This window comes from Aptenodytes patagonicus, chromosome 1, assembly GCF_965638725.1.
Source record: "Aptenodytes patagonicus chromosome 1, bAptPat1.pri.cur, whole genome shotgun sequence".
Lineage (NCBI taxonomy): Eukaryota > Metazoa > Chordata > Aves > Sphenisciformes > Spheniscidae > Aptenodytes > Aptenodytes patagonicus.
The window spans coordinates 153,605,770-153,725,609 of NC_134949.1; the positions used below are offsets into that span (position 1 = coordinate 153,605,770).

Genomic DNA, 119,840 nt, shown 5'->3' on the forward strand with positions numbered 1-119,840 from the left:
AGTGCACTTTCCAGTGCATTTAGAGTTTGTGCATTAAAAAGATCAACTCAAAGCAAGTCTACTTTATGCTTCTAGTAGATTAACGGGCAGCTGTGTACACTTAAGCTGATTACCTTCTCAAAGTCATGTCAATGTTAGACAGAACTGTATGTAGTTTGCTAGAAACCTAGAAAACGCACATGCAACTTTGATGGACTTTAAAAGAAAAAAATAACCCACAGCACCTAGACCAGCTTATTTGAAAGGATGCAAAAGTCAACATTAGAATTAAAATAATTTTATTTCAATGTACATGAACAGAAATAAAATATAATTTTTTAAACTTACTTACAGAGATATATTGCTGGGCTGGCCCAATCACAAGTGTTCTCCACTACAAGGCAGCAAGACTGACTAGACCCACTTCACAGCTTTGTGGACCAACTGGATTCAAAGTACCACCTCAAAAGGGTCCTTCAGCACACAGCAAACTACTTTTTTTTGAAAACGAAAACTCATCAACTCTTCACCTAGCCAGAAATTTTATATTGTGTTCCAAGGAAGATCTCCCTTGAAAGTTCTGTCCATTACCGAAGAACAGTACACAGTATGCGGCGCTATATCTAGACTTAACGGATCAAAGTTTCTCCCAAATACTTTTCTCTATTCTACTCTCTTGTACAAAGCATCTGCTATAAAATCCACACATTCAAAACCACAGAATTATACAAACCTGTGAACAAGGCTGTTTTCAATATGCTTGTTGCTATGTGCTATTACCTGCTGTATCAGCTTTAACATGCAGCGTACATAGATGGTAAAAGGCATTTCTCTTGACCATCCATTTCAGAATTCACAGAAGTTACGACTGTTTTTACAACTTATAGTGCAATGTAGTTAAGTTATTCAGTGTCATGATATGGCACCATAAGATAAGCAATCATCTGTTAAAACGCACAATTCCTTTACTAATAATTTTGTGGTGCTTTACTGATAATGCAAGTCATAATAAGTTTAGAAAGACAACTGGAAGAGGAACTGATGATAGGGAAAAATCTTTTTAAAAAGTGTCTATCATCTCCTTTAATAAAGAAAATTAGAGAAAAAGCCCCTGGAACTGTCAGATTCAAGGAAAACAATAGGAAGTAGTTCTTTACACAACACAGTTAAACTGTGGACTTCTTGCCATATGATGTGGATACTATGATACTATGATGATTTAAAGAGATTTTTCTTCCACGATTTTAACCAGCAAATGCTCTCAGATACAGAGTTCCGCAAGCCACAGGTTGCTTAAAGCATATCCTGGGGAAGCATTGCTACCTGCTCACCCTGTTTTTACTCTTCCTTGTGCATCTGCTTTTGGCCACTGAGACTGGATGCTGGACCAGAGGGACCTTTGGTCTGACTTGGTACAGTTGTTTCTAACAGTTACTTCAAAACACTTGATAAACTGATACTTAAGACAAAGTTCATAATTTGTCACGTTATTTAGTTGGAAGGACTCAGATTTTTGAATTACAAATGACTTCCAAAAGAGGGAAAAAAAATATTTAAGATTTTTTCTGCTATGACTCAGTTGTATAAAACTGTATAGAAAAATGAGCATTATGTGCAGATGTAACGAAAAGCAGTAAGCTTTATAAAAAACATCCTTAGAAATGTACCAAGCATAAACAAAAGATGATTTACAAATACATTTAGCTGTTGTTCTAGTCATCATCAGAATCTGAATCATATTTCTTTTCTCTGATGGTCTTCTTATCCAACTTCGTAAAGCTTGTTCCAAATTTCTTTTGACTTTGAAAAGGTGGGTCCATCAAGTTTCCACTAGAGGAAAAGAGTAAGACATGTTGATTAAAGCCGTATTCATGCAGACAGTAAGTAGCATCTCTAATTACCTGCTTCTCCAGGAAAACACCGTAAGAGAACACAACTCCTACTCCCTAAAGCCACCCTAAGTAGCATTGCTGTGTCGCTGGCATAGCACATCCCGGACAAAATGGCCTGGGTAACTGTAGTTAAGACAGGAGTGTCAGTGTAAACAGCACCTGTGAGTGGAGCTCTAGAGAAAAACTGCCTGAAAGGGCTTTCGCTGCGAACTGATCATGCTAAAGACAACGATCTGTCAGATTAAACAGTAACCAGGGAACTACAGAGAGACTTTTCAAAACAAATGAGGAGCCAGAAGTACAAAAGCAGCTAAAATTTTGTAACAGGGGCTTTGGAGTAGAAACAGATGAGTCAAAACTGGGTTTTGTACTGCCAGAAGTCACCTTGTACTATCTCTGCCTAGGCCAGACAGAGCAGCTTCCCCATCGGACACTGTGCTCTAGTTAGGGGAGCACGGAGGAACGCACGCCTCAGTGTGCATGTACGACCCTGCGGGGGCCTTCTCACCAGCGTGTGGGTCCATGGGTTGTTGGGAACAGCAGGTGCTCGCGTAAAGCTGGAGCATCCACATCTCCTACAGCAAGGAGGGAAATCCCCTCCCCTTGCTCAGAAAATGGTGTGCGTGCTTTCACTCACATGATCTGTGAGGGGTTTGCACCTAAATGTCAGTGAGTGAGTGAGCAATTAGAACCTTCTGGAATTAGCTGTAGAATAGTGTTTAGAAATTTGTAGGTATTAACATTTTGTAAATAACATTTTGCTGATATTGATCCTAAATGTACAGTTCACTGATTGCTAGTTAATTACATGTCAATAGTAAGTCAATACACCACCTGAATCCTGATTTTAGTCAAACAATGTGACCCGAACAGTTTTTCCCCTAAATACAGTATATCATTTCACCATCTGCTATCCCACAGGTTGAAGAAAAAGAACTGTTTCTAGGCTCTGAGGAGGACTATCTCCTTTTCAGGAACTCCAGAGAGCGGGACATTACATACAGAGCAGTGTGCAAATGCAACACTTGCACATAAATGGATGTCTCCCGGAACAGATATCCTGGGCCGTGCAGATATTGTGGCTCACTTTGCAAAGCCAGGGAACCAAACTCAGGATCTGGCAAAACGAACAAAGAACCAAACAACTCCCCCACTCCACAAGGAGCTATGAGCAGTATACACAGTACTAGTAGAGTCAAGTGGGAAGTAAAATTATGCCGTAAGCCAATGTACTAACATTTAGCAAATTCAACGCAGCTTGGTACAACTCCCCTGAAAGACTTCTCCCATAAAAGGCTGTTGCTGTCTAGAATATATATCCAAGCTGTCTTTGACTCCTCTGCATATTTGCTTGTTACTGAACTGGGTTGTTACTGAACTGGGAAGTGGGTATTACCACTTGTTCTGAACTATACATTTTCATTTCAGTCATTTCATCTGCAGTTCAACAGCTACTAAGCTAAATTGAACAGCGGTTTCTTTGCATTTAAGAAACAACACCACTTCTTGCCAAAATTTCAAAATTAGACATTGAAATAAATTCAGATAATGAAATTTAAAATAAAAAAAAAAGCCAAAGACATTCAAAACAAAAGAGCAAAATTAACCTAAAAAGATAAAGATGACGTTTTGGCCACACTGGAAAGCAAAGCAGAAAGTTCTGGTAAATTATTCTCCTGTAAAGTTAGGCTATTGTGGCGACAGTTATCTTCTACTGCCTTCCATCCTGTAGTCTTAAATGTGGGATTTATGATTATATTGTACTGCTACACAAATAATTGATTTGCATTTCTGCAACTTATTTTCACTTTCTGTACTGTTCATTGGAAAATAAACATATTCATGTAGGTAATATGGACTAAGATGCAGTTTAAGGATGACTTGTGAGTTTTCTCTGAAGTGGATTAGAAATGCTTAAACTTTACTGCATTACAGCTGTGACATCTGGGCATCTATAGCTGATTTTGAAAGGATTAAATTAGATGCATGACTCTGAGAGGCCATATCAAAGCAGTGTAGCTACTCTATACACCTGACGGCAAGAACTCCATTTATTTTTATTACTGTACAAAAAGGACAACGTAACCCTCATTATAATGTCTCAATACTTTGACAAAGAGTTACTCTCTTCTTTCCCTTGCCAAAGTACACAGATTAAATAACTGGATTAAACTCTCATGTGTCTTAAGCATACAACTTATCAGTCAAAGTTACAAACTTTTACAGATTCTCCTGTCTGCAAGCATGTTCTCCTTGCGCTGTATCTGAAAACAGAACAACCGCAAAACAATTATTTACCTGTAATTAATTACGTCTGCACAGCCTAATCTCCATTCTAAGGTCTCTGTAGTGAAGTCATCAGTGTTACCGAGATCAGTAAAGCCCACAATGTAGTCTTGTGTTTTTCCATCTTTTACTAGTGCTAGAGTGGGAATTACTTTGATGCGCAGTCTCTCGCACAAGAAAGGAGATTTTTCAGCATTCAATTTCAAGAATTTTGTCTCAATGTGCTTTTTTGCCAATACAGTCAAATGTTTGTCCATTATTTGGCACCTGTGAAAAAAACCCAAAATATATAAAGTGTTAGAATCAATAAGCTGAAGAATATGTATTTCAGAGAAAGTTTAAAAGGAACAGTAACGAGCTAGTTCTATCACGTTGATTCCTCATATAAGACCTTTGTAATTAAGAATTTAGTTTCAAGAGAAACTGTGTTTCAAAGGTAGCTGGATTTAATGACTAATAGACTAACAGCCTGGAGCACCTTTATTGCACAATTACAGGATCCATTTCTCTAATTTCTTCCTAATTTCTCCCACATACACCTGAAAGCCTCTCTCATTTCTCGAGGCCTGCATTTATTGATGAAATTTCCCTCTGACTTCTATTCTTCCCGCTCTAGCTTCACTGCCTGTCAGCTGGAAAAAATTCTCTGTAACGAACTTCACATCTTCAGAAAAGTACTCTCAACATGTTACAGCATTTTGTTTTTTTTCAGTCACTGCCTCCACAACTGAGATGCAGTAGCTCACTGTACAGGGGAAAAAAAGAAAAAAAAAAAGGGGGGGATTTGCACAGACTGCTTCAGTAGTGCTATAGGCAAAAGTATTTCACTTTTCTGTTGCAATGGAATAGGAGTGAGCATACAATTATTGTTTCTCAGCTAAGGAACAGTAACATGAGCTACTCAAAATACTTGTCGGCAGAGATTTGTGGCCTTGTCACCTGCAATCTCAACTTTCTGGACTGTCTTCTTTAAGTGGTTTGGCTTAGCTGCATGAGCTCTGTGATCTGACTGTCCTTTAACTCAAGAGAAGAGCCGAGCAGATCAAAAAGCTGGAGTGGGCAAGGATGAAAGCAACTTGATATTGTGGTTGGTAAACCTGACACACTAGTTTCAAGCTAGTTGTCAGCACAACACATTTAACAAAGAACTTTAGAGAAAGTTCTTTCTCATGTCTGAGTCTACAGACTTTGTTGGTTCAAGAAACAAGAACCAAACAACCCAAACCTGTTCTAAGCTACTTTATTTGCAGAGACAGTCTTTCAACTTCTTTGACCAAAAGCTAGCCAAATACAACCGCTTCCAATATTTCTGAAACATTTAACTTAAGAAAATGTAGGATGCAGATACCTCACTGCATAATCCAGCTTTGACCTCTTTCATTTTCTCACACTGAGGCCGTTTCAGATTATATTCTATAAGCTAGAGAGAACATAACACCTTGGGGGGAGGACACCAACCAACAACAGGACAACTGGCTCCTCCTTCAACAAACTACTCTACTCTGCAACTGCATTTTAACAGAAGACATCAAGACAGACCCACTGAGGAACAGCCTACAACCCAGAACTTCTGAAATTCTTCCAAGGAAGTGGGAGATCTTATTTTAGGTTCCTATTCCGAGTCACGACATATTCTCAGATCTAGGTCTCTCACACCCTAAAAAAGTGACATAATCACAAAGGCACAAGCACAAAGGGAAAGCAGCTGCAATTGGTATCCACAGATCCTTTCAAAGTAAAAGGTTAAATTCTGAAGATGCTTAGGCAAGTTTTTGTTTGTATTTTTATTTTCATTTGCCAGAACTGTCCAGAATATCTCTGCCTGGAATAAGCAAAGCGATCTTTTTGAAATGCTGCTCCTGTATGGTCACTACATTTACAGACCTGGCTCCCTCAAATTAAATCAACAATGAAACACAGCACTCTCTCAAATATTGTCAAAGAAGTTAGACATTTATATCCTAATCAACTATGTAATAGAGTATTAATTGTTGTCAAATCATGTTCAGATTAACTGGAATGGAAAAAAAAAAACTAAAAAACCCAAATGTCTTGAGAAGGGAGCAAGATTTGGAAAATGAAGGAATTTGAATACTTCTAAAAATGCCTATTTATTTGTGGGATTTGAAAGAACAAAAGAACATGTCTGTTTTTGTAGACATCTATAAACAAAAGGTTTCTTGAGCATAGCTTATTTACTATACCTGAACGTTGTATCTCTATAGAAATGGCAAACCACGTTTTTACTTTCTTTGACTTCTTGGAAAAAGTCCCTCTCACTTGGGATTTCTCTGTATTCTCCATGTCCTTTTGAAAGCCACTCCTTTTGGAAAACATAAAAGGAAATAATTAGTATGTAGTTTGTTAGTCCTGCACCTGCCATGCAAGCTCAACAGCTTCTAAGAAAAATAAAAGAGGCGGCCCACACTGGAAACCCATTTCATACAGTAACAGAAGGAGAAACAAATTACTTCCCCCCCTTTAGTTCTGTTTTGAAAATACGCAAATGCCAGTAGGCTAGACAATACTTTTGGGTTGCCTTTCTCAACAACAGATAGGTGGTTGAGCAGTAAGGCCATCTTACTTACTTGGAAATACAAATCTTGTACAGAGCTGCATAAATTTCTGCAGTACAGCTTCTCAGTAAGACTAGACTAGTTCAAAGAGAACACCAATGTCAGAAAATTCTCGGTATTTGAAAACTGCTAATTGACAGCTTGGGCTACTCTCTCCAAAATGTTTTTGTACACTCAAAGAAGTTTTGTCTAAAACTGATTGAAGTCATTACATGTACTAAAATAGATTTCTTCTAATTTTTCCCTCTATGAAAAAAATCAGGGAGAAAAAGCCTACTAACTCACCTGCAACAGATAATGTTTATCTATCAAATATACACTGAAGGTATCTTAATGTGAGCCAGACTTCCAGAAAACCATTCAGAAAACACATGCATACCATTAGTTATAAAACATATGGAGAAATAGAATTTCACAAGCTAAAATTTACAGGCAACTTCAAAAACTGTTTGATTAAGTGTGCAAATACGGTTTAGAAAAAGCTAATCTTCTAGATTTTCAACAAATGCACTTCAGAAAAAAACCAGCTTCTACAATACTGAAAGTTAATTGTAGTGTATTAAAACAAGTACAGACCTAAGCTAAACGATTAGAAGTAGTGCAGTATGACAGAACTTGACAAAAACTAGTTTCCAGTGGGGGGGAAGATTTAGATAAATCACTGTTCTTGATCTCGCAGTTTTGTCTAAGCAGGGGGGGTGGGGGGGAAGGTTTCCAAGCTGTCCTGGTTTTGGCAGGGATAGAGTTAATTTCCTTCCTAGTAGCTGGTACAGTGCTGTGTTTTGGGTTTAGGATGAGAACAAAGTTGATAATGCACCAATGTTTTAGTTGTTGCTAGGTAATGCTTACACTAGCCAAGGACTTTTCAGCTTCCCATGCTCTACCGACTGAGAAGGCTGGAGGTGCACAAGAAGCTGGGAGGGGGCACAGCCAAACTGGCCAAAGGGACATTCCATACCATGTGACGTCATGCTCAGTACATAAACTGGGGGAAGCTGGCCGGGGGGGCCGCTGCTCGGGGACTGGCTGGGCATTGGTTGGCAGGTGGTGAGCAACTGTACTGTGCATCACTTGCTTTGTGTATTATTATTATTATCATATTATTATCATATTACTATTATTATTATCATTTTATTTCAATTATTAAACTGTTTTTATCTCAACCCACGAGTTTTTCCCACTTGTGCTCTTCCAATTCTCTCCCCCATCCCAACAGGTGGGGGGAGTGACCGAGCGGCTGTGTGGTGCTCAGTTGCTGACTGAGGTTAAACCACGACACAAGCAAACCAAAAATATCCTGTAAGCTAAATTAGGATAGAACAAAGAATTTCCTGAACATTGTACACATTAAAAATGCACAGAAGTATGAGCACATGAAGAAGTCATAATGATGCAAATCCAGAACTGACTTATCCCTCAACAGTGGGTACGCATTAATTCCCCTCTGCACAATCCTATTCCAGAATAGTGTGGCAGCATACTCCTTTTACTGAGTAGTATCCTACTTCAAATTTGCATTTGAAAATGCGCGAGAATAGTGACTTAAGATCAACTGACATGAACCAAGTTTTCGCATGAGAACTACCATATGTTCACATCCAAGTGTTACGACTTCTGAAAAAGGAATACACTGGAATCAAATACAAACTGAACTTTTGAAGACAAGCAAATAGTGTGCCACTTTCTCCACTTCCGTTTAGAGAATCAAAGCCGCTAACACTGCCTGTCCTCCAGCATCCCAACCATGCCATGACATTTTACTGCATTCCCGTTTCAAAGCACGACACTAGCATTTATGGGTTCCACCACAGCCAGGGCATCTCCTTTCAACCCAGTCACCTCCCCCCCAGCCCAGTCTATTTCTTCGTTTAGGTTTGCTTAGATGGAGTAAGCTAAGAAACCTACAGCTTCCCTACTTACAATTCAGGTCTCACACCATATGTTACCAAAACTTTGGTAAGAACTATGTTCAAAGAGACTTTTTGCAGAGCATAAAGACCACAATTTAGCATGAGGTATCAGGGACCAAAGCAGAATTTCTTTCCTGCGAGAAGAAATGAGCAGACAAACGATTCCACCCTAGGAACAAGGAAAGACCCTGTATCATTCTTCTAGAAAATACCTTAAGAGAAGAGCATGCATCACTTACATGCCATAAGTAACAATCTCCAGAATTCAGAACCTTAAGGAGCCTAAAGGCTTATAATTAGGTTGCCTACAGGGCTCATGGTTCCAGATAGCAATGTTCAGTGAATACAGACATGCTCAAATCTTTGTATAAGACTCTTTACCCTGTCCTTATTGTAAACAATCACAGAGGTTCTTCTCTCCTCCTGTTAAAAAACACAGAGCATGCACACATGGACAGACACTTGCTTTCCTCGATAATGTAAAATTAATAAGTACAGAAAGGTGAGGAAGAAGAAAAAACAACCAACCCCAAACCACTTAGTTCACATATACAATTTCCCTAGGATTTCCAAAGAGTCTGTTACACTGTACACATCAAGAGTCTATATAACTGCAGGAATTACTTGTTTCTGCTGCTGGGCCTTTTTTAGTGCCTCAAGCCTCCTTTGTTTAAGGCATTCCAATTCATCTTCATCCATTTGGTCCAGCTTCTGTATTTCAGCATCCAGATGTTCTTCCACAACCTTGGTAGTCTGAAGTATTTCATTCTCCAGAACTTTTTGAAGTATTTCAACAGAGGTATCAGCAGCCATCTTTAACTAGAAAGCGATCTCTTCAGCGCTGTGGAAATAGCGATACGTGGAATTAACATTTATACAAACACTTAATTAAAAGCCTGACGTCTCTTACTTGCAGTTCACACTGTAGAGAAACAAAATACTATGCTATTTGAAGATAACAGTAGATAGTTCTTTCCTACATTGCAAGCCCCTTTGGAGAATACTTTCACAATGAACACAGATGGCAACAAAGATACCAGTCAAGTCCTATTCTCTCAATCCCAAAGGCAGCTGTTGAAAGTGCACAGGAACCTGAAACTATTTGTCAATATGAAGAAGTAAAATTCACCAGTTCCAAAGGAACACTTATGCTGAGCCAGATCCATGTACCTTTAATAAATATTCTGAAACTAGAAGATGCAATCAGAAAGCTCCAAGCTGCTGGGAGGAGGTGTAAGATGTCTCAGAATAAGTCTAAGCAATGCTAAGTATATGCTTCTGCCAGTAGTTTAAATGCAATTACTTTAAGTACCTGATGCATATTAACATATTTAAATCTGAATTAACACTCCTCTCCTCAGCTAAAAGAAAGACAAGGCACTCAACAGCAAACGCTTTAGGCCAATACACTGCTTCAATTAGTACAAGAAAACTGCTATTGCAAACACCACTCTATGGCAGCCAGTGAAAGGATTTAAAAAACCCCAACAACCACTACCTAATTGCTGTGTGAAGAAACACAGCTAAAATCATTTTCTGTAAAGGTCTCCCTGCCCAAACACTACAGAATACTAAGACTGGGGTGCATGAAGAGCTGGGGCAACAAGAAAGCCTTTTAAGCAGCAATGGGCGAAGTACCAACATCACGGCAGCACTCCAAGCGTAATGCAACATCAGCGATGCTAAGCCTGCTGCCACGCTCCACGCGTGTCACACTTGCCCTGACCTGCAGCACCTTGTCTTGAGTCCCTCTCCCCGAAGCTGCTAACTACAAAGTCTCTCCGTTAGTGTCTTCTCTCCCCGTTTCTTGTATTTCCGGAGGAAACAAGAACCTTGCCAGCGCACATCAGGGGCCACTAGGTCTTCAGGAGAGGGAGGGAACCCTGCTCAGCTGGGGCAAAGGGAGGCTTGTCCTCCAAGCAAACAGGAAGGAAAACGGAAAACGAACCCCAGCCAGTCTCCACTACAACCTGAGGTTCCCAGAGGGCTCCCGGCTCCCCCAGCCGCGGAAGCCTGGGAGCCTGCCAACAAGCGTTTCCTACGCAGCGGGGGGCCTGCGCCCGACGGGGGACTCGGCACCGCTGACGGGGCCGCGGCCCCGCCCGCTCCGCCAGGGAGGGGCGCCGGGGGCCCGGCCGACGCCGCCTGTCGGAGACCGCCCGCCGCGCAGCCGAGGGGCGCCGCCGGCTGCGGGGCGAGGGGGGCCGGCACACGGCGGGACACCGCGCAGGCGCCGCGCGCCTCCGCGGGGCCGTTACAGACAACAGTCGCCCGCCCGCCCGCCCGCGCACGCACACACCCACCCACCCACCCAGCTCCGGACGAGCTCCCCAGGGAAAGCCTCACCCCCCCGCCCCGGCCATGGTGCCGACCGCGCCGCCCCCCACCACAGGCAGCCGAAGCCCCGCCACACAACCACCGCTCACCCCTCACGCCGTTCCGTTCCGTTCCGTTCCGTTCCGCTCCACGCCTCTCCTCTCCTCTCCCCGCCCCGCCCGCCGGCCGCGCCCCGCCAGCGTCTCGCGAGAGCCGGGGCGGGGCCGCTGCCGCGTGCGCGCGCACGCAGAGCTCCCCGACGCGTTCATTGGCCGGGGCGGCGGGCGCGTCCCTGAGGAGGCCGGCGCCCAGCGCGCATGCGCCGCGCCGGTGTGGGTATTGCCCCTGCGGGCAGCAGCCGGGCGGGCGGGCGTGTGTCTGCCCCGCGGGAGGGGCGGGGCTCACCCGGGGCTCCCCTTCCGCGCCGCAGCTCCGCCCCGCGGGGACTACCTCCGCCGGGACGCGCTCCCCACCCGCGTCCCGTCCCCCCGGCGACCGCGCTCCTCCCGGCATGCGCAGCGGCTTTGTCCACCTTTCCTTCCCGCGACCCGCCGAACGGACGCGCCTGGGGTGCAGGGCGGCTCCCCCGGCGCGCGGAAGCGGGGCCGCTCTAGGCTGCTGGCCTCCCGCCGCCGCGCTGCTCTGGGCGGGGCTTGGCCGCGAGGGGGCGTGTCTTGCCCTGCCCCTTCCCTCACCTCAGCGTGCGACCGCTGCGGGGCGGGTGCGCGGCGGCGGCGAGCGGTTGTAACGCTTGTCGAGTGAGGCTGCCGGCGGGAGCTGGGAGGGGCCGCCGCCGCCGCCGCCGCCTTTCTGGGGGACTCCTCGGGGTTGGGCGTGTGAGGCCGAGCCCCCGCAGGGAGTCGGGGCGCGGCGGGGGCGTACCGGCCGGGAGCCGCGGGGCTGGGCTGGGCCGGGCCCCTCGAGCGACGCCGTGAGGTAAGGGCGGCCCGCGCGGCGCCTCGGCGAGGGCTGGCGGGGGGCGGGCGCTGGGCTGCGGCGTGGCTCGGCCGGACCGCTCCGGCAGTCTCGCTGAGAAGACGGCTGTGTTGGAGCAGCCGGGGCTCGTCGTCTCTTTGCTCTTCTTGCAAGTGCGCTAGGAGATCCACAGATTTAAATAACGGGATATTAAAGTGCGTTTTCAAAAAAAACAAGTGTTCTGCTTTCTTGTTTCCTGGAAATCGGACTCCCCGGTACTGAAGTACGCCGATGAGGAAGGTGGGGCGGAAGATAAGCCCTTGGCCTTATCTGCAGTCCGCTGGGAGCCTGGGTGGGAGGGGCTGATAAGGAGTTGTAGCTGTATGAAGGCAGGGAGAAGTAGGAAGTGAGGGTGTTAGGGAGTGAAGCAAGGTGGCGGCGGTGATCCCGAGGCTGAGAGATGAAGAGAGCAGCGAGGCTTGCGCTGCCCGCGAAAGGAATTACTGTAACGGGGTGATGACAACAACAGAAAACGCGCAGCTCCCAAAGCGTATTAAATAGCGTGGTGTCCGTAACCACTGTTTTTCCTGCTCCATCTTGCTTTGCTCTTGAGAAACGTGCCCAGGAGGAGGTGGGGTTGCACCTGAGAGCCCCTCTGCCATAATACACAGTTTGCTGTCTAACTTCCGTGCCATGTTTCTGTGAACGTAGGCCGTCCTCTCCTGCCCCACAGCAGCAGTATCCAGGCTCCTCCTGTGGGAGAGCGCAGCACCGTTTCAGCTCTCGTGCTGCAAGGCTGCTTGGAGGGGAGAGGGAGGGAAAGCCTTGTACGCTGAGGAGATCTGGCGGGGAGGGAAGGAGGTGCCATACTTTTACTGTTGCTGCCTGGCAGCCGAACTCCCTGCAGAGGAACGTCTGTCCCCGGAGCTGAGTCTGACTGTTGCCTCTGCGCTGAGCTGTAAGCCCAACCCTGCTGCCTCTGCCCCCCCGGTTTTGGCTGGAGGCCGGTCACCGGCAGCCTCAGGTGGCAGACTTTTGTCGTTTATGCTTCAGCTCCGGCACGGGGCGGTGCTGGGGATAAAGGACCAGCAGAGCCCCGCGAAGGGCTGGGGGACTGCGGCTTGCGTGCGCGGAGGAAGAACAGCGAGGTGTACCGGGCAGCACTCGCCAACGTGCCCCGCACCTGAATTACTGCCCGGTCGCTGTGCTGCCGCCGTGCACCCCGAATGCTTTCCCCTTAGCCTCCCCATTCCCCCACTTTGCCCTAGCTGTCTCGTTTGCCTCCAGATGAAAGCTTTCCAAACGTGTTTATTTTAGCTATTTGGTCGGGTTTTGGGGCCAAACGGGCTACGATCCTGCCAGGAGTTCCGGGCCTCTGTGCAGCCCTCTGGGGCAGCAGGAGGACTGGAGGGAAACTACAGATTTGGGGCATCGCTTAGTCATTTTGCAGGGCTGCCTGAGGACCGAACTGACGGAAACGAAGCCGATTTCAAGAAGCCGGTCGCTGCAACCCCCGAGGAGCAGCCGTGACCCCGGCGAGGGGGCCGCCGGCGCTGGCCCTCCCCTCCCCTCCTTGGCCTGGGCCTGGGCCTGAGCCTGGGCCAAGCAGCGCCGCCTGCTCCCCCTCCGGCCGGCAGGGGGCGCCAGCGCACGGAGGCGCTGCCCGGCCGGTGCCGCGGCCGCCGCTCGTCGCGTGCCGGCGCGGGGCAGGCCGGGACGGCGGGGGCGGGGCGGGCGCGTGCGCGGCGCGCGGCGGGGCGGGCGGCTTACCATATGCACGGGGCTGCGCGCGGGCGGCCGGGCAGCGCCGAGGCGGGGGACGAGCGCCGGGGCCGCCGCCATGGGCAAGAAGCAGAAGAACAAGAGCGAGGACAGGTAGGGCGGCGGCGCCCCCCTCCCCTCGTCCCCCTACCCGGGCCGCTGACGGCAGCGGCGAGCGCCGGTGCCGCGGCGCTGAGTCAGGCCCTGCCGGGGCTCGCTAGGCCCGGCCCGGCCCGGCCCGGCCCCGCGGCCGTTGGCCGGGCGGCGTCAGGGCGGAAGGCCCGGTCGTACCCCTCGCCCGGGAGAGCGTCACCGGCTGTGCGTGCGGGCCCGGCCGGCGCCGGAGGCCCGAGGAGGCGGCGGCCGCGGGGGGCGGCTGGGTGTCCCGCGGGCGGCGGTGTGGAGGGGGAGGCTGGCGGCCGTTGAGGCTGGTGTCGGCAGGAGCGACCTGGCCGGTGGCGCTGGAGCGGCCGCGTTGCTGCCGCTGTCTTTGCGTTCCCTCTGAAAGGCGCTTCCCTCAGCCTCGCCCGGGTTCTCGGGGAGTTTGTCCGGGAGCAGGCGGTGGCAGAGTGCCGCCGGTTGTGAGCGCAGATCTCCATCGTCAGCTAAAAATAACTTTTTGGTTCAATTGTAGCGCCTGAAGTGGTTTTTTTGGTGTGGGTGTTTTTTTTTTAGTGGGTGACAGTACTATAGATCATGCTATGACTTAGTGATTTGTGCACGTTTAATAAATGCAAATGTTAAATATTTTAGTGATTGCAGGATCCCTTCTACAATTATGTGCGTGTCATCTTGGAGCCTGTCCTGTCAGTGAACTTTTTTTTTTTTTTTTTAAGAGACTCTTAGAATGGCAGTTATATTAACCGTATGGAACACTGACTGATTAATGTTGTCTGTACGTATACTAGCAGGAGAGAACACGTTACTTGTCACTATAAAATAATAAATACAAAGATACAATCAATTTGGAAAGTGTTTTTAGTTGTTAATACTGGTGAGAAGTGAAATGAAAACTGATGTCTTAAAATGTGTATGAAGTAGAAATGGTACTTTTTTTCCTTACCTAGACTGCCCATTTTGTATATCCTTTTTGAGTCGTTAAGTGTTTCTTTTATGAGAGTACTCCCTATGAAGGCTATTTCACAGAATACTGTTGCCTCTCTAAGCATTTTTTGCTACCTAGATGTGTATTGCATTACGATGTTGATGTTAGTGACCTAAGGTTGTTACCCTTTACCAGGTCAGGGTGTAAACTGTTTTAGTTTCTCCGGTCCTTTCTGGGTAAATGACTATTTTGCTTGTCTGACTATGTTTTCTCACGCCTTTTGCCATACCATGTATGCTGCTTTGTAGTGTCTGTTGTTATCAGCTTGTTTCATGGGCTGTATTTCACACGTGTATCTTGGAGCAGCTCTGGTGAGGAGATGAGTCAAGTGTAATTTGAGAAAGAAGAGGGAAGGCTTGGATTTTTGTGCTCTAAAGGAAAGACGGCCTAGTGCTTGTCTCTGTACCTGGTGTGGTAGATGCCAGGATTGTGCAGAAGCCTCTGGGTACTGAAGCATCACTCTTTGGGGCCCTTCCAGTGATAGCGGCTGGTGTGCAGGGGAAACTTTGAAAGTCTTGGTGCCTACTGGATACCTTGTTCTCTTGTATTTCTGTGTGTCTGTAAATTACTGAGCATAGGTCTCTGGGCGCTATGTGCAAAATCTCATTGATGTCTAAAAAAATGGAAGCATACCTTAAAAGAGAGGCCAAGAATTTATTGTTAGAATAATTGAAATCTTAAGAGCCTAATGTTTATTAGTCCAGATCTAATTGTTACAGAAAAAGAAAGAGCAATAATGCAGCTAAAATAGTTACGCTTACCATCTCAGTGCTGCTCTGAGTCCTAAAGTCAGTGGTTTCATCCTGCTGGTGGTGAGCTGTTATGGTGAGTTGTCAGCATCAGGTGTCCTTCACAAGGAGCAATATGATCATTTGCGTTGATGGTTTCATCTTCCTCACTCTAGGATCCACCTGAGATCACTATCATGTGCTTGCTAATGTGCTTATATGCCTTTACTCTTCATTGGTTTGCAGCTCCGTGTTACATCCTAGTATGTAAAAGGCACTGTGTGTTAGATACTATTTCTTTCTTGTTTGTTACCCCTAAAAACAGTTTTGTCCAGGTCTGCATTTCTCTTAGCTGACTGCTGGTGAGTTGTGGGGTGTCCAGTGCAGTCCTGTACAAGCCATCTCTGTTTATTCCATGCCTGCACTCCTCTCTGCTGCATCCTTCTGTCTCCACTTCTCAAGGCCTCTGCTACCATACCAGGCCTGTATTTCTCTACAGTCCATCATTATAGAGTTGTGAATTCCTCATTCTATACAGAGTAACTGCTTGCTACTGCTATCTCTGTGAAACTATGGTTGTAGTGTGCCCGGGTAAACAAAAGTAGAACCAATTAGGCATAGGCACCTGGTCAATTAAGAGAAATTGCTGTCACAGCTAAATCAAGTAAAAGTTACAGGCAGGTCAAGAGAAGTTCAGCCAAAGTAAGCCTGACAGGCTTTAGTCCTAAGGCCTTGCAAATGCAGTACAGAGCTTATGGACTGCTACTAGCAGTGGCAATGCCGTGTTATAGGGCTACGTGGTTGTATGGCAATGGGAGGGATGATGTGGAAGAAGAATTCAAACGGATATGTTTGAGAAGTAGGACAGGACAGTTAGACTGGGTATATTTTATAGCAGGGAGTTTGAGGAGATGGGAGTGAGGAGGGACCTGGAAGGCCAGTGATGTTTTGGAATAGGCTCTGTCTGCAGAGGTACCCCCATCATCTGGTGGTGTTGGTTCTAGCTGACACCCCTGTGAATGTCAGGTTCCCTCAAGGGAGAGGCTGCATCACAAATTTGTATCTGTAGCTTGAAGCTGGACTTCAACATTCCCCCCTTCTGTTCCCAGCAGAGTGAGAGAAGAATGGCACCATGGAATCAAAGGCTTCCAGTCAGTTTTGTCTCCCACATCTTCAGTTCTGTGCTATGCAGTGTTATTCGTTTCCTCCTTCTTTTCCTCCCTTTCCTTCCCCAAAGCTGTGTTACAGGTACTATCCCTGACATCCCTTTTGGCTGCCTCTCCCAAAGCATGCAGGAGCTCTCAAGGGCATAACTTGCAGTGCAGAGGAAGCACGTAGGAAGATGTGGGTCTGTGTTGTGAAAATTGGTTTGAGAATTGATGCAACAGGAAAGAGATTTTTCTGCTTGTCTTCTGACATACTGAGGCAAGTTACAGAAGGTACAAGTCATCTTTACTCTGCTTTTCTCCCCTCACCCCCATAGCTTTGACTTCAGTTGGGTAGTTTCCCCCTCCCTTGTTTCTGCTGAGTACAGTAGAGGTCATACTCATGCGTATTGATATATGGCCGGGAAGTGTGCTGGTAAATGAGGGTGAGGATGAACTTTGTCATGGGAAGAGGGTATAAGTACCCAGGGACAAGACCACGAGTGAGATGATAGCTATGGTGAGCAGGGAAAGAATGGGAATGCAGGACCATAGCCTGTTACGAATACAGATTGCTACCTGAACAAATTTACCTGTAAATCTGTTTCTACTGTACCAGCATCTCTGTTATATTCCTCTGGAACTCTCTTATTGACTCCTGATGCTTGATCGCTGTGCACCTGTCCATAGAGAACATATTTATCTAGAATGGACAGATATATGGTCGCTGTAGGAAAAACTCAGTGTGGTGTGTTAGAGAGGTGCTTTGTAAAGGTGGAGAGTGGCTTGGGTCATAAATAGCTCCTAAGCCATGTGGCAGTTGCTTTAATTTTTTCCTCTTTGGAATTTTTATGGTTGTGTTGATCGCTCACTTTCAAATGAAACTTCATAGCAAACCTTTCAATAAAAATGAGGTATCTGAATTTCCAGGCTTTCCTAATGGAAGAGTGGGTGTTCTGATGTGTAGTCTAGCTCTTCCTGGGAGTGATGTATTATGCTTTGGTTCTTGGATAGAGCTGTAATGGCAGAAGGTATGTCAAGGTTCTCCCCTGCTGCCTTTGTGAATTTAGTATAGGACTTCTTTTTTTATAATGTGTGGGAAGAAAGGCTGTTGTAAACTACAGAACTGTGCTTTGAATTCAAGCCTCAAACTGCTGCTGTAGATTTCCAAGTAAGTGTGCTATATGTTACAAATTACTTTCTGCCTGGAATATGGGTCTTCCCCTGATGGTGTTAGCTTTTCATGTGTTTTTCATCTTCTCCCAACTTTAAGTCATCATCTTCTTCTCTTAGTAGTTTTCCTTAGCTTCCAGTAGGTAGTCTTCAGGTGTGTTTATTCTTGTGCCCTTTAATATTTGTGAACTGTTGCCTAGGCATACCACTCTGATCATTCATGCTTATTGCTTTAGAAGTTTCAGGTGCCAGCTGTGATTCTGCAGTCGAGAGTGAACACTGCTGCTAAAATAAGACTTAGAGTGCTGTTGCTGATGCTATATATTGCTTTCTCTTCTGCAAATTAAATTGCTGGCATTGTCTACTAGTCATTCTATTTGGCTCTTTTTTTATTAGCATGTTAAGTAAAATCATCTTAATGTTGTGTAGGAAAGTTCTGTGAAGGCTAAAAGCCTACAAACACCTGTAGTTCAGAAACATTCTGTACACCAGAAAATTTACAATAACTGTCTCTATCTGCTTCTCAAAAATATTTCCACAAGCAAAGCTTTCTGCAGCTCCATCAAGGAGAACAGCTGATAAACCCTTGAAATCCTTGTTTTGCAAATCTTATCTGGAAGATACCAGGTTTTTGTACTAAAAGATGGAGTAAAATAATGCAAAATAATTTCTCCATTACAGAAATTTATTGGCCTGTCTATGCAAATGTATATTTCTGTTCCCCAAAACCTATATTTTTTAACACAGGCATTTAATATTTATAAGAAAACTATTTTTATACATTTTGTTGGATTTTTTTTTTTAAGCAAAGCATCACTTTAAAAAGACTGTAAAGATCTTCAGATATTTGCGGTAATGGCAACATAAACCAAAAAGCACTACAGTATACTAAATAGATTGTTAGAAGCAGCTTTTCTTGTCAAAATCTTGATTCTCTTCATCTGTTACCTTCATGAAGGCATCTAAACCTTATGTGTAACTACTGTTAATGAAAAGTATGAAAATAGTACATTGCAAGCCAGCAGGAATTGCAGAAACTGTTCTTTCAGTTCTCTGAAGATCTCTGGAAAGCCTTGCTCAGAATACAAAGGCTTATGGTAAGTTAAACGTTGCTGTTGTTGTTGACACACATAATATCAAGCCAGACAAGCTGGCAGCTCTACATACCTTTGCCGGTTTTAATTGCATTAGTACTGTCATGTTCTTCTGACTCTGGGCTCGTGTGCATCGCTGTACGTTTGTTCTGTGCTGTTCATCACTTAAAAGCTGCCTAGGAGTTAGTTACATACAGTTCTGGACAAAACCTCCTGTTTAGTAACTTTTAATGCTTGCATAGTATTCCTTTTCCTCCTCCCTCTGACTCCCTCCACAAAAATAGTCTCCTAGACTGGTAGAGGAAGTATTTTTTTTTTTCTGCACACAAATTATGTGTGCTCATAATTAATTCAGTCATTAAGTTTGGCTTGCTAATGAAGTACGGTGCAGTCTGGTGGGTGTTCTGGTCTGAAAGCAGTTGGTATCTTACAGAAGATGTGTGTTTTGATGATCCTGGTGTTTGCAGCGCTGATGACTTACTCTTCCCAGGTGTCTTTTTTCTTTTACAATAGTCTAGTGGAGATTTTAAACATGAATCTGCTATCTTAACTCTGAAATATATTTCTTTAGATACACACTGTTAGATGAAGTATGGGTTTTAATTATAGTTAATGTAGATGGGCATCCTTTGCTTTTCAGGATTATAGACAATCTAAAGTGTATTTCACGAAGTGTTCTAAATGGTATTTTTGTGATGTATTTTGATTTTTATACAATGAGAGATACATAGGATATGGAAGTTGTGAAACACTGGACTTGGAGGTAATTTTTGTCATCTTTGCACTTTTTCTAAACAAACAAAACCCAAAAGAACTGGTTCAGGGAAGACAGAATGCTTGTTCTTTACTTAGTGTTTCATATTCCATGCTTTTAGTCGTCTTGTTTTCTTGGGACATAAACACTTAAACTGAACCTTGAAGAACTGCTTTCTTCCAGAGCTCTGTGTTGCCAACTACTAGCCACAACAGAAGCTTTTTATCATGAAGTTCTGCTGTATCTTTGTTTAAATGGGAATTTCAGATTGTGGTGAGCTTTTTTCATTTTTTTTCTTTTATTTTTAAATCTGGGTTGTATAAAGGAGGCTTTCTGTTTTTCTAGAATCTGTTGGGGTTAAAAGTTTTATGTTTTCTATGTCTCTTTCAGAAGGTTTTGCTTAGCTGATAGTTATTCTACTCTTCTTTTTCCCCAGCCAAACCTGAAAGAGAAGGCATGACTCTTTAATATTAAAAATGGAATCATTGTCTTGGGAGCCTGAATAAAAAGCAATTACCCTTTTAGTCAAATTTTACTTCCTTGCTGTCTCATGTAATTAGGTAGCTTCACCAGCTTCCTTCCTTCATCTTACTAGGGAAAAATAGCTAAGGTGTAGTTTCACGTCACACTTAATTCAGTTGAGCTGTCAGGCGTTTCATACCTTGTGGTCTTACTCTTGCTGTCCCCAGCTGCATGCTGTAACTGCTTCCATTGCATTGGATCCAATGCTTATGTGCCCACAGTACAACTCAGGTGTGTGATTTGATCTGCCAGCCAAAAAAGTGTTTTCTGCAAGGACTTGTGGTCGCTGGATTGCCTGAGCTGCTGAGAGGGGAAAGCATGGCTGGGAATGGAGAAGGAAGTAACTTCTCCCCTCCCTGCCCCATAGCTTTGAGGAAAAGGCAAGGCGAGGGTGGCCTTTTTCTGGGGCTGTGATTTTTTTTTTTTTTTTTTAGTGCTGTCAGCTGCAGTGTCGGGTTGCATAGCTGGTGCTCATGTGGACACTCCTTCACTTCTTGGGCTGAGGGAGGAGTGCAGTTCATGCTTTCCTGAATTTCAAACTGTCTCAGACATATGTAATTTAAATGTTTTCAGCAGGAAAAACAAGGTGACTTCTACTTCTAAAAGAGAAGTCTGTGGTGTCCGCATCCTTTGATAGGTAAGAATGAGAAAAAGGCCACGGCTTTGTTTTCATGTTTTGAATAGCCTTGCTGAGCCAGCAGATGCTTGCATTTTCAATTTCATAACCCACTTAAAGTTGGTGGTGTGTGGTTTTGAGCAATTAAACAATTACTTCCAAAGTGGTTTATGTTCTGTAGCATTTTAAACCAGTTGCTCTAGAAGAACTTTTTTTGGAAGAGAGAATGCCAATTTATCTTAAAACCTACAAGTAAAAACAACTACAAATATGCCACTCAGCATTGCTAACTTGCTAATTTTGGATAAGCTTGTATTTAGAAATGCACCCTTATTACCAGGCTTACGACCCACATATACAGAGGATGGGTAAGGTGCTCTAGGGGAGTAATGGTAAAGACCTGTCTAAAAGTATTAGTTTTACTTTGTCTAAAACTATTGCCAAACCAAACAGATGGTTCAGCTTCTTTTCAGTGTTTTTGAAGTTCAAGGGCTGGGTTTTTTTTTTTTAGCAAAAGAAAATGACTTAACGACAGTGATGTTCCTTTGAAGGTGATTAGAAGAGCTGGTGTCATGTAAATGATGAAATATATCCAAAGTTGCCTCAGCAAAAACAAGTCCTGATTATGCAGGAATGTGGGCAGTGAGTTCACAGTAGTGATGCAACTTTCTTGCTGTGTTGACTTACTGACTCTTCTGCCCTGTGCATGTGAATGTTTTTTTTAGTCTGTTTTTAATTGTACAGTGTTTTCTGACATTTGAACTTCATCTTTACAGAGACAGCTTAAAACCAATCCTAACTAAAATATTTTTAGCCTAATTTGACTTAGCTTGTTATTTCAGTTAGCTGTTAGATGAAGGCAAGCTTTAGTAATTATATTTGTGTCGGTCAGCGCAGTGGATCAAAAAGTACTTGTAATCTTTGAGTCTGCATGTACCTTTTAGTTTTAGTTTCAGCAGGAGAGTGTTATCCTGTTGACTTTGCAAAGCTGGATGTTGGATTTCCAGTAGTTAAGGGCCTGTTCTCATTTTAAGCTGAATTCTTCTGTTTTATTTCTGCAGTTTCATTTAACTAATTTCAGTAGAGTCAAATTGATCTAAATGAGGGTAGCTCAGCTCCTTTGTATACTGCTAATTAATCCTGTTGCTCCACTCTTTCAGTTCATGTATGGATTAATAGATTCCTTTGCTCTTTATCTTACTGCTGTCTAGTCAGGATGCCATCTCTGTCACACGTAGATGCACGGTGCCTATTTATAATGAAGTTTTGCCCTGTGTTTGGGGATATGTATTGTAGGTACTATAATAAGTGTACTCAAAGTCATAATTGTGTATGATCATGCATGATGTGCATGAGGAAAACATGTACGTTTGCTGGTGGTCTTGCTAATATAATATGCCTGTCTGTTATCAGAGAGTATCTGTGAAATGCTGTTGGTGTCAGTTGGCTTGCAAGGCTGTCCTTCACTACAACCTGCATGGAAAGCTGGAGGAGCTTGTTTGGCAAGGAAGGGCAGTTACGCATTTCAGCTGCAGAAGTTCACTGAGCAAAGAAAAATGCTAAAAGTCTATTGACTCTTACTTCGATAGCTGTAGTCCTGTCTTCCCCACATTTGGCCTTGTTTTCCAGGGCAATGCCCAGGAAGTCTTTCAAGTTTCTATGCCTCGATTTGTCTGTTACAGAAATTACATTGCATTGCAGTGTCTGTCCTTAGTATGGAAGCTTCACACTACGAAAATCCCCAGTCATGAGTATATTAACTATGCCAGTACTTGGAATAATTTTTTTAACCTTCCATGAAAGAGAGAAGTGATAGATAATTAAAATGTACTTGTAACTGTTCTGAAATACTTTGTTAGGAAGCTCTGATGGTTTTCATCTTATTTGAGTTGTAAGTTTAAATCTTGATTCGGAGCATGACAACTTCTCTTCTGGTGAGGTGTGCACTAATTAACCCCCTGTAATATCCTAGACTGCAAAAGAAAAGGTAAAACTTCAAAAATACGTCTCTCTAATTGTGCACAAGTGTTAGAAACTATGAAACTTTACAATTTAAGTGTTTGTAAGCAAAATGGCAAAGCATGCCCTTAAAAGACTAAAGCAAACCCTAGTATATTGGAACTAGGATTAACATAAACTTGAACATCTGTAAATCAAAGCTTGTGTTAGGGTGAACTCTGGCCTCGTGATGGCTTCCACAGGGAATTTCTAGGTTCTGGCTGTTACAGGCCATTGCATCAGAAAAAGAACTTGCTCCAAAACTGTGCTTGTTTCTCATGTTTTAATGCCCCCTCCCCCCCCCCGCAAGAGAAACACTGCGATGTTTTTTCTACAGACCGTGCATCTATCAGTCACGAGGTTTTTCCACTTTTCTGACTCAATAGCTTGCAACTGTGTGGGATCTTATAAGTAGGAGAGCTACTGGCCGTCTTTTTACATCTGACTGAGCAGCGGTAGGTGACAGCTCTTAATTTATTTCCTAACTGCTTTAATCTTCACACTGAAAACGTTTCATTCTTTCTCTTATAGGCAGGATTTGGGATTGTAGCTTTATTTGTTACTGGTTTTGCTTAACATGTAACACAAGTAGCTTAGTTTGGATTTTTGGAGTGTCACTTTCTGTTACTGGCCTGATTTGATGTTTTGATTGCATGAGAAATGTTGTTGAATTTCCTTTGTTGCCCATGCCTGTCTTAAAAATCTCCAAACACTTACTTGGGATGATCTGAGTATATTTGATCCTGGCTTGGTACAGAATGGTGTGCTAGCACAGCATTTAACTAGTGACCCAGCGAATATTCAGGAATCTGTTCATAAGTGGCTTTCCCTGTGTAATGCATGTTTTCAGTAGTCTGTGCAGACAACTTGTACTGGAACCCTTTTGGGCAACAGATGACTTCTTTATGTCATTTCTAGGGCAGTAAGGTTAATACTTTTCAGTATAAAGTATGTGAATGTTTCTGTATGCTACTTTTAAAGTGCTTTGGAATATTTTGAAGTCTTCTATTGCTCTAATCCTGCTTAAATGGCAAAAGGCAGTGAAATTGCATAGGGGAAATGTAGAGCACTTCTTTTTTTGATCAGTCATGTGATTCTAAAGAAAAATAGTTTTGCTTGGTATCTGAAATGTGTTGATCTCTGCATACTTGTTATGGATTACTGCCATCTCCTTTAATTAGCCTGACTGCTGTGTCTTCTCCCACTGCACAGTTTTGCCCTGTATTAGGCACAGACCTCCATGGAGGAATGTCTGCAGCCATTTAATGTTTTGAAAATTGCTTGTTTAGGTTTGACTGAAGTACACACACTTAACTCTTGCTGTAGTTTACAGTGTTGAAATGCTGATTTAGCAATATCAGAATTCTTTTCATATCTGGCAGCAAAAATAGAGGCTGGAATCAAAAGTATAGTGAATGAGAAAGGTGGCTCAGGCTTCACTTCTGAAACAGAGACGAAAGAAAATCAGGGAAATAACACCTTCTCAGCAGTGCAGTAGCACTTTGCTTTCAGTTTCACGCTTTCCAGACCTCCTTGAGCCTGTTGTGCTGGGGAAACATGGGGTTATCTTGGTGTGTGAACTGGATCAACAGCAAGCCGCCTTTGAGCCCAAAGCATTATGAGCTTGAATGGCCTAAGGTAGTAAGGCTGTGAAGTCTATATATAAAATCTTCATGTGAAAGCTGTTCGAGGTCAGAACTGAAAACTGTTTGAGCATACTGGTGCTTTCAGGTTCCTGTATCAGGCATTCTTAGGGCTGGGGTTAGGACCCTTGCAAAGGCTGAGGTGGAGGGGCAAGAGGGGATGGGTGGAGACCTTTTGGAGGACTTGGAGGAAGAGGTTCCTGGCGAGAGTGTTTAGGTTTCTGAAACATGTTTGTGGACTGCTTGAAAAAGTTTCCTACGTGTATCTTCCAATGCCAAGGCCAGGTTGGATGGGGCTTTGAGCAACCTGGTCTAGTGGAAAGTGTCCCTGTCCATGGCAGGGGGGTTGGAACTAGATGGTGTTTAAGGTCCCTTCCAACCCAAACCATTCTGTGATTCTATGAAAGAAGCTCTCCTGTTATGTATCTAAATGCAGTGGGTTCCTTATGACATAAGAATCTCCCAGGAAGAAAGGGGGGGGCACCTTCTCAATCTTCTTTTCAACTTACCTTCATTATGAAATCCTAGTGGCATATCATTAGAGTTTTAAAAGGTAAGGAAATTCAAGGTCAGTATGGGAATAAACTCTTAGTAATGGAAGCCAATATTTGAATTCCTTGGCTTTCCAATAATATTCTTGCTTTACAGTTCTTAAGAAGAATTATAACTGTATGTATAAATGCATGCAGCCTTAATTTTACTTTTTACTTCATCCAGGCGCAAATGTTTGAAGCCTGCTGTGTCACTTCTTAGTAAGTGGAAATGTAGGGGAAGGTATAGATTTCTTGGAAACCATTGACTGTTGAGCAGTGGAAGCCAAGGTTGGAAAGGCTCTCGTACTATATTTATGACACTCTTGTGACAGCTGAACAGTCTTCATTACTATTCCTAAAGTGTTCTTGCTGGTGGGTGTTAAAGCTTAATGTCTGCGAATTAGCTTTTTCAGTGTTTGATTTGAGATTTTTTTTTTTCCCCAGAGAAGTTTTCTTCAAGGTTCAGTTGAAGTGAGTTGATTTAAAAACAAATAAACTCCCACCCCCTTAAAGCCTGTATCCTGGAAAACATAAGGTACCATAATCATCCTCTTTGCTAGTAGCATAAAAACCATGTTTTTTATGTTAGGACATAACTTTCTGCAAAGTTGCAATGTGAAAAGTCAGCCTTGAATATCCATGTAAAATACAAGCTGTTTAAAGGCTTGGCTCTTTAATATCTGTACAACCACATGGTTAAGATCCTGTAATAGTGGGAGCGGTACAGCCATGGAAGAAGAAGTAGTGAGCTTGTATTTTGGTCTCTTCAAACTATTTCAAGCTTGGATTTGACGCAATCTCCTCCATTAACTCCTAGAGTAGGAGGTAAGCAAGTGTGCTTAATAAACTGTTGTGCTGCACTTAATGCAAAAAGAAACGTGAGGGCCTATGTGTAGGCCTAGGTGTAATATAGTTACCCTGATATTAGGGCTTTAACTCTAGGTGTAGAGATGATTGTTGACACTTCTGTTTCAGCTGTCTATGCTACCCCTGGTGCACAGCCAGTTAAACTGCTTATAAAAACAACTCTTAAATTGCTGAAAGATCAAGTCGGCTATTATTAAGGTGGAAATGGCCAAAAAGTTTATTATTTCCTCTTGAGGGAGGTGGGAATTGGTTTAGAAATCTTGTGTTAACATTTCCTTGAGAAGTGTAACTCTCAAATAGTATAACTTACCATGTTAGCACGTAAGTACTACTAGGTATATTCAAGGCGTGTTTTTTCTTGTCTTGACTAAAAGTAAGTATCTCTGGTAATAAAGATGCTGTACAGCGAAGTGCTTCATTGTGCTGCTTTTTATTTGGTTTGTTCAGTCTATATAGAAGAAAATTTAAGATCTTGAAAATACAAATAATCAATCTTGGCCTTTGAAAAAAAAGGAAATGCATTGTTGCTTACTTGTGCTATTGTCACATACAGACAGTGTTTGGTGACTTGCTTATGCCTAATTTTTGGGATAAAATGGGTTTGTGAATGTCAGCATTCACTTAAACTTGTAAAATGATTCTCTCATCCCTCTCCTTTTGCAAAGGGATATACAACTTAGACTTTATTCCTCTAAAGATTCTGAAATTCAGTAAGTACTTGATTTGCTTTATTAATATTCAAATTCTGGGTTTGTAAATGGGCAAGGCTGAAGCTCTGGTAGTTTAGAGTTTGCTGATATCTTGGAGGTCCTGAATTTGGAATAAATTTATTTCCCTTATTTTCTGGATATAGATTCAGGTATTTGGTGGGTCAGCCTTTGTCTGACTGATTTGTCCTAAGTGGGTGGTAATAATTGAGACAGTGAAATTGTGAAACAAAGAACAGTGTTCTGCCCACGTATCTAAGAGGGAGTTAGATGAGATAATAATAGCATATTGATTAAATGGTTTTTGAAACTGCATGCTATGATAAAAGTAGCATCCTAATATTTGCTACTTTAGTAGACCAGTTTTGGTCTGAGTACCGAAGTTCTACGTGTTAAGCAGGGAATAGGTAAGTCTCCTTTCTTACAATTGTATTGTGAGTGTGATTAGGTGGAAAAACCTCTGGACACTAGACTTAGCCTTTGCTCAATTTTCATGGTACGAGTCAAGGAAAAAGTGCATCTGAACTACAGCTGTTGATAAAGGACAGGAAAAAAGCCACTTCTGCTTAGCTGCAGATGAGAGGTTATTTATAGGAAGAAAAGAAAATGCTTTTGAAAGAGAAACTTGATATAATGAGATCTAATGAGGAAGGATGCATATTTCAGATGCTTAATGAAACTTCTTTTGGCTTTCTTTAGGCCTGGGTGAGGTAATACTAAGGCAAGTGGTGGAAATGATTGCTTGCCAACTGCATAGGTATTTTTTATGACCTGCTTTAGAGTCTGCCTTGGGGCTGAACTGTCTTCTTCCATGTGACTTCTTTTCCTGAAAGAGAAGAATAAAACTTTTCAGTCTGATGGCAAAGCATAGGCAGCTGTTACCGTAAGTTGGAAGCTGTGAAGAACTCCCACTTATTTGCTAAATAAAAATACAGTACCTTTTTTGTTTGCTAAAGGGTGTTTAAAGGAGCAGATAAGTGCTTCTTAATAGAATTTCCTGGTTACTAAGTTGCAAGATTTCTTCTACTTGTGCTTCATATTTGGACTTTCACTGCGGGGGCTGCTTTTCTATCAATGACACTTACTGTGATTTGAAGAGCTAAACAATTTATCTTTCGGAGGAGCAAAGTGAAACAGTCTAGTTATGTTCTTCCAAGAAGTTTTATCAAATCTTACATCTAAACTTTTAAAGTCAGCGTTGCAAGAACTGAACATGTTTTACTGTTCCACCTCCCTTCAAGCAGATGACGTGTGAAGGTTTTTCCTTTTCAATCCTACCGGGTGGAATAAGGTAATAGTGCGTAATGGTTTGTTAAATGTGTTTTTTGCCCCTGCGTTGCTTATATTTTGTGATTGATTTTACATTTTGAAGCTTTTGTTTGTTTTATGCAGATGGCTTTTACTTAAAAACTTAACGTTTGAACTCTTGATAACCCTGCTTTCCTTTTGCATGTTAGTGCAAAAGATGATATTGATATTGATGCCCTTGCTGCTGAGATAGAAGGTGCAGGAGCTGCAAAGGAGCAAGAGCCTCAGAAATCCAAGGGCAAAAAGAAAAAAGAGAAGAAGAAACAGGATTTTGAGTAAGTTTGTGTTTTTCTATCTGTCCTATTTTATTCCATTATACAAAAACTCAGTTACTTAAGTACTGTAACTTCTTTCTTATTTTAGTGAAGATGATATCTTGAAGGAGCTGGAAGAACTGTCAATAGAGGCGCAAGGAGGGAAAGTTGACAGGGAACCTTCTACAGGAAAGGTGAACATTGAGAGGGAGGTGGGCTATTTAATAAGAAATAGTTGGAATATGAGACACCTCTGTCCCAGAAAGTTCTAGTGTTGTGGTGTAGTTGGAGCTCCTGCGTGAAACTTGGCGGCTAGCATGTATTTTTAATTATACTTGATCATATTTTCATAGTAAAGTCAATTGTGAAAGATTTTATCAGAAGCCATGTCTTCATGCTGATAATTACTCAAAGCCGATCAGAATAAATTTTAATTGTGGGCTGAGGTGTAGTACACTCATCAGGAAGAGTTAATGCTTCCAAACTTTGTCTTCAGTAAGAGAAGTTTTTCTTGACATCTCTCAATGCTACTTCTTAGCTCACAACAGCAAGTAATTTTTCATGGCTGATTATTTAATTTTTTAATTACCAGGTTGAAAATGACAACGAAGAAAGCTTATCAAAAGATAAAAAAAGGAAAGGAAAGAGTAAAAAAGCCACTCTGGAAAATGACTACGACAGTGAGGAAGTGGAAGATAAAGATAAAAAATCTAAAAAAACTCAGAAGGGAAAACAAGACATACTTTCTGGCAGTGATGATGATGATCATGAGATGCAACTTAAGAAAAGCAAAGGGAAAACTCAGAAGTCAAATAAAAAGCATGATCTGTCAGAAGAAGATGAAACTAACATTAAGAAAAGCAAAGAGCGTGCGGGGGCAGTGTCTACAGGTGAGAGTGGTGATGAATCAGACGAGGTCTCCCAGTCTAGAAAAGGACAAAAGAAAAACCAAAAACCAAAGTCCACTCCTGCTGCTGAAAGTGGGGATGATGAAGAAGAACCTTCATTCAAAGTAAAAACAGTGGCTCAGAAGAAGGCAGAAAAAAAAGAACGTGAAAGGAAAAAACGTGAGGAAGAAAAAGCCAAACTGAGGAAGCAGAAAGAGAAGGAAGAATTAGAAGGTGGTAAAGAACCAGCAAAGCTGAAGGAAGCTCCAAAAAAAGCTGAAGAGAAGGCTTCTCCTGAAGCCCCTGGCCCTGGGGAAAAAGGGGAGACTCCTGCAGGAACAGAGGGTTTGTAACGTGGTTTCTAAAACTGTAACTTAAACGCTATAGCTTTTGTAAGAAGGCCAAAGAGTTGGCAGGCAGTGAGGATGATTTGTTGCTTTATTCTGAATCGGGAATACTAGACATTTGGTAGCCTTGTCTGCCTCTTTGTGTTGGCTCACATGTGGCTGTTTTTTCTGGCCTGTAGTTTGTTCAGGTACATGGGAAAACAAAAGCCAGGTGGCGAATTCTCATTACAATATATGCTTACAGTTCTGTTTTGCAAACATACTTTTCCACTTCACAGTTATTCTGTTACTTTAAGAGTTTAGGCCCTGACTTAAGAGACAGTTTTATTTTTTTCATTATGAAGTGCTTATGTAGTAGCCAGTCAAAATGTTCCTCATTTGGTGTTATTTATCATATTTGAAACATTAATTGTATTTAGAGTACCTTTAAAATTTCTGGGATCTTTGAATGTAGGCCTCTTCTTTCTGTAGCTGATGACAATGAGGGGGACAAAAAGAAAAAAGACAAGAAAAAAAAGAAAGGTGAGAAAGAAGAAAAAGAGAAAGAGAAGAAAAAGGGTCCCAGTAAAGCTACAGTTAAAGCTATGCAAGAAGCCTTGGCTAAAATGAAAGAGGAGGAGGAAAGGGCAAAAAGAGAGGAGGAAGAACGCATAAGACGACTGGAGGAACTAGAAGCGAAGCGCAAAGAGGAGGTACCGTGTGTCTTACTGTGAGGATAGAATAAGGGAGAGGGTAGTCTTAACCTGTACCCTTGCTGGTGCAGTTGGTGGATTAGTCCTTAATATGTTTATCATCAATAGAATAATACACTTGGCCAGCTTTTGTGTAAAGCGTGCTTTAAAATTTCTGCATGTTTTTTTTTAACGTTTTTCTAGGAACGATTAGAGCAAGAGAGGAAAGAAAGAAAGAAACAGAAGGAAAAAGAGAGAAAGGAGCGTTTGAAGAAGGAGGGAAAACTTTTAACAAAAGCTCAACGAGAAGCCAGAGCCAGAGCGGAGGCTACTCTTAAACTACTCCAAGCTCAGGGTAAGCGGTAAAGTTTAAAATAATAATAATAAAAAATAATAATAATAAAAAAATTCATATCCCTTACTGCTCTGTGTTTTGTTTTTTCTATCTGGAGCTAGGAGGGCAAATACTGAGTAATTCCATGTAAAGCTGCTCTGTTGTCAAGGCAGTGTGTGTGGGGCCCCCCCCCCTTTTTTTTTAAGTAGGTTTAAATGTCTGTATGTTTCCATCTTGCACTTTAAATACCCAACTTTTTAATACATTCCACTTGCGCTGTAAAGATGTTAGTTATGGAACTTAAGAAAAATCCCTTCTTTCCGTTGCTTAGTCCAAAGGCCAGGAAAGGCAGATGGGCTGTGCTGCACGTCTTGTAAGACCAGTGGTCTGGATCCTCTTGGATTAATTCATGTGCTCACTTAAGCAACTGCATTGTCTAGCCTCAAGTTAGCTAGTCCATGGGAACAGTATATTATCCTCTTGCATTTGCTTCAGGAAAAGGGTATATAGGAGCTTTCCTGCTTTTCTGTCAAATATCATCTGTTTCCATTGCAATGAAGTAAATGTATCCAAAGGATTGTAAGCCCATGTCCTAATTTGTTCCTGGTAACTTGTTTGTGGCTAAGGAAGGAAATGAATTCCTGAGTGCTGAGTATCCTTCTTTTTGTATTTGCAGAGAACATTATCTGACATTTTGCTGGTAGGTGGATGGTAAGGGTAAGAATCTCTGTAGCTAGTAAAATGTTTGGAGCTCTTAAACATACACAAAGACCACTTCTCTTCAGTCGTTTCTGTAGTTACTAGAATCCTTCTATTTGTGTGCTGCCACAACTGGATTTTTGTTAAATCTACACTGTAAATCACACAGTACCTGAAGGAATTTTGAGTGTTTCAGAAGGTGCAGCAGTAATTAAATTACTAATTTGTCTTTGCACCAAACTTCTGTTTTTAATTGAATCCCTTGCAACATTACAGTACTGTCTTTCTGGTGAGGTGAAGATGAAGCTGATGAATTGAACCTGGCATTATTTTAATACCTAAAAACATCTGTGTTGTTCAAAAAACCAAACAAAAAAACCCCAACACTGAGCAAAAGGGAAAATACTATCTACTGAACAACCTTAAGCTCTTAAGAGCTGTGCCTCTTAACTGCTCCAGATTGTCTGAAACTAGGATGGCTGGCAGACTGGTTTTAAGTTAGTTTTAGCATAGCAGACTTTAAATTGACATATGCTTGTTAAACTTGAGGTATGTGTGTTCATGAAATCCTATGTAAGTATGTGATAGCTTCAAATCTGGAGTCTTGGGATCAGATTGTTTTCTTTGCTGGTTTCCCCACCACCACAACTAGTAACCTAACTTCTTTTTGAGAGCATTCAGAGTATCTGAAGAACTATACTTTGCTCAAGTTTTGCAGCTTTTGAAAATCAGACTTTTTAAAAAGATAAAATATGCATTGAACCTACTTTCCACTCTCTTCTTTCCTCCACCTTGCAATTCTGGAAGACGTATTCTCATTTAAACCAAAGCTGATGTTTAGTAATTAATCACCTGGATTTTCTTTCTAAACATTTTTTTTTGCAGGTGTTGAAGTGCCATCCAAAGACTCTGTGCCAAAGAAGAGGCCAATATATGAAGACAAAAAGAAAAAGAAGCAGCAGCAGCCAGAAAATAAAGAAGGTGTGGTTTACATATAGGGATAATTAATAGATTAGTCACATTTCTGGAAGTGTTTGTGGAATAAATCAGCTAATCCTAAACTGATTGCACTTCAGGGTGCCTGTGAGGTTTTTTTGACACCTCTACCCCCACATGCAAGTGCTGATGTATTAGGATCCTAAAGTTGTTTTGAAGACTGCTCACTTAATCCTTTGTTTTACAATCTACTTGACTGGTTTTTTTTTCCCTAACCTGGGTATTTTCTTTAGAATTTCTAAATGTTGGAGATGTACAGAATGTAAAGGCCTTTTATGAATGTAAGGTTGAATGTTTTGTGTGCATATGTAGGTTAAATACAATGTAGCGTAAGTAGTAATGACTTGTAATTAAGTCTAAGCTGATGTCCCAGGATGAAAGGGGATTGATCCTAGTTTTAGTGCTTTTCTTTTAAGTTGGAGACAATATTTTTGTTTGTTTGTTTTCTTGTATAGAAAAACAGTTTTCAGTTTCCAGGACATGAGTAGTTCAGAAAGCTTGCATTTTTGAAAACTTAGACTTTATTGCACTAATTAGACATAGAGCGAATGTGTCAGAATTTTTTACTTTTGTGCTTCATGGTTTTCCTGTGGCTCTTCTCAAAACTATTCCTTAGTTTAAGCAAAACAAAACACCATTGCATTGTTTTTTTGTTATTTAGCTGGGTTTTTTTTTTACATTTGACATGAGAGTTATGTGGCTGCTTACCACTTAAGAAGGAGTGTGTGTAAAGAATTGAGAACAGTGCTTATCTGAATTGTATCAGTGATTTTTTTTTTATATGGAACAGTAGAGCAAGAATGGGTAGTTCATTAGTATTACTTAATTTTCTCTTGTCTTTTAAAGAAAGTGAGGTGTTTTTAATGCTCAGAAGTAATGGTAATCCTCTTGGCCAATAACTGACCTATCACATAAATCTGTTTAACTGCTTAGAAAGCCAAATGTTTTTCAAATAAGCCACATGCTCTGACTTTCGTTTTAGCTCAGTAAGTGGAAGTTCAGTTAGTTTGGTATTAAATAAATTCAGATGTTGTTTACTTGTAACAGCACAACTTAAAAACAGAACTTAAATGTGAAGCTGTATGTCTAAGTAAGTTGGTTTGCACTTTGGAAGAATGTCGCAACCGATTTGCTTTCTTGAAATTTCAGAAAGTGTGGAGGTAACTTCCCCAGCTGAAGATGCTGTAGAACTGGAAACACCAGTAAAAGAAGAGACTCCTCTTCCAGTAGAGCCAGGTTAGTAGTAATGCTAATAAACTTAAAACACGTAAGATGACTGCGTGGCAGTACTGCATGGTAGGTATCATACCTTGTTGGATGGGGGCTGACTGGCCATCCTTTCTTGAGGTAGTTGCTGTCTTTTTCTTTTCCTAAGGGAGGAACTGATGGAATTTTATGGAATAAAAAGGTATGAAGCTTCAGAATGAGACTGTAAAGGTCCCTTATTCTGGGTGCACGCCAGTGTTCAATTGGCTTAGGCAGCTATCTCAAGCACATTCAGTGCCTTATGATTAGCTCCCTTGACTTTTCATTTGCTTTCTAAAAGGCTGTTTTGTCAGTGGTTAGGTGGGGGTAGGGAGGAAATATGGTGCTTCTAGTATTGATACTGCAATATTCACAGTGATTGTATTCTTGATTCTAAGTGGTTTGCTTTCACAAATGCTGAATGCAGTGGATATGGGTTAGCTTGTGAAACTGAGTATCAGCATAGCAAGTGATTGTTGCCCTAATTTTTGCCTGCACACAGTACTTGTTTTGGCAAAATCACATTGTACTGGACTTCCTCCTCAGCAAGGAAACTGTTTCAATTTTTACCCTTATTCTTAAGTCAGACAAATACTAACAAAATTTCCAGCTTTTTGAAAACAAAGCTGAATGCATACTCTAATTCTAGCTTGACTTATCTCTTGAAGGAGCAATTCCATTGCCATAAAAGAGAAGGGCTCACTGGCAGAACATTAGTTCCCAGTTAATATTCTAGCAGTCTGGAACATACACTTCATTTCAAAGAGCTGAAATTTCATGACACTCCATGTGCTGCAACATATATATTGTTTAAATGCCTCTTTTGGAGAGGGTTAAAAGTTTGCATTTTTCCATTTGTCTGTTATTAAGAGCTGCAGTCTCTTCATATATCTGACGGAATTCCTGCTGGAATGAATGTATTTAATGCTTCTGGAATCCATGGTATAATTATGTTAAGGCATCTGGAGTCCTAAAATAGCACTGTTCATAGACAATTTGTTATTTTCCCACTAATTAAAATTAATACTGTAACCCAATTTGTTTTCTTGTTTCTCTGTCACTTTGTTACACATGGAAAACTGTTAATTGGGTTGTGGTAGAGGTTTGTGTGGCATGCATTATGCAGGCACTTGCACGATATGCAGACAGCAACTAGATAAATAGTTTAGCTATGTCTTCCAAAAGTATGTTTTGTTAGGCAAAGGTGCTAGCACTATAAGATTTTGTGGAGAGAACTGAAGATTATTTCTTAAGTATGCAGCATTTTCTGTTTAGGGAACACAGAGATAATTTGGTAGAATTATGGTAGCAGCAAACTTGTAAGTTGCAGTTGTCAATATGTCAAAGGAAGGGACATCTAAAAATGTTGTATGTTGCTGGGCTGTTTCTTTCTTTAATGTTGGATTTCTTAGTTTCAGAAGAAAAGGAGGAAGAAGAAGAAACGGAAGATGCGGGTTTGGATGACTGGGAAGCTATGGTTAGTGATGAAGATGGAGAGAAAGGTGGGCATGTGAATACCAAACGGATGCTGTTTCTGATTAAGGGGTTTCTTTGGGCTGACTTTTTTGGTTTCTGTAGAAGACAATATTGTATTTAGATTCTCCCCTGCCCTGTTAGATAAATTGTGAGGCAAGTGTGATGATAAATAGACATAAGATCCTCTTTTCAAAGGTAGAGCTTTCAGAAACTGCTCAAGAAGACCCTTTGGAAATACTCATATGTGCAGTTACCACCTAAAATAAATCAGTTGGAATTTTTTTGTTTGTTTTTATAGGAGTAGAAATCCTCTCCTCTTTAATATGTGCTTAAACCACTTCTGGGAGTTTAGGGAAACCTTTTACCTGGTACTGTATTTCTCTAGTAACCATTCCGAAGCCATAACACTTTTACTACACATCTGGCAACATCTAGGAGAGTACTTTTGAGAGAAGTTCTCAAAGAAGCGTGGGACTAAGATGGTGTGAAGGTTAGTATGCATGCATTATAGTAGGTTCTAGATACCTTCTGTCATGTGCTTCTTTGAGAGGCAGGTGTGGAAGAAAGGGAAGAATTGCCAGAACATTCATATTCCTGTGCGTATATGCCAAAGCCTGTATTCTGTCTGCGGCCAACAGCAATGTTTATGGGGCAGTTAGAGCTGCGCAAGAATGCAGGGATAACTTCTCGGGTGTTTTCTTCCAGTGGTGGAGAAAGCTGTATTGCTGCGAGTTTTCCTGAACGGTTGATTACTGTTCTTAGCGCTTCCGCGATGGGTCTTCATTGTTTCTTAAGATCAAAGACTATTCATCAAGTATTTGTTGACTTGCTCAGCCCTATACTTCTGGCACCTGTGCCTTCAAGTGTAATGCTTTATATACATATATGTACAGTAGTATGGATTTTATTTCAGCACAAGTGTGTGTTCCTGTGGTGCTGGACTGTTCTACTTGGAGTATTAAGGGCTGCTCACCTTCTTGAAAGTCTGTTTTAGTCTGTCACCACTGTCCTGGGGGGAGTGTCACATCCCCCTTCTTGCTGCTTGGATTTGAAGGATCTGCCAATATGATCCAGAAAAAGAGCCTTCCTAGGAATTAGATTTAGTCTATTACTAAGCTGATGGACTTTCAGCATAGCAAGAAAACATAACTAATCTCTAAGAGCAATGAGCCTCCTAGCAGCTCTGTAAGGAAGAGAATGCATGGCTTTAAAGTGTTCATTAGCTTGTCTCTTATGATTTGGCAAGTATGATAAATGGGAAGCTTTCACAGAGAGAAAATTACTTTTTGATAGTTGTTTTTATTTACTGAAGAATTCCTCTGAAAAATATTCATCTTTTCTGAACAGTCTAGGAAAACCTTAAGATGAGACTTTTAAAGATGTAGAAGAGACCATTTGTCTTGATTGTTTCTTCTGCTTTAAGTGTGCATTCCTGATCAGTAATAAACAGAATCCATATTGTGTTGAATTTGGAGTATTTTGGCTTTCTGTTTAAAGGTGTTAGTGCATTCATTCCCTTACGAAGTGCACACAGCTTTAAAGAATGTCACTTTATCTGAATATTTGCAAATGATGTCAAGCGTAAGTGTGCTGATATAATTCCTCCCCCCATCCCAAACTCACTCTGCTTGCACAGATTCTAAACACAAGTCAGCAGCTCTGAACATGAAACACTTTTTTTATATTGAAAGTTGAAAAATGATCTTGACTAGCGCTTCTTGAATGGAACCTACTTTCAGTCTTCACTCTTTTATAGCAGTCTCTCTTTGGTTTTTTGTTGCCCTCTCCCCCACAAGTGTGAATTTAATACAGAATTTTTACTTTAGATTTGGGGTTTTTTGGCAGAGAGTAAACCTGTCCACATTGAAGTCAAAGAACAAAATGAAGCGGAGGAGGAAGACGAGGAGGAAGAGGACGAGGAGGAAGAGGAAGAAGAGAGTGAAGAGTCTGAAGATAGTGAAGGGAGTGAAGATGAGGATGAAAAGACTTCAGATGAGAGAGAGGCAGACTCCCAGGCTGTTGGAAAACAATCCATGGAAAAAAAGCCCAGTAAGGAAATTAGCTCTGATTCTGAGTACGACTCTGATGATGACCGCACTAAGGAAGAGCGTGCTTATGACAAAGCTAAACGGAGAATTGAGGTATTTGAGATACAGCTTTATTTGAACAGCTGGACTCTTGTGTTGTATAAGAAACAACTTAATCTTCAGTTCATTGAAGGGCCTTTTAACCATATTTGTCAAAATGATGGCTGTGTCATGACTAATATTTAGGCAGGTCCAGAAATTGGGTTAATTAAGACAAAAACACCTGGTTTTGCCTGAAGCTGAAGTACTGGGTTTTAGACAACTCGATCACAAAGAATGTGCACTTTAGTGTCGTTCCCCTCCACCTCTCCCCTTCCTGGAGAAGGAGGCTTTTATCCTTTACAAGTAGATATTTCAAAGATGTGTTTCTAAACTGTTCAACATTTTTTGTGGCTGCTTATGTCCTTGGTTTCCTTACCTGAGACGCTTCTTCAGAATGCATCATCAGCAAAGCTATGTGTTAGTGGATATAATAACTTAGCCTACTAGACTGTAACCAAAAACTAAAAACAAACAAAAAACCCCTTAACTGTTAGTTGTAAATTTTTGATTTGCCAAAAGAGGGATGGCAGACCTTGAATTGCCTTGAAAATTTAAGTCCCACAGTTAACTCTGTTTTATGTATGTAACCAAGTCAAGAGGTGAGCTGTGGTTTTTGGTTTATACTTACCAATTTTTATCTGTCTTTTACATAGAAGCGACGAGCTGAAAACAGCAAAAATATGAACACTGAAAAGCTCAGAGCACCAGTTATCTGTGTCCTGGGGCATGTAGACACAGGCAAGACCAAAATTTTAGATAAGGTAAGATGTGGAATGTGAAGGCACTGCCTGTGCATCTTGTTTATGCATGTGGCTTTTTTGGTTGTAAATAGAAAGAATTAAAGTGTACTCGAAGAGATGACTTTAGTCTCTTACATGTAAGTATTTCTGGTCTTTTTTTTGCCTTTAGCTCCGCCATACTCACGTACAGGACAGTGAAGCTGGTGGTATCACTCAGCAGATTGGTGCGACTAACGTTCCCCTTGAAGCTATTAATGAGCAAACTAAGATGGTGAAAAATGTAAGTTGTAGCACTTCAAAGACTGGTTTTTAAAAATTATGAAATGTAAACTAGTTAAGGCCTTGTGAGATTTCCTGACATGGGCAGATGTACTTTCCTCCCATCTCTAATATTGGGGTTGATTGTTTTTCAATTCCTATCCTGTCATGTGTGTCCCCCCCCCGCAAAGGGGAGGCTGTCTCATTTTTCATTTTAGTTGATACATTTGGTTTCAGTTAATATATTGCCACTTCTTCAGAAAAATACACAAATACTGCTTACTCTGTTCTGGACAGTACACATATGTACATAGACTGCTTATTTGTCAATGTTTTGATTGTAAACCGAGACTTTTGAAACTTATTGAGTGTATTTTCTGTTAAACATACCTCTTTACTTCGTGTGCTGAAATTGGGCCAATTCCTGGGCGATGAACTTTATTGTGTTACAGAAATAGTAACTGGTCTGTATTGCTTGTTTTGGATACTATATCCTATTTTGCTTGCAGCAGCAGCTGACTGAAAAACCTTGGTAGTGATGGCTTTTTCCAAGATTTTACTCAATTTATTAAAAATGTGAAGTCAGTGGAGAGGAGGAGATGTTTAAGACAAGGATGTCAAATCTCACTAGCCTGAACTGTTTTTTTCTTCTGTAGGCTGCCTTGTCTTACAAATTTTAGCGGAGCTTACGGCCACTTGATACTTAAGGGAATGTGCTGCATCATATTTTTTAATATTGAAATGAGCTTTGATTTGGTTTATGGAGGGTGCTGGCCTTTCTTAAAATATGTATCTGGATTTTTGAAGTGAAGGCTGTCAGCAATACTGCCAGCTCTTAGGTGTTGTTTTTTCTTCTTGTGTAATCTTTACAAGATGGCTAATATTTTGAAATGTCAGTTTGACAGAGAGAACATAAAAATTCCAGGCATGCTGATAATCGACACTCCAGGACATGAGTCTTTCAGGTAATGTTTTCTCACAATATAGTACTCCCAGAAGTGATGGCTAAAGCATCTAGATATATTTTTAACAAAGTGCTAGGCCTTTGCCTAATCCATTGTGCTTCTTCTCACTTAAAAAAAAAAACAAAACAGACCACACAACAAAACCAAAACTCAACCTAAAGTAGAGGAATAAGTGGATTTGCTTAGTTTGCAAGTGCTTTTTGTATCTGGTTAATTGGTGGCCTCTGATTACTTTTCTGTCTTCATGCCAATTGAGCCATGAATATCTGAAAAAGCATGTAAATAACTTTTTTCTTAATAGTTAGTGTAAGAGGAAAAACGGAAGCAGGAAGCTAGCTGGAGAAGAAAAGGTGAGGATTTCAGGTGACCTAAGTACTCTGCTATGAAAAATTAAAACTTCTGTCCTAGCCCTCCAGTTCATAGTGTCCCAGTTAAGGTAACTGAGTTCATGAGACTGGAAGTTACCAATTGCACAAGTCAGCTGAGTCTCAGCAGAGATCATATGCTGTCTGGGAACACCAGTGGCATGCAGGCAAGCCACTAAATCAACTTTCAAGTTTAAAAATGTGATACGTGTAACTGTACTCACTGAGGTGGTGCTCAGGTGAAATCTCCAAATAGAAGGATTAAGACTTGGATGTGACATTCTTAAACATAAACCTCTGCAAGCATTGAAGTGCCATGTCTTAGGGCACTTGGTAATGTTCTGGTCAGTTCCTTGGTATCATACCACTTACAGCTCTTCACTGTCTAGCTAGGTTTTGTTTGGCACCAATGATGTCTGATAATCTTAGTGTTTAGGTAGTGTTGTATAATAAACCGTCTTGTTCAGATTTTGCACTCCTGTACTTCACTGTAACTGTCTCAGTTCTCAGAAAAAATCAGAACATATCTTAACTTGTAAAAATATATAATAGTAGGAAAACTCTTGGGAGAATAATAACTTCTTATTTTTGCTTACACATACTTAATATATTCTGTTAAATGGAATTTACACAGTGTGATTTGAATATTTTTTGACATAGTTTACATTTTTGAGGGAAAAATAACTACTTGATAAGCTTTAGCATTTTGTTGGTCAATGTAAGTTTGACATTGTATTTAGTGTTTTTATTAAAGTTCTGTTGCTACATGACTGATTTCCCTCCCCCCCCCCCCCCCCCCCCCCCCCAATGCCACAGCAATCTAAGAAATAGAGGAAGCTCGCTTTGTGATATTGCTATACTTGTAGTTGACATCATGCATGGTTTGGAGCCACAGACAATTGAATCAATAAATCTGTTGAAATCGAAGAAATGCCCCTTTATAGTAGCTCTCAACAAGGTAAGATAGCTTTTTAATCTAATAGTGTGTTATTCTACTCTAATAGTGTATTTGGCATCTGACAGTTTTCTGTTTTCTTCCATGAACTTGAATTGTTTGTGTAAAGTCTGAAGCAGTGGTTCTTAGATCCTCTCTGTTGCACTTTTCATGTCCTTGATACCCCAATGGCTTTGCAGGAGCTTTGCAGAACAATCTATCGGTGGTTCTCAGAGTCCTTACTGATAAATTTCTTTACCTTATGTAACTTCCTTATATGGTTCCCAACTGAAGTTGTACTTCAGTTGTGGTTTTTTTTTCTTGCACCTACTTACATAGATTTGTGTGCATTCTCTGATAAAATTGAAAGACAAGCTTCATATTGAAAAGTCTGACTTTATTTTAGCTACTGATACTTGTTAGTTTGACTTGAAGACAAGCTAGCTTTTAAGCTCATGGGACAGTAATGTTGATCACTGGTGGGAAGTATTTCAGGCTCTGCAATATTCGATGGTAAAGCCAATTATTTTCAGCCTTGTTTTTAGGAATCCTGTGCATGAGAAATTACACTGGCTGTTTGTGATGACTTACATGAATTATAATAAGGAAATTACTCGTGTCCCATGACTTTGGATGCTCTCTGACATGCTGACAGAGAACTTACAGAAGGGTATTTGTGTGCAGTGTAAAAATTGCAGTATACTTCAAAAAATGAAATGAGTGTTAAGATTGAAGTTTGTTGGAACTGAGGAGGCCATTATCTCATTGCTGAAAACAGCTGCTTTTTTAAAAAAAACCTATTGGATGGAGAGGTGTTAAGGCCCACAGGGAGCCTGAGATTAAATAGCCAAAAGTTCTTGCACTTCAGGTTATAATCCATTTTCTAAAGATGTAGTTTTGATTTGTACAGCAAATGTAATAGTTTCTTGGACTGAGTCCATCCTGCTTTGAAAGTGTACTTAGGGAAGTATTTCTGAAGTATGCGATTGTGTCTTTTGAACAACCCCCCCTGTGATCCCTTCTCTGTAGCAACATGAGAAAGGGTCCAAATTCACCAGTAAGTTTTAAAAGTTCTTTGTAAAACTAGTACAGTCTCTTCTCGGGGGAAAAAAAAACCCCACATTTTTTTGTGTGTATGGGAAGCTCTGTATGGGTCTCTTTCTTCTGAATGTTTTACCTTAAACTTGATGTAGTTAATGTATATAAACTTTTCCCATATGAACCTAGATTATTATAGCTTGAATCTTTAAAACCTGAAGTAGTATTGCTATCGTGAAATACTGTCCGACATTGGGTAAATACATAAACAGAGATAAATACAGCAGCTAAAGCAAATAAAAAGATTTGATACTGGAGCAAATAGGTGGCTAGCTGTGTTGGCTGGTAAAGTATTTCTCACAGATGATGTGGCATAAGCATAAAGATGCCCTTTAGTAAGCTGCATAAGATGACGTATTACTGTATTTTCAAGATTGATAGGTTATATGATTGGAAAAAAAGTCCAGATACGGATGTAGCTGTCACCTTAAAGAAGCAGAAAAAGAATACAAAAGATGAATTTGAAGAGCGTGCAAAAGCTATCATAGTGGAATTTGCGAAACAGGTAGGCTGGAATATTCAAGGTTCTTCTGTTAACAAAAGTGAGAGTAAAGATGGTAGGTGGGTGGTGTGGTTTGTGTGTGTGGGGGTTGGTTTTTTTTTCCTTTCCACAAAACAACTTGGAATGTCAAGAAAACTGTTGCATCTCTTCTGACACCTTGGTGTTTACATCTCATAAACCAAACTTTGTTGTTGCTAAATTAACCTCTCAACTGCTCCATCCTTAGAGTGCTAGTTTGGAGAAAAGTAGCAGCTAATTGCTATGCCTGGTCAATGGAGTCATGAATAGCAGATTAAGTTTTCTGTCCCTATTCTTTCTCTCTTTGGGACTCACCTGAGAGAATCCCATCTGCCTCTTGTTCCCTTGGAAGCTGGCAGGCATGAATCGCATCAGTTCTGGGAACTTCTGTTGGCGACATACAATGCTGTCTAGAAGCTAGATGTGGTAATTAGCTTTGTAGAGTTATCCCATACTGCTTCCAAGTGTGGGTTGAGGCTTCATGTTCCATGGCATACTATCAGTAACAATGTTTGTTTAAAAATTGGGATTTAAAAAAATGCAATAGTAATTGACTGGGGTTGAATGTTACTGTTAATACTGATGTGTGTATGTATGTTTTTCCCTGTATAACTATTAATCCTGATTCCAGGGCTTGAACGCTGCCTTGTTTTATGAGAATAAGGATCCCCGCACTTTTGTTTCTCTTGTACCTACCTCTGCTCACACAGGGGATGGCATGGGAAGTCTGATAGCTCTTCTCGTTGAGCTAACGCAAACTATGCTGACCAAGAGACTGGCTGAGTGTCAGGAGCTGAGAGCTCAAGTCATGGAGGTAATTCAGCAGCTGTTCTTTGAAATTCATCTAGAAATTTCTCCCTTCCCTGCCCCCTTCGTCCTGGTTAAAAAAAGGTTTGTTTGAAGTGCTTAAATAGAGAGTAACTTTTTTCTCCCCTTTCATTCAGGTTAAAGCACTGCCAGGCATGGGCACTACCATAGATGTTATTTTGATTAACGGACGCCTGAAAGAAGGAGACACCATTATTGTTCCTGGGGTAGAAGGTCCTATAGTAACTCAGATTAGAGGTCTTCTGCTACCTCCTCCTATGAAGGAGCTACGAGTTAAGGTATGGAAACTGGTTAGTGTATTGACGCTTAGAGAAGATTCAGAACCAGAAAAAAAAAAAACCATCAAGTTTTATAAAAAATGAGAACGTAGTGGAGTGCCGTTATATTAGCTGTATCTAAGGGTGACTTAAAGGGGAAGACAGTGCACATCTCGTGTTTTCGTGAATGTACTTGTATATACCTATTGGTGTGTCTGTTATAACGGTGGCAAAGAAAAGGATCAAGGAGTTGCTTTGCAGTGAGGATTAAGATGTGTATGCTTTAATAAGGGATTCAAGCATGTGGCTACGTGTGAGAGGGAGATACCCATCTTAAATGGACATTGGAGTGTACCAGTACAGTGACTTCTGAGTTAACGGTTATATTATTAGTAAAAGTGGTTTTTCGGTAACAAAAATCATATACACTTAGATTTGAGAAAAGTGAACAAGTGAGTTTCTAGGAGTAACTGGTGAGCGGTGATGACCAGGACCTCTGCAGGATCTGCAGCCTTTTGTCATTTTCAAGAGTTGTTTTGCTGCCCTAGTCTTAATAGACTGGGGAGAGACACTGAATTTGAGATCCTGCCTGTATTGCTTTCCGTGAAAGGAGGAGGAGGAGAGCCACAGAAACGAAAGGCTATAAGTACGTTAATACATACATTAATATTAATACATACAATTCAAAGATGATGCAAAGAGCTGCTCTGATTTTTCCTGTTTAAAAGGGAAGGAATAAGTGTCTGCACAGATTTTGCTTGAGGCAAAGAAAACCAGAGATAACGTAGGTGAATGTAATAGGACAGGCCTTAAAGGTTTGGTTTAGAGGTGGAAAACTAGTATCGGAGTCCTAATCTAAGGCCATAACAATTGTGGTGCGCTTCATTTCATTGAGGAACTGTGTCCCTGCAAGCCACTGTAGTCCTTAGCGTTTAATCTAGTTCCTTCCTGCAAACTTGTAAAGTAGTACTAATAATTGCCGGGGCCTGGGTTGACATTGGCATTCTCTTTCCACCACAGTGATTCTCTGTTGTGAGACCATTGTGGCCTCAGAGGTGCTGAAGGATGCAGTATTGACGTTGAGGTAGAATCTGAGCGAGGGCTTCTTGGCCTGCTTTAAATAGGAAGACAAGAGCCACTCTTTCCGCTTGTGCGTATGGCAGTCTAATACGCTTGTGGGGTAGGACAGTTACCTTGGAGAATCTAAGTCAGGCTTCCCGCTCTGGAGCGCAGCTTTATGGCAATAACTTGGTAACTGCTAGAGAGTGGCAAAAGGAAGATTGACGTTTATGCTTAGGTTATGTTCTCTGATTTGCTGGAAGCGGTCGAATATATTCTGGTACTGTGAGGAAGGAATTGAAAGCATTTCCATCTGTTTGCTTCCCTTTATTTAAAGCAGAAGATAAACTGGTGTGTGAAACTCTTACGAGACTGAAGGTTTTTTGTGGGACTGGATAGCAACGTAACAGATCACAGGTTCCCATCAACACCATCTTCAGATGAGTTTCTGCACTTTGGTGGGAGATGGGAGTATAGGGTAGCAGCACCAAGATGAAGAACACGGGATTTGGGAACCTTTAGCTGGGGAAGTGGATCTAGGAGAGCTGTGGGGTTTTTTTGGTTTGTTTGGGTTTTTTTGGAGCAGGCAGTGAGGATACATTGCAATTCAGCCTGTCCACGGGGAACTGTCATCCTTGAAATAAGACCCAAATTTTGGGGTGGAGGGCTAAAGAATAGAGGCTTGCAGGAACAAAGTGCTTACTGAGGAAGGAAGCTGCCTTGCAGTTTCAAGAAAAGGATGGGACATCTAAACAAAAGAAATGAAGAAACAAACCAGAAAATCCCTCCAACGTTGATTTAAAAGTCTTCAGAAGTAACTGCTTCTGTGATGCCTTAGAGCCATGCCCTGAGCGGGGAGAGATCTTTGAGGTTCCCCTGGGTGGGGAGGAGCACCTGGGAAATCGAGCATGGAACTACGTACATGAGAAGGCTGGATTGGGAGGCCTCCAGTGGGAGAATGAGACAGCTCTTCCTGCCCAGAGCCTTGGGCTGTATCAGCTAAGCTTTAGTGCTGTAGCTGAGCTGTGAGCATCTTCCCCTTACTTCCCTATGGGGCTGAATTTGTGTGGGTTTGGTTTGTTTTGTTTTTAGTGAGCAGCTGCCTATTGCTGCTTGCTCTTTTCTTGTATATATTCCTTTTTGGCTGCTGCCTTCCTTTTTAGACAATTCCCCCTGCCCTGCCTGCCTTGGCGGGGGGTGGGGTGGGTGGGGGTTGGGAAGGTATCTGATGGGAGAGGAGCACGCAGACTGAAACATGCGCGCCAGGAATGTGAAGTAGAGAAAATCGCTGATGAAAGATGGGAGCTGCTGGACTTCACTGACATGCTATCTGCTGTGCTTGCTGGTGGCAAGTTCTTTAGCTGCTCAGCACTGCTTTGTGTTGCTGTGTAGCATCTACATGAACTCTTTGCTATTGTGTATTCTCCTTTTCAGAACCAGTACGAAAAGCACAAAGAGGTCGTTGCTGCTCAAGGGGTGAAGATTCTTGGGAAAGATTTGGAAAAAACACTGGCCGGTTTGCCATTGCTCGTAGCTTATAAAGAGGATGAGGTCCCAGTCCTCAAGGTGAGGTGGCTAATGTTGAAATAAGACAAACTGAGGGCAACTGAGTTCTCTGGTGACGAAGCTCATTCAAAATGTTGAGAGCTCAGTATGCTTTTTTGGGTTGTGTTTTAAAAACCGTTACAATAACATGCTGTAGCCTTGTGTCCCTGTGAAGCATTAGTGTGGTGATGTGTTTAGTATCTTTACCTGTAGCTTTTCTCTGATATTTTGCTGGGGTGTCTCTGCTGGTAGAATAAGGTTTGAAAACAAGTATCATAGCGTAGTTTGACTATATGTTAATTACTGGTTTGGTATTTGTAGTAATTTATGCATATACTTGAATCAAATTATATTAGGCAAATATCCGCTAGTAGCGTTCTTCAAACTATCATAATTGCAAAGCCGATTTAAGACTTCTGTAGTAAATTTCTTTTGTGACTTACGCTTTAAAAATGACCGAGGAAAGAACGTACCTATCTTAAAACCAAAATTGAGATGAGATGCTCCTGCTCTCCGAAGTCAGGAAGTTAGTTTAAAAAGGAAACTCACATGTTGATATTTTACTTTTAACCATATTTTTACTGTAGCCTTCTGTCTACTTATCTTTGCCTCTAAAGGAAGGTTAATCTTTCAGGTCCTCCAAATACAGACCTTGTTTCTGGGCTCATTTGAGTATGTATGTGAAGTGTACTAGTAGTAGATATGTGAGGGCTTAAAGTAGATGGCAACACCCATTCATCTGGCAGAGGCAAAGACTGAGTGGTGGCTTTAAAAGGCATGGGCTCTTAAAAAACGGTGTTTTTTAACTTCTCTGAAAGCAGCAAAATGGCCTTGCTGCTCTTGTATCCTCTGTTTCGTACCTAGGCCTAAAGAGTGTTCAGAATCCTTTCCAGCTCATGGTTTTAGGAGTGTCTGCTTTTATTGTCGATCCTCAGTTGGCAACCAGAGATACTGCCACGCGCTCTGGGGTGTGTGTTCACTCAGTCTTGCCGGCAGAAACTTAAAGTGCTGGGGAGAGCAACGCGTAGTCTGCAGCGAGATGTTACTAACTCCCAAGATGGGCATCTGCTTTGTGTTACATGGTCACCTTGCAAAATCCTCAAGTCTAGCTCAGTTCAGACTTGTCTAATGCCAGGAAGAAGCAGCAGCGTATCACAGGGCTGTGTACGACCTATACTGCGAGTCCGTAGGCTGGTACCTATCAGTACGGCTGTCACATACTTCCAGCAGCTCATGAACAGAAAGACTTTGTACCCCGAGGCATAAATAGCAATAGAACTAAAACTTCCTTTTCTCTCCTTTTTTTTTTCTAAAGGATGAACTAATACATGAACTGAAGCAAACACTGAATGCAATCAAATTGGAAGAGAAAGGTGTCTATGTCCAGGCTTCTACTTTAGGCTCTTTAGAAGCATTACTTGAATTTCTTAAAACGTCAGAAGTGCCAGTAAGTACTTCTATGCTGTAGCTGATGTGGCTGTTCCTACGTTTGGGTTGGTAACTGTTTCCTTTCGACTCAGAAAGGTTAGCGACTGATTTATGTGGCTTTCTTCTTCAACAGTATTCAGGAATTAATATAGGTCCTGTCCATAAAAAAGACGTTATGAAGGCATCAGTTATGTTGGAGCATGACCCGCAGTAAGTAACTTCTTTGCTTTACTATGTTGATAAATGTGCGGTGGTGTTTCAGGAAGGCCCCCTCCTTAGCTCTAGTTCTACGGTCTGTCTAGTAAACTGTTTGACTTATTTTTACTTACAGATACGCAGTCATTCTAGCATTTGATGTGAGGATTGAACGTGACGCACAGGAGATGGCCGATAGTTTAGGAGTTCGAATTTTTAGTGCTGAAATAATTTATCACTTATTTGACGCCTTCACAAAATACAGACAAGACTACAAAAAACAGAAACAAGAGGAATTCAAGTAAGTAAGAGCAATCCTATTCTGGATGCTTGCCAAATAACAGTGTCTCGATATTTACAAGAAAATAGAAATCGCATTTAACTTCTTGTTTCCATATTGTTACTTAGGATGTAGTTCTGATGGGAAGGAAGGAGAGGAGGAAGAGGATAGTAACAATAAATTGATAGTTTTCGAGAATTCAGTACTCCAGTTGAATCGTTTACATCTGGGATTAGGCTTAGTTGGGTGAGAGTTGTGAAGCAGTTGTCAGATTTAGCTAAAACTGTCATGTAATATGGAGTGTTCTTACTAAGGTTTGCTTTGTATACTTGGCCTCTGTTCCTAGTTTGTGACAGATGGGTTAGTCTTGCAGAGTTAAGAAAACAAAACTAAAGGGATTTGGATTCTGTTGCTTCATATTTATACAATTCCAGTGTACAGGGCTTAATTCTGACTGCAGTAACATGAATATGCAATCATTTAAGAATTTATAGGGACCCAGAATTAATTTTTGGAATCTGTGTCATTGGCTGATCCTCAGTAAAGTAAGGATGGACAAACTAAATGAAAATGATTTTCATCATTTCATATTGATCCCAATTTGAGTTTGTATACCTCAGTGTCTAAACTTACTTGTTCACTTTACAAACAAAAATCTTGAATTTTTGGAGTCCCTGTGATCGGTTGAGGCAATAATATTTCTATTCCTATGCTCTTCTGAGACTATAATTATACTGTAAAATTACTATTCCTTTGGTCTTGGTCTTAGTTGACAGCCCAAGGCAGTCAAAATTAAAATCCATGCCAGCCATGCTTGATTATTGTTCCCTATAGTTCTCGAAGATCAAGTATTGACTAGAATTAGCAGGATTGGAAAAGAATGTTTTCCTGCTTGATTTCTCCCCAAGTCTCCCCAGTGAACGCCCAAGAAGCGTGGGAGAAGGCAGAACTGTTACCGCTGTGGACGCTGTTCCAGTATCTATTTCAAAATGCCTTTTCTTTGTCATCTTCCAGGCATATAGCAGTATTTCCTTGCAAGATGAAAATACTCCCTCAGTTTATTTTCAACTCCCGTGACCCAATAGTGATGGGTGTAGTTGTGGAGGCCGGCCAGGTGAAGCAGGGGACTCCCATGTGTGTACCTAGCAAAAACGTAAGTAAGCGCCTCTTCCCGGTGGACGTTTGATCTACCTGGTCGTTCCTGGGACGATGCACCAGGAAGCGTTTGCGTGCCTTTCCTCAGCGTACAGAGTTTCGGTAGGAGAGGAGATTGAGACTTGCTGATCACGTCTCTTTCCCGGTGATCTTGCTGTTCTCTGCCAGAACAGAGCCGAGTCCTGTGGCGGGGCACAGCCCTCCTGACTGCCGCAGGGCCCTGCCGGGAAGCGTGGCTAGAGGGTGTTTGTCAGTCAACCGCCCTACCTCCCCCGCTGCGATTTCTGTATTGTGAGATGGAGTAACAAGCAAAACTGTCATTCCTGGTAGCTGATAAGGGGGGGGAAGTCAACTCCTGGTGTCTTGAGGGCTAACAAATTGATATCCCAGATGGATAAGGGGGTGGAGCTATGGATGGTTTGACATCGCTGCCCTTTTCAGTGCAATGTGCTTACAGTGCAGCATGTATTGCTTTGCCAGTTCCGAGGCGGCTGCTCCGATAGTGCAGTACTTCGTACGAGCAAGTCTGTATATATAAACAGGACTTTAGAGAAGAGTGTGTGCACAGAGCTTTTGTGGATGTGTATTACAGCTTCTTCGTTGTATTACAGTTTGTTGAAATTGGAATAGTTACAAGTATTGAAATAAACCATAAGCCAGTGGAGGTTGCAAAAAAAGGCCAAGAAGTATGTGTTAAAATAGAACCTATTCCTGGTGAATCACCTAAAATGTATGGACGACACTTTGAAGCAACAGATATCCTCGTCAGTAAGGTAAAAGCAATCTGCATTTTTGGAGAGGGCTTATGACATAGCGGTAGCTTGTGTGAAGTGGAAATGTTGCACGAAGCCTGAAAACCATACACTAGAAGCCTTCCATCAGAGACTGGCAGACACGTGAAATGGTTCGCGTGTGGCATTGTTCAGCCGAGTTTCTCTGTAGCCTTGTTTTGAGATTTGTAGTAGTGCCCCCCTCAAGAGGACCGAAGGAATGATGTCCTGCAGCTCAAAATGCCTTGCAGCTTACTGCACCTGAGAGGGTAAAATGCTAAATGAGCTATTTGCATACTGTTGTATGTAGCTGGTGCTCAGAGCAGCTTAGCAGTCCCCTGTGGCACTACAGCGTGACTGTGTTTGCCTGGTTTGGAAATCGTGCAATAAATAGCAATACTTCAGTTGCTCCCATTCCGGAACACTGGGCTTGGAGGAGGAGATGATCCCTTGCTCAATTTTCTGCCGTGGGAGGCAAAGCCACAGCCCTCCGCATCCCTGCCTGCTTTAGTTACCGTGTTGTAAGACACCCCCTGCCACACACACGCTGGGGGCATGTACCCACAAATTGGGGGGTGAGTAGCCACAGGGGCTTCTCAGATGGAGATGCAGGGCCTGTGACAGGGACTGGGAGGTGGTGCTGGTGCGGTGGGCACTGGGGGAAGCGGGAGATCCTCTCCGGTCACAGGTTCTCGCCTCGCCGCATGAGGTGTGAGATGGTCTGTGCTTCTGCAGCCTCTGCAGACCAGGTAAGGGGTGGGAGAAGAAAAGAAGGGAAGGAATGGGACAGGTCACGCAGCAGATCAGTAGCAAAACTGGGATTAGAAGGAGCGTTCCTGCTGCGCAAACGGATGCCCTTTCTTCAGGTTAATTGCTTCCCAGGCGCCAAAAGCCGCCTTTGCTAGCGTGCGTGTGTGTGTGTGTTTCTGATGGGCTTGTCTTGTGTGTTACAGATCAGTCGTCAGTCCATCGATGCTCTGAAGGACTGGTTCAGGGATGAAATGCAGAAGTCTGACTGGCAGCTTATAGTAGAGCTGAAGAAAGTGTTTGAAATCATCTAGGTAACTTTTTACAGCGATGGGGAGGCAGGAATAAACGCGCTATTCCTGTTCTAAAAGTTACCAACAAAGTCGTATATTGAAGACAGTGTTGGATATATGTTTGGGAGGAAAATATGTGGATAAAATGTTTTCCATGAGAAACCAAGAAATTTACACTGGTTTGACAGTGGTCAATTTACATGTTCCCATGGTTCCAATGTGCCTGTTCACCTCTCCTACTGCCCTTCCTAATACTGGCTGCTGTTTTAAAGTTTGCCCTTCCTTCTCTTACACCTTCCTTCCACCCTTTGGCCCTCCCTCCCTCTCTCCAAAATAAAATAAAATAAATTGAAATTTTTATTACAGAACTAAAGCTCTTTCACTTTTATACTGATGAGATCAGTACTGCAGTATTTGATTAACCAAGCTTCTGCAGACTTTGTGATTCTTGGGACATTTTTGATGTAAGAAGTACTTCTTTATTTATGCATACCTCTTCCCTTGGCTCTCTTTTCCAACATTCTTCTGCTTTGTGCCTATAGACATTTTTTTAAATAGAAAATTAGGCAATTGGGTATTTCTGTATTTGCTTTGTGTGAAACAATGATGTAAAGCATAGTTGGCCGCCTTTTACTGCTTGTACAGTTCATGAAAGTCGACCTGTAATCATTATAATGCAGAGCTGCAAATAAAGGAGATGGACATAGTAGCCCATTTGTTTTACAGTTTGCTTCAATAAACACAGTTTCACTTCATGGGCTGTGGCAGCCGTGGAGGTGCCCGATGGAGGCTTGCCTCTCTCTGCCTGGCAGAGTCATGGAGGCGCGTTCCAGCAAGGGTGTTTCTTCAAAGCTGTTTCTTCCTCTGGCTTCACTTCCCCTTGCGGAGCGTGTGCGTTGTGCGTTGCGGTGATTGCGGTGGCTCACGTCTCTAACCGTGTTCCCGAAGCGCTGGAGTTGCAGGCCAGGTGTTTAGCAAGTCACAGTTCCCAGAGGGGCTCTGCTGGGAGGAGTTTAGATGTGGCGTCTCTTCTCCAACTGCTGCTCAGAGTTGTGGTAAGCACCTGCAAAATGATTGTCTGCGAGTGAGCAGTGACTTTGGATGCTGCATCAGAGCTGTTGAGTCATCCGACACCACGAGACTGAACCAGTTCAAAGGGCGTTTGGTTAACGTTGTGATGACCAGGAGTCAGTCTGTAATCCCAGCATTTTCCCATCCTTCCTTCCCCCGTGGATGAGAGCTTGACGTATCTCTCATCAGGTAGTCTCCTGGTAACTTCTGGCTCATGGTGAGAGGAGCTAAAGAAATACTTTTCAAAAGCACAAGCTGAAACGAAGTCGATAATGATCTTTCATGTAGCTGAGATCTTTAGCATTTGAAATATTTACAAGAATTTACTTTGCAATTTGCAGTTTGATCGGATTTCTGCTGTCACTTAGATTATTTCTTTTGTTAGAAAAATCTGAATTTTATAATTGGGATTGTGCGGACTCCATTACAAAGGAAGACTTAATTTACCTCCTTTGGCAATGGAATTTAAATTACCAGATTTTTTTTTTTTGGTTTGTTAGACTTTAAACTTGCTACTGAAAAGGCCCTTCTCAGTATGGGTGGTGCGTGGTGCAAATTCACATCACCGGGCGTGTCGGTGGTTTGGAATAGAACGATCACGGTGAGGAGACTGCATTTAATTGTTATGATTTTCTTTTGCAAACTATGCAATCATGAAAACTACACTAATAAAAAGTTCTTAACTTAAGAACCCAGATGTCTGTCAAACATTGTGGTCTTGATGTATTCTTGATTGTTTCCTCGAATGTGGAAGGGTGTGCCTCCCACAGGTAGAAACTCTGGGAAAAGGATCATGCTGCTCATGCAGGTTGCTGTTGTGGAACTTACAAAATACCTTCACTAAAAGGCTTTAAGAAAGCAGATGACTGAATGTAATACTTAAGGGCTGAAGCAGGGATCACTAAGGGGGAATGAAAATATAATTACAAATAGACTTTTTTTTTTTTAAAAAGCTACTTTCAAGTATGTCTTGAGCAGCACTCACAGAACCAGAGCTGTGTACCTGAAACCTAATTGGCAAAATACTTGCTTGAATTTCAGCAACTATTCCTCTGTGTAAACAGTTAGCATGTCCATTTTCTTAAATGGGGAAAAAAGAAAAAGGCAGCTTCAAAAGCAGCAACTAAAGTGGCTCTGAAAGACCCAAACTAGAACCTAGTGGAAACCTAGAGAACTTGACTCGGGTACGGTCCCTCTCCCTCTGTAGACAGACATCTACAAATAGATGCGGTTATATAGAGAGATATCCAACAAGCTAACTTGAGCTGGAAAAATCAGTGACAGGCTGGTTGGGGTTGGAAGGGACCTCTTGCGGCTGCCAAGTCCAAACCCCTCCCTGTGCTCAGGGTATGGGCAGTCAGAGCAGGTTACCCAGGACTGTGTCCGGTTGCGTTTTGAGCATCTCCACTGATGGAGGATCCACAACTCCTGTGGGCAACCTGTTCCAGGGCGTGTGTGGGCTGTATGTTTTGGACCAGTTTGTGCCTGCTGTCTCATGCCCTTTCACTTGATACCAGAGAGTAACGTCTGTCTCCATCTTCCTTATTCCCCCATTAGGTGTTTATACATGTGGGTAAGACTTCCCCCCCGCCCAGCCTTCTCTTCTCCAGGCTGAACAGTCCCAGCCCTCTCAGCCTCTCCTTGTATTAAGAGAGAAGCTCTGCTCCCTTAAGCAACTCTGTGGCCCTGCGTTGTATGCCCATGTCCCCTCTCATACTGGGGAGCCCAGAACTGGACCCAGCAGGCCAGGTGTGTCTCACCAGTGCTGAGCAGAGGGGAAGAATCTCCTCCATCGACCTGCTGGTGATGTTCTTCCTCATGCAGCCTGGGAGGCTGTTGGCCGCCTTTGCTGTGAGCGAGTACTGCTGGTTCAAGCAACCCACAGGGCCTTATCTGCAGAGCTGCTTTCTGGCCAGCTGGCCCCCAGTGCCTGGGGTGGCTCCTCCCCGGGTGCAGAACTTTGCACTTCTCCTTGTTGAACTTCACGAGGTTCCCACCAGCCCGTTTCTCCAGCCTGTTTGTCTCTCCAGATGCTGCAGAGCCCTCTGCCGCATCAGCCAATCTTGTGTCATCAGCAAACTCGCTGAGGGTGCGCTCTGCCCCACAGCCAGGTCATTAATGAAGATGTTGAATAGGATTGGACCTGGTAATGACTGTAGGGTTACACCACTTGGGACTGGCCTCTAGCAGGACTTTGTGCCACTGATCACCACGCCCAGGGCCTGCCTGCCCAGGTAGTGCTTGATCCACATCCCTGTCTCTAGCCCATACTTCATCAGCTTGCCTATGAGGATGTTACAGGAGGTGTTATGAAAAGCCTTACTAAAGCCAAGGGAAGCAACGTCTGCTACCCTTCCCTCCTCCATCACCTTGTTGCAGAAGGCTGCCAGGTTGGTACCTCTCCCAGTGTGCATTACAAGGGAAGTCCAGGGCACAACCTAAGGCTAAAAAATGCTGTCGCTGCTGTAACCTGTCCTGCAGCCAGTGCAGCGACTGCAGAGCGTTCCCTGCTCTAGCTGTAGTTAGCTGCAGCTAATTTGAGTGCAGCAGCTCCTGCCCTGTGGTAGCGGAGATGCTTCCAGCTAAGCTGGTGGCGCAAATCCTGCTCCAGGGCTAGCTCCAGTTTGCATTCCAGCTTTCAATTCTACAGTCAGGTGGGTCCACACCCATCCAGGGTTACGTGGGGTACTTCTGATTCCCCCCGAGTCATTTCTTCAGAAAAGGAAAAGATTTTTCTTACCACCCAGGTTTTGTTCAAGCAGTCTTCATTCTTTCCAGGCACCTGAACAGCCTTGCTTCACCGTATTGGGCCAAATACGACTATACGAGGCTGGTGTACACCTGGAAAAAGCAGACTTGCCCAAAACAAACTGTAGCGATGCAAGCATACCCCTCCCTACCACGCACACGAATAGATAGGGCTATTTATTTCACTTCTGCTACTCACTACGACCTATTTTGTTACGTTGCATAAAGGAAATGCCTGCCACAGGCTGGGGAGAACTATGGTATTTTAAAAGTGGAACACGGCTCTATCCTGCGTAGGACCGATAGAAGCTTAAACAGTGCTCCACGTTAGCTGCTCCCTAGCTCCTCAACAGCGCTGCTTTTGGGTAACTGTTTAAAGATCTCCATTTGTTTTCCTCCACGAGCACACATCTCTAGAGGTAACAGTGCACCTGAATACACAGAGCTCAGAGAGCAATTACGGTTCAGCTAACACACCGTGTGTGCTTTGGGAGTTGCTGGGCCATGCTGGTTTCCGTCTTTGAAGGATGAAACGGAAAATGAGCTAATATTCTTCCCTCAGCTTAAAATCCCTAATAAAGTCAGTGGAGAAGAAACAGAAAGCAGCCAGGGGAATGTACAGCAGCCTCCTACGTGTGTTGAGACAGTGTCACTGTGTAAAACTTTGTGAAATGAATCAAAGCTGCAGCTTTAATAAAAGGGGTTAGCTATATTCAAACTGAAGCATCACAAAATAGAATCAGTACAAAAATATACATACAGTTCTTTATTAAACAACTGTAAACACTTCACTGTAAAAATCCATAAAACTTTATAAACAAACATTTTGTAAATAGATTCTATACTACAATAAAAGAATTTTAACACAATTATTTACATGCAATACTGACAAATTTGGCACTTTCTGAAAAGAAATGTACAAAACACTTCGTTGTTTAAAAAGAAATTTGAAATTATAAAAACTCAGGGCATTACTATCATGCACTTTGCAAATACCTCACAAGCACTTATGGCACAGCTAGCAGAGAGCTCCAGGCTCTCATCAAGCTCTTTACTACAAGTTCAGATAACTTTTAGTGTGCTTCCGTAAGTTTGTTGTAAAACTACCTGAACATTGTCAAGAATGAAGTCAAATGCCATATTCCAAACTGATTCCACAGATGACTGCATTAACCTGAAGGGGAAAAGGAAGAAGAGGGAGAAAATTACCGTTACAGAACCAGTCCTTTTTGCAGCAAGTTTTGGTCTTCGTATTGGAAAACGAGATCGCAACAGTTCACAATGAACGGTGCTTTGATTCGATCTTGGTAAAGCCCTCTCTCTTCGAATATACCAAGTCTTATCTAATGCCACAGATTCCTCTGCCACTCAATGATGAAACTTCTCATCTGAACGGTGTCACACCAGCTTGTAAATGTCAGCATTTTGCAGTGGTTGTAAGCCTCCGATTAAAGTGGTGACCTTCTACCAACCTCATACTGAAGAATCAGAAATGGCAAGCTTCTGGATCCTCATCCCAAGACATACATGCTACTTTTTTCTTCCAACGAATGCCAAGGGTGATTAAGACATTTAAATAACAGGTTTTGGGGGCACTGTATGGTGTTTATTGCTACAAGTGGAACCAAATAATGGAGGCCCACAGAGAGCTTCTGAGTTACCTCTATCATTCAGCTGCTACTAGAAGCAAGCTAAAGAAATGCCCAAGGAAAACAAAGAAGCTCTGTACGCTCAAAATCCCCTTCTAGGTCACTATTACAGGAGAGCAGAGGGTTCCTGCACTTACAGCTTTGGAAGACCTAACATCAGTATCATATGGACAACTGCGTATCATCCAACTCCTGATTCCTTGTCCTCCGCTTGTTACCAGGCTTTGGAGAGACAGACTGCCATCAGTGCACACCTCGCACACAGGGACCAGGAACGGGACGTGATGCTTTCTGAAGACTTTTATAAGGAATTTACTATATAGCATTCTACGAAACTGTTAACTGCACTGTGCGTTTTGCATTTTCTGAGGCCTAAAGACATCCCATAATACAAAAGCATAGTGAAGTTTTTACACTGCTGTAGTCTTTTGGGTGTTGATTAATTCTGTGAAATAAATACTTTCCAGATCTAAGACACGGAAAGTGGAGCTCCATAGTTAAGTATCGGTTAGTAAGCAAGTCATAAATGGAACTTGGGCCTCCTGACTCATGGGAAGAGTAATAGGAGCACAGTAACTAAGTAATAAAAATGGATTTAATAGGTTGGAGAGGTGAGACAGGATCTGGATACAGCAGGAGAACTGAAATCAGATGAAGCAAAGGAAAGATCTAAGGTGACATGAAAAATGAGTGAGAACAGGATGAAGAAAAGGGACAATAATGACAAAAATGACAAAAACTGTATCCTTTGTCTGGAAACAAAAGACTGCAGCAAATACTATTAAATGCTACTATTAATTTTTCACAAATTACCTATTTTATCTGCCCAACTTCTTTCCACCCCCCAATTTTTGGGAAAAATATTTACACTCATCAATGGAATGTCTAATAGGCTTCTGGCCTCACATTGAAGCATCTAGTGCTTAACTGCTAACAAAACCAGTCTAAACGTCACAAGTACTAGCAAATGAGATACCTTTTCATGTACTTAACAACCAGATCTAACTTCTCCAAATCTTTTTCTTCTATTAGATCAGTACAATACTTCACGACCTGTAGAATGTCTTCTTCCATAGGATCTGTAATAAAAAAAAAAAAGAGAGAACTTTTCTCTAAGTATACTTAGAATATGATCACAGAAACATTGGAATATAACAGAAAGAAATTCTGCAGTGTTAGCACATCAGGGGCTGATCTGACAATCGCTGTATTCCCATACCTCCCCCCAGCATCACAAGTTGTGTACATAAAAGGACTGCGAGGTCCTGAAATATCTGTCTTGTAGACCTCTTCTTTTTTTTCTTCAGTAAGAACAAATGACAGCCAAGCTAATGTTAACCAAAGGGAAAAGAAATAGGGATTTAGAATGGAATGGCTGTTTTGAGACTCTTAGGAGAATAGTAATGGCCAGGGTTTGAAGGATCTCACAGGTCAGATTTCCCAAGATATTAAGGTATTGCTAATTGTTTGACATAATGTTAAAATTCAAATCACCATTTAGCAATGGTGATACACTTTTGCACTTTATTCTAGAATTCTTTCCAGCAGTTATTTTGAAAAAAACTGCATTCCTTTGCCTCTAAAATGACATCTTCATGAAAGAGGAATTCCCCTTCAATAGCTTTCATCCTAGTGGTTGTAACACGTTGGACAAAATAAGGAAAACCTCCCACACAAGTAACGTCAAGGCGTAAGACAAGGGCCTGACAAATGGGTTGAAGAGAGGGCATGTAGATTTTCATGATGTTAAGCAAGAAACAGGAGCTGGCAAAAACACAGAGTAACAACTGAGTAGGAAGAATCAAGTTACTCCAAGATTGCAAGGCAGTGAGACTTCAAGATTACTGTGAAAAATATCCAGTGAAAGGAAGAGTGAAGGAAGAAAGTACAAAAAGCCTACTAAAAAAAGTTTTCCTTGTGATGCGTGCAAGATCATCACTAGCATGACATCCCATACCTGAAATAGTTGTAATCCATTCCTTCAACAATGTCTTTACATCATTGAATTCAACAGCTCCAGCTAGGTTGGGTGCTTGTGGCCTAAATGAACCAGGCTGTTCAGTCTGCAGAGCTGATGGGCCTGAGGAATCTGAAGTTGATGGAACGGCTTCCGGCTGTTCCAAATATAAAAGTTGATAATGCTCAGTCTGACAAATACGGTAACACCATATATATACATAGATAAGCGTCTAGTAAAGAATCCAGTAAAGAAAACAAGCTGCATTTGTGAACATGGGCTAAGGCTAAAGAAACAGACGTAGCTTTACTGAAAGCTGTTCGTGTTAAAATTACCTGAGCAGCTGTTCCTTCTTGTTTCAAGAAACCATCTATTAGCTTCTGTGGGCTTCCAGATGTAGCCAGCATGTTTTTTGCAGGGCTACCAACGAGTTTGTTTTTCAGAGGACTCTGAATCTTTTTTACAGGACTGACTGGATTTTTTTTCCTGATTTTTTTCTTATTTTTCATTGTTGCATGCTTCAGGTGTAGGAAAGGATTTTTTGACACTGAAAAACACAGGAATAGTCAGTGGTTGATACATTTAAAATTTAATACTTTTCCATTGAAAGGGGGACTCTGTATGTTCCATAAAAATCTATGGATCAATTGGGAGAACATAACCTAGAGATAAAGCGACTTAACACTCACATGCCATTCCAGATACGGGCAATGTTTTAAGTATTTGAAAAGCACTGCTAGACAGTAGTGCACTCAGAGGATACTCAACTATTCATAAGCCTTTTAATATCAAGCATTTCAGTGCTTGAATATGAGCCACTGGCGAAATCTGAAGCCTACTGAACGAATTGCTTCGCCTCAGTCAGAGCACTGTGCCGCCTAGATACCCGCTAAGACTTCCCACCAGTGGTTATCAGCAAAACCAGCAGCAAAAAGCCCCCCAAATTGCTTTTATCATAGTTTACCAAGGAAATCACTCTCATTCCATCATACTAACATATCTGCATTAGTCCACTGACTATGCAATCAAGGTCTGATTATAATAATGCAGAACTGGCAATGAACCCAATGACATTTCCAACCTATTTTATGACAAAGCATGTGCACAGGGAATTAATCTTATTTCTTTCTACTGATTATAAAAAGGAGACCTGGGTGATAAGCTCAGAGTAAAACTGTCTGACTATCAGACATATGGTGAGATGTATCATATCTCTAGTTGCCTGAAACCCATACCAGTACTATGGGTTTCAGAGAACCATGAGAATGCTATCTGAACATAGTTTAACTAACTTAGATACCGAAGATGCAATACTTGAAATCACAAGACATATCAAGTTTAGATTCCATTCTGCAAACATATGGACATGGGTACGTTTAGGGCCACAGTCCCAATGAATTGAATTAATTACCCATTTAAGTAAAGCTAGGCATCTGTCTGCAAAATGAGACCACAGCTGGTTGTAACTGACAGTCTGCCAAAAATAAACACAGAAATTCAATTTAACATGGCATCTTCATAGAAGCTTTAGTTATATTTTCCAGTTTGTTATTTAGGGTTGCATAAATCTCTTTGAATAGTAAACAACTTCTATACAAAACTATTGTACAACTATATATACTCACCAAAAGTGTTAGCAGGTTGCTGCTCCGATTGCTTTTGCCTTTGATCATATGCATCTTTCAGCTCTGCTTGCAACTCAGCAGGTAGTGCAGCAAAAACCTCAGGGTCCACCTGAACAGTAACAAAAGATTAATTTGATTATTTTACCAGTGATCAACACTGCTTGCTTTCCTCTAGAACACTCACATGAGAAAGGTATTTACATTTTATGCCAAACAAAAATAAATGAGATATAACTGAAACACTGTAAAATATGTTATACATTTTCTTCATGTACTTCAGCTTGTAAAAACCATAACATCTTCCTTTTAATACTACTCTGCATTTATTATTTTATAAAATTACTATTTATGGGCCTATAATACACTAACCATCTTTATCCACATACTTTATTCACCACTATCTTTATCCACCTACTGATACACAGTACAGCTATATTAACAGCACAATTAAGCCTAACTCAGAGAACACTCCCTTCAAATTTCCAAACTCAAACACTGTGACTATCAGACTTTTGCCCTCCTTTTCTTTTGATACTTCTATTTCCTGGAAGCTGCTACACTCTTCAAACAAAATATCCTTGGAAATAGTCTCGCTTCTTTAAGGACAGGAAACGCTAGTCCAGCTACCTCATATTTTGAACTAGCACAAGAGGGTTTCATTTCTTTCTCCCACAGATGTCCACCCCTTGTTCAACTGATAAAAACGCAGTCCCTTCCAACTGTCCTAGGGGCTTGAATTCTAGACAGGAAATCATTTGTCGCCAATTGCCATACACACTCATATGGACAAAATAAAATTTCATGTATTATCGGTTATCTTCCCTCACTGTGTGTCTGAAGTAGCAAATTAGTGACAGACTAGTCTTGTATTCTGAGTTTCCCAATATTATTGCACAGTGTTTTCAGCTCATAATCTGCAAAACCTAATTCAAAAAAACAAACCTATCATTTAGAGGATTAGATCTGCCCAGTGGGAGGGTGCCCTTCATTTCAGTGGTAAAATTCAGAGATGCGCACAAACAAAAGAAAATTTATTCAAAACTACTATTACTATTCTAAGGGCACAATACAATTTCTACCATTATCTGAGATACTGTATTTATTATACATCAGTATGCATATACATTAAAAGTTACCTCTTATTTTTAATAGAGATTTGAACTTTTTTTTTAAACCAAAATATGTATATATGTCAGGAAGGTAGGCTGTGCTATTCACACATATGATGTCTAAATTATATAGATAATAAACATGAACATGCTCCCACAGGTAAAACTCATCAATTTAGCACAACATTTTTTCTGATTTTAGAACTCCATGTGCCGACACAAATTTTTCACCACACAAAATATGCACTAATTAAAGGAAGAAATGGAAACAACTCTGACCTCAATTACAGCATATATTGCGCAGAACAAAGCACTGTAGTGGAATGTAGCCAATTAAGTCCAGAGGCGTAAGTTATTTTTTAAACGTAAATTTTATTTAATAAAACTATTTTAAAAAGGTTAGTGTTCTCTGGTTAAGCGCTCGAGAGTGAGGAATTTGGGAGGCCCTGAATTAACACTGTTTTTTGTGTACACCACTTAATAATTCATGCAGAAATAATGTAGTACAGGGAACTGGATGCGTTTTTGTTATTCCCCCTACCATTGCCCTCTGAAAGTGTAACATGTAAAAATTCAGTTAGAAGACCCATTAGTCAAGTTCATACGAATCCTATACTAATTAATTGGAGTTTTGGGTAATTTACTGTACAGCCAGTGTCCTAATATAGCCTTCATATAGCTGTATCACATTCACATTATGGAGAACCTTGATTTTGTAAATTCATGTATAACCTCAGCATACAGCTATCAGTATTTTTGATGTGCTGTATAAATTTCCTTAGAAGGAATCTATACCATGTTAAGACAATGTACGGACGAGGTGCAAATTTGCCAGCAGTAATTAACTCCACTACTACAAATGTCATTCATTTCTAAGCATCTGTAATCTTCTTGCATCCTATGCTTTTACAGGATTCAGCTGTGGCAGAGATACACAGCTCTTCTAAATTTTAAGATTACTTCAACAGCTGATGGAAATGAATGCAACCTGTCTGGATTCTTTTTAGGGGAGAACCTCACCCAGCAAAGGACATTTTCCACACGTTTTCCAATGAATAAGTCACTATCGGCCAGTTAACTTGGCACCTGGTCATAAAAACACAGTTCAGACAAAAGGAACGAAGGGTTGAAAAACAAGCCTAATTAAGTTATAGAAAGATGGCAGGGCATAATTTACATTTGCTGAGTTGATGTAGCTAAAGCACTCAATTTGGAGTGGCTTGCAATATTTCTATACCTGAAACCTGTTACTACTTAGTTCAGAGTCATTTGAAAGAAAGTAATCTTAAATGTTTGTGTGCACTCATACAATACACATTCCCACAAAGACTTTAACAATAAAAAAAATTGTGTCAAACTATATTTAGACAAAGATGATATTTTTCAATTAAGTTCACATTTGATTTTAACACAGAAAAAAATCCTCCCGTATTAATGAACTGGTTTTAGCATTTTTTTTCTCCAAGCCTAAGGAAGCTATTCAACCATATTATTCTAGGTATTAAACTTGGACCTAACAGAAAATGAAACCTGTAAATCTTAGTTCTCTTTTTGCCAATAAAGAAAGCTGAATGGTCTTCAGGAGAAAATTTGGAGTACAAGCATAAGGCATTCTAAAATAGACAGTATGGATATCTCCGACAAATAAATAGGAAGTAGCCAATTCTTTTTGAACTACAACTTCAAACAAAAAGGCCGCTCTGCTAAGCCGACATTTTTGGATCAAGTAAGGGTCACAAAATGCATTAGGAGATAGAGACAGAAAAACCAGTGCATTTGAGTGTGTAAATTAGGTCTTTCTAAGACAATCTCAAAAAGCAATGCTGTTATAAAGAAACAACAATCAAATCTCAATAGATAAAGCATAAACACAAACTAAATGTAATTTTTATAGAAAGCCATATGCAGTTAAAGTTTACTCTGAAAAAGAGTACTGAGTGGTAAAACAAGTGTGGAGGGGTGTACTTTAAAGCACAACATAATTTAACACACAAGTCCAAGATAAACTCTTGCCTATGAATAAATGTAACTACATAATTTAAAACAGCTGGGGCACGGAGATTTCATATACTATTCGCACAATATCTCCATAGAGGAAACCCAACTTTGCAATTCAGTAATAAAAACTGACACAACTGGTTTTGAACCAAATTTTAGTAGTATAATAGACTACACATCTTCTAAAAAACAATTATGCATTAACTATTATTTACTGAAAACAGGTCAGGAATTTCTACCTAATTTTCTCTGGATTCTTTGTCAGCTAAGCAGCATTATGCCTTAGAAACAGCAACAAATATCTCTCTATAAATCTGATCGGTGATATCGCTTTGTTTGAGTACTGCAATGGAGCAATGGCACAGCAAATAGAAAAATAAAAATACTGCTCTATTTTAAATGATGCATATGAAAGATATTATATCTCTGGGTAATCCAATCTTTGATTTTTATTTTTCTTTTACCCTACATTTGTTCAGCACCATCTTGGATTGACGGGTGGAATATAATTAGAAGCATCATTACTGCTCCCCCTTCAAGCCCCTATTTTGAGAAACAACTTTGCACTTTCCCCATCCTGGACATGCTGTATATGAGCTCATTTAAAAATTATGGAGACATTCATGATCTTTAGCCATGCCTGCCTCTCTCCCAAGAATGTGATATAAACAATCACATCTACAGAAGCTAGTAGAGGTTGGCTTTACACCATCAAAACATCCCCTTAAACAGAGTGAGTCTCCTGTGACTAGCTAAGCAGATTTTAGGACTGCTTCAGACTGATGGTGCAGTGTAACTCAGCTGCAATGCAGAAAAAAGGCTATTTACACACTGGATTGCAAAGCAAAGGGTAAATGAGGAGGTTTTACATTAAACAACAGCAAAAACATAGGCATACTGATGCCTATAAATCTTTAATAAATACGATCATACTATGTTTGTGATAGATCAAGTTACATTTAAAAGCACAGACTTTTTAAGATGTTAAAGGACCATAAATAATTTGGTAAGTCATAGATTCTAGTAATGCTGTCTCAAGAAAAAGCTGTTAACTGTTCCTATAGGTGGGAAGTTGATGTTTATTGATACCCTGCAAACATCCTACCTGTGAGAAAGCTGGCAAGGCTATCACATTAATTCCCATATTGGTATTTGGTTCTTGGAGATCTGGTATTTGTAAAAGCACTGTTCCAACTGGTTGTGACAGAAGTGCAGTGTTACATCCATTTATTGGCTCTTTTCTGCCATCTCCGTAATTCTCTCCTTGCTGAATGGTGTATATTTGCTCTACTTGTTCTCGGAGATCAGGCGGCAGAGCTTCGAGCACAGACTTATCTAGCTGCAAATATATAAAGCTTTTAGATTTCTCTGAGGAATAGAGAACAGAGTTAATTTTACTCAAAAACTAGTTCTACAGTTTTGAATTTTAGCAAAAAAATATTAATTTTAATCTGTGTATGCAAACATACTTAGGAACCTGACAGTTACACTCTGCAGCAGCAAAATGTAAAAATATCATTTAAGACTAAGTAGTTCAGTAAATATGAATGCTCAGTTTTATCTTTTCACAATGTTCAGTGTTCTCATCACAAATCATATCTAAGGTTTCCTCTACAACTACCTAATGATAAGGAAACCCAAATTCTGAGTTCAAATTATATAGGCAACATGTTGATACGAATACTAAATTGGTGTCTGGTACAAAGCAGTAAGCAATTAATTTCTTTCTTTATATAGTTCTAGGATCATGTTACTAATTTACTTTAATGGTATCATGTATGTTTGCATACTGTCAGACTCTTGTCACAGATTTTGATAATGAAATAAGCTTTAGATTCAAATTTTTGCTTGCCGTAATTGGTACTTACCCTCAATTATCGACTTGAAACAACTGAAATGACCCCTCAGTACCTAGGAGTTGCTGTATACAATGACAGCTGCACGAGTGACAGAATGAATGTAACTGACAAGCAGATTTACAGCACCATTTTTCTCGCAAGTAAAATTTGAGTAAAACTATGTAGATAAATGCCAGTGTTTGCCTGAAAGTTCTGCTAAATGAGACTCCATGGCAGAGTTAGAAAACTTTATCTTTCACCTTAAGAAGAAAATTTGGAGTTTATGACCAGATTCTGGATTTACAGAGAAGAACTGCAAATTATCTATGAAAAGATACTTGGCTTATGGTAACTGAGAGGTTTCGACAAAAGCTGTCTGTATTACTAATCTCTTCAGTTATTCATTCTACATTCTGTTTGTGTTCCCTCATTCCAAATTTACTACATATATACCTCTATAAACATTTTCTGGAAATCCTGGGTGTAAAATATCTTGCTGTTGCTTTCCTAGCACACAGTACACAAACAGCAGTATGGGACTAACTCTCACCACTCCTCCCCTGTACCGTATTCCTTATTATATTCCATATTATAATATGGTTATAAAGCAGAAGGAAAGATAAGCATATTGTGCCATAAGGCCACCAAAGCTTTAGGAACTGTACTGCACAGCTAGTGCATTTTTTGCTTGTTCATACATATTCCTCCTATAGGAGAATCTGAGTATATGGAGCTTTACATTGTTCAGTCAAGTTGCTTTTAGATCCTGAGCTAGCTTGGGTATTGCATTATGGAAAAAACAGTTTTCTGCCAAAAGCATAACTGGCTTCTAAAAATGTATAAATATTTGGTAAAGCCGTTAACAGAACACCAACAAAGGCTTTTACAGATTTAAATTACAGAAATTAAAATTACAGATTTTTACAGAAAAGCATGTAAATCTGCTTATACCCGAGATACCTACAGAATTCAGTGCACCTTGCTCACAGCAGACCCTTATAACAGATGTCTGCTTGAATAACGTGGGATGGAAATAAGGAGGCTCTTCCTTTGTTAACACACACAAAAAAAAAAACCCAAACCCCACAGAAATATTTTACTTAAATAAAGATTGTCCTCCTCTCATCTAAAAGGTGATATTCTGTACAAATGTTGTGTGCATCTTAGCTTCAATATTATTTGAAGAAAATTTGAAAAAACACAGGAAGATGAATAATTAAATCTAAATACGACTTTGACATTCTTTTAGACAGAAACTTAGAGCACAGCCATTGTAAAAGTATACGAGTAAGACTAGTTGCCGTTCAGTTCCTTCTCACTGACTAAAGCTTGAAGGCAGATTTATAGTGTAATTTAAAGACTGGTATCGAATACATGATTTTAAGAAATTATGTGGAGAAGACTACCTGATTATCATTTATTGGCATCTGTGGCAAAGAACAGTGCTGCCATAAAGACGGATGGAAAACTAGAAGTTCTGTCTTCATGAAAATGACACAAAGTACTTGTCAAAATCCTTCCTGAGCCACTCATCAGTGATTAAGTTAATCAGAAACAATTTTTAAGAGCTAACGTAAGAAAAGGGAATTTACAAATCTGCATCGTATCATAATCATATGATGGAAGTTTTCCTAAAGTTTATTTCGTGTTTTTTCTAATTAGGCTCTGGGCTTTGGTTGTGAAAGGTGATGTTTTTTACTATTTCATCCTCGGCACCTTTTCCATTCCTGTTCCATTCCAATCCTTTGGCAACTGATGGGAAGGGAAAAAGATACTGGAAAATTAAATTTCTTTCCTTTGAAAAAATATAACCTTTTATGAGTTAGTCTACAAATGTCTGCTCTGTAAAAATCCTTTTATTAAGGCAAAATAGTTTTGCATCAATAACAGTTTCTTACTGTGCATCGTACTCTACTAGAGCTCTTTCTGTTTAAAAAAACGTGTAATGTAACTTTTCCTGCTCTATCCAAATAAGACAAACAATCTCAAGTTATTACAATATATTGCAGATGTTTTATATTCTCAGATTTTACCTGGGAAGCAGATGGAACCTCAATACTCAAATTAAGCCTGGATTTTACGCTGATAGGAGAATGTACGCCATTCCATTTGACAGCAGACTCAGTGTTGTTAACATTAGAATTGAGACCAGATGCGAGATGGGTACCGCGAGATGGAAGAAAAGTGCAAGTTCTTGAATCAGAAGATATTTCAAGGTCCATAGCAGCCACAAATACTATACATATGAAAACAAAATACAGAATGATCATCTAATAGTTAAAAATACTCTGAAGATTCAAGATACAGTAAAGCTAATTTCCAGTTTTCTTTGCTAAATAGTTTATACAATATATAGCATAATTATAACACTTTCTATTTTAAATTATCCTTTGTTACTATTAACTTTTAAAAATGATCGGAATAATCCTATACAAAGTTTTATTTGTAGCATTTTCATTTGCAGCAGCAAAATCCACTCTCAAAGAGTTTATGTTAAATAATTGTACCGGTATAATGCTGAATAAGTATTCAAAAAGGTAATCTATGTTGGAGCCCTTCAGAACTGATCATTATCACACATGCAAAGTACAAAGCTTACTGACCTTCCTTACGTTCTTCTTCTGAGCACTTTTTTGCTTTCTGAACATGAAAAAGATCAATAACTGAATGTGATCCACCAGGTAAGTGTCCAGACTGTACTGTTGAGCAAGCTGAAGTGGTTTTACTGATGGGAACTAACTGCTGTACCTGAATTCCAACCTAAATCCAAAACATTAATACATTCATTTTATGAAGTTAAAAAAAAAAATAAAAAATCTGTAATTCTTTCATAATAGCATTGCCTTCTCTGAAATTGGCTGCCTGTTTTGTGTGGGGGAGAGAACAAATAAAAGTATGTTGAAATACACATAAATAGCCACTAACAACATCCCAAACAAATCCCAGGATTATCCACCACAATCGCAACAACTAAGAAATTACAAAGATAATACCATCTTAACTTCTCTGATATAGAAAAGTGCTGTCAACAGGATCATGAAACAATGCGTTTATTATGAAATTTCTTGGACACTAACAAATATAGACAAGCATGAAGGAGCTAGTGTATGTATTTCCACCAGGTCATCTTCTATAATTACATAGCAAGGATTTTGTTTGTTAACAGTTTCTTAGTTGCAATTAATGGGATATTAAAACATCATTGTAAAAAGTGTTTCTTTGCACATTTATCTTTTTGCTTTGAAATATTTCTAGATTTGAGTTCTAGAACGTGTAAGAAGCCTTTGGAATACTGTGTGTGCTGTGCTGTACAACAACTCTGCCTTGGGTTTTGTGGCCTTTTACGACAAGCGTTTGAGTTAAAGTGTTATGCTAAGTCTGCGGGCCAAGTGAGTGGATTCATCTCCCCAGGTGTGGGCACGAACAGCTAAGGGTATCACTTTAGGACCTTTCTAGATATTGTGAGAAAAAGGACACTTTAAAGCATGACTCACCTCATGTATAAGCAAAGCTTAAGGGGACTAGCTCCAATATAGACATAGACATTGGATGTGTCTAAAGTCAGTTGAAAAGAATACTACTGAGGGACCTTCGATATATCTGCACTTTATTATATAATCTAGAACTGAATGGCCCCTCCAGAACTGAACAGAGCCACCTGGTCAGAAGCAGTACATTGTTTTGCAAAACATCATGTGCAACACCCACGGGATACTAACTTTAAAGAAGAATCCTCTAAAACAAGGGCTAAAGAAATCAAGTGAAATAGAATGATGTAAGAAATCAGGAAAGACAACAAAGGAGACAGACAGACAAGAAACTAGAAAAAGACAGGGAGAGGATGAGAAATAGTTCCTCAACTCCAAGAAGAAACCCAAGCCATGGAGCTGACTTTGCAAGGCAACATTGTGAATCAAACCCCTACTTCTACATCTAGATGACCAATAAATGCAGGTTTGTTTTAGAAAGCCTCTGTGCTCCGTTGTAACAAATGGCTGATGCCAAAATAGTCTTATCACGGGTTCATGTTGCTATGACAAAGCCACTGAGATGAGCAAGAGTGTTCTAAAATAAACCATGATTCAAAAGAGCCAGTAATTCACCTTCAAACAAAAGCCAAACCATGGGTTGGTAACTTTTCTGGCTCTAAGACTTGCAGTCTAGAGCAAAAACTCCTCTGATCTGTATCTTTGATTGGCATTACAAGCAGTATTTATATTAGTTACTTAACTAGTAGCTGTGAAAAAGTTTACAGAAAATTCTAAGACAAAATAAAATTTACACGTGCTAATAGAACTATAGAAGATACAGTCTAACTTTGTTACCTCAGGCTGTTTTAAGTTGTGGATTAATCCATACCACAATAAAATTTTCTTTTTTTACTTTTATGGCTTTGTAACCATGTTTTTCAAAGGTAAACATACAAACCATAATATGATTGCATAGCCTAATTTACATAAGCTTTGTATTATCTACACTTTTGCTTAAGTTTATCATCTACCCTGGAGAACTGAAAATTTATGAAAGACAATGAAGAAGGTTGATAAAGAGAATAAATTTCAGTTTTCCCATTAACTCACCCCTCGCATATCCGATATGTTCAGTTTCATTGTGTGAAACATGTTTAGAGTTTCTTTCCCAATTACTTTTGCACTGTCTGTTGCATGGTCTAGAGTCACAGTCCTACAAAGAATAAAGAAGTATGGTTAAAAAGGAAACTGTTTCACCAGTCCTAAAGACAACAACAATTCTGTATTTATTCCAGAGAGGACCTCAAAGAAAGACAGATCATAATTTCTTGGCATACAGAAACTGAACACTGTTTTTTGTTCTGTGGTTTCTTTTTAAAGGCAATTAGAACTAAGCATGTTCTACAGAAAAAAAGCAGATTACTTACTAATTGAACATTCTCAGTGTGTGGTCCACACATTAAATTGTCAAATAGAGTATATATTTATATACATGCTATCTATTGAAGCCAGACAAAAATGTTTCACTTTACAGTACTCATAGAAATGCACTCATGCACCATCCTTCAACTCAAGCTTGGCTCATAAAGAGTTTGCTCAGTATTATTTCAGTTGTCAGTTGTCAAATGTCTAAAGCAAGAGTTTCAGAAGGAACTCTGAGGGAGAAGTAGATATAGGCATGTGCATGTGGATTACAAATAACAAAGAACTCTGATTAATGGTAAGTAACTTTAACTTTAAACAACATTCCAAATACACACCTTACACTGTGGGCAATTTTCTGCAACAACTCTCACAAAATTACCTGGTTGCGAGTTTTACAAATCGCCACCTGAGAGCTTGGCAGGGCAGTAGTAGTGCTTGGTAGTTCTGGATTCTCTAATGGCCTAACATTTGAGACAGGTAAGGACAGAATTTCAGGTGGCTAATCAAACATATGTGCGTGATGTAAAGTCTTCTCAGTGAGGTAACCGATGCACTTTTAACTCTGGGAGTGGGCTCTATGGACTTTGGTGTTTTGACAGGGTGACATCCTGACAACTTACTGAACACTTTGATGGTGTCTCCTTAAATTTTACTCTACTTTTGAATATGTCAGAAAGCACCATGAACAGCCAAGCGATCTCCAGAAAGGTCTGGTTCTGCCAATATGAAAAGGAAAAACCTTCCTGCTGTGAATGATATGAAGACCTCCCTGAGCCTTACACGTTAACATTTTTAAGAAAAAGGAGATCAGTATCACCATTAAGATGCAGCTATGCAAAATATTAGGGAGAAATGCAGGATGGGTCTAAAGGTACACACCATTTCAGAAGAATATTTTACAAAGGTCTATGCTGTACTATCAGGACTTGCTATCAATGATGCGGTAAAAATACCATTAACATCTCAGAAGTTGAATTTGATTTTAAGCGTGTCTGTGAGTCTGAATCCTTTGTAGGACTATGATTATCCTTCTAGGGAATCTTGACCTCTAGGACAAGAAAGCATAGCAACTCATTCACCTGCGAGGTGAGGGGGTCATGTAGCTACAGAGAAAATTTTTAATTGAAGAGAGGAACTGGTCACTTTTAGCTCCAGTAAATAATCCCAAACTGTTGGAACTAGGCTGTACATAAGGAAAGCACACCTGAGGGAACACCACCCTGAGATTCTAGTCCATTTGCCTGGATGCAACTTCCAGAGTTTACTCTGCTGCTGCTAAAAAGCATTTCACTGGTCTGAACGGAAATGCTCTAACAAAGACAGGAATACAGCATCCATATCATCAAATAGCATAATTTGGATTGACTGGGGTTGCCAAGTTCATTAGTAAAGCCAGAAGCGAAACAGAGATGTTGCCAAATGAGATCCTGGCATCAGAACTGCTTCATGTATGTGTGAACAACTTAGCATCCTTGGGTGCCCCCTCCTCTTACCTTAATGAAGACTTTATGAATTAGGGAAATTTCAGGGCACGTACATTAGCATGCCTGACCACAGAAATGAGGTGCAAAGCATTGACCTGTTCATGAGAAAGCAGTCTGGCACTAGTTCCAATAAAGGAGGAATAAAGCTCTATCTCAACACACCCTCAATCCTAAAAATATGTTCTTAGGCTGTTAAGAGTAAATCTTCAGCTCAAAGAGTTCAGGACAGCCAGAAGACAAAAGTATAGACTGACGGATTTTCTTCTTGATATACCAATCCCAAAAGGTGATGAGCTTCTGATAGTGAAAGGTGAATTTTGTAGTTTAAGTTTTTAATACAGCTGAATTGTATGCCACAAGCTCACAAGTATGAGACAGACCCTATGCATGCAAGTCCTACTGTTGAGCTCTAACCCACTGAAAGAACACCCCCACCTCTTCCGTTATCAGCAACCCTGAGCAAATGACCCTTCAGTTCCGGAGGGATTCATCTGTTACAAAAACCCAAGATGCAGGGAAAAGTAGAAAAGACCTATCTTCGAAGATGCCAAATGCACGCTCACACAAAAGCCAGGATCATCCCTTTACCTAAGCAACAAATGCTTTGATACAGAAGTGTCTGCCTGAAGAATAAACGTGTATTTAAAAGGTTCTGAGACAATCTTGTATGAAACAGCATGTAACTACATGATGCTCTATGCCTAGATTTCATTCTTGTGTTTTCAGTATGCAAGCATATAAATAAATTTGAGATAAAAAAAATCTTTAGTCAACATCATCCAGTTGAACAATAGGAAACAAAGAAAAATCAGAAATAAATAACGGGTAAGAGTAACAGCACTGCTTGTGGAAGCTGAAGGTCCTACTCCTTTGACAGTGATCCATCAACTGACTACCCAGGCAGAGTAACTGGGTTATCCCATCTCACCAGGGATGGGCAGCCACCACAGGTAGCACCTCAGTGAGATCAACAGTGCTGCAGTGAGACCCGGTAGAAAGAGACTTTAGTACGTCGATAATGATCCCCAGGAAAACAAAGGCACTTCTTATGAGGAACTTACGACTATATGAAACAACGTAACTGTGAAGGTCAAGAGACATGAACAAGTTGCCTTCTTCAACAGCTGAAACATGGGGCATGGTCTCTGATCTTGAGGTTCTGAGATTCAACTTTCTTAACTCCACTTTGGATCTTCATTGTCTTTTCTCTTCTAGGACCAAAAAAATTCTCTGCAGACTTATTGGTGAAACAACAAGAAAGAAGGTTTGACACGAAGAAACTTGTCTGTACTAAGACGGACAACTGCAGTCCAACGTATCTGATGCCAGCTCCATTCTTCAGAATCCAAAGTGGCGTCTCAGTCTTCTGCAGCAAGTAATTCTGCAAATACCGCCCTAGTCCCCATGCACTCTAGACTTGAAGGAGAACGGCACTGATCAGACATCCTTCTTGACAAGTACAAAGGCAATTTTCTTTGAGAACTGACTCCAACTGTCACAATCAGCATGTGACCAACAACCTATCAAGGAACAGCAGAAAGCCCCTCAAGAAAAAGGAAAGTACCCAACACTACACAGCTTAGCGAGAGGAAACAGTTTGCAGCAGCAGAACATTTCAACTCAGCTGGTCACTGAAAGAAATAAAAATGCTGCTGCATGCGTGTCATAGTGCAGGATGTAAATACGTCTCCTACAAGTACTGCAAAAGGAAAACCAGCTCTAATATTGAGCAAGGTGGAGAAATGTACACCAACAATATACATGTACATATGTATTATTGTTTGAAAACAAACCCTTTAAAAGATCAAACACCTTTCTTAGCTAGTATTTCATGAGACTATTATCAAATTAAGAGCAACCCTAAACTACAGATTATTAAAGTCAAAAAGGAGGAAGAGAAAAAAAATGTACCTCCCTACCAAGAGAAACGGATAGTCACAATAATTCATTGAAAATATTTCACTGAATTACTTTAATTTTTAAATAGCATCCACAGACACGCAAGAGTACATTCTCTCAAGACAGCAATTTCAAACCACAAAGAATGCACTTCTGGAATCAAAGTCCTTCTTTCCCATTCCTGCTTCCTCTGAAAACCACGAATTGTTTCTTCTATGCCCAAAAACTTTTCAACTTCTGATATATTTTCTTTTTTCCCCATTTTTCTCTTTGAAGAAACTCAAAGGCAAAAGATGACTGTTAAAATTGTTCTCTCTGATTTGGACACCTTAGTCTCTGCCTTCTTTCTCCTCCCAATCATGGGGGGATTTACATTCCATGTTGATGACCATAAGACCACATATGTACAACCTGAACACAGAGGACTTTTGATAATAATATTCTATTTCTGATTTTGGTGAAGGTTTGATACATAGACAAAGAGGTACCAAGCACTTCAAAACTTCTGTCCTGTCTTCCTGGAAGTTTTGGTGCTCAACATCCTGCAGAAGTGTGCTCATGCCTACTACCAACCATTCTTTTTTCCATGTGTAGTTACCTGGCGATATTATCACAGATTCCATGACCCCCATATTTTGCAGGCTCTACTGGTGCCCCAGCCTTTCTGACCATAATTTTAAGGGTCAATCGTTTACCCTTCATACCAGCAGCTTCAAGTCTACGTTGGATTTCTTCTGAGAGGCTCAGAAGGAAAGCTTCTGCTTCCTTAGGCTGAAGGAGAAAAACAACATCACGTTTAGATAATTATTAGTTTTCAAATATTGAAGGTAAATCATTAAGGGTTAATGCAATCCAGATCGTGTAAACTGAAAAGAGCAAGCTGACTCACAGGCAATTGTCTTATTTACCTTCAAGTGTTTTGTTTACATTGTAGGTCGCTGAAGTTAGGTGAGATGGCAGATTCCTATCCTAACGCTGAAATAAGTAAGAAATACTAAGTCTTTTTGGAAATAAGTCTTTTAAAAAAAGTATTTAGAAACCCCAACACAGAATTGCAAGTCTAACTTTAAGCACAAACCTAGAAGATGAAGAGCATAGGGCTTATAAGGAAAATCTTTTTCACCATGACGAAAGTCAAGCAGTGGAACATGTTGCTCAGAGAAGTCGTGCAGTCTTTGCTCTTGGAGGTTTCCAACACCAGACTGGATGAAGTCCTGAGCAACTGGTCTAATGTCATAGCTTCCCCTGCTTTGAACAAAAGGCTGGACTACACAACATCATGAGGTCTCTCCCAACCTGATTTTTCTATAATTTCTATAAATACTTAAGTTGTCAACAAAGAGCTGAGTTATTTTTTTGATACGATTTTGTCAACAACACTCCCCCCTTACAATATTTGTAAAAAGTCTAATAAAAATGTTGTACTGGAGCAGCTGGTGATGGTTTCAGGCACTGGCATCTTTGAATCATCAGCATTTAAATGAAAGAGAACGCTAGGTGCTGACAAACCTACTGCAGTTCTCTTTTTCTGTACCAGACTTGTATAACAAATGCAGAATAGCCAGCTAATTTTGTGCAAGCTTCTTTTCAGTCCAATACTTTTGCAGTCTCTCCTCCCATTTTATCATTTGGTCTCCTACTTCTTCATTTTCCTTATTTCTATTTGGTGGCTAAGATGGTGCTCTAACAGATCAAAGTGTAAGTGAAAATAATCAGAATACGAGAAGATTCTTCTACAGCTGAAAGAAGTCACTGCAGAAAAGAAAGTAAGTTTGAATTTACCTGTGTAAACCTAATTCCATAGTTGATTTCTGCTGAAACAGATTTTCTTTCTTTTTCTGTACGAACAGGTCGATCATCCAAACCACGACAAAATCTGTAGAGCATTTGTCCTGTTTTTGGACCAAATTCTTTTTGCAGTTTTGACATTGAAGCACACTGCAGATCTCCACAGGTTTTAATTCCCAAAGAAGCCAGCTTAGATTCCATCGTCCTGCCAACTCCTAACAACAAAGCAATTAGTTCTGTTAACCCTACACAATTCAGAGCCAGTCAGGTTTTGAACAAATAAAATTTGTCTTTTTAGACCTACGCTAGGTCGTATCAAATTAATAAATAAATATACACCATAAAAAATAAATTCCACTCAATAAAGCACAGTTCAAATGGAAACTTTTGCTGTCTTCACCTGTATTTCTTTAATCTGTTTTATCTATTTAGTTTAAGATATCAAACTGCAGCGTGCTTCTTTATTTCTGGGTAAAATGTGAATGACTCCTGCTTGCAAATCTTCTTGACAAGGTACTGCCTGTTACAGAGTATATAGCTCTGAATACCACAACACTCAGTCCAAAAAGTGTCCAATATGTAATATGTTTTGCCATCATATACAAGTAATTTAATCTAAAAGAAAACCAACAAATATTTTGACTACTGTTCCACTGCTTCCTAGGTAGAAAAACAATATTTCAAGTAGAAGTGATAGCATACCTGATCACTTGTGCTTTGAATTACCAAGCACTGGAAATTGTAGGTATCCATGGCAACGGCACATATGTAAGTGTGATAAACTTAAGTGTATTTCTGGGTTTTGGAAAGGTGGCCTGTTACTTCCAAAAAATATAAGTCCTATGAGTTTACACTACCAAAGTCAGCGAAAGTTAGAAATCTCAGGTAATCAACATCTATCTTTCATAATCTGTTTCTCTGTCTAGCTGGCATTATTGACACAAACACTAAAAAGTTTTTACTATGAACATGCAAGTGAATTCTGAAAACTTTAAAATACTCAAGTCAAAGCACAGTACTATATGAATAATTTTCTGAAGGAAAAATATCTCCTGTAAGTTATACCAAAGAGAAATGGTGCTGTGCTGTAAATTATGTTTGGCCATGGAAGGGGATACATAAAGAGAATTTCTGGTAAACCTGCACTATGTATGCTATTCCTACCACTTTTCCATTTCAGTGTCTATTTTTTGTTTCCCTTCTCTTTTTTTCTTAAACAGAGAAAAATACTATTTTGAACATTTAACACTAAATATGTGTGTACACATGCAGACTGAGCTCAGCTCATCGCTAACATACAAAGCATAAATGAGTACTTAGCACTTTTTGCACTGTGTCTGTGTCACATTATACTACTAAAGTATTGAGTAACAGTACAATACAGAGTTACATGCCAGGAAACACTTTAGCTTACAATGCTTTTAAATATTTTCCTGAAACAATAAAAAAAAAAAAAAAAAGCCTGTTTTCATACAGGTGTATTCCGTATGTCCTTACTGTCTATCACTCTCCCAGCACAGTAACTCCAGTTCCCTGCCATCTGTCTGTGAATCCTGCTGTGCCTTGGAGAACCTCCCTAAAACCTGTGGGCCAGAAATGCTTCTTTCCTGCCCTCCAACTTTCTCCTTGGTCTTCTCTATGTCCACAGGCATTCCACTCAATTGCTCCAGTTCTCCCTTACTGAAATACCCTTCTCTCTCCTATCTGACCAAGGAATGCAGGACAGAAAACATGTACTCTGGCTATACATGTGATGACTGAGAACTACTGCCACAATGTACAATAGTTGAATTTTGCCTGCCTGTCCCTCAAAGGATGTACTCATTTGAATCACTCTCCTCTGTCAAGCTGTCATTTTTCACAAAACTTCCAGAAACATTATGTCACTAGAACTTCTCTCTCTTAGTAAGATTTGGCTGAAACTGCCAAACAGTTCATAAAATTATTAGTACTGTCATACTTTCAAATTATAAATCATAATCATTGTCACAATCATTTCTTCAGACAACTAGGCAAAAAACAGAATTTGACAAACCTGTTGGTTTTCTTTAAAAGAATCAACACATTCTGTCACAGTTTGCAGTATACCATTGACTAAAGACCCTTACACAAAAAAAAAATTACCTGTGTAACAAATGCCTCGTGTATTCTAAGTCTACCCGAACCAAAAACTGTCTATAGCTGGATGCAGAGCCTAACAGCGGTAATACTCCCTCAGTAGCCTAACTTTCCACCTTCCTATTTGTCAGCCATTCTAGTACAGGTCATGTTACAAGCTGAAACACTTCTCCAGTTTGGTAACATTATCCTCTGGCAAATCTTATTTCTTAATTTTCCTTCTGCCCTTACTCTCTTCTAAATCTCAAAGAGTTTCTTAGATGCAGCAGAGATTAAACAAACTCCTCTCTCTCCTTTTTCCCCTTCATATACTCTCTGTTTTGCTATGGCATCTGCGCTATTTTTTCGAACTCCTGACTTCATACACTCCTTTTTAGAAAGAATACTCTCTTGAGCTAGTTCTCAGTTCTAAGCAAACCCTGTCTCTCTCAGTGCTAAGTACCTGATGTTACTATTTTAACATTCACTATGATACAGCAGGCTAGCACTCACTTGAAATGACTCATCTAAATAATTTTATTAAAGAATATAAGGTTGCATAACATACTAAACTCTGAGCTTCTTCCATAGATCATGCTGTGTGATCTGTAAAATTCTGCTAAAAAAGATGTTTCTCAAAGATACAAAAAGGTCACAGAGATTTGCAGAAATTTCAGAAATTTTCATAAATCAGTGTATCTTCTTTTTTCGGATCATAACCATAGAATAGCATCTAAACTTGTTTGATCCAGAACACAGATTTGTAGCTGAAAGTGTTTTAGTATCAGGAAACAAAATGTCCTGTAAAAGAAAGGAGTACCTGGAAGACTGGTAACAAGTTGCCCTCTGATAAAATCATCCACTTCTTCAGGTTTTAAGTGATACTGTCCATCTGGTTTTGCTTTACGAGTTGCCATTCTGGCCAGCAGAATATTGGAACCTGTAAAAACAACAAATTAAAGTATGTCTGTGGTAACTTCTGTCTTCTCAATTAGAATGCCGCAGCTCAACAGTCAAGGAAAAAAATGCAGAAAGTGTAGTTAAATTCTTTGTCTTTTACAAAGAATTTAATGAAATAGATACTGCAAATATAAATTAATATATTTCCAACTTAGCAACTAGCAGTATTTGTGATTACAGCAGTGTAACTGTAGTGGTAACTGCAATTGCAAAGTTAAAACCAACCAAACAAAAACCCACCAAAAAACCCAAAACAACCAACAAATAAGTGCAGGACACTTCACTAAGAACACTGAATTTATTTGTCTTGGTTATGTTCTACACATGTAGAGGTAGAGATAAACAGTTAAGTGCAAATGGCTGAAAATTTAGAAGTGTAGTATTTTAACACTGCAGAACTTCAAAAAGTCCACTGTGGTCAATGTAAATAATACTTAGGTGACAATTCTATCAAGTATATTATATGTGAAATACTGGAATTAAGCTAATATTTGGGCCTGAGTATTCACTAAAAATCCAATGACTTTATTAAATGATTATATGCACTCATAAAGCGTGGTGGAAACAAGACCTGTTTGAGCATTCTTTCCTCCCTGTTTATAGGCTTATTCATGCCCAGCCAGCAAGATCTCTGAAATGATACCCAAACAGATTCATTATTGCCACTCAAACACCCTGTTCTAAGATAAAGCAAACTGACAAAAGGTCAAGGGAATTCACAACTCAGAGCACTGTGTGTTACTGTTGCTCTTCTCCTCCCACCTATGTTCACACTCTTTTTGTCTATTCTAAAATTTTAGTCAGTAAGAACAGTAACAGTTTCATGTGCACTGTTTCTTCCGAGAGGTTAAATTGATGAAACAATTAATGACAGATTCCTCATTCAATTTCCTGTTTAAACCTCGGGGATTCATGTTTTGTCTATAGAGTACTGAAGATTTCTGATCCTCTTATTTATCAGACATACCAACATAGCCTCTAATACCATGAAATCTCAGTGATTTACCTTCTGCAATGTATTATTCCCACAACACTGAAGTAAAGTAGGAAAAAACTAATACCTCACTTAACAAATGAGAAACCAAGATACAGGATGTTTATAGATGAGTGTTTAATCTTTCACTAGTATTGTTTAAATCAGTTTAGTTTAGCCACTAAAATCTCTAGGGTAAAAATTGAATTTATTCAACTGGCATAAGCATGTCCTTTTTAATTTCTCTCTAATCAGACAATGGTGTTGAGAGGAGATCTCAATGGTGTAACAGTATCTATTCAGATTTACATTTTATTGTATTGGTACAACTTTCCCATTGAGCAACATATAAATCACTTACACAAGATGTATGCTTCTGGCAGACCATGTTTTTGAAATAAGGTCTCTACATTCATGTAATAGTACAATTGTTTCCTCCGATTTATTTACTTAACAATGAATTATGAGTGAAGAGACAAAGTCTGTGTAGCGTACCTACCATATGAATTTTTAGAAGGGATACCAAAATTATTTTCCAGTATCTCACACAAATTGATTATCAGAAAAAAAAAAATTGCTCATAGGTATTTGCCTCTTTCAATCAGCAAGAGAACTATGGTAACAGATTAGAAAGTAACGCTTTAAAAACTCCGCTTTAAAAATTCCGCTCTTTCTATAGAAAAAACAAACACACTAAATAAGCATATAAAAGAGAATACAAATGTGTTTCAGTTCAAAACAAGATGCAAACAGGAGTCCAGGGAATTACAGTCCTGTACTATGATATCATCAGAAATAAAGGAAGAATTCTGCTTACAGTAATGAATTTCAGCATGTCTCACAAGTGGATTTCATACACTTATATACACTCGGTACATTTATTTACAGATACTCAACGCTAGTATTAATTAGGGACAAAAACAAAGGAGAAAGGAAGGGGCCAAGTGAAAAGAAATCAAGGAAGTCTTTTCAGATGTGTGATTTCATATACAATACCTACTACAAATCACACAAATCTTTGCTTTCAATACCTTATAATAATTATGCTAAATCATGCCACCCCATAAACTCTTACTGCTATCCCTGATAAGGAACAGAAGCTGTGCTCATTTTTCTATTTACTGGAAAAATACAGTAGCATTTCATAAAAATGAATGTAAGAATATCATACAGATGGAATTGTAGCATACTGTTCAGATAACAAAGGAGAAGTGATAGCAATTTTATAAGCTTTTGCTTAAAACTTTCCACTTCTGAAGATTTTCTTGCATTTCTATTTACACTAATTTAATGAAAATGGCAATATATTCCGTATCGCACAAACAAGAGTTTTAGCAATCTTACATAGCTTTGATACACCTAACAATAGCAGGCACTGCTTGGAAACAGAAATGAAATAAGGTACTTACCCATCCCAACAGAAGCAGTGCATTTAGTTTGGGCTTTGATTTCGGTGCGGATAGCATTTGCAAGTTCATCAGGAGTCAATCTGGTCTCTGTAAGGATTTCAGTGATATCTACTAGTGCTTCATCACAACTGACTGCTTCGATGTTATGAGTATAGCTATCAACACAAAGTAAAGGAGGTGAAACACCAGCAACAGCTCACCATCTGTTAAAACAAATATGTTGCAAATAAAGTCTTCCTTTTGTGGTGGCATTTCCCCGATTATTTTGTATCACACATCACTTACATATTAAAAATGCTAAACCAGCAAATTACAGTAACATTACGAATGTAGGACTAATTTCAACATGCATCATGATTTTAAAGGAACAGCTGGAAAAGGAGTTGAATACTTATTTTTCATTGACAATAACAAATTTCCAGTTTTGTTCAAGTGCATTTTAAACCAGAAAGTAGTTTCTAATAGATGTTACTCTAATAACCCATTCTTAAGCTACTCAAAAAAAACCTCTTGGAAGAATCTCACTACTAAGCAGGGATCTGCTTCTCATGGTGTAATCAGTAAAAAATTTAACAATGACTCCTTTGGAAGTCAGATGTTGACTGTTTACAGGATTTGGCTTCAGGATAAAAGAATGTTCAGAAGCAGCACCGTGCTCAAAATAACAAAAATACTACAAAAGGAAGATCTCAAATAGGAATGACTTTATTGAAGCTGAAGAGCAACATGGAGCAGGAAATACTAGATTGAGTAATGGCATTCAGCAATGGCAAATAAAATATGCTTGATAACCTTACCATGAAAGATCATGTAAACGAACAGCATATGTTACCTTGCTAATATTTCATATACTGTCCGCGCAACTTCTTTGTACGCATCAAAATCATACGAAACTGCTTGAAGATTTGGACACAACTTTTTTGCTTGGCCAAAAAACATTCCATTCTTTATTCCGACTTGTCTAAAATTAAATAATAAAAAAACCCCAAGTAAACACAGTACCAACTTTTCCACAAATTAGTATGGGATATTTCCGAACGAAGTATTAGTCTTTTCCCACAAAAATGAATTATCAATAAAAAGGAATTTAGTCCAACTGCTAGCAACTTAACAGGTAAGAAAAATAACTGCAAATAGAGTATTTGAATTAGCTGTATAATATTCAGGCATGCAGCACGGACAGCCTGCCTTTGGGAACATGCTTAAGACAAAGAAAAGGTCTCCAGAAAGCACTACTTGCTATCTTCTGTTTCAAATTAAAACCACACATATATTACAGTGACTAAGGTAACTGGATCTTACATTCCACTGTGCAAGCTTACAAAATTATGCTCTCATAATAAATAAACTCTAACTTTCTGAGATACAAATATAAGCCTGCCTACCCTAGCATGCTTGAGAAACGTTCCAGTGAAGGAGTAATTTCTGGACTATTATTTCCATCAGGAAAGAAAATCGTATTTCTAACACTGTGCTTATATTTATAACAAGTTGTCTCATATTCTGAACATTTATAAGCTATGTTATTGGGGATGCCTAACATAATCTGTGCAATAAATGGTTTTAAGTTTAGTAATCACACTTAAATGTCTGATTTTAACTAAAACCTTCAGTAATAAAATGTTCTTAATTCCATAAAAGAATGCAATTTTGATACAAAGAAGTGAAGATAACATTATGAAATCAACAATATCACAGTGAATGGCATGAGGTTTTCCTTAACAGGCTTTGTTTCAAGTAACATGTAGGTTAGGTTGAGAGCTATTAAGCAGTTTAAAAAGCAGCAGCATCCATAGGGAAGATCTTGTGTTAAATTCTAACAACCTATATAACTACAACTTTTGAAAACATTAAAAAAAATTCCTCTCTAGATAAACTTAAAGAAACTGACTTAACAGCTGCTATTTTTGGACATTTTATGCCTATCTGTATGAGATTTTCAAGCAACCTGATAGGTAACTTTTACCTACCTGGCTTCATAACTACAAGAAGCTATTTCAGCCATGGACAGAACAGTGAGATCAAAGTCAGCTCCATTCACATGTGTGGAATCCGGATGCTCCCAGACTGATGAGTCCAGCTTATCAGGTAATCTAATTTCTGCTTGGAAAATAATATTTATATTTGGTTTTATGTTATTTTTCTTAAGAGTTCAACAGAATGAATGTGAATAAAATAAAAATTATGGATTTTATTTCATACAATTTCTATACTGCTACCTGTTGATGAAGAGGTTCTTAATAGTATATTGATTCATATCATGGTCCAGAAAAAAAACAACACAGACACCTCCCCATAGTAATCTCTCTCTGCAGATACGTCTGTACATATTATTGAGAAGAATATTATGCTACAGAAAAACTCTGTTTCTATTTTCCCCCAAATTACTAGACAGCAGCTTGTTGGTGACTACATACAACATACTGTAAAATAAGACTGATCTCAGTTAGCTTTAATGACAATAAAAATGATCAAACATTTGAGGCTAACTGCTACATCATATCCTGTAAACAAATACAAGACACTCAAAAATTTACCAACTGCTTGGCTGAACGAGAAGACCTTAACTACATTCCTTTTTACAAAAAGCACAACTACTTCCAAAACACAGAAATTAAATTCAGAATACAGACCCACTTTTTATCATACTGACAACCTCTTACTGAAAACTATTTTTCTAATAATCTAGATACCACAAAGTGATTTTTAAGAAGTAAAATAACCAGAATGCTAATTAGCTCAAATTAAAAAACACTAGCTAGAAACTTGTATTTCCTTTAACACTCTTATGGCGATATTAATTGACAAAACTTCTGCTGTTACTTCCCAATAATTCTCTCATTAGGATATGTTAACTTCTTTCAAATATCACCATAAATTTATCTTGGATCAAAATGATACTATTATAAATACTGCAACCCCAGACTTAAAATGAGACAGACCTCCCCTAATTCTATAAAACTTTACTGCATGCTCTTAGATAAATTTTAAAGAGTCCTCCAGGCCCACTGCATACTAGGTACTAGAACAGAATTCCATGACACTGAATACTGGAATCAAGTAAGTCATTTTCTATTCCTTTCCATTTGGGTTTTCACAGTATGTAAACCTTGAAAGACACATGCCTATACTCTAAATCTAAATCAGTCTGAAAAAATGGCTAGATGCAAAAACTACTATGCTCTTCCAACCTCCCCATCAGCATCAAAACAAGGTATCATACAGACAAAAAGCTTCTATTTACTTAAAATGAAATCCAATATGTATGTTATAGTTCTTTTTCATTACTGTAGTCTATTTAATACCATACACCTTTGTAATATAATAAACAGGGAGTTTTCTTCAGAGTGCCACAATGCCTGATTATATTTCATGGTACTAACAACTTACACGCTGACAATTTGACTGAAAGGAAACATGGTGCTATGTGCACATACGACTAGTTATCAGACCAGAGAAAGTGTTGTAATAAGTGAGTGGAGACAGCAGGGGTAGAGCCTGACTCATGTGAAAAACTGCTTTTATTCAGAATTTCTGCTATATTTGTGCACCTTTTTATGTCTTAAATATTTTAATGTATGATGAGCTCAGTAAGTTACCTAAGATGTCTGCAACTGAAAATCAGAGCAAAATTATGCCCCAAATAAAGATAAGAGTGACAAGAACAATTTCTTTAGTCCATGCCTTCCTGTGCCCTGGCCTGAGATGATGCTGTCATCTTGTCTATCTTCATTGGACTCGTCGACTTTTTCCACATCGCAGCAGAGCAGATCCCCCCATGAGCTGATGGAGTCACTTCATGTGAAATTCAGGGCAATGCAGAACACATTGTCCTCAATGGAAGGCAAGGTAGAGAACCTCTCATCAAAAGCTGGGAAACTAGACAGGCACATGGTGAATGTGGAGCAACGGATGGAGAAATCAGAGGCCAGGACCCAAGTCTGTGAAAAAGAAATCGCTGAGAATAAATCTGTGACTAATATGATGGTTAAAATCTGCTGCTCTTTAGAATGAAAAAAGGGAGATACTAGGGTTGAGGGAAAGGAAGCCTAGAAAACATTCACATCTTGGGCATCCTGGCCATGGAAAAGAGACCCCAAACTATGAAACTTGATTAACATATGTGAATCTTCTATCTTTAGAACATGAATGTTAAAGATGGCACATATGTAGAGAAGTAATTTCTACTACCCAGAAAGGCTATCTCCAATTTGGAGATTTAGGGTGAGAATGATAGCAAGTTTTTAAATTTAAAAGTTATACATTTTTGGATGAATTCAAACAAGAAAAAGAAAGTATTTCATAAAAGATTCAAGATTCTATTGACACTAGATATTTGTCTAGCAATGCAGATCAAAGGCAGGAACCAGTATCACTAAAGAAGTAATTTGCAAAAAAAGAAGTAGCTGAAGCAGCAGAATTCAGTATTTGGTCAAAAGTGATTCATAAGGGTTCATCTTTGTTTATTTATTTTTTGTTTTATTTGGGGGTTTTTGTTTGTTTGTTTGATTTTTTTTTAATTTGGAACATTTTTTTCTAATAAGCAAGACCTGGAGAAGGCAAAATCAGAGAATAGCCTGGAAAGCATGAATCATCAAAAAATGAAGTGGGTTCCATGTTGAAGCATGGATGTAAAAATATGCTCGTGTTCAAAGTTGGTCCCAACTACCTTTTTATTTCATTTATATAACATGTCCCCAAACAGAATTGTGTATGTTTAACAGCATAATTTATCGTTCTGTATTTTTGATATTTTAGAAAAAGTACTCATGTGATACATGTGCCTACTGGGCCATATTTACCTCTGGCATGGCACAATTAAACACATGCTGTGAAATGTTTCACATACACTTTCTAAGATACTGTGATGTTAGAAAAGTCTAACCTGCAATTCCATCTTTTCATCTAAGACCATAACTAACTGTAATTTCTTTTCTCCAAAAGGAAGACAAGCCATGTACTTATGAGAATGCAAGCAGAAACAACAGGTTGTATTTTTCATTGATAAAAAACATTGTACATGGAGATAAAAATTAATAAAGAGACTAAAAAATATTATGAACTGCAGCTAATGAGATAGAGACTATAAAAAGAGCGTTAGGAAAAAATCCTTTCACCAAAACAATAGGTTGCACAATCAGACTAAGTATCAAGAAAGAAAGAGCTGCCTGCCTGTGTGCAAGCCAGTGAGACTGGATGCTGAAGTTAAAGAAATGAATGTGTGGATATCCAGAAAAAGCTGCTGCAGTAAGAAACTGAGTTTGTTATACAATGAGGCTGAAATCTGCTGTACCCTTAAGCAATAAATATAGTAGAAGAGATACTACTGAATTTGTGAATCAGAAAGAACATGCTAGATATCAGCTAAACTTCTGTAATTTAACTGCCTCACTCTCCAAACATCACTTGATTGTATGAAGTCACACCCTTATCCAGTGTAAGGTCCTAATAAAAGTTATGAAGCCACTGTATAAAACTGAACTACCAATAAACAGTTCATACACAAGCTATACTACAGAAAAATCCAACTCCATGAAAACCACAGCTATCTTTGCAATGCACTTGTACATGGCATTGCAAACAACACAGCAGAAGCTAAGTCTGGAGCATCCTGAAGAGTCCCTAAAAAGGCCAGTGGGTTCCACAAACATATATTCTACTTCAGTAGGTATATTCTACTTGCAGTCTCAAACTACTGCAAAAAGACAAATAAAATGCCATCACTTCCTGTAATACCTTGTTTCCAAATGTCTTTGAAAATTGGCAAAATTCATTAGTTTGGTGTTGTTTTTTTTTTTAAAGTACTCACATTTCAGAAACAACCATGGAAGAACAACCTGTCTTTTTCCACCTCTTGTATCAACAAAATAACTCACTGAGGTGTAAACTTTATAACAATAGTACTTGCTACCACAAGGTTGGTAAAAAATGCATATACAAGGGCCAAAGGAGAAACTCGGCTTCCAAATCTAAACTGAAATTAAATAGCAGCTGCCCCTTGTATATGCACTTTTTACCAACCTTGTGGTAAAAACTAAGTTTCAAGCTGATTAAGCAGACCGTTGGAGGAAAAAAGAGAAACAAGTTGCCAATGTTTAGCAATACACTTTCTTATACTAAATGCAGTTCAGGCAGTATAATAATAATAAAACTTGTTAATAAAAGTATGTTTTGTTTACATTAATATACTACTACTTGAGGACACAGAAAGTAACAAATTTCTAAATTACTGCAGGCAAGTAAGGAATTCTCAAACTACGACAGATGCCCTGGTTTTGAGGAAACAAAGTACCGGAGAGACAGAACTCACGGAAGTTGCACAGACTTTCCAGAAACCTAAAATGCTCTAAGGACCACCCAAATTAACTCATTCTACACAGATAATGTACATATGCAATTCAAAAGCCAACTTCAAACAATCAATTTCTCACTGGCCACGTGCTGTCATTTCTACTTTTATAGCAAAAAAATTTTAGTAGCCTTTTAGTATTTATTTTGTACCTTCTTCTCTATAATAGACTTACTCAGAACGAAGTGATCCTGGACAATCTGTATTTATTTCTTATTTTAAATAATTACTTAACATTATATCTTATACTCAACCGCAATGAAAGTGAGTAAAACCTAAAATTACTCTAAAATAATTCACCCATATTGAGCAAAGCTACTAACAAGAAGTCACAGTGGCATGTTATTACTGAGGCCACAGAGCACCGTGTTGTCCAAAGACATTTCTTTTCTGAAGTCCCCCATGTGAAAAACACAGATTTATCCACTGTGCACTTATTAATAACTTTAAGGAAAAAGTCTTCAATAACAAAAGTTAAAAACATACAGACAAACAAACAGACTTATCTGTACCTGCTTTGCCATTCAATAGCTTATTCTGGTAATATTGCTGTTCAAGCTGGGGGTTTGCACCAGGGCGCAGTGGTGCCTTTCCTGCACCTCTGTTACTAGTAACAGCTACTGGTTTTCCTGTGGAGAAGAAATGCATGTACTTATAAGTCAACATCTGTAATAGCTTACAGTTTAGTAATAGCACAACTAGGGTAAGATCATAAAGATGTCTGCTTTATTTTTTTATAATTTCTTTCAAGCTTATACATTGTTACAGCATTAAGGAGGAAACAGCTATGAAAGTGACTTTGCATTGCAACTATGAATTTGCTGTCTTAATTGCAGTCACGTGTAAAGAAGAAAAGTTTTAAAGAGTGAAAATACAGCCATACTAGTTTGTCTTTAATAACAAGTATAAATGGAAGCTGTGAAACTTCACCAACACCCTAGTGATCCATTAGTTTAAGACACAGCAAACACTGTACTGATTTTAAATACTTTATCATGTTTATTAGCTAAATTAGAAGAGTATAGACATACCAACACACGCAGTCCCACTTGTTTAATTAACTGTACAAAATCAAGTATTTAGTAAACTTTTCACTTTTTAGTAGTATCAACACCTCCATAATTTTTCTACAGGAAGCTAATTTATGCACTAAAAGTTCTGGCAGACTTCCGTGGAACAGAAAAAATATTTGCAGAAAAGTCCTAGGTTCTTTATATTCCAGTAATGGAATTTGAAACTTGGCAGGAAATAGAGTTTTAAAGACGCAAACATACCAGGAGTATCTTTGGTTCAGTTGCTCCTGCCTTTGGACAGAAGAGAGCAAAGGAATTGTATGTACAGCTTACTCTTCTTTCCCAAGGTCTATGATAGCTGGGTGTCAGAAGGTCACCGCTGCACCAAGTCTTCAGACTCGTGCATCACCAAAGTTCAGTGTTTGCACAGAACAACTAGTATCTCCATTTCTGAATGGTACACTTGTTAAAAAATCACCAAGACTTGCTAAGGTGCTCCACTAACTCTTCCTATGCCCTAAGGATGATCACACAACTCAGACAATGCCAACTGAATCGTTCATCTTCCAGGTCTTATAATACTTCATGTATAAGAGCTTAGACAGAAAAGGGAAGGAGAAGCAAATTTCCCTTGAAAAAGATGAATCAGGCAAAGAGACGATTAATTCTCAGCCTTGACCTTTCCACTTTTCTAGTTAAACAAAACTCCTTACATTACTTCAGGAAAATTATTAGGATATCCCATTCTTTTTTTGTTTAATTTTTTTTTTTTTTTTAAACAGAGAGTGACCAAAACCCACTTTTGGTACAACTAGAATTTGATCTCAAATTTCTAATATGGTAGATTTAAGTCTCAATAAGATACGTGCACTGTTATAGAGAATGGTTACTCCAGATTTTACTTCTCTCTTCTTACTTTAGATACTGAGAAGACAGCAAGGAGAATTCCAGTTCTCTCTTCCACTTGCTTTTGGATTGTGAGAAAGTAAGCAGGAATATGAAAGTTGCATGGTCTATCAAAGACGCCAGAAAAAAAGATTAACATGCAAAGTTCATTTTGTAAGTGTGCAAGTTTGGTTTTGTTTTTAAAGGCTTTACTGAGTAAACTGTAACATGTAGAATGAAATACTGACCTTTGAGATCTGGTCTATTTCGGATAGCCACAGACACAAAGAAGCAATCCATATCCACGTGCATTATACAGCTCTGTGGCTTGGCTGAGCTCGCAACAGACACATTACCTAGTATGAAGATACACCAATAGAAAACTTGAACCCTAATTTATACACTTTGGTACTACTCACAGTAGTCATCAAGGACTATTATCAAGTTTTTACCACCTTAAATTATAAAGATTTTTGTTTCTTCTCACCAAAAAGATATTTACATTTACAAAATTTTCAGAGAAATGTAAACATAAAAAGTGGACAAACAGCCTAAACAATGCATCAACTTAAAGTTTCCATTTTATTTTCTCATAATTAACACCTTCTACCTAACAAGTTCCCCCAACCCAAGGAGATTAACGCATATTGTGGGAACTGGATCTTAATTTTGCTATGTTAACACTGAATCTGGAACAGAGAACTTCACTCCTTCTTGTTCATTAATCAGAAGACTGTTCCAAAAGATAAAAAAAGTTTAGCTGCACTAAAAGCTACCATTAATTCTTCATGAAACACACCAAAATTAGTTGTAAACCTCCCATGCAACTGGATTTTGTCATTTCTGTACCTACACTCATGCAAACATTCAGCAAAGATGAGCAAGATAGCTCCAGACTGAAAAACTTACATGCCTGAAGCACTAGAAATACTTGTGTCAAGTATCCTAGAAGTTCAAGTCTGCATGTCTATGTTCCTGACCTACCGAAGGAGGCTATGTCTAACAACAACAAAAAATCTTAATTTGAACAATGCATAAAGTGTAACAGTGAAAAAATACGTCAACACATCAAGTGAATTGTTCTGCTTAACATCTGAGTTAATTACTGAGTAATCAGAAAAATGTTTTCCTTTTTTTAATAATTTACCATTTGAACTCATTCTTTGAAAAGTAAGGACTGTCTTATAAAGGGCATATTTACAAATCAAGTGATCAAGTTAATGCTTAAGAAGCTGCTACCTGTCAACTGAAACACAGTCATTAACTATTTGAATACTCTAGGCCAAATCAAAGAGAAAATAAAAATATATTAGCTTATACCATACTTTGATGGAAAAAAAAAATACACATTAGGGTAGTTCGTAAGCTAACATGTTTTATAACTCAGGTGTCCTAGCACAAACACAGAATCAGTTAATTTACTTATCTAACAATAATTTTTTAGGATGTGGTAATTATCGTCAAGCATATTTTCATATGATTACAAGCGAATATTTTTACAGCACAACAGAGTCAGAATGTCTTTGATGGTACAGAGCTAGCCTTTTAATTGAGTAAGACTGTAAATGAGATTCTAAAGATGCAAACTACTTCATCTACACTTGTAATGCTTTGCCTCTCATGAATTACACATTTTTTTCGTGTTGGCCCTTGATGTAATGACATAAAAAAATTCTCTTTTGTCACAAGCCAGGTTCAGAAGTCTCATATGACACTGCTACCCATTTAAACAGACCCAGAGGTATATAAAACTCTTACTAACAAAAAAAAAAAAAAAAAAATTTTAGTTCACTTCCAAATGTTACTCATCTTTTAAATTTTCACATTGAACTATAAGGAGCAAGGTTTTTTCTTCTGTTTTTTCCCTTTAGATTTTCACACAGCAACTACAGACTTGTGTATTTAGAGATATATAGTATTTTTTCCCCTTCCACATATCTTGGTGAAGTCAGGAATATTATTTCTACAAGGAGGAATTGAATATAGACCAGAGTATCACATTAAGTCACATTTTAAGTTAAAAAAACCCAAACACACAAAACCAAAAGTAGTTAGATCCTTTAGTTTTCAGTGCATCAAAGTCACCAAGCTTTTCCAGATAGCCTGACTTTTATGTGAATATTAAATACTAACCTACTTAGTCTCAGTTAGACATTTAATGTACAAAGATATAAGGCACCTTCTCAACATAAACCTTCTTAAACAAGTATCTACCTGCGTCAGTTTTAAGTGCAGACCTGCCTGCTTTCCATTTTTTTAATTTTTCCCTTCCTGGAAAGACACCGCTGTTTTTCCTCTGCAGGCTGTTGACAAACTCTGTCAATTCACACTTCCATGTTGATATATGATGCAGTCTTGAACGTGAATAAAAGTCAGAAATAAAACTACAATCTGAAGGTTTGGACACAGGTAAGGAAGCTGCCTTGCTAGGAGTAGGTACAGAAGTGCTTTTTGTGCTTGAAGGCCCCTGAACAGTGGAGTGGTGAGCACCATTTATTTTCGCATTACTGTGCAAAGATGAAGATGAATTACTCATAGTCCTATGTGGATTCCATGAAAAGTCTGTATTTTTGTTGCTTTGCTGCAACTGCTGCGTTGTGCAGTCTCTAAAGTCAACCATGCCTTTTTCAGTCTTCCCCTCCTCCTGCACAGGGCCTGGGGAGAACCTACTTGCAACACCGTTGCCAGAGGGCACCAAGCAATCCTGTGTCTTTAAGGCACTGGTAGAAGTGTGTGTGTGTCCGTTAAAAATGGCAGTGCTGTCTTTGTGAGACTGAATCCCATTTTGTTTCCGTCCGGGAAGGATCTGCTCCAGCTCCGTAAATCCAAAATCATCACTTTCTTCTTCCTCTTCTTCATTCCAGCAACTTATTCCATTGGGTGTGATCTCGTTTTCCATCTCACACTTTTTAATATGATTTCTGAAACACATATAATTATTTAATACCATATCTTTTATAAAAAAGGCACATTTACAGGTCATTTCAAGTACTAAGTATTTATCTTCCTAATTGTTATCTGTATATACTTGAGTAGTTTTTACATTCTTGAGACAATTATCTCAAACTCTGAGCCGTCTCAGAGTCACAAAATACTGTATTGCTGTACAAAAGATTTCACAGATTTGGTGTATTATTAACGCAGCACTACCAAGAGTTTACACGGGAGTGACCAAAATCATGCTCACATTAGAAAAGCTGTTTCCAAGGCCTTTAATTTGACCAGCAGTCTCCAATCGAATTACAGTAATTATTTATTTGTTAACAGAACTGTACTACCATGGACAGCATGAATGGTGCAGGAATATGCAAACCATCAGGAGGAGTTATCTTTTTATCGAGAGATGTGATCTTCCTTATCCAGTTACAAACAAAAAAAGAAAAAAAGAAAGTCTACATAGAAAAATTCAATTTTTTAGAAAATTAATTTAGGCTACTATGTTAGATTTATTTTATCTTTTCTCAAGGAAAAATCTGTTCAGGCTCTATAAATCAAACGTATTCTTAGCTTTTGACAAAAACCCAGACAAACTGCTTTTCATCTTTTAAGCATACAAAGTATTCTGCCACAAGTGCACTGGCAATTTACTTTTACTCTGACAGTGTAGAGGCAAAGTTTACATTCAAAAAATTAACTTTGTAACAAACCCTAAGTGGAATTAAAACCAAAGCCTTCAAGAGTTGTGCATACTCTTGATCCGCTGAAAAAAACCAACCATCGCTCTCAACTCCCAAAGCTAGCAATTTAAGTGCACAAAAAAAAGGCGGGAAATAATTAGCTATCCAGTATACCAGTGAAACCAGAAAGCCAATTAACCATGACAACAATTTGGTTAAGATTATCACAATCACAAATTATATTAAACATAGTATTTTTGAGGAGCTGCATGGTTGAAAGTGGTATATCCAGCAGTACATATTTAGTATCAGTGGATAGGGCAGGCTTTTCAGACTAAATCGTTACTTTTGGAACTCTGAATATTCTTCTCATTTAAAAAACATTAACAATGCAATAAGAGGTGATGGTGATTGCATCACTCATTGTTTAAAATACAGGTAACAAATACTGCTTAGGATATTCATTTTGTAGCACCGGTTTTATTTTTCTTAAATATAGACAAATCCCACTCGTGGTAAAGTCTCCTCAGCATTATGCAGAACTGGATTTTAAATAAATCAGCGGACTGTGGAAGAACACAGATCCCCATTACAAATCACTAAGTATAGTATCTTGTACAGCATCCTTGGCCCTGTTTGAACAGTAGCGTTGGACCAGATGACCTCCAGAGGTCTCTTCCAACCTCAACCATTCTATAATTTTATGATTCTTGCCTCTAAACAACAAACGTGCTTCTGAAAAAGATGCAGGAACCCTCTTAAAAAAAAAAAATCTACCGAACAGTCTGTTCAAGTGGAAGACTTCTTTCCAAATTCCAATTCCTCTGCCAGTTAAGAGTTTCGTTGGTGCTTTCTGTTCTATTCCCTTCTCAAGGTCTTTTAGGAGAATTTTTCATATTGTAATTGGATTTTTTAATCCATCTTCTCTCTCAAGCGTGACTTAAACCTTGGTGTTAGCATACATAAGATATGCTGTGAGTTTTTTTTTAAAAGAAGCTAAAGAAAGAACTTAACAACTAGTATGCATTTACATTTGATCCTAGGCACCTTTAGCAAAAGTAATCAAATCATACCAGCTTTTTGTTTTTGAAATAAAGACCTACTTTTCAGTGTCACTAGTCAGAATTCTTTAATGTAGGCCTGTTGCTTCCGTACAGATATGCTACACCCTAGGACTCCTAGGTCACATTATCAAGCAAAGTGTGATCCAAAGACTAGAGACAACACTTGGAGTCAAGGTAACTGTAGTTCTGTCCTAAACTATTTATATAGCTATACCTTACTTTAAATTTCAGTGCCTCAGAGCTTCCCTCTTATAAAGCTGAAATGAATTTTAAAAATGCTATATAGTTATAAATGCAAACCCATTATGGGTGAATGATTAGCATCTGTATTACAAGATCAGAAACACTTACACCCTGTTGAGATCTTTAGCTATATTGCTTGGACCTGGCATGGCATCTTCAGGTTTGCATATGCTATTAAAGTTGAGACCTTTTTGAACACTTGACTGCTTGGTGTAAAGCTGATACGGAATGTGCGAGAGGAGACGTCCAGCTTTAATGCTGAAACAAAAAAAAAAAAGGAACAGGTTACTACTTAAAGACATTTTAAAAAACCCCAACCTTCTATGCTAAAAAATACCTCATGTACAATAAACTATTACTTTGGTCATTACCTTTTGCTGTTCTGCTATATGTACTTGCAGTCCCTTCCACAACTCCTTTCCCACTACTAACTGGATTGAACTGAAAAGTAATTTGTCATGCGGTGACTGGTACTACAAAAGATATTTGCACAGTTGTGTTGGTCAGTTGTCTACATCCATTTCTCTTCTCCAATTGACACACACAAATATTATATCCTAATATTTAATTTCAAAAACAGAGTAAGCAATGCTCAGTCAAAAAAAAATGGTGAGGGTCCAGGTTATTCTAACTGAACAATGCTGACTGAGCTCTTTAACTTGGAACAATGCAAATGCATGTGTTCCAAGCAAATCTGGGTATAATTTGAAGGAAGTCAGCTAGGATGTGGTTCGCTATTGAAGAGGAACTACTTTTTCCATTCCAAAAGGGTAATTACTCCTTCTTGTGAGAAAACTCACTGAAGAAAGCTAGACAGAAGAGTAATTTCCAAACAGACCCTCCGTAAATATCTACCACAATCATTCCAGTTCTGTCCTATGTGTTCCACTGTATCTCCCTCTTCTTCTTCTTCCACTGAAACTGTAATTATACGTCAATAACTGCTAAATTCTTCAGGGAAGTCATGGACTCTGAAGTAGAATCCTCTCAAAAATACACCACAGCGTGATTTCATCTCTCCACCCCAACGCCTGTTGGTGGCAGTAGAGATAACAGCCTTCGCAGCCTATACTTCACCTCTTCTTCATATACAACTCTTCATATTGAACACTGGGTCAGAGATGCTGAAACTTCTTACAGTAGAGGAACCTCTCTCATATCAAAGCAGCTTAATATTAGTGTTCAGTTTTGAAGATACAATTGGAGTCAAATGTTTGAAGAGAATTTAGCTCAGTGACAGATACTGTTTTTCTATTCTTCAACACCTGAATGCTTTCTCTTGGAGATGTGCTTTTTAACTAGCTCAAATCTGTAGTACTGTCAAGGGAGCTGGACAGTGGAACAAAAGCCCTTAGGAGCTTTCTTGCTGCAATTAGAGAAGAATATAGTGGGAGATCACATTTCCCAATTAGATAAATTAAAACTAGTTAGGCATATACATACAGACCTGGTAAGGTTTCTATGGGAATGAGATAGTAAAAACAGCCCTAAAAATGTATCAATTAAATATTGTTTGATACATGACTATATAGCATTCATAAAGGAACATAATTTACATTAAACATTGCCAAATAGAGTTAAAAATACACACGGTAAAGTTCCAAAGCTTTCTTGTACAGAAAGTGGTGATGCAGCAACTAAGCGTTTACAATGCCTGGTTAGACTGTTTCTCATATCACCGCATGAACCTGGGTGCATAACCACCCAAGTAATATTTCAAAATCATTACTGCAATTTCAAGATTATAAAAAAAACACATTTATTTAAGAACTTGTTCATGCTAAGATTTTAGCTACTGGAGTAGCTGCATTACTAGATCAATACACAGTTGGTTTGGTTTTTTTTTCAAACTGTATTAAGATGCAGCAATAGGAATCCTATTCTAGATGCATCATTCAACATCTTTCCCCATTCCACACTCCCTGGATCACAGAATTCATAATCACTAAAAAAATTAGGTTGGAAAGGACCTCTGAAGGTCTCTAGTGCAAACACTGCTCAAAGCAGGGTTATCTTTAAAGTCAGATCAGGTTGCCCTGGGCTGAGTCCACCCAAATTTTGAATATGTCCAAGGGCAGAGATTCCACAACCTCTCTAGGCACCTGTTCCACTGCTTGCTCTCTTTCACCGTGAAAAATCTTTTCCTTAGTCAAAATTTTCTTTGCTGCAACTTACGACTATTGCCTCTTGTCCTCTGGCTGTGCATCTTGAAGAAAAATCTGGCTCCATGCTCCCTGTAACCTCCATATAGGTAATGAAAGCCAGCAATTAGATCCCCTCCTAGTCTCCTCTCCAAGCAAAACAAAACCAGCTTCCTCAGCCTCTCGTCATGTATCACAGGTTCCAGGCCCCTATTCATGTTGGTGGTTCTCTGAACTCACTCCAGTTTGTCAGTATCTTTCTTGTACTGAGAAGCCCAAAATCAGACACAGAACTCCAGATGCAGCTTCAGAAGTGCTGAATAGATTGGAAGAATCACTTCTCTTGACCTACTGGCTATGGTCTTGCTAATGCAACCCAGTATGCTGTTAGCCTTTATCTCCACAAGGGCACAACTGCTGCTCCATGGTCAACTCGTAGTCCACCAGGACCCTCAAGTCCTTCCCTACAAGGGTGTGCCCTAACCAGTGAGTCCCTAGCCGGTCTGGTTGCATGGAGTTAATTCTGTCCCATGTGCAGGACTCTGCATTTGACTTTGTTGAGTTTCATTAAGTTTCTGTCATCTAATTCCTCCAGTTTGTTGACTCTCCAAAGGGCAGCCCTGCTCTCTAGTATATCAACTGTTCCCTTCTATTTGCCGTCACCCAGAAACTTGCTGAAGGTACTTTCCACTGCATCGCCAATGTCCACATTGTTAAAAGACATTAAACCGCATCTGCCCCAGTATCAACCCTTCAGAAATGCCACTTTTAACCATTTGCTACTTCGACTCTTAACTGTCGACCACTACTGTCTGAGCCAGGCAGTTGAGCGAGTTCTTCACCCAGCTAGTAGCCCATTATCCAATCCGTATCTCCCCAATTTATTAAAAGAATGCAATGGGGGACTGTGTCAAAAGCCCTACTGTAGTCAAAGCAAATGATATCTACTGCTCTCCCGTCATCCAGTCATCTCCCCACAGAAGACAACCAGGCTGGTCCGGTATGATTTGCCACCCTAGATATAGCTTCCAGGAAGGCATCTCCCCATAGCCTTCAGTGACTGTAGTGAAGCTGATCACAGCGCAGTTCCCTGGATCCTCCTTCTTTCCATTTCTGAAGGTAAGCATGACATTTGCCTTTTATGCAGTCTTCTGGAAAATCTCATCTGATTGCCATGGATTTTCAAAGCTGACAGAGAGTGGTGTAGCACTGGTATCAGCTACCTTCTTCAGCTCCCTTGGATGCATTCTATCTGGTACTGTAGAGCTGTATATGTCATGTTTCCTTAAGTGAACCATAATTTATGCTTCCTATATCTTTGGTAGCATTTCTTTGCTCTAAACTCTGCCACTAGGCACACAGGCCTTCAAGGCATGAAAGTAGACCTTGCCACTAAACACTGAAGAAAAGGCAGTATTGAGTACCTCAACTTTTTCCATATCCTTTGTCATGAGGTTGCCCACCATTCAACAGCAGGCCTGCTCCATTTGCTTCCGATATAGCTATAAAAGCCATCTCCTTCCCCTTCAATGCTTTGCTAGTTTCCAAAAAAAGTTACTGTGTTAAAGTAACGTGGCATCTCTTCTGAAAGCTGTACTGTTTTAGAACTGGTAGCTTTTATTTATTCAAATAGTTTGCATTCTGAATCCTCATCAGAAAAAGGAAATGAAGTGTGATGTACCAGACTAATTTTTTGTTTTTCTGGGGAAATTGTTTTAAACTATTTTCTTCACATTTGTGTCAGATTAACACAGATCTTTAAGAAAAACATTTACTCAACCTGAAAATCAAAATAAGGAATCCACAAATCCTACTGGTAGCTTGTTTTAGAGGTTAGTTATCCTCAATCTCTGAAAAGTGATTTTATTATAAATGTCAAAGAATGCTTTTTAAAAGGATATTCAAATTTGAAAGTCAAGCTCTCAAATCACCTTAATTTGGCTTCCATTGGACATTGCACAACCACCTTTCCAAGCTACGTAATTGTGTCATGTATTTTTCAAATCAAGTAAGAAAGATTTAGAAAGGAGGTCTGCCTGCAAGTGCCTTCCTTCATTTGTTGCAGAAATGGAGAGGTAGCAAAAATACGCAACAAGGGGAGTGCAGAAAGAATGATTTTGTCGCTAAAGCAACCACACATTACTGTGCAATACTGGATTTTGCAACTACTGTTACCACAGGATCTCTATGTGATGCTCATTAAACCAAAACTCTAGAGCTACTTGCATTTAACAACAGGTTTATGAGAGTCTGACTTTAGACCACAGTTCAGAATGTTCACAGTTCAGAACATGCAAAGCTTTTAACGCAGCAATAAACTTCAACATACGCCTTACCATCCTTGTATAAGTAACTCTGTAACTATCTTACATAGTCCACATGGCATATTCTAAATTATTGACATTTTAATGTCTTTTTGGTGGCTCTCAAACAAAAAATGAAAATAATAGCCATTGTAATAAGTGCTGTGGTAAGTTCATTAATCTTTGGAAAGCAGACAGATGCTATAGTGATAAGCACCAATAAAATACAGGAATTAATTATTCATTCCATTACCAGCACAGAATTTGAGTCACATGCAGTAAGTAAGGAACAGGGTTACAGAGACAAGAAGCAAAAACCAAGACACTGAATTAGCAATTTGCAACCTGAATTCAATCTTTTCTGTGAAGAGAATGTGGCAGGTACCACAGTGAAAAAAGATGGCATGTGATCATGTAATTAAGGACTAGATCATAATGTGTTTCACACAAAGAAATAAATCAAAGCTCCACAGACAAATGACCTTTTCATTTTGCAACCTTGGATCACAAGACTGAAGATCTAACAACACTGCTTTACCAGCAATTTGTGACAGTAGCATTTTAGGCTTGGTTCTTAACCAAACTAAAAAAACCCAAACCCATCATATTGCACTAACATGATGTGCACATGAATATTCAACAAATTTGGAACCTCTACATCCACTGCACTGATTTTCACAAACTGATCTACTGAGGAGAACATCATTGGGTATTCCATACACAGAGATGGAGTATTTAACCAATGAGTGTTCTTCAATACTGTTGAGAGGAAGGGAAAAAACGAGGGGTTGTTGTGAAATTAGCTTTTATTCCAGATTCTGACACGAACCCTGTTCTACTGAGACAGTGAGTTCCCTGTTTCCTTGTGCCCAACCCCATGTATTTGTCTATACTCAGTTCTTCTGACTTATTCTACAGTACAACCTTCCAGAACCAGGAGATGCAGAACCTGAATACAAGACATCATAAGGAAAAATTTTAGGAGATTTCATACATTAGGTTCTAGCAAGTCTCTACTGAATGTATATACAAATTGATTTTTCCGACTTGGTTAAAATCATAACGAGCTTTAATGGCATCAATGAAAATGGCCACATCTTTCAAATAAACACACACCTACCACCAGTCTTCCAAGTCCTTAAACTCATGGGTGAAGCCCTAAAACTGTTTAACAAATGTACCTAAAGTCCTTTTCAAACTGAGGAACCTATCATTTCTGACTAAAGTTTAAAAAATTTACCTTAAAGATATATGATATGAAACAGCTGAATCCAAAGGACTGAAAATCATCAAACTGAAAACAGGAACTGCAAATAGGATTTTACAAGTATGTATGCAGAAGAGTTCCTTGCCTGTTTCTGCTGGTCGTCTAGGAAAGAGGCTAGTTAAGAACAGCATGACACTAACAGAATGATTTCCAGAACATATTCCTGCCTGTTCTATTTCCCATGGGTTCCTCAGATGGAAGAAGACAGAGGCAAGCCAGATTAACTGCTCTGAGCCTGGCTATCATCTTTTTCAAAGACCTGAGGACAACTTCAGTTGATTCTATGTATTCCAGTGCATGGAAGAACTAAAGAATATGAATTCTTTGTAAATAAAACATGGGGTTTTTTTTATTTTGTTTTGTTACAAAGTCACAACATAATAAATGTTTAGATGGATTAATTTCAGTTTTATGAAAATGCTTTTCAATTGACATTCTTCTTTATTTACAGATGAAATGAAACCTATGCAATGCACAAGGCAAGAGGTTAAAAAACAATCACCAGGTACTTATTTAAACATACTGAGATGAAGGCTGGTCAATTGATTGGCTATTAAATGGAATCACAGGATAATGTTCAGTTTCCTGACATGCCCGAGACTTTCTTAATGTTCTAAGTGAAGTTTCTTAAGGAACAATCACTAAGAAGCATACCTTCAATGTAACAGTAGTATTTTTACTCAGCTGTTGCAAGGACAGATTTATTTTAAACTAAACCATAATCTCAAAATGCAACCTTCCATAACGATGTTTTTCCAGATTTTTCTTCTTTTTTTTCCAAAAGGAGAAATCTCCAAAAGCAGTAGACCTAAACTTACCTTTCCATGATCCACTCTGGCCGAACTACTTTTTCTCCTTTCAATTCTTTTATTTTGGCATTTGGAAGATTTGTGGCAATGATGTGAGTTGTTTTTGATCTGGAATAATACACGTGGTATTGGCCTCCATGCAACATCATTAGCCGTCTTAACTCATCAGCTGAGGGATCTATAAAATTAAAACCAGAAATATTCCTGTTTTGTGTCAGCAAATACAGTAAGAAAAACAACTTTAATTGCGAAATATGATGCCATGATCAGAAAGAGTGCAAACCATTGTTTTTCTCCTGAAAAACCTTACAAGTTCTTCAAAGAACAAATCAGAAAAGCATTTCTGAAGAAATGTAGAAAACTGTTTCTGAGGAGACTGATTCAAAATGTAAACATTCTACTTGTTATAGAGGATCTTTCCACAACATGTGTGTGTGTGTGTGGGAAATACTCAAGTACATTAAAAAACACTTTACATCAACATAACACAAAATTAGATTAACTCATTTATCTTTTCACCAGAGTTTGGGAGAGTAGTTTATACCCAGAAGCAATAGAAAAGAATTAATATCAAAAGGGTTTAGCAACAGCACAGAACTCCTACTATACAATTTCTGATTTACTGAAGCAGTTAACTCACTCTTTCCTTACCAATTCTTGAATTGTTACAGGGAACAGAGAATACCTTAAAAACTAACATCTCTTCTTATCCCCTCAATCATGTTAAAAAGAGTACTTATTTTGCAAGCAGAGGTGGGGAAAAAAAAAGAAAAGTTTTAGCTTTTGGGAAACCTTTACAGCGGTGTCACACTGGAACCAAAAGGTTTGGGTCAGCACAAATGGAATGGTTTGAATAGTAAATCTGGCACAAGATACTAAAAAAAAGAAGTTTATCAATACAGGAAAAAAGAAAATTTTTTTAAAGAATACAGTTACATTTCCTTCCAGTGCCCTCCTGTCAACTCTCAAAATATTTCTAACACTTGATTATACCTCTAACTTTTAACTAAAAATAGCACACGTTTTCTCCAAGTGTTATCTTTCCTACTTCAGCCTTTTGAACAACCATCTTGTAGAGCTGTATTTAGGAACTAGTACCTTGAAGAATATGCAAATGCTAGATTTTCACTAAAGAAACTGCCTGTATTAAATAATTGATTCAGTTATTTAATATTCAGTATTAATAGTTTAACATGTCCACCTTAACCTTTTTCAGTCCGTTTGAGCCCTGTGCTCAAACCAGCACTGCTCCGTATCACAGAAGCTGTACGCATCAGTTATGTAACAGTCACAACATTCCTGGCGTAGGTCCCTGAAAAAGGCTTCTGGGAAGTTTCAAAAAGGTTATTAAGCTGCTTTACAGAACCCAGGAGAAATAGGAACGTAAGTATGGTAGATTAAAAATCTTATTCCAGTTAACATGCACTATCAGTCCATCGCAGACAATACATACATATGTCTTACTTCTTCTCTTGTTCCTCCTTCCACTATTAACGGGTTCACTGTCTCAAGCATTACGCCACTCCGAGCAAGAAAACCCCAACATATCCACCCAAACATAAATTTAATGCATACACTCCAAGTCCAATGCAACCATCAATAGTTTTGGAAAATTAAAAACTTAATATATGTAGGAGTATGGAGGAAGTTAAAAGGTTTCATTTCAAATAACAACACTGTGGAAAGGTGGAAAAATTTACTGCTATTTTTATCAATGACCATTCATGTAAATGATTTAGTAAAGTAACATTTATATTCAGAACCTAAATCTGATTTTATATTGAAAACCTTAATCATGAAATACAGAGGAACATAATATACAAAGCATATACAGTAATTGCTATGTATTTACCTAGCTGCAAACTCATGTGTTTTACAGTTTTTTACTCCACTTAGGATGGTAAACAGACACTAGAACAAAACAGAACAGATCCTTAAAAAAAAGAAAGCTTCACCTGTAAAGCCATTGACATAGATGGCGACCCCACTAAAGATACTTGATGAACTTCCATCCCTCTGGTGCTGTATGGCTGACTCTGACCGGAACTGATCCTCCAATTTCTTAACCTTTGCCGACATGTACCCGCCCTAGTTTTTAAGTTAAAACAAAACAAAACCCATGATGCTTGTCTTATTTTCTAATGTTTACAGGCAGAAACTGGTTAATTAAAGACTGGAAAGGTAAGCAGCATTCCTTCAAATTGATTTTGGTTGACAAACAGAAGACATATTCTTCTTCCAAATGAAAAAAAGCAAATCCTCCACCCAAAATTCTTATCTACAAGATAAGTGCATCTGGTTACCAACATGGCAGGATTTATTTCATACCTCTGTTATCTTATTCCATAAGAAAAAGATTCTATCTATACAAAATTCTTATAGAATAAATTGTTATAGAATAAAATATTCTTATAGAATAAAAAGAAAGAAGAAAAAAGAAATAAGGGAACCATGCAAGTTTGGATGCTAAATCGGAGGCCCATTGCCTAAAGAAACAATGTAGAGAATACTCATTAAGGTCCATGTATTTTCAGTTCTTAAATATACATGAGACAGTAGTATCATAAATATTTACATAAATTAGGTGCCTCAGTTATTGTTTGTCCAACTATATAGAATGTGGTGAAGACAACCACAAATAGTTTTAAAATTATTTAGTTTAGCTTTTAAATGGTGATTTAAAGCTATTCAAGGGTCTGTACTTATTAATAATGCAATTTAGTGGATTATTGTGAATGAAGACTTCAGAACCTGGTAATTTTAAAAATTTCTTTTGAACTTAATTATGTGTTTTCAAGTGAAGCAAAAGAGTTTAATTTATAGCATACCTTTAGCATATATAACAAAATTGTAAACCCCTTTTAACGCAGTGCCATTTACCTCTTAAAAAAAAAAAAAACAACAAAAAAAAGCCACTTGGTTTTGAACATACCCATATTCCCCAGCCATCGCCATCGCCAGCCCGTTTCCGCCATCCACCCCGCCTCATACTGAAGCTTCTGCATAGGAAGGAAAATGCTTGGTCAATTAGATGTTTGGTAATATCATCAGTGGCATTTCAATGATGCATTACAGGCCATGTACAGATTATCACAAATATCACATTTTTCAATGGGCTTCACTAAAGTATATGAGTTACACAGTTAACCTAGAAATGAAAAATTGCATAAAAACCTAGTTACTCAGTTTTGTAGTAATGCATACTGTCGCTCCTGCTATGTATCAAAAAACCACACATACGCATTTTGTTCTATTCACCCAGAATACAAAAAACTCATTACAATGTTCAGTTTCTATTATGATTTATTAAATTCTTCCTGTTCATCATACATCTCCTATAAAAAAGGAGTAATAAAAGGTTCTTAAATACAATTGCTACCGTTCATGCAAAATATTGCCCAAGTCAGGAACAACCTTGTATTTCCTATTTGATACTATCTACATGGTGGGATGCAGGCAAACACCTCCTGGTACTAGGGACTGGATTAATTTCACCAGTGGATTTACAGCTAATCATAAAAGGTCCAAACACTTGTTGCTCCAATGCAATGTATCACATAAAAGCAAAAAAACCAAAGGCCATCTTATGGTCAATGAAAAGCCGGTTGTTTAAATGATCTAGTATGATCTATAGCTAGGTTTGTGATTTGTTTCTTTGGGTTTGTTTTTTTGTTTGTGTTGCTTAATAATAATAACAATACATTTAAATAAATAAATAAATATACCCAACCAGCCAAATTGCCGTTTTCCTTTATGGAAGACACTTATCCCTGGGCCATAAGCTGTACACAGCAGCATCCCCAGATGAGCAATTAGTTGGCTAGAACAGAACTGGTGGAGAGAAAAAGAAACGTTTTGGACTGTGGCCAACTGTTCACTGCACCCAAGTGATTCCCATTAACTATAGCTGTTGTAACACTGATTTTAAAAAATTGATTAATGATGTAGTAAGATCATGAGGTCACTGCCTGCTATTACATCTCTCACTTTCTGCTCTAACCAGTTCCCTAAATAAAAACCCTGTTTTGTCTTTTAGGGTTATCAGCTCTTAGAGTACGAGGACAGGACTCTGAAACTAAAAGGATGAAGATTTAAGCCAGTCACCTTTATTTTATTAAATATTCAATTTCTATTCCTTTATCCTCCAAAATGCACAAAACTACAGTTAATACACAGAAGGAAGTCAACTGTTTTTTTCCATCCTTGTCTGCTTTTGAGAGGATACCTATTCTCTGGACTATCCATAGCATCGTCCAATAACGGAGCAGAGAAGCTTCATTCAGTCTCCAGCCTACCAGAAACCATATTGAGCTGTGGATGGAAATGACAACGCATTTTTGGTCATTTTCCTATCCAGGCCTTCTACTGCACTGTTCTGCAGACTGCCTCATTTACACATTAAAATTTTGCTTCCTCTGAACCTGGCTGAAAGTTGAATTCCACCTTTTGTCTCTTAAATCCCTTTTGTTCTAGAGCTACCAAGCAGGCATACTCTGAAATCCAGTTAAACCACCCTGGATTGCAGGCAAGTTTGATTGCAGAACAAGACACAGCTGCAGGAAAGTTTTCATAAATATGATCATTTTCATGGAATACTGCAAATATGCCAAATTAGGCAACTATAGAATTATAGTCAAAGCAGGTGTAACTACCTTGAAAAGACAAGCTTCAGTTGTATGTTTCAGGACCTCTGCAAACACAGGAAGATCATGATGCACCTGGTTCTATTCTTCTTATAGTTGCTGTAATTTGATACATAACCTACACATGTGTATATAATTATGAAGATTAATCACATGTCAAGGAGATAAGCTCTACACCAACAACCAAAACAAAGCAACCCCTCCTCAGTATGTTGTATTTTCTCTCTAGGTACCTGCGTTTCTTACTCAGAGACCAATTTTCAAGACATGGAGCTTTCTGAAATTAACTTTCAGTGGTTTGGATTATATCTAATAGATACCACAGAACTCTTAAGGAGCAGTGAGAAAAATGAGAGGAGATGAGCTAGAGGACCACATGAAATACAAAATTGACTTTTTTCCTGTAGAGGACAGTACATACTGGAAATGGCTAGACGATTTCTTTCATACTGAAAATTTGTATTTTTCCATCAGCTGAAGTCAACTGTAATTCAAATCTATCACTTCTGGCTAAGAAGTTCTTGGAGAAAACAGAAAAGTGTAAGTTCAAGGAAAAAAACTCATTTATTCATGAAAATGTTATCTAGTGGTTTTAGATATCATAGGTATCAGTGTATAAGCTCATAAGAGACACCAGAATTTTAACTATTGATTACCCTTTCTCCTTCTTAATAAAGGATGACAAATTTTTAAAGAGTGGCTACAAAAAGGACAGAGGCTCTCTCTTCACAAGGAGCCACATGGAGAGGACAAGAGGCAATGGGTACAAGTTGCACTACGAGAGGTTTCATCTTGGTATGACAGAAATTTTGTACAGTGAGAACAATCAATCACTGGAACAACCTCCCCAGGGACATGGTAGAGTCCTCATCACTGGAGGTTTTCAAGCTGGAATTGGACAGGGTGCTAGATAATCTCATCTAGGCTTTCCTACCCATGAAAGGTTGGACTAGTCTTTCAAGGTCACTTCCAATCTGGGCTGTTGTATGATTCTAAGTCTATCAAAAAGAAAATCTCATGTGAAAAGAAACTCTTACTCAGAAAAAAAACAAAGAACCTTCAAGACTGTATGAAATGCACACTGCAAGTCACCATGAGTCTAACAAAGATGTTCTTTATTCCAATCACCGAGTTCTTGAGAAGATAGGATTTGATAGGTAGTTACTCTGACCCCTATATAGACAACCTCTTGCTTAAACTAAAACATCTAATGCCTGATAAACTGAAGAACTGCCTTCATGAGGGCAAGCTTTTCTGAAACCTTGAAACACATTTCATTTTTATTCAGGCCACTGGGATGTGAGGGAGAAAGATCTCTAGTCTAAAAGCCATTAGATCAGAACACCACAACCAGTGGGGCCAATGAAAATCAGAATCATGGGTATGTCCCTAGTTTGATTAAAACTAGAAATCAGAAAAACAAAACTACTTTAGGTTAGCGTGTTAAAAATATGACATATCAACTGCTCAAAAGTTGTCTTCCTAGAGCCTGCAAAACTAGAGAATGCCTACTTACAACATCCGATAATAATTTACCACTTCCTTGGCAGATGTGATTTTTGACTCAGTCAGTCCACTTAAATTCTAAACACAAGTTAGGAACACGGTACTTCAGTGATTACTAGATGCCTCTGGCTCTAGTCTTGAGAGTCGTGGATTATTTTCTTAATGCTGATATGAAAACCTAGGAGACTGATTTCTCCCTTTGTAGTTCCAGGAAGTGAATGGTGAACCAAGGTTTCTGGACTAAGGAGAATCCCCACTGCTAAAGACTTGTGCTTACAGTGCGAATTTTTCCTTGAGAATGAAGATAACCTCTACAGCTGCCTTGCTGAAACCTAAGGAACAAATGAGTGAGAGAGACATCTTGCACAGGATATATTAAATCAGAGGAAAAGTTAAGCAAGATTTGAAACATGCTCACTGGTTCATGAAATAAGAAATGTAAGGATGATACGATGCTCCCTCTATAGGAATCATGATGAAGGGATGAGTAAGAGAAATGCTTTGTAAAGAAGCCGGGGGGGGGGGGGGGCGGAAAATCAAGACAGGGGACTTAAACACCCATCACAAGCAGGCCAATTTCAGACAAGAGTTCATCTTTCTTGTGATTATAGTATCTAACTTGTTTCAGAACAGTTTTCTCTGTTTTCACAAATTCAAGAGCACAAACGCACAGTGACTCAGTGAAAGTGAACCACCATAGTTACTAGTTTTCAGGGTATCTCTAGAGCATGAAGGACAAGCTATAAAGTGACCCTTCGCCCAGAGAAAAGTTTTTTAAATAAAATTGAAACGTTCATATTCTGGACCTGTGAACATAAAGAAATCTTCAGCAATTAAAAAAAAAATCCCAACAAACTCTGAAACTGCACAAAAGCCTGTAAAGGTAGAAATAGTATTCCTAGGAATAGAATCTAAGTTTTCAGTGCAAGAGAAACAACTTTCAAGGAAAAAAAAAAAGTCGTTAAGAACTCCTGTGATCAAAATTAACATCATTTGGCCCTGCATCTCTTTCTAGACCACATACAAATGGTAAAAATCTTACTGTTCTACAAAATAGGGTTCTTTAACTAAAATTCAAATTTCTATTGGGTGATCCTTTTCAAAACTGAAGCTAGAAGAGAAACTAAGAGTTTTGATGCTTTGTACATGACTGGCGGCTCAGAAATGCCCAATACAGCCCACTAGGGAAAGATATGTAACATCCCTTTGCGCACTGCTTCATAGGCCTTATAATTCCCAACCCACAACACTTAATCCTATTATTAAAGGCTGTTAATCAAATCCTACAGATCAGGTAATGGAATGAAATGTTAAGTCTACATTTTATGAATTCTATAAACATGTCTGTGTGTATAAAAGAGTTGCACAGCAACTGTGAGATTTTAGATCGCAAAACAAGGAACGTAGATGTGAATGTTGATGTTAATATTTGTTTTAATCTCATCTGTAGCAGTCAGACACACAGTCTGATGCAGGAAAGTTATTTCTTTAAAATACTTTAAATTCAGCGGCTTTCCATTATCTCGGGTAGTTGGGATAACACAGATAACGGACACACCCAGACCAAAACCACAGGTATTATAGGGAAGAATGCTTGGGAGCACAGAATACAGATCTCAATGACTTTGTAAGAAGTGAACATGGATCCTCATGGGCTTTTTAATTCCAGGTCAGTACTAGTCCTGCTCAAACTTGAGTTGTCTCTGCCATACTCCTCAGCATTCCCTTTTCCAGGTATATGGTGCAGAGACATTGCTGCTGCCTCTTCAAGTAGCCAACTTGAATCTGGCAGAATATACACTTTATAGCTCTGCACTACAGGAAAACATATGAACTATTTCCAAAGACGAAATGAGGCTGCACTGTGACTTAACAAATAACCCTGCTAAACTTCTGTCTAAATACATGGCACAAGTAACTTCTAATCCAGATAATCCAATTTCAGGTAACTGAAAGCTGAGTGCAAGTATAACACATTGTAACAGCTATTTTGCATTTCTGACCAGAATGAACATCCTGTCAATGTCCTTTCAGAAGAACTTGATTTAACTAACATAATAAAACACCACAAGCAAGCCTTATTCTTGAAGGTGTAACTCTATTGCTAACGGAAGTATGGATATCTCGGGCCACTGCTAATGAATATCAGAATCTTTTGCTTGAACTGTAGATTGAATCCATCCCAGCTCAACAGGGCTTAAAAGTTGTTTCCATCAAGTGGGTATTTTGTGGCCTGTTTGAGTTTCATGCATCTACATTCCAGCTCCCACATCAAACTCACCACTCTTACTTGGCACTCATTTGCAAGCTCTTTGAGGAAAGAACTGTCTTACGTGATTACACATTTCTCAGCACAAGAGTCCTACTCTTGGCTGAGTCTTCCAGAAAAGAGCTGCTGCTACAGGATCTAAAACTGTTTTCTACCACATATTGAAAAGTTCAGAATCCAGCAAAAGAACTTAAAAATAAAAAAGATAGTTCAAATGTTTTTCTTCAGATACTGTATTTTTAAATCCCTGTAATTTTAGACACTTCAGAGTTAATACTACTGTTCCATATTAAAAAAACTGAATTACTATGTTGCAAAGCAACTGAATTTTACTCTAGGCAGGAAATAAACTCTCAGGGTAAAGTTTCATCAGATGGTTGAGTCAACTTGATGGCTGACTGCCACCAAAAGGGATGATTCTGCTCTTCAACCTCTGCTGGCCTAACAGGCTTCATCCCTTCTTCCCAACCTCTACGCTACCTCTGAACTCACATGACCCCTATGTTCTTACTGGTGCTATATGCAATTCAGCTCACTAAATCAATAGAAAATTGACATAATTTTACATGTTAGTTTCCTGCCAGTTCAGCAAGCTGAACTGACTCACAAAAGCATCAGACAAAGCCAAAGCAGACAGGCCAGAAAACAGGGATGGATGGGACTGTTCCTTTCACTGCCAGTGGGATCTTAAGATTATCTCAGCCATTTCTAGAAACCAACTTTTAAGGTCATGGCTATAACCAACTAACTGTGGTGTAGATGTGGATACAGAGTTGCAATGACCTAGCTACTCTTCACTAACTAGCCCTGCTTATGTTTTTTCCCCCCAATAAACAAGAGGGGTAGGCTACCTCACCTTTTCCATAGGGTAAGAGTTTTCAAAGAAAGTTACAATCAAACAGCTCCCCATCTTAAGCCACATGTGCCCATACAATAATCACTTCTAACTACAAGCACCTGATGTTACAGGGTCAACCAGCAAGTTCTGTTTTGCAGTTCAATCTTTGATGATATTTTAAAGCAACAGAAATTAAATTAGCTGAAGGACACTTGAAAAATACCTGTCCCCAAAAACACCCAACACCATCCCCATCTCCTGTGAGTAAACCTAAGAGTATAAATTAGGAAAGAACAATCATTAAAATCTTGGGCACATTAAATATTAGACACAAAACTGTTAAGATGAGAAATTCAGAAACAGTGTTTTTCTAAAATATGAACATCCATGTCATTTGCTAGAAAGGTGAAATACCATTCAACCCACATAAAGCATGGAAAAAACCAAGTCCTTCAGAATCAACTCCTTCTGTGTCAATGACTATTCTAAAATTGTGTTCCGTGCATACTTTCATTTGAGCTTTACAGCAAAGAAATGATACTCTGACCTTCAGTTCAATCACCCCCCCAGAGAGAGAGACAGGAACTCTTTGCTGAACTAAACCAGTTTCCAAACTGACTATTCTTGCAACTCAAAATGGTCTTTATTTCAGATCAGTTTACTTTAACACCAAGGACTAAATACTTTACATACAAGTAACAACTAAGAAATATACATTTCTTTTGCTGGCGAATCATCACAATGACCCAAAGCAGTTGTACAGCAGGTAACCATTTATATGAGAGCTGGACAGGACAAAAGTGTTTAGACCTTTTTACAATTGACACTGAAGTCCAGGACAGATGATTGTTTTAATTGTTACAACTTAAGGAACCAGGAGCACGAGGTACAGAAAACAGCATCACTGCACAGTCTGCACCAGCTTTGAGCAATCTGTTTTCAAGAAGATACTCTTTTTGCTTTTATACATCGCATTTCAGATGGTTAGTTCTTGAAAAATAGCAAGCCAGATTCAATTTGAGACCAACTGTCGATGTTTCATTCCCCTCTAGGAATAACACTCAGTAGCAGCTACAGTCCATTCAGAGCTTGTCACAAGTAGTGGTTTAACCTGGCTGACTTTTTCTTCTGCTCACAGAAGATTCTGGCTTCAGTTTCAACACTCCTGCATTTTTTGGTAGAGCTTCCCCCCCTCCTTCAGAGTTCCTCAGTGATGAGTGGCTCTTCTTCATAAATGTTCATTGCTATATTTAACCATGCAGCTCAATTCACTTTTTAGTTCAAATATCACCTCTTTGATACAACTGTTCTTATTGCCACAATACACTGGAAAATTTCAGCAGACTTCAGCAATTGGCTTCATTAGTTCTCTTCTGCACTTATATTCTTTTGGACCCTCAACCCCAAGAGGACTTGGCACACTCACAATCTTTATGCCAGCTTCTAAATGCCTAGATTCCAAAAAAATCCATTAAGTAAAATCAGAATAAGAAGCAGAGCTTGTGAAATCAGGACTCTCAATAGCAACATAGTGAATGGATTGTAAATCACCAAAAGGAAATTCTCTTTCTCTCTTGGACTTGAGTATCTGAAAGAGTGAGATGAGCATATGAGTTGCGTATTCTTCCTGCAAGCCCCTATGTTTAGCTGTCTATAGTATTTGAGAACAGAGAACTGTGTTACTCTCTTCTTTGAAAAGGAAGAGTGGGATGTTCATTTTTCTACCTAATAAATCAACAGAACTCGTTTAGGAAATTTTTAGTTTGTGCACCCCTCAGTCTGACGACAATCTAGTCCCACAACTTGCATCTTACACAAGAAGCCTATGCTGAGGCACAGGTCAAGCAGTCGGTAGGTAGCATAGGTAAACCATGATCCCTCCTCCCAAATAATGAGAAGACTTGCTGCTGCTGAATGATTTAGGACTTCCTAAGACCTCCTAGGCACAACTGAAGGAAGTGTCCTTGTAAAGCTAAAGAAAAACTTAACAAGGCAGGAAAAGTGGAGGTATAATCGCTCAAAAATAAACAACTGGAAAATTTTCATGAGGTGACCAAAGCAAGGAATCTATGAATGCTCTGAATTTGTTAACATTGAATTCAGAGGAACTATGCTGGCAAAAACCTCTGACATACACTATCTTCAGCTTCCCCAGATTCCCTAGACTTCAGGCCAGCAGACCGGTGAAATCCTGTCAAAAGAGACTACGTATTTTTGACTGATTGTATGTATCTGTTTGGATATACATGTGCGTGTGTGTGTATATGTGTGTGTGCGTGTTTGTGTGCACATGCGAGTGCATGTATATACACACAACAAACTTATCTTTGTTGCTGACCAATTTGATTGCTCACTACCCAGATTAACCACTTTGGCGATAGAGAATGGCATGGAAACAAATCTGCTCTCTGGGCCAATGCTCTACCTAATGTCATGAGAAGGCACCCCTTCTTCTCTACAAGTTTGTGGGGTTTTTTTAGGAGAAGTGCCCAGGGAAGTTGTGCTTTATGCTCAACTCAATGTTACCAGTGTACGTTGAGCAGGTGCTGATCAGGACAGGCTTTTCAGGGAAAAAGAAGAGATAAGACATCCACTTCGCGAATCTCAAGTGGTAGCTGATGTCAGATACTAAGGAGGACCATCTCTCTACTCCCATACAGGCAGCACTAAGCACATACTTGAGTTCTTAGGGTTTTGCTGCTGTAACTTTACTAGCAAAAGTATTGATGACTACAGATTCAGTGTTAAAATAGATAGATTTTCTGTTCATAGCACCTTTTGAACGACTACTTAATTCCAACTGACATTGCGTAGTCCAGTTCCCAAATGTTTTTCTGGATTTGCCTTTGAAACTCTCAAAGCTGCAAAATCTTTTATGAAGTAAAATCTTCACAAGATATGGCTTCTGTGCTTAGCCTTGAAGTTTTAAGTTTCTACTCAAGTTTTCCACATTTTTTGTTAGTCCATGGATATTACTTCTATCATCAACTCAGACCAACAAGACTAGGAGGAATCAGATGAAACTAGTAAGTGGAGAGATCAAAACAAATGGAAATATTTTTTCATCTATTGCCTAGTTTATTTGTGGATTCTCTGACACAGGACACCAAGGATGCTAAAAGTCCACAGGGGTTGAACAGATGAATGGAATAAAAAGCCATTAAATTTTTTATTTTTTGTTTTTGAAAAAAGGTAACAAACTACAGGAACTCAGAATATAAAGGCAAAGTATCTCAGTATGTTTGTTTCTTTACCATTACCTAGGTGAACTTTTGATCTGATCCAATATATTCTCAAGTTTCCTCCCAGATTCAAAGGAAAGTGAAAAGACAGAGCACAGTGTTTCTGTGTTTTCCAGGAAAAACATAGTTCTAAGTTCTTAGGACAAAACAAAAATGCTCTAATTCTTTAGGATCCCTAAATAAAACTCAAATCTGAATTGCATTCTTGGCCTGAAGTAGTTTTAAGTTAGTATTTTAAGTACCTCTGACATTGGAACAACAGCGTTACACTGCTGCTTTGTGGAGACAGATCGATACAAAAAGGCCACAGAGTAAAAACGGCCTACCCCAGGCAAACATGATGCTTGTAGAACTTAGGTTAAAAATCAACACAGAAATTACGGGAATCATTATGGAGGGGCAACACTTACAACTTCAAATTCCTGATCAGCCAGAAGTTAGAGTGAAAAGTCATTACCACCCCACCCCACCAGTATTGCTTTATAAGAGGATTCTTGGAACTGTTTAACAAATAATGCAATTTCAGCAAGGAAATCTAGGAAATAGTGACTGAAAAGCCACTCTTCCCAGTTTCCCAATGCTCTAATGTTTCCTGAAAACAACAGGCAGATTCAGAAACCAGGAACAGTATCCCTTCAATACAGACCATTATTTTAGTTCTTTAGTTCAACTGGGAGTTGCATTCAAAAGCACAAAATGGTAAAATACATTTACTCTACTTGGTAAACTGCACTAATCATTTACCTTACATGCCATGGGTCATGGGCTTTCCTATTGGTAAGAATTATCAGCAATTTCATTACTTCCTTTAAATACCAACAGCTCCTAAGTTTCCAAAATGATATAAGTGGAGTACGATCATTTGTCCAAGATGCTGACTCATCAAGCCCTGGACTAACAGCTGATCTGAGTCACCTCAAAAAGATGAAGTCATGAACATGGTGGACAGAACTTTATTTTACTTTGGATATTTACTGACAACTACAACCTGACTGAAAATTTTAGCAACGGTCCCCAGGATCCCACCAAAATACATCGCATACCTCACCCTGCCAGAATACCGACAATCTCTATGTCAATATGGAAAAACCTTAGAGCAGTTCTCAACCCTACTTTGCGCAGCTTCAGCACTGCTTTCATGTTTTGGCATTCAAACCAATACACCTGCATTTGCAAGAATGACTCTGCAAGGTACCTGAGCAGTGTCTTCTCCTCAGGAAAATTAGCTTTCTCTTTTTCAGGATTATTTACTTTCGTAAGTCAAGAAGCTGAAAAGGTCTGCGTGAATTCAAGGAGACCAAATAAGGAGATTACAGCTGATAATTTCCTTATGTTGGGATTTGGTTATTTACAGATAGCTGGGAACAGAAAGCAAAACCAACACAGAAGAGTTAACTACAATATGGCTAAGCTTTACTCATGCAAGCAACTAAATTTCAAAGCACCAGCTTCAGCACTATGAAATAGGTAGAATAGCAATTGGAAGACCTGAAGCTTTGAGATAGGAAAGGAGTTCCACCCACCCGCCCGCCCCCCCCAAATTAATAAAATATTACTTTCCCCAAAAGCTGACACTGAAATTCAGGGACCATGGTCTGCTTAGGCATTTACAGCAAAGAATATGGAAGATATAACAATCCTTTCTATGGGTATACCAAACTAAAGTATCTCCTAGATGAATTTAACTGTCACAGATTCCTTAATTACAGTAGCAGCAGTCCTTCAGTTAGGTTTGAAAATACAAGCCACAAGAATGGAAGTTATCATCACAGCCCAGAATTTAAAGCTGTTCTACACACTCACCTCTCTTCCACTGAAGAGCGAGAAAGAATAAGGGTTTCCTAATCCTGACTTCTATCTTATGACCACCAGTTACCCCACATGAAATACAGAAGTGGGGGGACCACAGACATGGGAGGCCCTCCTCCCTAAAAACATTTGTGTCTCCAATTAAAACGCTGTCTGGTTTCCACAACAGAGCAGAAAGCTGCTCTTGGGGAGAAGCACTACACAAATTTCTCTCTCAAAAAAAAAGACACTTCCACAAGTATACTATATTACACGTTTGAGAATTCCTCACGCTCTTTTGCATCCACTTCGATTTGCTCTCTTACTTTCAACTTTCTTTATAACTCCATGGCCACTCTCATTTCTATTTGCTTCCAGTTTTTCCTCATTCTGCTATGCTTAGGTAAACACATGGCACTATCACCAAATTAATCTACATTGTATTCTTGAGGGAGGGTGTCAACATTTGGATATTTAGCTCCCTTGTTATATCTATACCAGGCAAACATGCTGCTAAAAGCTGACAGAGATCTCAGTGATAACAATATACACCTTTAATTAAAACAGAAAAATGTTCAATACAAAAAACCCCCATCATTCTTCATGAAATAAACAATAGCTAACAAATTAAATGGGGAAAGCACATGGCAGGGTCAGGCAAGTTATTCTTATCCTGCTCGTCCTGAACAACTGATTTATTAAAAAAAAGGTCTGTGTAATCATATTAATTTTTTCTACCTACTCAAAACTTGGTTTTGTGTTTGAATCATTCTTACTTTTTCTTTAATCTCTCTAGTAACTGAAAGGGATGGTAGAAAGACTGAAAAATTGCCAGGAAACTTCTTTACAAAAAGACGTCTGGGTCAAGGGATCAGAAAAGACTAATCAAAATCAGCACTCACTTACCAGACACTATCACTGCATCAGAACAGGCTGTGACTAAGTAAGAGTACGTACATACTATCCAGAAAGATGGACTGGCCATTTGAAAGGCCAATTACTGAATAATGTGTTGAAGACACGTATACTGTACACAGAAAAATGCACAGTTTACTACTGAGGCTTGAAATATGCTAAAGTATTTTTCCTATTAGAGCTTTACTTTTAAAACAATCTATCTTCAAGTAGTTAAAGATCAGTGAGTCACAAGGCAGGTGCCTGCACTGTGCCTCTACTAATACTGTCCTACCAATGACCTCCAGTCTGACAGCTTGGGATTATTTACTAACAGGGATTTGGTACCTTGTCCAGTGGAAGAAATCGACTGAGTGAAAGACCAATATGGTGGGAATGGGTAATAACTACACGCTTGAGACAAGATGGCAAAGAATTTGTCAGAGATTTGGATTTCTGTGTTAAATGTCACAGCCTGTAGTAAGACAGAACTATGCCAGAAATAAATTTTAACTATAACCTCTTGCAACTAATGGTAAGTAGGCAACTGTTTAAAACAGTTCTATCTGAGCAACAATAGCATCTAACGAATAAAGAATTCTGATCATAAAATTACAATGGCCTGTTTTTGCTTCTTTGGACTACAGTATCAAATTTGAGATTGGACCTGGATTTTAAATCAAGATGCAGAACAAACACCAACTCATCTTTTCACGAAGAAAATCTCTCATTAACACAAGCAGAGCATTCACAGCCCTGTCATTTTGAAGACTTTGACATTAATTTTAAAGCACCAGAAATAATGGAATATTACAGCATACAACACATAGATTTTCTACCAAAAAATCACGTGCTTGCGGTATTATCTTTCTCTCCTTTCTTGAGGTTAACATGCTATTACGACGCATCTCCCATCAGGGGCTTTTTGCTCAGTATCACAGGTCAAGTCAATGGTAACTATACAGCAAAACGCATCAACGTGAGATGGGGAAGGGGTGAAGAAGCATCAGTGAACGCATTTGTCCCTCGGTGTTTGTAAGCACAGGCTTACTCATGGAGCACAGGTCCTCTTCCTTCCAGCACACTGGTTATATCCAGCACTATTGCTCAGCAAATACAACTTGTGACAAACACTAGGGAAAACGGCAGGCAGATGCCCGCTGCTACAGCCGAGTGCCACAGCGCGTGGCGTGTTCCGAGAGGGCAAGGCTGCGCCAGGGCTTGGGCTTTCCTTCTCCTCCTCCAACCCATTTCCCTGCAATGACCCCTTAGCTGGCAAAATACTCGCGGCACCGCTCCGGCTCTGCCTTGGGAACCGTGTTGTGTCTGAAGCGCAGGCCCCATGTGACAGACACACGCACACACAGGTGCCGTAGCTGGCGGGGGAGGGGAAGGCGACGAGCGGGGGTGGCTGACCCAGACATGCACACACCTGGCACACCCTCGGCAACTTGCAGCGCGCGCGCGCGCGCGCGCGCGCGCCCGGGAGTCCTCCCCCCCCGCCCGGGCAAGCGGGACTGAGCTAAGGCCCCCGCGCCGGTTACATAACCCCGCGCGCCACCCTCCTCCTCCCCCCCCCCGAGCCCCGCGCTGGGGAAGAGCTGCGGCGGGGAGAAGGGGGAGGACCAGGCCGCGGGCCCAGGGAGGGGCTGAGGCGGGGCAGGGGCTGCGGGCCCTGCGGCTGCCTCAGGCTCCCCCTTCCTTCCCCCCCCCCCCCCCCGAGCCGCCCCCCGCACGCGCGCACGGGGGCGCGCCCGCGAGCGCCGGGCGGCCATGGGGGCCGGGGCCGCCGCGCCGCGAGGGGGAAGGCGCCCGCTCCGGCAGCCTCGCGCCGCCGCTCACCTTTCGCCGCGTCCCAGACGCACATTCCTGGGGCGCCGCCGCCGCCTGCCCTGCCGGGCCGTGTGGGGGCTTCACATCGCGGCTCCCCCCGGCACGGACGCACGCAACCACCGCCTCCTGCCCGCCTTCTTCCTCTTCCCCAGCTCTCGGCCCCGGCCGCGCTCTCCCTCCTCTCCCTCTCTCTCTCCCCCCCCCCCCCCCCCGCTTCCTTCCTTCCTTCCTTCCTTCCTCCCTCTCTCCCCCCTCCTTCTCCTCCCCCTCTCGGTGTCCCCAGCAGCAGCCCCTCCTCCCCCCGCCCTTCCTGCGAGCGCGTCACGAGAGAGCCTCGCGCCACCAACCGCCGCTCGGTCAACAAGCGGCGCGCGCCGGGCGGGCGGGCGGGCAGGCAGGCAGGCCGGCCGGCCGGCCCGCCCCCGGGGCGCCCCCTAGCGGCTCGCGCCCCGCGGAAAGTCGCGTGCGGCGCCGCCGAGAAGGCTGGGGAGCTCTCACACCGGGCACGTGACGGCGGGGCGGGGCGCGCGCGCGCCTCTCCGGCTTCCCCCCACCCGCCCCGGTGGGCTGCGGAGGGCGCGGGGCGGCGGCGCCCCCTGGCGGCCCGACGGGCGCGCCGCAAGCGTGGGGGCTGCTGCAGCGGCGGCGCCCGCAGACATATCACACCGGGACGGGACGGGAGGGGAGGGCAGCGGATCATTGTGCCGAGTGTAGCCCGGCTCTCCCGCTTCCAGGGACCGCCGGGAGCCATCGGCCGGCCGGCCGGCTGGCTGGCGGAGGCGAGGGGCGCGCGCGTCCGCCCGCAGTGCGGCCGCGTCTCCCCGTAAGCGCAGCAGGACCCGGTGAGGGCGGGGGGCCTGCGGGGAGGGGGCTGGCAGGTCTGCTGCCCCCGGCCCTGGCACTGCCCGCTGCCTGGGGGCGGGCCGCGCCGCAGCGGAGGGGGGAGTCTCTGCTCCGGCGGGGGGCAGCCCTCCCCCTTCACGGAAGAAGCGCGCGGGGAAGGCCGAGTTCGGTTGTGGCGGCGGCACTTCTGGCGGGGGACGCTCCCCGCCCCCCCCCACAGCCGCGGCGCCTCGGCTGGGCCCTCCGGAGGGGCCTGCGCTAGGCCGCCCCTGCAGCGTCCCCCTCCGGACCGGGGCCCTTGGAGGGGATAGCGGGTGGGGGATCACGGCCCAGCGCTGTCCCCGCTCTGGCTGGGTCCTTGTGGCTGGAGTGGGGCCGAGCCAGGTTCGGGCCGAGCCAGCCTCACACTAGAAGCGGTTTCTCCCCCAGGGAAAGGGCCTGCTTGTTCCCCTCTCTCGCTGGATACGGGAATAACACCCACTGGCTCCTCGCATGCGATTCTGCGTTTTTAATTGGCCAGGTTGCTAAAAGAAGTGCAACGGCGCTGCCTGCTCTTCCCTGATAACTTCGGAATCCAGTGGCCATTTCGGCCCAGTTTGGCAAAGGGATCTCAGCCTCAACAATACGAAGCTTACAGGTTTCATTAGAAAGAGCAGCAGCGAGGTAGCGTGAGAGCCCCAGGTAATTTCCTCGCTGAGCTTTCTAGCGCCGGCCAGCACGCTCCCATGCCAAACCAGTCACAGCACGCGTGGGCCCTTCTCCAGTTCTTCCCCAGTTACAGCTCATGGGAGAGCGCTGGGGGTACTGTGAGGTGTGTCTGTGGGGAGGCTGGAAAGAAGGAAAGACCAGTTGTGGGGGAAGACGTAAGGGTGTGTGGGGATCCTTGTATAGGAAAGCGGGCGTTACTGTGGTTTCGGAACGTAGGGGAAATAAGACACAAATCCTTAGGAAACCAGGCCTTATTAGTTGTGCTACTTAGGGAAAACTTGTTACTGAGTTACCTGTTCTAATTCTGTTATATGCAATTTGTTTTATAAATAGAAAATAGCCCCAGTCCTACCACTGTATCGGCTTAGATAGATCTGCTAGGAGTCCCCACTGATGCTGGGCAAAACTCCAGTTTGGCTAGAAGCACATCGGTCCGCCCACACGGACTCGGTTTCAGAGATGGAGCCGTACATGTCTCTCTGTAAGGAAAGTGCTTATGTGGAACCTTCTTTTTTCCACCTGCATTGCCAGAACAGAGGAATAGTTGTCCTGTTCTGTGAAAACTGTTACAATTTCAAGTGTTTTCGTGCTCTGCGCTGTGTGATAAACCCAAGAGCTTTATGAATGTCCAGACTTTTCCCCATAGCTAGGTACATACTGTTCAAGGTATCCAGGTAGGGTAAGGAAAAGTCAAGTTCAGGTTTACCTAGGTCGGTTGGCCATCAGCTATTTTAGCCAGGATGTGGTTTCTTCATTTCACTTAGAAAAACATTTATAGGAAGCCTCCTAGCACATTCGTGAGAAAACCCCAAATATTTGGCTTTCACTCAGTATTTTAATGAAACTCCTCTTCAAAATGTGGGTGTTCCCTGCCAGAGGGAAGCGCTAACTAGAGTTTTGACCAGCTTTAACCCATCAAATTTTAGAGACATTGTGGCTGGCCGCTTTCTGTCTGATTTTCATCAGCAATTTTATTACCTGAAAAAAAAAAAAAGGTTCTGAAAAATACTTTGTTCAGAAAAGTTATCTGAAATACATCCATTTCACTGGGCCAACATTTTCCAGTTTTACTGAGAAACGCCTCTACCAATCCCAGCCTTTGCCAGTCTGGAGCAAACTAACTGTTGGAAGTACTGCGTGACTGGATGTGTGCATTATTTTTTCCTTACAGAGCTATTTCTCTAGGGGGCAGTTGTGGAGCAGAAAGGCAGAAAGACAAGTGGAATAGGGATTAATTTAGGTTAGCAAGAACAGCTTTAAAATGGTTAGTCAATGATTATATTTTATTTTTAAATAGAAGCTGACATACAAGCAAATTATAAGAGGAACCAACAATTATTTGGAGAGGCATGCGGGGACAACTATTTTGTTTTGTGAAGTAAAGCTGGGGTAAGAGTTAACAGTGAAAAAGCCTGAAGTAGCCATACTATACTTCCAGCAAAGATTATGTACAATTAGTTAGAATAGGCCAACATGAGCTTAAGAAGAAACAGAAAACGAAAGGAATTAATGTTGAAAAGAGGGTAAAAATAGGAAAGTTTAGGAAAAGGGCCAAATATTAACCGGAGTAAATGATCTTTTCCTATGTCTTGTAAAGCCCTCATGTCGCAATGCACCTGCACCAGCAGGCTCCTGAGCTGACAGAGAAACATCTTAGGTTATGGTAGCCAGATTGGGAACCGGGTCATATGCTTATTCATCGGTAAGTATTTACAGGGTGAAGCCTGGCTCAAAGCGTGGCTTCAGTAAAAGCATTCTTGCTGTCTTCACCGAGTTTGGAAT

The 119,840-nt window shown here is 40.0% G+C and overlaps 3 protein-coding genes across 8 annotated transcripts; 1 reads left to right on the forward strand and 2 right to left on the reverse strand.

Annotated features, from left to right (window-relative positions):
* Positions 1-261: 261 nt before the first annotated feature.
* TXNDC9 (thioredoxin domain containing 9) lies at positions 262-11,556 on the reverse strand. Of its 2 annotated transcripts, none has more exons than XM_076359478.1 (5): positions 11,492-11,556; positions 9,268-9,484; positions 6,362-6,480; positions 4,170-4,424; positions 262-1,809 (listed from the first exon to the last, which is right to left on the reverse strand). In XM_076359478.1, the coding sequence occupies exons 2-5, from the start codon at positions 9,454-9,456 to the stop codon at positions 1,692-1,694; spliced, it is 681 nt and encodes a 226-aa protein (XP_076215593.1). In that variant the 5' UTR covers positions 9,457-9,484; positions 11,492-11,556; the 3' UTR covers positions 262-1,691. The 2 variants fall into 2 exon arrangements, with proteins under 2 accessions (XP_076215593.1, XP_076215583.1); XM_076359468.1 differs by lacking the exon at positions 11,492-11,556 and adding an exon at positions 11,070-11,138.
* Positions 11,557-27,716: 16,160 nt separating this feature from the next.
* EIF5B (eukaryotic translation initiation factor 5B) lies at positions 27,717-51,012 on the forward strand. The gene is made up of 24 exons (XM_076359490.1): positions 27,717-27,811; positions 27,978-28,103; positions 28,192-28,276; positions 28,675-29,314; positions 29,788-30,008; positions 30,192-30,342; positions 31,906-32,001; positions 33,166-33,252; positions 34,674-34,763; positions 36,583-36,878; positions 37,520-37,627; positions 37,776-37,886; positions 38,762-38,829; positions 40,011-40,152; positions 41,600-41,731; positions 42,378-42,560; positions 42,691-42,852; positions 45,325-45,456; positions 46,751-46,882; positions 46,997-47,073; positions 47,195-47,359; positions 48,353-48,491; positions 49,105-49,266; positions 50,217-51,012. The coding sequence occupies exons 1-24, from the start codon at positions 27,765-27,767 to the stop codon at positions 50,322-50,324; spliced, it is 3,660 nt and encodes a 1,219-aa protein (XP_076215605.1). The 5' UTR covers positions 27,717-27,764; the 3' UTR covers positions 50,325-51,012.
* A 3,865-nt stretch (positions 51,013-54,877) lies between these two features.
* On the reverse strand, positions 54,878-116,639 carry REV1 (REV1 DNA directed polymerase). Of its 5 annotated transcripts, none has more exons than XM_076359522.1 (23): positions 116,517-116,639; positions 102,427-102,493; positions 101,450-101,582; positions 99,504-99,672; positions 93,083-93,232; positions 90,265-90,971; positions 88,299-88,406; positions 86,665-86,781; positions 81,774-81,903; positions 80,636-80,764; positions 79,804-79,958; positions 77,282-77,401; positions 74,359-74,579; positions 73,175-73,347; positions 68,879-68,981; positions 66,902-67,058; positions 66,332-66,534; positions 63,566-63,799; positions 59,354-59,462; positions 58,064-58,275; positions 57,729-57,885; positions 56,748-56,850; positions 54,878-55,296 (listed from the first exon to the last, which is right to left on the reverse strand). In XM_076359522.1, the coding sequence occupies exons 2-23, from the start codon at positions 102,481-102,483 to the stop codon at positions 55,185-55,187; spliced, it is 3,759 nt and encodes a 1,252-aa protein (XP_076215637.1). In that variant the 5' UTR covers positions 102,484-102,493; positions 116,517-116,639; the 3' UTR covers positions 54,878-55,184. The 5 variants fall into 5 exon arrangements, with proteins under 5 accessions (XP_076215637.1, XP_076215648.1, XP_076215616.1 ...); XM_076359533.1 differs by having other exon boundaries at positions 66,902-66,938; positions 81,774-81,906; XM_076359501.1 differs by having other exon boundaries at positions 81,774-81,906.
* Between the last annotated feature and the right edge of the window lie 3,201 nt (positions 116,640-119,840).

Coding starts and splice junctions, on each gene's coding strand:
- TXNDC9 (XM_076359478.1), bottom strand. CDS start 9,456: ATGGCTGCTGATACCTCTGTTGAAATACTTCAAAAAGTTCTGGAGAAT. Junction 4,425..6,361: donor TATAGAGATACAACGTTCAG/GTATAGTAAATA, acceptor TTTTTTTCACAG/GTGCCAAATAATGGACAAAC. Junction 1,810..4,169: donor GCAGACGTAATTAATTACAG/GTAAATAATTGT, acceptor CTTTTCCTCTAG/TGGAAACTTGATGGACCCAC.
- EIF5B (XM_076359490.1), top strand. CDS start 27,765: ATGACGTGTGAAGGTTTTTCCTTTTCAATCCTACCGGGTGGAATAAG. Junction 32,002..33,165: donor GCAGCCAGAAAATAAAGAAG/GTGTGGTTTACA, acceptor TTGAAATTTCAG/AAAGTGTGGAGGTAACTTCC. Junction 33,253..34,673: donor TCCTCTTCCAGTAGAGCCAG/GTTAGTAGTAAT, acceptor TGGATTTCTTAG/TTTCAGAAGAAAAGGAGGAA.
- REV1 (XM_076359501.1), bottom strand. CDS start 102,483: ATGAGGCGGGGTGGATGGCGGAAACGGGCTGGCGATGGCGATGGCTGG. Junction 88,407..90,264: donor TGCACTTAAAACTGACGCAG/GTAGATACTTGT, acceptor TCTTCATACTAG/GTAATGTGTCTGTTGCGAGC. Junction 68,982..73,174: donor ATCTGTGATAATATCGCCAG/GTAACTACACAT, acceptor TATTCTTTGTAG/GACTGTGACTCTAGACCATG.